General features: G+C 46.9%; 2 protein-coding genes across 2 annotated transcripts; both read left to right on the top strand.

Annotated features, from left to right (window-relative positions):
* Window positions 1-61,105: 61,105 nt before the first annotated feature.
* LOC144133997 (uncharacterized) lies at window positions 61,106-122,609 on the top strand. The gene is made up of 9 exons (XM_077667021.1): window positions 61,106-61,173; window positions 63,000-63,348; window positions 87,451-87,739; window positions 87,827-87,934; window positions 99,700-99,887; window positions 103,727-103,943; window positions 105,461-105,759; window positions 108,530-108,605; window positions 122,533-122,609. The coding sequence occupies exons 1-9, from the start codon at window positions 61,106-61,108 to the stop codon at window positions 122,607-122,609; spliced, it is 1,671 nt and encodes a 556-aa protein (XP_077523147.1).
* Window positions 122,610-126,499: 3,890 nt separating this feature from the next.
* LOC144134843 (uncharacterized) lies at window positions 126,500-132,331 on the top strand (the record flags this gene model as incomplete). Its single annotated transcript, XM_077667660.1, has 4 exons — window positions 126,500-126,862; window positions 127,684-127,768; window positions 131,991-132,158; window positions 132,239-132,331. Coding segments are annotated over exons 1-4 (690 nt in total), but the record flags the coding sequence as incomplete, so codon positions are not given.
* Window positions 132,332-144,179: the final 11,848 nt, after the last annotated feature.

Here is a 144,179-nt window from a genome sequence, read left to right as displayed (position 1 = left end):
TTATTTTTGTTATTTAACCATAAACTCGGTATAATTTCTTCACCGTATCTTATACCCCAGAACACCAGCCGAACTCGACACTTCCACCCCCTTTCTCTGAACATGTACTTTGCAAAGAGTAACTTATTTCAGCACTCTTTCTTTCCGCAAACCATCAGTGATTGGAACAGCTTATTAGCTTCGTGTGTACGGTCTCTAGACCTGACAAGTGAACATTGTTAGCTTTTTTAGCTTGTTTTGTTGGCTTGTTTTTTGCCTTTCCATGTAATTTCCCGCTGCTCGTGTTCTGTTTGCATTTTTGTATTATTCCTCAATTTGTTATCTGTTTCTGTAATCCACTCCTGCTTGGGCCTCATGGCCTGCAGTATGGCATAAATAAATGAATAAATAAATGAATAAATAAATAAATAAATAAATAAATTTATTCCTGTCTTTATTTCAATCACTAATCTGATAACCTTCGCTTGGTAACATCTACCCGCTTAAAATATATTTTTCATTCACTGGCCTTAAACCCCCATGCTTTGAATAAATCAGCCCCGCTGATTTCCGCCGTAGGGTGAAGCACTTTACAGAAAATTATCATGGATGGATGGATGGAAGGTAGTAGCGTCCCCTTTGAAACGGTGTGTTCACAGTTGGCACCATGGTAAGCTTCTTTCCCCTTTATTTTTGTTTACCTGTGTTGTAAGTTATAAATATTCGCCATTTTCTTTAAATACGTACGTCTTGCTACACTTCTAATCTTATGTAACCTCTCTGGATTGAGTCACCAATCTTCCCATTGCTTTTTGCTAATTTCCACCACAGATTTTTTTTACATGACCCTGGTTATCTGTAAAGGCTAGGACCTCAGGAAGATTGACTATACCTGCATCGACGTCGGGATGGATACCATATCACATATGAGTATGAGGTTTTCTATTGTTTCTACAGATTTGGCACAGACCGCACATGTGTCATCTCCTTCATTAAATTTATTTTGTAGTTGGTCGTTGTAAGACACACTGACCTAGCTTCAAAGAGTAGGGCACTGCCTCTTTAGTTATCATGAAACGCTTCCTTCCTGATCTGACTTTTCCAGTACCGACATAGTTCTACACTATGTTTCTTTTCCATTGAATTTTTCGAATTTTTACCTTCCGCGTTTTTAGCCTGCAATTTAATGCTTTTTCTTTCTCCGTCCTTGTGACTGGCGTACTTACTAGTAAGCTTCCTAGTTTTTTTTCGCCATTGTGAATCAACGTTCTTTCTGTAGAGGTATTTAAATTAGCTGCCCACCTGTTATCGTGCAATTTCCGCAGGCGGTCTTCTTATAGAATTTTACTCTGAGTTTCCCACGCTCAAGTACTAAAGCCCCTCAATAGACTAAATGTAACGACATCTCCTCCCTCCTCGTCCTATGCCGGCGCTTGTTCTTTCGGTTCCTCCCGGGCGCCGATGGTGGCGGCACCTAGGCCGGGGAATGCTAGCAGACGCTCCCAACGCTCGCATTTTTGGCGCGGAGCAGACCACGCGCCCGAATGAATTTTGTGTTGCGTTTTTTGCCTTGGCTTCGGTCTAAATGACATGATGGCATGGAAGATCTAAAAATCAGTTACTGAAATAACTGCCGCGACCAACGCTGCGCTGCTTTATCGAAACTTTTTTTTCTGCGATCGCTTAGATTGCAGAGTATACGTTGGAAGTGGCTTGCGCGAGCGAGTTCGCGGCACTATAGTGAATATAATCAGCGCGTCCTGTTGCCAACGCTTGCGCTTTGACGCGCCGTGGACCGCGCACCCGAAGGAATTTTTTTTTGCATTTTCTGCCTCTGATTCAGCTGCATGGCATGGGGGATACAAAAATTACTTACCCAAATAACTGCCCCGACCAACGTTGCACTGCTTTATCGGAACTTTTCCTGCTGCGACCGCTTTGATCGCGGTGCACACGGTGGAAGTGGAGCGAGCTCGCGAGCTCGCGGCAGTATAGTGACCGTCTCGAAATCCTGATGGCGGTTTAATGCTCCTGTAATATATTCTCTCATAAGCGCGTTCGCTCGTGCAACGGGCTGTGCTGTTCATTGTGTAGGTGATTACTTGTCTCAATTTTAATTATTTTAGTGGAGGAAAGCTTGGAGATTATTTCGGAGTTAATGCACCTCTGACACCTCGCAGGCTACCGTTAAAATTATCCGACTGACGGCAGCCACGTGATGTTTGCTTGTAAATAGGCGAATACGATGCCCTATAGTTGCGCATTGTTACAGTGTTGTGATCAGATTTTTGATGTAGGGATAATAGTTTGGGTTGATTAACAGCAACCAAAAAAGGCATTTAAACTCTGTTTCGCGAGCAGCTACAGTGCCGCATGAGCCATTCGAATGTTGTTTGTTCATGTGATTATCAACTTGGATCAGCATATGCAGTAACTGCTTGTAAGAGAACATTGCCTTCCCTCTTGTAATATCTATGCCTAACGCGCAGTAGCCTAGACAGGCGCAGTTAATTAATCCCTTTCGGTTGAAGTAGCGTGCAAAAGAAAAAAAACTGAAATGCAGAAAAATCAACATCTCGAATTTACTCACTTCTCTCTGAAGCAAACACGCTGGTTCTTTTAATGTTGCTTGAAGTGAAAATTGAAAAAAAAACAAGGAGAAAAGACGAGAAAATAGAATGGGGTAAGTCTACCATATTTCTGCTGAAACATTGTCAATGCCTCGACACCAAACATTTATAAACTCACCTGCTTTATAGTTGCTTTAAGCAACTATACCTTTCGGACAGAGAAATATGTTCTTGCAAGGTTTGTAAAGGTAACAAGCAAACATGCGATTACAAAGTAATGCGTCGCATGTTGTTAGGTTCCGAGCACTCCCATTCCTGGGTGTGTGCCGCTTTCCATGCACAAAAAGGCTTGGTACTGCATCTGGCGTTAATTTTTTCATACCGTAATTCCGAAGGACATGGCTCTCAAACTGGTTTTCAGTGAAGCGAACTTAAGACGAAAAAAGAAAGATTTCGTATGACACAACCTTACGAGGAACAATACAAAGCACGAAAAATATTAGAGCGCGTGATCTTTCTTAAGTTGAAAAACATGCACAAGTGCTACACGTCAGTAGGCCCCACTAAAGGCCGCAAGAGCTTTGCCCAAATAGGACGTTGGAAATCCTCAGCATCAGTGCGTGCACCCCTGCGTTGGGGATACATTTCATACCACCTATCCCCATTACAAAGTTCCACGCAGCGTGATTTTTGCACGAATTCGCGGCAGCGACTACGGCCTTGAATCCAAAACGTCTGCAACTAGATTTGACGGCGGTGCTCGCTTGCATTCTCAATTATTGTCCACGCAGATAGAGTATTCAGGCGATAGCTGCGTTACTGTGCCTAGGCACAGTAGCGCCCGATTTTGGTATGGAACCTGCCTGACAAATACGTTTAGCAATGCGCGCAACATGAAAGCTAGATTTGAATCGAGAGCAGCATGAACAGCGGGGACTCCCAAGCGATAACCACCCCTTTGGCGTCGATTTCGACAGCGATGGAGTCGAACTGCAACAAAAAAATAAAAAATACGTCCAGCGATGCGCCCAACAGAAAAGATAGACCTGCACTGTGAGCAGCATGAACAGCGTAGGCTCAAACAGCAAGAACCGCCCTTTTACTATCGATTTCGGGAGCGAAGGAGTCCATCTGTAACGACACAAATACGGCAAGCAATGCGCGAAACATAAAAGCTAGACGTATATTGCCAGCAGCATGTAAAGTTGGTATGAAACAGCTAAAACCGCCTCATTAGTTTGGGGTTCCTAAGCGAAGGAGTCCAACTGCGACAAAAATTCTTGCAGTACGCAAGGTGAAAGCGATACCTCCAGCGCGAACAATGTAAACATGGGAGCACAAACAAAATGAAGCGTAACTTTCGACTCGAGCCTCCGAACGAGTCTGAGTGCAACCACGTCGACACGCCACGAAATGCGCGCAACATCAAAACTGCACCTGCAGAATCTTGCAGAACTGGCACGGTGGTCACAAGAAAACAAGAAGCACAGCTTTCGTATGCTACGAGCGAACGAGTCCATCTACAACTGTGCCAAACAGCATTTACTGCGAAGAATGCAGTCGCTCGTGCTTCGCACCAAATCGCCCGAAAAAAAAAACATGACTAACAACAGAAGAACGGTCACACAACTCGCAATGTCGCGGATCCAGCACATTATAGAAGTTTGCCCGGCCGATTCTGTGCAGCCAAACCTTTCGTCGAGCCGGTTTGCTTTCTCCGGACGGAATTACAAAAAATCTTTTCCCACTGCCTCCTCGGTTGTTGCATCCATACGCGCAACAGAAGCTCGGCATCGCCGCAACGCGTAGACGCCGTCAAAGATTGAAAAACACTCCCACCAAAACTGTTGCACAGAAAGGAAACGAAGCGCGATTCCTACCCTCGACAATGGCGCCGGTGTCTGCTGCGGAGCGAAATGCGCGCGCTAACACGTGACCACGGCGCCTCGGCCAATGGGAGGCTCGATTATTGGGCGGCGCGCTAGGAGAGGAGGGAAGTTGGAAATTTCAAAGGTTTGCGTTACTTTTTCTTCACTGAGGGGCTTTATCAAGTACTAATCCGCAGTGCCCCCGCGCCGCTGCGGCCGGCACTGTACTAGCAGGCGAACGTGATTTGTGCGCTCTCTGCGCCACGACTGGCGGTCAGTGTCCACACCTGAAATATTCTTACACCGTGGTCCTCGTCTACTCTGGCCTGGACCGTGTGCTGTGCGATGTAAGTGCACGTTAAAGATCCCCAGGTGGTCGAAATTATTCCGGAGCCTTCCCCTAAGGCACATCTTTCCTTCCTTTCTTTTTTACTCCCTCCTTTATCCATTCCCTTACGGCGCGGTTCAGGTGTCCAGCGATATATAAGACAGATGCTGCGCCATTTCCTTTTGCCCAAAAACCAATTATTATTCAGAAGGGTAGATACTTGGGCTTATTGGTTCATTTCAAGGGTAGAATTCATAGCTCAAAAAAAATACAGGGACACAGAAACACGACATCAGAGAGCGCTACCTTCCAACAAAGATGTATTTCGTAAAAGAAGGGTGGTTTTTATATACTGACTTATGATAAAATTACTATCAAGCCTAACCTAGCAAAGCATATCAGACAGATATAAGTGCTCCTTTGGCAACAGAGCTACTGAAGGGCTACTCACACATTCATCTTCCAACAAGGAAATCCATTCCGCTTCAATTATCTCTCGAGTTAATCGGTTTTTGCGCATTTTCAAGACCACACATTTTTTTAGGAGTAGTATACAATGACACACGGCAATGGGCTGACAAACCTTTCCCACGCATGTCACTAACGTGACGCCCATGTTCCCGAAGCCTATCATTCAGGCATCTGCCTGTTTGGCCTACATAGTGTTTGCCACAGGAAAAAGGTATCTGGTAAACGACATTTTCAATGCAATCAACAAATTAATTTTTATGTTTCTTATTACAGCAAACCGCCTTTCTGGATTTTGTCAAATTTTTCGTGCACAAATAACATAACTTTTTAGGGGCTGAAAAAACCACTCTGGCTCCCGAACGCTGCGCTATTTTTTTTTTAAATTATGGGAAAGCCGATGAAAGTAAGGAAATGACAGCAACTTTTTCTTTCTTAAGCGTAGCCTCTCGAATTTCTTGCGTTTTTTTCTGGAAGAATTTTTTTAGAACGCCTTCCGCTAAAGAGACCAGAACATGGGAAGGGGAACCAGCGTTCTCCAACCGCTCGCACTACGAGAAAAACTTTCATGCATGAAGTGCGGACAGGACTTCATTAGAGGATTAACGAAAGAAAGGCGAACAATGGATTGTTTTACGTGTTTAAAGTGTCCTGAATGAAAAGGCAATAATGGTTTTTCGCCACGAGGTTTGAACATCCAGCATGTCCGATCATGATGCAGTATGATGTTGATGCCTAGGAATTTGATTACCCCCTTTTTAGGTAGTTCAAAGGTTAGTTCTAGAGGACGGAAATGGTTACGAAACGAAGTGCGGACATTAAGAACATCATCTTTGAAGGAACCGTCATTTCTGTTAAGTACAATAAGAAAATCATCAGCATATCTAAAAATCTTGATGACATTGGTATCTTTTACTATATCCGCAAAAGACCTGTCCAACTGGGCTAAAAACAAGTCGCTAAGGATGGGTGCTATGCAAGAACCTATACAAATGCCATGTTGTTCGTTCTTTTCTGTGAATGTAGACTTAAGATAAAATTTTAAAAGTTCTATAGAACCATTTACCGAGATGCCAGATGCATTTTGAAAGGCAATAGGTCCGTACCGGTCAATACAATCTCCAACACAAGATAACAAAGCCTCATGTGGAATGGAATAATATAGATCTTTTATATCAAACGAAAAAAACAGATAGGCCATGTTCCGCATGTGACTTAATAAAATATAAAACCTGCTCAGAATTTCGGACAAGGAATGGATCTTGAATGGATAACAAATTCAGGTTTTCTTGTAACCAAATGGCAACAGATTTTGCCATGTACCATTCTCTGATACAATAACTCTGAACGGAACATCAGTTTTATGGGTCTTTGCATTGAAGAATACCTGAAGGAAATCTTTTTTACAATCGGTAATCCCTTTAAGAACAGACCCAAGGTTCAACCTAGTTCGCAGTTTCTTCGCTTCAGCTTTTATCTTTGAAGTTTTTACATTTGGATAGCAGTTAAAGGCGGAGGAAACAGCTTCACATGCTTTCTTATGAAAGTGTCCAGAAGGAAATGCAGCAAATCCTCCTTCTTTGTCTGCGGGAAGGAGGCACAATGAATGATGTTCTAGGTAAGACTTAGCTCGATTCACGGGAAGTCTTGATGAATGCAACTTACATCGTCGTAAAGTGTCGACGCCTGCAGAAACACGTCGGTCTGCCTCTTGCTTGGGGATGATACGAGAAATCTGGTGAACGAACGTGAGCCGCTCCGCTGAAGACGATTTTGGCTCCAGGGCTAACTTAACTCCCAACGACAGAACAGATTTCACATGATGAGGAATATCCAGTCCTTGCGGCGTATCGATAACACACTGAGGTGAACGTGGCTTAATGTCGAGCTGTCTTCGGAGGTAGTCCAGTTGTCGCTGCCAAATGAAGTCCGTAGTCTGGCTGACAAGCTCGTAGCGTCTTCCCTGCTGTGGATGGGTTTGACCTTCGGTGAAACAAAAGGTGAAGATATTCCCTGTATAGGCGAGCTACTCGAAACGACTCAGCCTTTAAAGTCTTGCACAATCTGACACCATTACCACGTGATGGGATAAGCCCACCGAACAGACGCCTCACTTCATCCGGAAGCACATTGTTCCGGCAACAAAACGACCGTGTCCTAGCATGGCTAGTCTTGAGAGCAATGATAGTAACGACAGTCGAATGGTCCACAGAACACACAAAAGGGCCCGTTGTACTAGAAATATAATTTAGAAGGGTAGATACTTGGGCTTGTTGGTTCATTTCAAGGGTAGAATTCATAGTGCAAAAAAAAGAAAGGGACACAGAAAGACGACACCACAGAGCGCTAACTTCCAACAAAGATTTATTTCGTAAAAGAAGGGTGGTTTTTATATACTGACTCATCATACAATTACTATCAATTGAATGACTTATCATACAATTACTATTTGCGCTATGAATTCTTGAACCATTTCCGTCCTCTAGAACTAACGTTTGAACTACCTGAGAAGGGGGTAATCAAATTCCTAGACATCAACATCATACTGCATCATGATCGGACATGCTGGATGTTCAAACCTCGAGGCGAAAAACCATTATTGCCTTTTCATTCAGCACACTCTAAACTCGTAAAACGATCCATCGTTCGCCTTTCTTTTGTTAATCCTCTAATGAAGTACTGTCCGCACCTCATGCATGAAAGTTTTTCTCAGCAGTGCAAGCGGCTGGAGAACGCTAGTTACCCTTCCCATGTTCTGGTCTCTGTAGCGGAAGGCGTTCTAAAAAAATTCTGCCAGAAAAAAAACACAAGAAATTCAAGAGGCTACGCTTAAGAAAGGAAAAGTTGCTGTCATTCCTCACTTTCATTGGCTTTCCCATAATCTTAAAAAAATAGCGCAGCGTTCGGGAGCCAGAGTGGTTTTTTCAGCCCCTGAAAAGTTACGTTGTTTCTGTACAAAAAATTTGACAAAATTCAAAAAGGCGGCTGGCTGTATTAAGAAACATAAAAATAAATTTGTTGATTGCATTGAAAATGTCGTTTACCAGATACCTCTTTCCTGTGGCAAACAGTATGTAGGCCAAACAGGCAGATGCCTGAATGATAGGCTTCGGAACATGGGCGTGACGTTAGTGATATGCGTGGGAAAGGTTTTTCAGCCCATTGCCGTGTGTGTCATTGTATACCACTCCTAAAAAAATGTGTGGTCTTGAGAATGCACAAAAACCGCTTAACACGAGAGATAATTGAAGCGGAATGGATTTCCTTGTTGGAAGATGACTGTGTGAGTAGCCCTTCAGTAGCTCTGTTGCCAAAGGAGCTCTTATATATGTCTGATATGCTTTGCTAGCTGTGGTTTGAAAGTAATTGCATGATAAGTCAGTATATAAAAACCACCCTTCTTTTACGAAATAAATCTTTGTTGGAAGTTAGCGCTCTATGGTGTCGTCTTTCTGTGTCCCTGACTTTTTTTTTTCGCTATGAATTCTACCCTCAATTATTATTATATATCTGGCCTGGAAGGAGGGAGGAAGGTCGCGCCTCGGCTTATGGTCGGCTGGAGATCGCATTATTCATCGTGACGAAAAATGTGCGGTTTCTGGGAACTCTTTTGGTCCGGTGCTCATTGACGCGAAAGTGTGTGTGGGATACACTGGTATCCCCTCCTCGTCCCCCGCACCAGCAGCGATCGTGACAACCACACGCGCGCGCTGGCCACCAGGAATGTGGAGAGAAGGCAGCCCTGCGACTCTGCTCATTTCCGCCCTAGCACTGACGTGACGTCACGGCAGCGCGCTGCCTTCTGCGCAGAGGGTAGCATGCCTAAGCTTGACGGCAACGATTTGCTGCTAGGGAGGCAATGACCGAGGGGATAAAGTGGGGGAACGCGTGGTGGGAGGGGACTCTCGCTGCCGGACCTGACCTAAGTGCCCAGAGGTGCCCCCTTCGCTGCCCGCCGGCCCCCGAACCCAACGCCAGTCGACGTCATCGACTTGGTGAGCTACTGAGCATCTATTTTACGGATAGAACATTCTTCCGCAGTATGCTTTGCCTCGAGTTAAGATAATAAACTATTTCCTAGCATGCCCTGCCGTTGCCTATTTCGTCCGGACCTGCTGTGGCTGCGAGTCTGCGCCACAGGTTGGGGAAACGTGTTGCGAACTTGAATATCGCCTGCGTGTAGCTGACACGGAAGTCCGCCTTCCCGGCCGGCTGGACGCAGAGTGACGCCATACGTGTTTTTTGCGATCTTAAATATTCCTTCAAAACGGTCATTAATGCTTTTAGGGGCTTCATCGGATTCGCGGTCGCACCATTTTTTTAATTGGTTGTATGCGTCCCGCGGGAGAATCGGAGTGTGCCTTGGCGCGGGCATGCCGTGCGCGACGTTTCTGTGCACAAGCCAGGCTCCTGTCTTCCATCGATACAGGCTCGGTACGCAACACCTGCACCATTGTGTCCCGAGTGCGAGGGCCTGCGAGTAGGATAAGAGATAACAGAGACAAACTTTCTCTTTGAACCTCGAATATGAGACTTAACCCCACGGAAGGGGAGCTGTTGCTGGCGTCTGCATCGGGACTCGCGTCCGAGTTGTTCCTCAAGGAGGCCTGGGTGAAGCCAAGACGCACTCTCGTTTCCTCTCCCAGACGGGACTGCCAGGGCACTGGTTTTCCTGGTCTTTTTAGAACCCGTTAACTCAAATGAAGTTGGGAGGAGGAATCTCCGCGTATCCTTCCCACGTCCCCTCGACTGGCATTACCACCTCAAAAATTGAATGAAGTTTTCCCCAGTACTCCTTAACAGATTCCGAACGTGTATTTGTGAATTCGACCATCCATGTGGCCCCTAGAGGCGCAGGCAAGAAACGGAGAGTGGAGGTCCAACAGCTGACGGCCTTCACCAGGCTAATGAAAACATGTTAGCTTAACGCTCATAGAGGCGGAAAAACGGAAAACAAGCGAACGGGAAACCATATCTGCCCCCTTCCGCAGCACGTGCCAACGCGGTTGACACATAATTTCATAAATAATCGGAATGAAGCAATCGTAGCCACAGGATTGGCAGTTTTGAGATTCTCCTGTGGTCTCGAAAAAGTCACACAGGCAATGCTATTTTCGCCAGTTGTGGTGGTACGATTTCATGTCTTCTAGTATCTTATATCTCCTCCTAATGTTACTAAGGTGAGAAACTCCTGCGCAGCTGTTGTGCTCATACTCAGATTTTCTATTGCGTCGTTGACACGCGTAAACTGCAACAGCGGGGATCAGAGAGACTTCAAGCTAGGGCTTTCAAATTAAAGCTCTCGCTAAATGCGTGTAGGGAAGCAATTCGTAGTTGCCGGCCTGTTTTGCCGCATCTTTTCTCAACGGGTCAGTGGCACCAGGCTCAGTATTGGACCGCGCGCGTTATTGCGAGTTGCACGACCGTTCGCGTGTTCGGCGCCGCACGCTCGAGTGTAAATTTTTGCCCCTGTAATTGTATCGCGTGGACTGCGAGAAAGCGACTACCGGCCGATACGGCAATCGTTACACAAGTACCTTTATTCTAAATAAGGTCCGCGAAGGGCGCACGCCTAGGGGCCAAGTCCACACATACAGCGGCGAGACGCGCAATGGAAGGCATGCTTTGCTCACTCGCAAGGAGGTGCCGTTGGCATGGAAGAGCTCCCTCTAGATATGATGTGCGTCCACACGAATCATCCACATGCAAAGGAGTTTTAACGTTCATACCCAGCTGAACTTGTTTTTAAAATCTTATAAGCACTGAATAATAATTAAGCCACACAGCCTCAGCTGCAATTCAGCCGAGAAGGCTGTCCGGAATTAAGTTCAGTAGGTTTGCACATTGTTGTAACAAAGGCATATATGTTTCAGTGTCTCCATGATAGGAAAATTCTGTACATAATAATGTGCTTGCATCCAACATGCTTCTCTTGATATTACTTCGCTCACTAGTCTCACTTATTTAGTAGACTCCTTCCTAAGCCTTAGTAGGCAACAGCAGCAAACGCGGCAATGTTCGAGTTGTGCAGAAGAATAAAATAGTACGACCCGGGGGAAAAAATATAGGATCCATGCGGAATATCTCACAAGCATGTGTTATGGCTTGCCCTACAGTGGAGCTTACATCAAATACAAAACTTAACCACACGAGGTTATTAAAGTAGCTTTTGGCTGCTGGGTACCCACATATTATTTGCACTTCCACTGGAGCTGCGCTCGAGTTGACGTACATATCAATATTTTCGAATTTGCAATGCTTACACCAGTGTTCTCCTGCTTCAAACGCAGCATCATTATAATGAGGTTGCACCGAGAAGGAATTTTGTTGTTCTTCCATGAGTAACTGTACTGACACCGACTCTATGCATGGAATATTTTTATTATAAACCACAGAAGAATGACACACAAGTTTTCACTTCAAACAGTTGTGCCAAACACATCACCACCCTCTCCTGGTTTTCATCAGGGAAGGAACAGTGCCATTCAGTATCAATGTGTCATTCACACCAAACACCAGAGTAGTCAAAGAAACTACACTGGTGTTTACGGTAAGTGCAAAGTGACTTTTATTGTTTAAAAATGAGACTGCCGTCTTAAGGCACTCACCTGCCTCAGCCATTCCAACCACTACTTCACAGCAATCACACAGATTCACTTGCAAAACACTATCACCCTTATTAAAGCCCATTGTAGAAAATGCATACCAGTCTCCACCAGCTGTATCTCCACAATACTGGTGAACATCCACGCACAGTGAAACCTCAAGTGAATGAATTACAGACCAGCAACACACAAACATTATTCATGTGCGTCCTTGCAGATCTCGAGCTACAGAGTGCATAGAGCAACTGGTTTGAAAGCAAAATTATGGGTGAAGACAGGCTCGGCAAAGTATCAGGCCGTGTAACCTGTGTGTTTTCATGGTCGATAAAAATTTAAAGTGCATACATATCCGAGAGCTGAACAAAGAGTTTGGCAAACGAAAGCGATGAAAAATTATATAATTTCTTCATCACAATATTTCAAGTTTCAGAAAAGTAAAACAATAGACTATGTCCCCGCAGGGCCCGGATGAAGAGAATCTACTTCTGCCTCTCTAAGCTTCTCTCAACATGTATTTCGACGTATATAGCATGTAAACACCTGTTTACTGGTGGACTTCTGAGCTGGATGCCTATGTAAGCTACAGCTCCTAAGGCTCTCACTCGGGAACTAGTTTCTGGTGTGCGAAAGCTGTGATGAATATACAAACGAAAAAGAAAGGCTAGGCAGCAGGCGGACTTTTTGCAAGTATCAACTAACACATACGCGTTGTCACGGTATACGTCTCCACGTACACGATCTAGGATTTGACTTCCGCCACCTCCGCTTTCCGGAATTTCTCTGAAGGGTTACCATTTCGGATTTAGTTAGCACAGGAAACCTCACGCCGCCGAGAGAGGCAACCGACACGATCGGTCACGCAAAAATTTGGTCGGACTGCTTTGGCGAAAATGCACTTTGAACGCTCTATCCCTGACCGAGTGTCTTCGAAAGCATATTTATCTTTGTGCGATCTCGTTGCACACTCACATCCCAATTTATTTTGCGGCCCATTCTCGACGCAGATAGCCGCATATTCTCAACTGAGAACACAACATACCGTCGACTCGACGAGTCCATTGTTGACTGCCACCAAGAAGTTATCGGCAACAACCGCGGCAGATAAAAAGCGCGACGAGCGGAGTCACCTCAGGTGAGCACGGCATTGCTGTCCCGCTAAACAATGGCAAAGACGCCTAGGTCAATACCTGCAGGAAACGACCCGCCGGCGCCTAACCTAACCGTGCTTCCTCAAAAGCATCGCACGCTCTGTGGGGCTGAAGTCGCTGAAATGCAGGCCTGAGTTTTTGCGAGAACTTTGTCGTCGGGTTCGGGAACGGGATCCATCGTAACACATTAAGACGCCGGTGGAAACGTAAACAAAGCGACGGTAGCGAACCCCGATAGATGCCTTCAACGTGCGGTGGCGGTAGCTTTCATTTCGGCTGCTGCTAGACCGCACCGCTAGCAGCCAGAAATCACGGAGTCTGATTTACGTCACGTTTCACGTCACTCCGTCTTATGGCGTCATAAGAGTTCGTCGTGACGTCATAAGAGTTCTCGAGTTTGAATCGAAGCGGCGGGAAAAACTTTTTCAACTTAGAATCCAAACTTCTTTGGAAGAAATGCATCTTTCTCTCCCGGAAAAGTGGCAAGAAAGCCATGAAATGCCGAACTATCAGATTTTTCTAACAAAAAAAAAATTGATAGAGTTCTCCTCACTGTACCTTTAATACAAAAATGCATGGAAGTAAAGCGCACAAAACACACCAACAGATTTCGTAGGCCAGCGGAAGCGGTTATTCCTATACATGACATATACTTGCATGACCACAATCAATACTTACAAGAACATATAGGAGAAAAAATTACTTAACTCCTTATAAGCTTAATTCCAGGCTATCCGAAGATTGGAGACTAGAAGCTGGCAAATTATTCCATTCTTCATTGGTATTAGGGAAAAAGGGGAATTTGTATAAGTTAGCGTTTGCAAAGTAATACGCGAAGGAGAGTGCATGAAAGTGGCGTGTTTAACGTAAGAGCTAGGATCTAGTGTGAGCTTGCGATTAAGCAATAGCAATAAACATTTTAAACGAAGGAATTTTCTTCTTGCCTGGAGAGTTTTCATACCATTTTTGCCAGCATTTCAGATACCGAATCGGTGCGACCATATTTCGAATAGATAAAGCGTACTCGCCGTCACTGGATTTTTCAAGAGAATTTATATTCCACACCGTATGGGGTCCCACACAATTCAAGCATATTCCAGCTTAGGCCTTATATGTGCTGTGTAAGGGAGAAGTTTGACATGAACGGGATCATCTTTGAGCTTGTGCCTGAGCAGGCATAGTTTTGGAAAGGCTGAAGAGGAAATGTTATGAATATGTGTGTTCCAGCCGAGTCGATTATTTAATGTAACGCCGAAATATTTATATTCCTAACTTCATTTAGGCGGCGGTCCTGGATAGAGTAAGAGTTCTGAGGTGGGTATTTTTTTTTTTTGCTGTTATGCGATGGAAGACAGATTTTTCTGAGTTAAGCTGGCACCACTCTAGTATGTTAATTAGTTCAACATTATGTGCATTTTAGTCTGCAGGTACCATAATTCTATAAAGATCATTTAAAATGCAAGCTTTCGGATGGGCTGTTTTCTGTTAGACGCCCTCCTCCAATAATTTTTAAGCGTTCTTCCTTTCACCGGCGTTATCCTTTGCCTCCCAAAAGCTGTAAATCACATTCCACGGCCAACTGTGTGTTTTTTCGACAAAAGTTTTGGCACCGTGACGGCTACAATATGGGCTCCCAATCAGTCACTCACAGTGTATAGAACACTGAGAACAGGTGCAATTTGCATATCTTCAGAAGCGCAGAGGTCAATTTTCGGCGCACCAGCTCCTTGTTTTTGTACGTGGTTACTTTTCCCATGGTCGCTTTGAAAACCGCACTCCCGTGTTATCACTGCGAGCGTGCAATGCGCGTTTTCAGTGGAACAGACGACGCAGTCTTCAGCGGAAAAATTTCTAGTTTTTAGCTTTTCATGCGGTACTTTTTTTTTATTGGCAGTCATGAATATTCCGCGCCCGTACAAACAACGCGACAGCGGTCATTTTCGACTCGTCTGCCCATTTTTTCAAGTTGGCCGCTTATCTTACACGACCGTGAACAAAATATCACTCGAAAGAAGTTTAACATTGTTGGGCCATAAAAAGCTTCGCGTCCCTGCAAAACTCAACACGCAACCATGCGAAACTAACCACTAGGCAAAGCGCACAAGGCATGGGCACGCCCTTCGCCAACTGCGCACAGACCGGCTCGCGCCATGGCCCGAGCCAGGTAGGCGTGCTTTTCACATGTACGCCATACTACGCCGGCCGGCGTGCTTAGCGAAACTGTATTAAATGCAGTGCAGTTTGGCGAAAATTAAACGTTTCTCACCTTGGCACTGTCCCAAATTGCAGGAGTGCCACATGCCGCGCCAGAATAGCCGGCAGGCCACGAACCGTGCGCGCCTCTTCACGAACTCCGTAGTTCAAGACGCTGGCCGGAGTGGCCAGCGTAAACTGCTTGAAATGCAGAATAGTTGGGCAAAAAAAGTTTGAGGACTCTGCGGTAACCCGCATGAGAGGAATGCGAAAGCATTGACGCCTCCTCGTTTCTCTTTGCCCCTCTTTGCTTCACTTGTCCCTTCTCCTCCTCACATTTAATCCATTAAGCACTGATATAAATTCATCCAATTTCGCAATTACCGCAATTAATTGTCTTGCTTAATCAAGTTCAATGAATTAATGAACGAATGAATGAATGAAAGAATGAACTTTAATTCGATCATCACGGGGCCTCACAGTCGGGGCGCAGCAATTAGGAGGGGGTGCCTTTCAGTGGCTTTCAGCACCGGAGACCGCGGAGAGAGTCTTGCAGTAAGCTGTCTCCGCCTGTCGAATGTTGAGTCTTTGCTGACCCGGGTCGTGGCTCCGGATCAGCTCTTTCCAGGTGGCATTGTCTGGGATGCTTTGACTTAGCCCCAGGAGAATCCTGACACTCCCAAATTAAGTTATTTTGCGATGTCATTTGTGGCAGCTACTGCAGAGCTCAGGCTCCCCAGTGTCTTCATCATGCACTATAGAGTACGGAGAGAATCTGTTGACCTGAAGCCTACTCCAGGCCCTGCATTCATTTGGAGTGACTGACCTGAGAGTCTTCTCCAATCCAGTCTAGGTGTTTCGGTTATTTCTTTACACTTTTTGAGGCGGTCTTTGTTCCCACTCATGAGCACTTTCAGAGCAGCTCGGCCGTATAATTCTCGAGCGAGGCTGTGAGCAGCCTCATTACCCGGAATGCCCTCATGAGCAGGAACCCTTAAGAGGGAGACCTCTCTGCTTGAGGGGTACCTTCTTAGTAATTTGGCGGCTTGACTGGAGACCACCCTCTTACAGAAGTTGTGAACAGTTGCCTTACTGTCAGACAAGATGTTCTTGGCTTTGGTGCTGACGCACGCTAGGGCAATAGTTGGGAAGTGACTGTAGCATCGATTAATCAAGTTCCATCAATTGCCCATTTTGAGCTTTCAATCTTGGGCGTCACGCTTCGTCTTGAAATTTGGCGCCACGCGTTGCCTCCCACACTTCCAGTTTTTCAAATTTGGCGCTGCACATTGCCGTGGCTTCGCCTACTTTTTGGACATTTTTGGCTCTAATTAACTAATAACTCTATCTACAATTTTTTTTGGCGCAGCATCCTCACATCTTTCGCTGGAGCCATTCGTTTCGCGCTACCTCTTCCATGTGCCTCACAGCTGCGGCGGACACGACGTTGTCGACATAGCTTAGTGAAGCTTTCGGTTTAAAAACATTTCTCACCTTGCCGTCGTCAGAAACCGCACGAGTTTGGCGTTGAAGACCAAGGCAGACGCAAAAAACACACGTAGTCCGTTAATACAGGTGTAGGATCAATATTTTCAAATGAAGTTTTTTTCCGAGAACAATCTACAACTGGAATGATTTATTCGAACATATTGTTAGAGCAGCTGTCTCGTCTTTCTTTACTGACTTGCCGCGTTTCGTGTCTAATTTATGACCCATTTTTGTGATGAAGGCGTCTGGGGCAAACTGGTCTTTTCCTTCGCGTTAGTTCTGATGTATATTATATCGTGCAGAGCGTGCGCATTAAATATATGTAACGGTATCCTATTATTTTCTTAGATGTATAAAGTGATGTGTTGTTCACCTGTCAGTGACCGGGGTGTTTATATCTATATATGTAAGGATTACTCTTGGTTTTCGTTTTTTAAAGCGAAATTGTTACTGCTCCCCTTCGTAGCTTCTTCTAGGTGTGCGCATCTTTGGCCTAGAACCGAGGAGAAACCGCGTATAAGCTACGACGTCAATCAGCCGCCGCCGCCGCCGAAACCGGACGGTCGATGCGCGGCCGGTGCGGTGCGGTCGGGTTTGAACCCGGAGTACCCAGAATTGAACCAACACCCCCTAGATTACTGAATGCCTCTGCACGCCGTAGTTACGTCACGAAGGTGAGGTCCCCCTGGTAGGCGGCTTCACTTCGCCCGAATACTATTTAAAAGCTGCCCATGTGGTTTTTCATGTGTCAAAATCCTGTGATGTTAAATTTACTGTTCCAACATTTATTAGCCTACAGGACATAAATGCAAATGGTTTGTCTTGATTCTTCCGCACTGGTTTGTGAAAAGTGCATCCGCAGAGCACCACTGCCTGCAATCGACCTCCCATTTTTTTCTCTGATATTTACATATACGATTCTTGAGTTTTTTTTTCCTTTTCTGAGTTATTTTTCTTCATAAACGCTAGCGATCCGGAGAGTAGCAGATAAGGAAATAGCTGCATGATATCATAACTCATCGTGGTTGGATGAGGAAAGCATTCTGTACTTGAAACTAATACCCAAGTCTGGTGTATGATATTTGCATCTAACTACAAAAACAAGTAAGAGGCATTATTATTCAAACCAACATAGTGTCATTTATTACCACACTCATTTTGAAATGAACACGGCATGCCATTATGTACAAAGAAATCATTCTTCAAACAAATTACAGTGTCAGCTACGAAGAAACACACATTGAAATGATCAAGATAATATGCAAATGTGTAAACACAAATAATTTTCAACGAAATTCAATGACTTTACCCGTCTCCGTTTCAGTGCAGCTTGTAGAAGTGATGAAGTCACTCGGATGGAAGTGCTTTTCGCAGAGCTGAAATCGGTCGGCATGTTAGAATTAAATCAACCACAGAAATACTCGGCAGTTTTCACAATTATACTACACCAAAAGCACACTGGCAGCGGCAGTGGCACCGGCAGAGCACCGTTCTAAGAAGTGTTTTCTGCTATTGCAGATATGAAGCTGTGACCAGATCTGGCATTTCACTACCGAACATCGACGTTTCCGTGTACTACTTGCTGCGGAAGATAGCATCGCTACCTCATCACGAACGGCAGCGGACACGCCCCTTAGGACAGTGCTATAAAAGAAGGCCAGCTCCCATCGGCTGTCACACTGGCAGCGGCACCGGCAGAGCACCGTTCTAAGAAGTGTTTTCTGCTATTGCAGATATGAAGCTGTGACCCGATCTGCCATTTCACTACCGGACATCGACGTTTCCATGTGCTGCTTGCTGCGGAAGATAGCATCGCTACCTCATCACGGACGGCAGCGGACACGGCTCATCGGAGAGTGCTGTAAAAGAAGGCCAGCTCCCCTCGGCTCTCACACTGGCAGCGGCACCGGCAGAGCACAGCTCTTAGAAGTGTTTTCTGCTATTACAGATAGGAATTTCTGACCAGAGCTGGCATTTCACTACCGAATATCAACGTTTCCGTGTGCTGCTTGCTGCGGAATAGCATCGCTACCTCATCACGAACGGCAGCGGACACGCCTCATCGGGCACTGCTATGAAAGAAAGCCAGCTCCCATCGGCTGTCACACTGGCAGCGGCACCGCGAGAGCACCGTTCTAAGAAGTGCTTTCTGCTAAGGCAGGTATGAAGCTGTGACCAGATCTGGCATTTCACTACCGAACATCGACGTTTCGGTGTGCATCGCTACCTCATCCCGAACGGCAGCAGGCACGCCTCATCGAACAGTGCTATAAAAAAAGACTAGCTTCCATCGGCTGTCACACTGGCAGCGGCACCGGCAGAGCACCGTTCTAAGTGTTTTCTGCTAATGCAGATATGAAGCTGTGACCAGATCTGGTATTTCACTACAGAACACCGACCTTTTCGTGTGCTCCTTGCTGCGGAAGATAGCATCGCTACCTCAACACGAACGGCAGCGGACACGCCCCTTAGGACAGTGCTATAAAAGAAGGCCAGCTCCCATCGGCTGTCACACTGGCAGCGGCACCGGGAGAGCACCGTTCTAAGAAGTGTTTTCTGCTATTGCAGACATTAAGCTGTGACCGGATCTGGTATTTCACTACAGAACACCGACGTTTTCGTGTGGTGCTTGCTGCGGAAGATAGCATCGCTACCTCATCACGAACGGCAGCGGACACGCCTCATCGGACAGTGCTATAAAAGAAGGCCAGCTGCCATCGGGTGTCACACTGGCAGCGGCACTGGCAGAACACCGTTCTGAGAAGTGTTTTCTGCTATTGCAGATATGAAGTTGTGACCAGATCTGCCATTTCACTACCGAAGATCGACGTTTCCGTGTGCTGCTTGCTGCGGAAGATAGCATCGCTGCCTCATCACGAACGGCAGCGGACACGCCTCATCGGACAGTGCTATAAAAGAAGGCCAGCTCCCATCGGCTATCACACTGGCAGCGGCACCGGCAGTGCACCATCTTAAGAAGTGTTTGGTGCTATTGCAGATATGAAGCTGTGACCCGATCTGCCATTTCACTACCGAACATCGACGTTTCCGTGTACTGCTTGCTGCGGAAGATAGCATCGCTACCTCATCACGATCGGCAGCGGACACGCCTCATCGAACAGTGTTATAAAAGAAGGCTAGCTTCCATCGGCTGTCACACTGGCAGCGGCACCGGCAGAACACCGTTGTAAGAAGTGTTTTGTAGTATAGCAGATATGAAGCTGTGACCCGATCTGCCATTTCACTACCTAACATCGACGTTTCCGTCTACTGCTTCCTGAGGAAGATAGCATCGCTACCTCATCACGAACGGAACCGGACACGCCTCATCGAACAGTGCTATAAAAGAAGGCTAGCTCCCATCGGCTGTCACACTGGCAGCGGCACCGGCAGAGCACCGTTCTAAGTGTTTTCTGCTATTGCTGATATGAAGCTGTGACCAGAACGGGCATTTCACTACCGAGCATCGACGTTTTCTGTGTGCTGCTTGCTGCGGAAGATAGCGTCGCAACCTCATCACGAACGGCAGCGGACACGCCCCATCGGACAGTGTCATAAAGGAAGGCCAGCTCCCATCGGCTGTCACACTGGAAGCGGCAGCGGCACCAGAGAGCACCGTTCTAAGATGTGTTTTCTGCTATTGCAGGTTGGTTTCTAATCTCTGAGTACTTTTACCTGCAGTTTTTTTTTGCTGCTGCCGCTGCTGCCAAAGTGTGTTCACAAATGTCAGTATGCCTCTTCATAAACAGTGTGGAGTATGTGGTGCAGAAATTGAGGAACTAGATTCCAATATAGAATGCAGTGACTGTAAATCAGTGCATCACACGGGGAAACGTGCAGGGATTTTGGATAGTACTACAAAGTCGAAAGCGATACAGTACCGCAGTGCGTGGCGTTGCGCAAATTTGTGGCGCAGTGCGTGGCGTTGCGCAACTTTGTGGCGCAGTGCGTGGCGTTCGGAGAAAAATCGAACTACACAACTTTATAATTCTAGCAGTACTTCAGATGAACAAAATGTTCGAGAACTTTTGAGAGCCATAACTGAAAAACTGGAGTACCTTATGCCTCTGAAGGAAACAGTGGATTGCGTTGAAGATTCCATCCAGTACATGAGTGACGAGTATGACGCGGTACTGTCACGGGTGGAAAAGAATGAACGTGAGGTCAAGGAACTAAAGTGCAAGGTAGATAAGATTGAGAGGCAAGATGCTTAAATAGCCTAGCTGAAAATGAAATGGATAGTCTTGACTGGTGGAACCGAAAACCTAACCTTGATTTTCGTGGAATCAAACAAACGCGGAATGAGAATGTGCTTGTCGAGATAAATACGCTGGCTACCATAATCAAACTGTCGCGGCATTTGGAACGTGACATAGTGGCCGCTCATCGCCTCCCCTCCAAGCCAGATAAGATGCGTGGCATAATCTGTCGCTTCACCAAGCAATCGGTCCGAGACCAATGGTGGCAACATCGCAAAGTGCTGTCTGAAAGAAATGAAGGTTTCTTCATATCGCAAAATCTGACAAGGAGGACACGTGCCTTGTTGAGCGAAACTAAACTCTGGGCAAAGGCAAAGAACTACAAGTATGTTTGCCACTCAAACAACAAGGGGCTTGTCCGGGGGACTAATGGCGTGAACGCAGTGATCATTTCCTGCGCTAGTGACCGTGAAAAACTTCCGCAGAAAAAGTAGACCAACACGAAGTCAAAATGGCACCTAATAAGTCCTACGTACTACCACATTTGTTTTTCAGTAACTTAGGTTTCATGTTTTCAAATAGTTTCAAATGTTGTCACCTCAACACACGGTCATTAACTAACAAGCAACAAGATCTTGAACTATTTTTTGAAGAGACAGAACAATTATTTTATGTTATTATGCTCACAGAAACTTGTTGTGTGGATGACGTGAATATCCTTCGGCTACCAATGTACACCACGTTTTACCTCAATCGATCAACTAGTCGTGGTGGTCGGATATGTATCTTGGTTAAAGAGCAGTTTTCATTGGAAATACTTAATCACTTCCCATTAATAACGCACGACTGTGAAACTTTATTATTGAAGCTAAATAACATTGTTATTTCTGTTTGCTATCGTCCGCTAAATTGCTCACCAACGTAATTCCTTGATTTCCTAGACACTTTTCTTACCTTTTTAAACCACAAACTGAACTTAGTTTATGGGGGAGACATCAACATCAATATAAAGAAAAAAGATCCGATACAACTTAGGCTAAAAAGACTATATTAAAGATGAATGCATGTTGGAATGCTATCAGTGTTCCTACGAGAGTGACTGAACATTCAACATCCCTAACTGATGTATTCAGTACAAATTTGCGTTCTGAGGCACTTAAAGCTGGTACCTTCGCATCGAGCTTGAGTGACCAAACCAAACAATTCAGCTTATAATAGAGCATAGTCTTTCTGTTTTTCGTGGGAAAATAGCAGACATTTCTTGGGCACCTGTACATTTTCTGAAAGACGCAAATTTGGCGTATGACGCTTTTTGCAAGCTATTAAAAGTTAGTTACGAAGCAAGTTCTTCGATCAAGTGCTGTAAACGAAAAAAGAAAATACGTAAACCATGGATAACTACAGAGCTTTCTACCGGGATGCGTAGAAAAAATGTCATATTAAACGAATCTATAAGGAATAAAGACACAGTGCTATTTCAGTACTTCAAGACAATTAGGAATCGTTTAGACAAAGGTATAAAAAAGGCAAGAGGAGATTACTATATTCGTGCCTTTAACACATTAATTCCTAGCACGGCTCAGTTGTGGAAGAAACTGAATTCATTGTCGAATTAACATGCCCATGGGGAACAAATACGCCGTTTGAAAATAAATGACGTTGAGGTACAGGGTAAAGAACTTGCTGACTCATTTAATGAACATTTCGTCAAAATAAGAAGTAACACTACACCAGGCGCTGATTTTGAAGGCATATTATACAATTCGAGATCTACATTTTTATGTCGAGTAGATGAGGAAGAGACAGTTAACATAATTCTTAGATTAAACAATAGTAGTGCTAAGGATATTGATGGCTCTCAAATAGAACCCATTAAATTTGCGGCAGATGTCTCCTTGTAATACCTATATCTTTATTCTGTTCTTAAAAACAGGAATCATTCCCCAAAGAATGCAGATAGCACGAGTCACAGCAGTTTTTAACAAAGGGGATTGAAATGGCTTAGGAAATTATCGACCCATATCAATACTACCGGTATTTTCAAAACCTTTGGAGAAAGTGATCCTAAAATGATCAACAAATTTCGAGAAAAAACATAGCTTTTTCTCTGATTATAAATACAGCTTTTGTAAAGCACACAGCTCGCTTTACTAGAACAAAAAGAACACAACTTAAATCACGTTGAAAGAGGCAGACGTATTAGGGATTTTCATTGATCTCTCTAAAGTGTTTGACTCTCAATCATCACATCTCCATTAAGAAACTTCAACGCTACGGGTTTCTTGGAAAAGCGGCTTTTATTATAAGCTCCTATTTGGAAAACCGGAAACAAATCATCGTCATAAACGACTACCTCTCTAACTCATTATGCATCTTGTCTAGTGTCCCGCAGGCAAGTATATTAGTACTTTTTATTTAACATGTACGTAAATGATATTGTGCATATTGATACAACCGCTAAATTTATCATGTATGCGGATGATACCAGCATACTACTAACAGGTAGCACTGGCGATGAAATTTTCGATGCTGCAAATGTATTGTTGGCAAAATTGGATGAGTGGACGGGTAAAAATAGTCAACAAATTAATGCAAGCAAAACAAAAGTTGCTTTCTTTCAAAGTAAAAACAAACAATTAGCTACAGGAAAGACTATCTATTTGAACACGATTCGTCTAGAAAATACTTCCACTATTAAGACGTTAGGGGTTATTTTCCAGGAAAATATGTCATAGGATGCTCACGTAGACATTATGCTAATCAAGCTGGCTCAGGTAATAGGGTTAGTATACGGCAATCGTTATGCACTGCCACCAAAGGTTCTTATGTTAATCTAAAGTGCCTTGTTTTCATCTCGACTTACTTATTGTAATTTAGTTTGGGCTACAACAACCTATAGAAATTTGCAGATGCATCACAAATTACAGAAAATATATTTGAGAGTAATGGAAAATCTGCCTTTTTATTCACATACATATCACTTGTTCAGCAAATACAACATGCTACTGAATATTTTGACTATGTTCTCTGTAGGGCTTTCAAGAATGAAAAGGCAAATAATGGTACACGTCTACATCATCTAGCCAGATTACAAGTAAATACTGCTACACGTCAGACACGCCACACACAACATTGGAAAGTGTTAACCTTTAAAACAACATTTGGCCAACAAACTTTACAAAACAATTTGCCCAGACTGTTAAACAGATTGCATTGTGCACAAATTCAGTAGGAAAAGATGACATTTAAAGAACTTCGCAAGTATTTTCTTACACAGCAAAAGTTTCTCTGCCATTTATATGTTTTCATTGTCGCGTTTCTCATTCTAGATTTGCTTATTTCTTTGAATGTTGTTCAAACAACAATGAATATAATTTATTCATTACCTAACTCATCACCCTTCTATTCCTGCTTACTGTTATTTAAACTAACGAAAGACCTCTTGCTTGCTCCTTTTTTGATTGTTTTGTTTGCTTGTTTGTTGATACAAAAATAAAATGAATCATGCATTCTTGTGCATAAAGTTGCGTTTCTTTTATGTAGTTATTTATCTGCAGTTTCTTAGTTCCTGCAGTTTCTTCCTGTTTTGTATGTAATGTGCCATGCCTTGCTGTAAATTGTTAGGGGGCTGGCGGCCTTGTCAAGCTGCCCTATGAGACAGCTTTAACTACCGGTCTCTCGTGTCATATCATATGGCGCAAATAAAAGATTATTACTATTATTATTAGCTACAGAACCATGACAGCTAAGTGAACGGAAATAAAATGCAGGCTTCCTTATCACTGTGTAATTCGTTGCCTCAAAATCCTTACGCGGCACGGCGCGAGTCCACCCAGTCCACACGTGGCTTGCGCACAATGTAGCCACAGCACGATACGCGTTATCGGCTACAGAGCTGCAGAGTTTTGAAGCCTGAAATGTCCACGTCTCTTGTGCAGTAAATATTATGAGGTGGTAGTATTCAAGCCACGCAGCAACAAAAATATATTCTTTGGAAAAGTTGTAGCGAAAAGAGTACGTTTATTAAACTGGAGTGCTTAAAAAGCTATTGAGGTAGCGCCCTAAAATGCGATTGGCCCACAATTGTCGACAGCCGCGAGCCGAGACAAGCCATGCTGGTGTATCGTTGGCTGCGGCCGGCCTGGCGCGATCCGCCGCCGATCTCACCGTGATGACGTCAGCCAGTGGAAAGGAGGAAACGCAGATGCATTCAGTACCTAGAGGGCGTTGTTCGACTCCGACCGCGGCGGCCGCGTTTCGATGGAGGCGAAATGGAAGAGGCGTCCGTGTGCTGTGCGATGTCAGAAAGCGTTAAAGGTCCAGGGCCCGAATTACGGAACTCGCTCTAAAGTTGTAGAGCGTTACGTCAAAATGACGACATCATGACGACAAGGCGAGACGTCAACGCGTGACGGAACGCGGAATCAACCAATGGCTAGTAGGGTGCCGCCCCGGAAGCGCTTATTTGAACGACAAGAAGCCTATTTGCACGGCAAGGGGCCGTATGCTAACTTTTTTATAAAAACAAGCAGCAAATAAAATAAATATTGTTTTATTCTTTCAAACAAACGCATTTCACTTTCACTGACATGAATAAAAACAAGAAAAACATTCACTTTTGCAATTAACTGCTTTCGTGGGTAACTTTTGTTGCCATGAGGGCGCGCTGACAGATGTAAACAGTGAACATGGCGGCCTTCAAGAAAACAGCTGATCCCACGGCTAGTTCCTGCTTTCTTACGCGTCGTCTGAAATCGCGGTTCTGTTTGGTTGTCCGAAATGCGCGGATAACACTTATCGAAGCCAGTGAAGGCCACGGGCCTCCAGAAAGGAACCTGCAAGAAACGTCGGTACCGAAAATCGACGAAGACAACTTGAGGTAAGCCTGTGTTATTGGTTTAAAGATGCCATATACCAAGTATGTGACTGGGGTTCTGTTTCTTTTGCTTTAGGAAACACAAGACGACCACGGAGCACGGTTTGTTGGGTGAAATAAACCTTTTTGGCCTCATAAACGTCTGACGCACAAATGATTCAGTTAGGAAGGAGCAAGAATCAAGCAAGGCGGTTGGGCGCACGCTAACAACCTTGCTTGTTTTAGTTCGTTCTTGGCTGTGCTACAATTTGCTGCAGCGCAGCACACGCATATGTTCCTGTGAAAACATATTAGCCCCAACCCAGAGCAAATGTTTCTCCCTGTTGTTCCCTGCTTTCGAAAAACGAAACAGAAACTATTGCCTGTTTTCCCCGCTGTGTTCGCTGCTGCATTGCTCTGCGCGGGAATTCTAGTCTCGCAATGGCGCCAGCTCGAAGAATGTCGAGCGAGCAAGAGCTTATATTAATAGAGTTTATGGAGAGCCATCCGCTCTTGGCTCGGGCTTCTGCCGATCTAACAAGCTCATACACAGCTGTTGAAAAGCGCGAGCTGTGGAACCAGCTCGCGTCGATATTTAACAACGAGGGGCCGGCCGTCAAGACCACCGACGGTTGGCGACACCTTTGGCATGTGCTTTGCTGCAGGAAAAGGGCAGAATTGGCGCGCCTAAACCAAGAGGGCAGGTGAGTCCTTCAACGTCATTCTATGGAATGCCACTTGAACACGTCTTGCCGCATCCTATCGTAGGCACACCGGAGGAGGCCTGCTTGGTGGCCGAGGGGGCCGTATTATCACCCTTGTAGGCACGGCCAGTGCCACGGGCGTCGGGCCGTCGTTCTTCGATGGTGAGACAACTAAGGTTGGTGTACACTGCAGTAGTAGTAGTTGTGGCGATGGCTTATTAAAATAATATTAAAAAGGAAGGATAAGATTTTTGCCAGCCCCGGTATCTGCTATCGGTACTGAAGCACCTGAGCTGGGGAGCGGAAATAAAGAATAGGAGACAGAATGGAGAAATGAAATGAAAGAGGTGAGGGAACAGGAAGAGAGGATAGGGAGAGAGGTAATATGCACAAACTATTTACACAAAGAAAAGTGTACAGGTTGCGTGTGGGATTAGTTCATGATGAGGCAATAAAAACAAGCTCACAGTACTATGTTGACTACAACTGGAGTGGGGCGTCCAGTTGTTTGTAAACCATGATGACGTTATGGGCAATTCAATGTTAAGGCACTCGTGTACGAGTTTATGGCGCTATGGCTTCTTGCAACAGGAGAGCCAGCAGCCGGTCACCAACGGTCCCCAGCAACCCGTTGCCAACGGTCCCCAGCACCACGCCGCCAGTGACCCCGTGAGCACACCGCCAGTCGCCCCCCATCAGCACGTAACCAGTCTGCCCAGCAGGGTGTCAGTTGGAAGCACAGCAGGGACGAGCGTCTACGTGCGTAACCCCATGTAGGTGAACCCTTTAAAAATATGATGTCTGTGACTTGTGCCTTACAAGCACTGTTTACTTCATCTGTGATTTAGTTTAGTCTCGGAGGAGGTGCAGGAATGCATAAGCTAGTGGTTGCGCAATATTGATTGCTTCTCTTTTGCTAGTCCTCTTTTTGTTTCATGGTTTGCCACTACCAACGAGCTTCACCTTTTACCCTGTTACAGCAGAGGAGATGAACGGGGAGCCTCAGGAAGTTGTCGACAAGACACACTGAGCCCCACAGTCGGTGAGTTGTCTTGCCATTATTCAAGCTCCATACTACCCTTTCTGGCAGCTGCTTGAAAGTAATAGCATTATCCGTTCTGACAGCATTTACAGCAGTAGCCAAATAAGTGCAGTGATTCTGCACTATCCACAAAACTCTCTCTTTGGCTTTGCCACTCTGTGCAGAATGTTTATTTCTCTTGCAGTGAGGCTGCGATATCTCCTAGTAGTCTAGCAAATGTGCACATGAAATATGCTACAACAATGCTGCCCGAGATTGCTGTCCTGTATATTTATGTCAAGTCCTCTAATACATTGTACTAAATGCTTTGCTTATTCCACCACATGCAGCATTGCGTGATGAGCACATTTTCTCTCCTGACAGCTCAACCGATGCCCTCGCCGCAGCGCCCACCTCAGCCCCCACTGAAGCCCACACCTGCGCCCCGACTGCAGCCCTCATCACGTGCCACGCCTAGCCTTCTTGGCAAGCGACGGCGAGACGATGAGGCCGATGAGGTCCTGCGCCAGACGCTATATGAATCACGGCGTTTGGCGGACCTTACCGAGGCCTGGAACCGCCAGGACGCTGCGTTTCAGCAGAGCATGCTGGAGGTGTGTATTCACTGCGCACACTGCACTTTTCACAGTAGAAACTGTCACCTTAAACATAAATATCAGTGCTCTCTCTTGAGCACCTCTACTTCTGTTTTGACGCCTCTTGTTGGGCGTGTTTGGGACAGCTGAGTTTATGAAAGTGACACGAGTCTTCTACACCCATACTTTGTCCAAAATATCTCAGCACCTGACCTTTTACGCAAAACATAAGCGAGACCTCAACATTGATTGACAGTAATAATTTGTAATTGGGGCTGTTTTACATGCAGGGCATGCGGGATGTGGCAGCTGCTGTGCGGGCTTCAAATGGGCAGCAAGAGCTGCTCATCCAGAACGTCAACATACTGACGCTGATCTTGCAAAAGCAGCTTGACCCACGTGCACCGCATTGAATTGTTCATTTTTATTTTCGTGTTTCTATATTTATAAAAGAAGAGCTTCATATGGTTATATTTATTCAAGAACATTTTTTACTTCTCTGCCAGGTGCAGACTCATTGAAATATTTTTAGTTTGCATTTTAAAATTTGTTTTATGCGTTTATTTTTACTTACATTGTTTGCTTCTCAGCCAGTTGCAGAGATGTACCATTTTTTGTTTGTGTTTTTGAAGTGCTGGTTTATGCTTGTTTTTATTTACATTGTTTGCTTCTCTGTCAGGTTTCTGTTTTTCTATTATTCAAGATCATCTCTGCCATGTGCCATGGCATCATTATTTTATTTCTTGTAAGCTCTGCAGGCCCGGATGCTTCACACTATTTATTTTCATCCAATTATGTAATTTAAGCTCTGCCAGGTGTGGAAGCCTCCTATACTCTTTTATTTTCCATTCCTTTCAAATGTTTACCTGCAGCTGTGGCAGGTGCACAAGGTGTCATTTCTAGTGCTTGTTTTCTTTCATTGCAATATGTGGGCAAGTGCAATATGTGGGGCAAAGATGTTCTAAAGTGACTGTAGTTATGATGGGCATCATAATATGGGGATTCTGGATAAATTTTGAACACTTTGATTTTGTGCCTATTAAGTTTTTTTGCATGTTCCTGAGTCGTTTTTTTTTTCGCATTACTTTTCCTGATTTTCCGTACAGTGTCCATTGTGTGCATTGTAACATGTTCTATCCTCAATAGACACGAGGAAAAAAGAGGCTTGCCAGCATTCGTCCAAAGTCACTTCTGAACTAGTGTTGAATGCAGGCAAAAAAAATTTGGGGGACGCTTGAGCTCCGCCTTTAAAGGTATGATGCAACAATGTTAATGGCTCTCGTTTGTGGGTCTCTTTACAACTTCAAACGCAGCCATGTTGGCATCATCGTCTGTGATACTCATGTGTCTTGTACACGTAACATGGTTTTTTAGTCCAGTAAAACCTACAAAGAGGAATGTCTTGTGTAGCACTTGCTGTGCATTCCACCAGTTATGAAATGTGTTTCAGCAAAGTGCAAACCAGGGCTGCATCGGGCCTACAAGTATGCACAACATGCCAAACCTGTGATTACTAGCATTCAAGCTGGCAGTCAGGATGAAGCTTTTTCTTTTAAGGGCAAACAGCGCGTAAGACTTAGACGGAAAGCAAAGAAAACATAGGACGAGCGCTCATCCTGTGTTTCCTCTGCTTTCCGGCTATGTCTTTCGCACTGTTCGCCTTAAAAATGTACAGCCAACTCGCCCGTTTGGACACAGTGTAAGATACAACTGTTCTAGTGCAATCTCTGCGCAGCACTCGACAAGGCATATGCAAATCACTGTTGATGCTGCATGCTTTTGTTTCCCTGCTGTGTGTTACAGTTGGGAAACTATTATGAACAGCTGTGGCGAAAAAAAATATTGTGACCAATGAATAAACGTGGTGGAAAAACAAACGCTTTACTGGTGCCTAGCAGTCACCACACCACACTTTTTCCTCGTGCACATTCAACAAACACATAGTGACCACAAGCAACTGTTTGCCTAAATGGGCACGTAGACGTAAGCAACGGCGAAAGACGGTGTACAAGGATGCATTTCACTTGTTGGACGAGCTGTTTCAGCGTGTATTTCGACTTGAGAAGAAGAAAGTGCAGTAGCTGTGCGGCAAGCTTGCTGATGCACTGAAAGGCATACTGGTGACCACTGCCGGTGGAGCAGCAGTTGGTGTGCGCACTTCATATCTTGCCACTGGAGGCTTTCAAGCACATGTAAGAAAAAGTAATTTACAAATGCTGGAATGTGGCTACCAGTGGCCAAGGGCATCATATCACACAGGGGCTCACGCACTAACACAGGGCAATGGCACTGCCCGTAGCAATAAGAGTGGCTGCGACAACTCGCCACGCCAGCACAGCGAGTCATTGCAGCCACAGCTGCCAGATGGTCTAGGGCTTACTGCCGGTGGTGCTGCTGTTGCCGCTGCTGCTGCCGCTGCTGCTGTCGCCGCACCATCTGCAGGTGTGCTTGCCTCTGCCGACGGGTTGTGCCAAAGAGGCCAATCATACGGTCTCGCATGGCTCTACCACGCAGGTAGGTCACGCGGGAGCCTGTCCCCGCCAAGTACCCGGCAAGCAGAGGTGGCCCATTGTTGTCAGGGTCATCAGTAGTGTCGTCTTCGTCTGCAGCCAGGGCTTCTTCAAGACAGATGTTGTGCAACGCAGCACACGCTGCAATGATGACCGCCGCCCGCTCCGGCTCGTAGTGGAGTGTCCGGTACCTTTGAAGGCACCGGAAGCGGCTTTTGAGAACACCAATGCAGCGTTCCACAACACATCGCATTGAGGCGTGTGCTGCGTTGTACTGCCCTTCTGCAGTGTTTGCACCAGGATGCCCTGACACTGGTGTGAGCAGCCACGGCTCCAGTGGATATGCACTGTCTCCTGCACGACCAAAATTTGCAGTGAAGTGTGTTGTTGCCTATGTAATAAATGATTCATATCAAGCAGCTCAAAGCCAGTATGCTGAACCAGAATTCATAGGCATGCAGAAGATTCATGACTAAGGGGTACCTCTGTAAGCACAGCCTTCTAGGTTAATGATGTACTGTGATATCCTACAAGACAATAATGATGTGCACACCTCTTCTGCCTTGGTGTTTTACGCTTGAAATACGATTCACTTTATTACAATGTTTCTTGTGCCTCTGCACCAGCAGTAACAGTAAATACAAAAAAATACGATACATCATACTGTTGCATGTCATCCATGTTATAACCCGCCTCATTTAGGTATGAGCCACTGCTGTAGCTTAATACGTGCTGTCGAAGTGGCCCGATGATCAATAGGCTGCTTACCCAGAAGAAACTCTCCATCCTCCAGCAGCCCGTGCTCCACCTTCCGACGCAGCCGCGAGTAGCGCCAAGAAAAGGCATCGTGACAAGACCCCGGGCAGCGAGGGTCGACCGCAAGGATCTTCATGTCTGCGTCGCAGATCTGCGAGAAACACAGGCAGGCAATCTTGGACGTGAACTTACACTGTCGAGGTCGCGGCTTTCGAACCCATGCGGTCAGAAAACCAGTCTACTCACTGATCATGGTGTTCATCGCGTAGTATCCTTTGCGGCTCCAGAATGCTGCCCGGTTTGCAGGGTCTCCCCGCGGCGCTTTGATGGCAATCAGCGTGCCGTCGATGCAGCCGACGACACCGGGGATGGTGCCGCGGGGAAGGAAGGTCGCCTTCGCTGCCGCTTTTTCCTCGGGGTGCGCCGGGAAACGCACCCATCCCTTCTGTGCGCCGACTTTGCAGATGGCCTCAGCCACACGCCGCACGCACTTGCTCACCGTCGGTTGTGCGAGGCCGACGGTCTGCTCGTTGCCGACGCACACTTGAAAGCCCCCAGAGGCAAAAAAACGGAGAGCGCACAGCACCTGCCGCCGCACCGACAAAGCGCTCGTCCGTACGCCTCGCAGTTCGTCTGCAAGTTCGCCGCACAACCACTCCACTTTCTCCTTATCAAGTCGAAATAACCGACGGAACAGCTCGTCCGGCAAGTCATACGCGTCCTCGTAAACCGTCCTTCGTCGTTGCTGGCGCCGACGTTGCCGCCTCCGCCACCAATAAACAGCAGACGACGCCGCCGCCATTTTCCCTCTAAAACACTGTAGACCGACTCTTCGCGGTCGCAAAAAACAGTCTAAAACCGCGGGCATAATTAGGTGTTCAACGTCATGCGTTTTTTCTTGTCCGTGACGCCATTGCAGCTTCCCGTGACGCAACTTTTCAAAATGGCGCCGGCGACCAATAGGAGCGGGCATTTTAGAGCGCTGTCAATTGTAGAGCGGTCGGAGCGAGTTCCGTAATCCGGGCCCAGGTGATCGAAATTATTCTGGAGCCTCCCACTATGGCAACCCTTTTCTCCCTTTCTTCTTTCACTCCCACCTTCCTTCCTTCCCTTACGGTGCGGTTCGGGTGCACACCGAGTTATGCGAGACAGTTACTGCATCATTTCCTTTCTTCAAAAACCAATTTTCATTTTTCCCCTGTTTCGATAGGCCGTCGGCGTTCTCTGTGGTAATTGGCGTCGGCATTGGCTACGTTCTACACTCCGATGATATTGAGGAAAGGAAGGGAGCCCAACCAAGACACCACACCCTAGTATCTAGGGAGAGAAAGCGAGCGAGAGAACAACTTTATTTGCCACTTGAGGGTTGGTAGTTAGGGCAGGTGGGCTGAGTGTGGCCCCCAGGTGGGGGCGACGTCTTGAGCCCACGAGACGAGTGGGAGCTGTGTCTTCTTGTCTGGTGTTGCAAACAGTTGGATCCAACCCTCCTAGGAGGGAGCTGGCAGTAAAGTTTGCGGGGGCGGGTTACCCTCGCATCCCCAGAGGTTGTGCGCCTGAGTGGCAAACACTCCGTTGTCGCAATTAGGACAGACGGGGTCATATTCCCCGTCAGTGATGAGGTACAGTCGAGAATGACTGAGAATCGAATTGGTCTGCAGAATGCGAAGCATGGTGGCTTGCGCTCGGTCGAGGTCGGGGTTGGCAGGCGGGAACAGGCGTCTTGTCTCCTTGAAGAAGTTGGTGATCTCCGCATAGGATAGGGGTTCTTTGGCGAGAGCATCCGGGTTCGAGGCGTCGACTGCCCGGTTGGTTAGGCGTCGGGCTAAATGGTCGACCCCTTCGTTCCCTGAGTTCCCTGCGTGCGCGGGTACCCACACTAAGCTTACAGTGCGGTCGAGAGTGCATTTGCGGGGGATGTGTGCGGCAGGTAGACAAATTGAGCTCGTCGGGAAATTTTGAATTGCTCATCTAGGGGGTGTTGGCTTAACTGGCTCCCTGGGTCAGTGGACGCCTCAATCGTGCTTTGAGGTACGTGGCGGTGGTGGAAGAGAGAGATGTGGGCTGCATGCATTATCGCTGACAACGTTGTTGCAGACACGCGGCACTGCAGCAATAGGCCGCAGCGTTCATTGGGTGACCAACCTCTCGCGATCAAATATTTACTGCCAGCATGACAGGGTGTGCGCGCCCCCTATCCAGTGTGTGGATGGGTGGATGGATGGATGGAAACAACTTTTATTAGACGAAAAAAAAATCTTCCAGGGTATAGTTCTCTACTGGTCCAGGAGTCCACGGGCTTGTGCTTCACATAAAGCCCGTTTCACCAGCCATTTCTGGCCGGCAGGCTGAGCCCAGGAAGAATGAGTGGAATTCGGGATGAGAGGGTACTGCCTGTGGGGAAGGGCATTCCCAAAGGTAATGGAAAAGTGTGGATCTGGGCACGCCACAGGTGTTAAAATGAGGAGGAAAGGTTGGGTGAAAGCCTGAGAGACGGTAGGGTGAAATAAAGCAGCCCGTCTATAATTGTCGCAATGTGGCGCTGAATAAGGGCGACAAGGTACAGTAGTGTGGTCGTAATATAACGCGGCTGAGTTTGTAGAATGGGGTGATTTATGATATATATAAAGGACCAATGGGGCCTTTTGTGCAGGGTTGGGTGCCTGATCGTCTGGGGTATGGGAGGAGAGTCCTTGGGCCAGCGCATGAACGCGCTCATTACCGGGGATCGAGGCATGCCCAGGGATCCACGACAGAGTAACCGTTCGGTCAAGAGAAGTGGCTTATATATAGTGGAGGGTTCGACGGAAACCCGTCTGGCGAAACGTCGATGCTTTTAGGTTCTTCTTATAAGACTTTGGCGAGTGTCCGTTTCTGGATATGAAGAGAAAGAAGTGGCTGTGGCAAGAATACGGTGCGTGGCCAGCGTCGCACGTCCTTTAGGTAGTGGCAATATGCGGCCTGGGAATCTGTGCAAATTTCGGTTGTTTTTGTCACTGTTGGAGTGGGCCAGAGCAAGTGCGATGGCGGCTCCTTCCGCCTCTGCAGGTGAATTAGTTCGGATAGTGGCGGCGGCCCCTACTGCGCCGCTTTCATAGGCTGCGACTACCATGAAAAATCCCATTTTATAATTTTCTGCAGCGTCGACATAAAGGTTATCAGAGCGGTTGCTCTATGTCTTGGTGTAATAGCCCACTCGAGCCTGCCGCCTACCCTGATGGAGGCTAACGCTCATATTGCGCGGTTGTGGGTTCTTATATATGTGATTCGACGTGCGCAGAAAAATCATATAAGATGTAGAGCTTGTTGGGGTGGGAATGGGTAGACTGAGACGGAGCTGTCGCAGTAGGTGTTGTCCTGTTTCCGCGTGACTCAGGCGGACTAATTGGTTGGCGCTTTGTGCCTCTATTAATTCGATCTTGGTATTGTGGGTATCAGTGGACAGGCGACGCTTCGGGCTAACCGTACGTGGAAGACGTAGGGCGGAGGTGACAGCCGTGCGTATTGGATGTTTGCCTGTTGTGTTTGGCGCTGAGTGATTATGTGGTTTGGGAGGAGGTATTTAATGCGGTTAATGATTAATGCATTTGACATATTGAGGGTCTCGCGTTCAGGCAGCCCATGATTGCATGCTCCCACCTGCCTGATTAGTGCAGCGACCTGTTTGGTCTGCCTTTGCAAGAGCTGTTGCATCGAGTGTTTTGTTAATGAGAAGGCCGAGAATCTGCACCTGAGATACAACGGGCACAGGATTCCCATACATGTGCAGTTCAATGGGCGGTCACTGGGGAGGGTATTTAACTGCAAGAGTTCCGATTTATTTGGTGAGCAACGGAGGCTTGTGTTTGCGAAATGAGTGGTGGTGATGTCTATGGCAGATTGCAGGATATCCTGGGCTGTTCCAAGGAATCCTCCCGTTGTCCAGAGGGTTATATCATCTGCGTATAAGGTTGTGTCGAGGCCTGGGATAGCAGCAAGAGCCTTTGCCAGTGGTGCTAGGTGATAGGACAGCCCCTTGTGGGGTCCCCCGCTAGGCAGGGGGAAAGGCTGGGAGGCGACATCCCCAAGGTGGAGTTCTGCCGTGCGTCCCACAAGGAAGGCCCGAACATATTGCCATATGCGGGTGCCGCAGCCCGTGGTGGCTAATGTCGTCAGGATATGTCCATGGCTTATTGTGTCGAAAGCCTTATTAATATCCAGGACCAGTATGGCTCGTGTAGCGGCTGTACAGCGCCCCAGTGCAAAAAATGTTTTTTTAAGGGCGAGAAGCACGTCTTGCGTCGAGATGTTTGGACAGAAGCAAAATTGATCGTTGGAGAGAAAGCCTTCTAGGAACGCTTGCAGGCGATTGAGAATGACATGCTCGAAGAGCTTGCCAACATAGCTCGTTAAGAAGATGGGGCGCAAATTTTGATGGGTGAGGGGTTTGCCCGGTTTGGGTATAAATCGCATGCTGGCATGGGTCCAGGCCGATGGGAGCGTCCTAGCATGGCAGTGATTATTAAATAGCTCCGTGAGTTCCTTGAGCGAGACTTCGTCCAGATTGTATAGTGCCTTGTACGTTATGCCATCCGGGCCCGGCGCCGTAGAGCGGTGAATACTAAAGAGTGCGGCCGACTTCGCCGATGATGAAGGTGATTTCTGCATCAACTTCCGGGTTAGGTTGGGGTAGATTGGGTGGATCTGCTGACTGAAGGAGTGCGGGTATATAAATGTCCCGTATTTGGCCAATTACGTCTGTGCCCTTTTGTAGCTTCAGTTGTAATAGATGTTGTGTGTTTACTTGTGTCCGAGAGTTATTGGTGTTTGGATCTAAAAGAGTGCGTAGGAGGGACCACGCACGTTTAGTGCTTAATATACCCTTGAGGTCGTTACAAAAGTTTGCCCAGATTGCGCGGGCGTATTCTTCTGACTCACGAGCGAGAGCGGCCATGCGCAGTCTCAATTTACAGTTGTGTCGCTGGTGACGCCAGCGCTTGAGAAGTCTCTCTTGGGCCTCCCATAGATGAGCCAGATGCGGACCAACCTGCGGTGCCGTAGAGATGATTTTAGTGCGTTTGCTGTTCGCCTGGATAGCCTCCACCAGATGGTCCGTCCAGTCGGTGACAGTACGGGGTTTGGTAGAATCAGCTGCCAATTATGGGCGCAATTTATCCCAGTCAGTGAGAAGCTGTGAACGAGGGTTGAATATCTTGGAATCGGAAGCAATTGTAGTGGAGGCTGGAAAGTGGTCAGTCCCAAGGCTGTGGTGGAGCTCCGTGTGAGATTTATCGAATATGTTGGGTGTGGCCCTTGTGAGATCGGGTGTGGTGTCGCTGGTGACACTTGTGCCAATGCCAGTGGGTACGGTGGGATTTGTGATCAGGCCAAAGTTGTAATCAGCCATTGCAGCAGAAATAAGGTTACTTTTGGGGGCATCCGATGTGTATCCCCAGTGCGTGTGACGTGCATTAAAATCACCCACCTCAAGGAGCTCTGAGGAACGAAAGGATCCCAGGTTGCCCTGAATGACTCTGCTTTTATCTTTGAGATTGCTGTATATGTTAAGAGTAGTGAGGTCATATGTGTGCCCGGGTGATCTGAGCTCCATCGCAGTATACTGAGTACCCTTGCTGTCGGGCATGTTTTTCGGTGTACGGTCTAGCACCGGCATGGATGCGAGTGTCAGGATTGCCGTACGTAGCGTAAGGGCTGCCGTATGATAACCGCGGATATGAATGCGGTTTGTTTCCGTCTCTTGCAGAGCGATGACGTGGAGGGGATTAAAGGAGTTTGCGATATAAGCTGTTAGTTGTGCTTGTTTTCGGCGTATGCTGCGACGTTTCCATTGCCATATAATTTTATCTATTGGTGTAGTGGCATGGCGTCACCGCAGACCTTTTCGCGTGCTATTGTTAATAATTAATAATTGGTTTTTTTGGGAAAGGAAATGGCGCAGTATCTGTCTCATATATCTTCGGACACCTGAACCGCGCCGTAAGGGAAGGGATATAGGAGGGAGTGAAAGACGAAAGGAAGAATAGGTGCCGTAGTGGAGGGCTCCGGAATAATTTCGACCACCTGGGGATCTTTAACATGCACTGACATCGCACAGCACACGGGCGCCTTAGCGTTTTTCCTCCATAAAAACGCAGCCGCCGCGGTCGGGTTCGAACCCGGGAACTCCGGATCAGTAGTCGAGCGCCCTAACCACTGAGCCACCGCGGCGGGGCGCGTGCTATTGTTCTGTGCCATGTTGCTGGTCTGGAGATACTGGATGAGGACAGGACGCGGGTTGAATTGCTTGCTGCTTACGAGGCCATTCCTGATGAGGAACAAGTTCGAAAAGCTTGATGATGCCGGCTTCATGTTTTTCCAAGCGTGTGTTGATCGTAGATTCTATCCTGTCAGTCATGGAGTGTATCAGTTGCGCCTTGGCTTGTATGAACTGTAGGTGCATCGTTCCGAGTTGTTCAGCAGCTATGGTGTTGATTATGCTATCTATTTTCTGAGCGAAATTCAGCGGAACGTCTGTATTGCTTCACCGGCTCTTGACGTGTGATGGGGGTGTCAGGGGTTGGATAAGGGGGGCTAGTGGAGGCTGCTTGCACGGACCACTCACACTTTTTAGCAGGGTCGGCTCCTTTCTCGGGTGTAGCGTTCCGCAGTGACTGCGTCTCTTGGGTCTGCTGGATGCTGGCTGCAGATTCACTGGCTTTCGAGATAGAGGCCCTTGGCTCGTTGACGTCCGTCTTGATGCCACTGGGCTCCAAAGCGTTATGTCTGGCGTCATCAAGAATTTCTTCCCGTGTGACAGTTTTCATTTGAGCTTGAAGATCATAACTTGCCAACTTTATGAGATATTCTGTAAAAGCAGACCTGTAAGACCAGAAATACATGATAAAGTATTTGCCTATTATAGCATGTTTATTATGGCTATATTGGCAAAGAAATTTCTCAAGTTCTTCCAGAAATATGTTTAAGTTACCTCAGGGAGGTGTTTACAGCGGCGATGAGAAGAAATGCAAACGGAGCGGAGCCTAGGTGCTCCGCTTTTCGCATTTCTTTCATCATGCTTTTACTTAGACTCCCGCTTAAAGACGCATGTGTGCGTGATGCAATGTAGACCAAAGCGGAGCGTGTAGGCGCCGCGTTGTTCGTGTTTCTTTCCATTTCAATAGCACACGGTAGAGATCAGATATTCTTCATTGTCTGTAGAACATGCGCAGTTATAGCTTTGAAATGGTCGCAAACCCAGTTGTTCTCGACGGAAAAAGAATTCCACCCACTTTTTTTTACTTTCTCTAAGCAAACAGATTGACCTAAATCTCTTAATCAAGAATTGGGAGCATTCGTCTTTTCTTACATTCATTTCGGTAAGAACCTGAAATGGTGCGTAAGATTGTCTATGAAAGACTCGCGAATTAATGGACTGAAAGTCTTTTAATTTGAAGAGGAACACACAAGGCCGCTTTTGGGGGAATTGTGGATAGAACGCTAGCCACATTACCAGGTCTGAGTCAGTGTAGTCCATTTGCTATGAATGGACCCGATCAAACGGGTTTTAGTAAGCACCCGCACACCGCCCTGATGTTGGCCTCAGGGCAAACCCGTAAGAGCTTCTGAGCTGAACAACCTACTCAGTAGCTACCATGCACCAATCCTGTGTGCCTCTGTGTACTTCAAGTCGTTTCCAAATCAAGGAACGTACCACGCCTGTCGTCCTTTTTTCGTGCAAGGCATGCCTTACACCTTCCCAAGACGTTTTAATCAATAATGTTTATGGTGCCTCTGCATTCGCCCCATATACTCTGGCGAAATGGCGATGGCTCGACATCACCGCGGCGACGTGCTCGCACTATGGGCGCCACTGCCGAGCAGACCTTACCCATTTACCCTGGCAATGTGCTGCATTTGAAACCGAGAAATTGGCCATACAGTCCCTCCAACATATACATTGCCACGGACCTGGCTCGAGCTACCTGCGCGCTAAGCCGTGACGAGGACGAAGTGGTCGCGTTCGCGTGAGGCGCGCTCGGGCTGGCTCTGTTCTGGGCGATTAAAAACCTCGGCCGTTCTGCGGTCCCCCTCTACGTCTACGACTGTTCTCCGTCTGGCCTGTGACATCTGGTGGAGGTCGCTTGGGTATTCTTGGCTGATGCTCCATCCTTCCTCGGAGAGCCGAAGCGCAAGCCCGGTGCCTCTTGTGCGAACCCCCGTCCATCGTGTCAGCCGCAGGCTCCGCGGCTTGTCTCCAGAATTCGGACTCCAGCCTCAAGAGAGCGCACCCATGGCTACGACCACGGCAGCAAGGTCAGACAGCGCCCCGTTCATACCTGCTTCTTTTGTGAGCGTGCAAAATCCCCGGATCCCGAAGCCCTTTCACGGCGGATACTCGGAGGACGCCCAAGACTGGCTTGATCAGTTCGAGCGGGTTGCGCGTTTCAACGGCTGGGACGACAGTGCTAAGATCCGGAACGTTTACTTCAGCTTAGAAGACGCCGCTCGGATCTGGTACGAAAACCGCGAGACGAGTCTAACGACGTGGCAGGACTTTCGTCGCCAGCTGTTGGAGACTTACACCAGCAGCGATCGCCGTGAACAGGCCGAGCGTGAATTGACCGCTCGCATTCAGCTACCAAACGAGAACGCAGCGATGTACGTGGAGGAAGTGACGCGCCTCTGCAACCGAGCGGACCGGACCATGACGGAAGAGAAAAAGCTCAGACACCTGATGAGAGGCGTGAAAGAGCAATTGTTCTGCGGTCTTGTGCGAAGCCCGCCCAGAACAGTCGCCGAGTTCCTCTCCGAGGCTGTGCTCACGGAGAGGGCGCTCCAGCAACGGTACAATTTCTACGACCGGCAGCTAAACCCTATCTCGGTTCTACACCCCCTGGATGCTGCTTCGGGAGCCAATACAAGCTCCCTTCGGGACATCGTGCGTTCTGTGGTCCGTGAGGAGCTGCAGAAACTTCAGGGGATTTTTCCTGTGGACTCTCTGACTAGCGCCATTCGGGAGGAAGTTCAGCAGGCGCTCAGATCGCCCGTCGCTCCAGTAGAGCCGCCACCACAGCCAGCTGCTTGGCCGCCAGCGACGTATGCGGACGTGCTGCGCCGTCCTGCGCCGGTTCCCTGCGCGCCACCGTATGCCCCTTCGGTAGTCGCAGTACACGCCGAGCAGCCGGTTCCCTACTGGCAAGCTCGAGGACAGGCGCCGAGGAAGACCGATATTTGGCGTGCGCCAGACCGACGTCCCCTGTGTTACCATTGTGGCGAGGCCGGTCACATCTTCCGGCGGTGTCCATATCGGCCTCTGGGATTGCGAGGCTTGTCTGCAGGTAGTCCCCGTCCGCGGCATGCCGAACAGCCTCAGGAGTTTGACGAATACGTCACCCGCCGGCGTGGTTCACCACCTCCTCCGCGCCGAACGTCCCGATCGCCCTCACCTCGCCATCTGTCGCCTCATCAGTCCGGTTATGGACCTGGTGCACAGCGTGGGTCCTCGAGCCCGCACCGGGAAAACTAGAACAGGCGACCTTTGGAGGCGAGGCCGCCGAACGCCGTATTGCCGAAAAACTTCCACCGACGCGCCCACTGACCCTTCCCGAATCGACGACCACGATACCGATGACGACGACGACGACGACGACGAAGACGGCGCCGACGACTGGGTCTGGTTAGACCAAGGTCTCCCTTGACATACCCGTGCTGATTGACTCTAAGGAGGTTAGCGCACTAGTGGATACGGGTGCGGACTACTCGATAATGAGCGGTAGGATGGCTAAGGTGCTGAAGAAAGTTATGATGCCGTGGGCAGGGTCACAGATACGTACGGCTGGTGGCCACGTGGTTACGCCGCTCGGAATGTGTACGGCAAGAATTACGGTGCGCGGATGCACGTTCGTGGCAACGTTCCTCATTTTGCCTGAATGCTCACGAGACGTCATTCTCGGTCTCGACTTTCTTCGAGAAAATGGTGCGACTATAGACCTTCGAAATCGATTGGTTACATTTTCAACTGAACTCGCTGCCACCAAACCCGCCCCCGAGAATTGCAGAGCCGCACTGCGTATATCCGACGATGCCGTAACGGTGCCTCCACGGGCGAGTATTCTGGCTAGGGTCACTTGTGACGCGCCACATTGCGGACAACGTGTTGTTGAGCCAAATGTCTCTCTTTTGCTCACCATGGGTGTTTGCGTAGCAAGAGGGCTCGCCTTTCTATCTGACGGTCGCACTGAAGACCTCGTGACCAATTTCAGTAATGAACACCGCCATTTATTTGGTGGCACAGCCATCGCCCACGTCGACCCCGTCCAAGAGGTGGCTGAGTGTTTCGCATGCCTAGAATACACGCCTGGTGAAGTTGACGAAGAGGCAGTACACGCCGTTCACATAAACGAGGGCCTCCCGCCCGCAGAAAGGCAGCAATTGCAAGAATTGTTGCTGCAGTTTAAGGACTGCTTTACCTCGTCGTCTAAGGTACGTCAGACGCCCATCACTAAGCATCGGATAGTCACGCACGATGGCGCGCGCCCAATACATCAACAGCCTTATCGCGTATCTCCCCGAGAGCGGGAGGCCATCCAAACGCAAGTGAAGGAGATGCTCAATGACGGCATAATCCAGCCATCGAATAGTCCCTGGTCGTCTCCTGTCGTTCTCGTAAAAAAAGGATGCCACGCTGCGCTTCTGTGTGGATTACAGAAAACTTAACAGCGTAACAAAAAAAGATGTCTATCCGCTACCTCGTATAGATGATTCCCTCGACAGACTGCGCCAAGCAAAATAATTTTCTTCGGTAGATCTGCGCACCGGATATTGGCAAATAGAAGTTGATGAGAGGGACCGGGAGAAAACCGCCTTTGTCACCCCGGACGGCCTCTATGAATTTCGTGTGCTCCCCTTCGGACTCTGCTGTGCTCCAGCAACGTTCCAGCGAATGATGGATACCGTGCTCACCGGCCTTAAATGGCAAACATGTCTAGTATACCTGGATGATGTAATCATTTTTTCAACAACGTTTTCGGAACATTTGCAGCGGCTCAGAGTGGTGTTAGAAGCCGTCCGATCAGCTCATCTTACTCTAAAGCCGCAAAAATGCCATTTTGGATTTACTGAATTGAAGTTTCTCGGGCATGTCGTCAGCTCCGAGGGCATCCGGCCAGACCCTGACAAAATTTCTGCCGTCGCGGACTTCCCGGTTCCCACTGATAAAGCCGTCCGACGATTTCTAGGCCTTTGTTCGTACTACCGACGTTTCATAAAAAACTTTGCTAAGCTGGCCAGTCCTCTGACGCGCTTGACACGAGATGAGGAGCCATTTTTGTGGGGTGCCGAGCAGCAAACTGCTTTTGACGATCTACGACGTCGGCTACAATCACCACCAGTACTAGCCCATTTTGACGATGATGCCGCCACTGAAATTCACACGGACGCCAGCAACGTCGGTCTTGGAGCGGTTCTCGTCCAGCGTCCGAACGGTGTCGAAAAAGTAATCGCTTATGCTAGCCGTGCACTTTCCCGTGCAGAGTGTAACTACTCTGCAACTGAGAAGGAATGTTTGGCCGTAGTATGGGCCATCACAAAGTTCCGCCCCTATCTGTATGGCAGGCAGTTCAAGGTTATTACTGACCACCACTCATTGTGCTGGTTGACAATCTTGAAGGACCCATGTGGCCGCCTAGCACGTTGGGCATTACGCTTACAGGAATTTGACTTCACGATCATCTACAAGTCTGGTCGCAAGCACACCGACGCTGACCGCTTGTCGCGTTCACCCGTGCAACCTTACGAAGGTAACGCAGAAGACGAAGCATTCCTTGGTGCAGTCACGTCGTCCGACATCATCGCACAACAACGTGCGGACGACGAGTTGAAGCTGCTCATGGAGCATCTAGAAGGTCACCATCCCTCGATACCCTCCCACCTGGCTCGTAGGCTGCCATCCCTATGTCTTCGAGGCGGAGTGTTGTATAAGAAAAACTCCGCCTCCAGTGGTAAGAGTTACCTTCTGGTTATACCAGCCGCCCTCCGCCACGAGATCCTCCTCGCCTGCCACGACGAGCCGACCTCTGGGCACCTTGGATTCACGCACACACTTGCCAGAGTGCGGCAGAACTACTATTGGCCCAACCTTGCCTCATGTGTGAAGCGATATATTCGGACCTGCCGTGAGTGCCAGCGTAGGAAGACGCCGCCTCTGAAACCGCCTGGCATGTTGCAACCTATCATGCCTCCTAACATACCCTTTGAACAAGTCGGCATGGACCTCCTCGGACCATTTCCCTTGTCGTCGGGAGGAAACAGATGGATAGCTGTTGCAACCGATTACCTGACGCGTTACGCCGAAACGCAGGCTCTCCGTCAAGGCACAGCGTTCGAAGTTGCGCACTTCTTTATGCGTGCAATAGTGCTTCGACACGGCGCTCCGTCCGTCGTCATCACAGACCGAGGGAAGGCATTTACAGCTCAGCTTGTCCACGACATCTTTGAGCTGAGTCACACCAGCCATCGAACAACGACAGCATACCATCCCCAAACAAATGGGCTCACAGAACGCCTGAATAAAACACTGGCCGACATGATTTCCATGTACGTGGATGTGGAGCACAGAACCTGGGACCAAATACTCCCCTACATCACATTCGCGTACAACACTCCGACTCAAGAAACAACCCACTTTACACCATTCCGTCTAGTCTACGGCAGAGAAGTGCGGATGATGCTGGACGCCATGCTCCCGTGCGTGGATGATGACTTGACACCAGATGCGGGCTCCTTTGTCGAACAAGCCGAGCAAGCTCGCCAGCTTGCTCGTTTGCACATTACAGCTCAACAAGACACGGACTCCAGACGTTACAACCGGCGCCACAGGGAGGTTACCTACAACATCGGTGACCGTGTGTGGGTGTGGACCCCTGTCCGCCAAAAGGGATTGTCCGAAAAACTGCTGCACCGATATTTCGGACCTTATGAGGTGCTCCGTCGTGTTGGAAACGTGGATTATGAGGTTGTTCCACGTGGAACTGTGGCTACCGGTCGTCGGCAACCACGGACTGACATTGTGCGTGTAATGCGACTTAAGCCATACTTCTCGCGTGAGAGCGATGACGCTCCACTTTAAACTGTGTTCGGGTTCTGCGTTTTAATTTGTTTCTTTTTGTTCGTTTCTTTTTTACATTGTCTTCCTGCTTTTCCTGTTCGTTTTCTGCTTTGTACATACCCTCGCATCGGGACGATGCTCTTCTTTGATGTCACAGGCCAGACGGAGAACAGTCGTAGACGTAGAGGGGGACCGCAGAACGGCCGAGGTTTTTAATCGCCCAGAACAGAGCCAGCCCGAGCGCGCCTCACGCGAACGCGACCACTTCGTGCTCGTCACGGCTTAGCGCGCAGGTAGCTCGAGCCAGGTCCGTGGCAATATGTATACAGATTACCGTACCGCGCGCCTCCCCAATACCGACGCACAGCTCCTGCTTGCTGCATATGAAATTTGCAAATTGTCTAGATTTTTTCACAGCCTTCCGATATTAATAAGAAATAATTCGAAGAAAATACTGCTGTCACATTCAGGTGCCCATTCCCCCTTTATTCCAGTCGCACAGTATATCTAGGCTCCCAGACATGTGGAACTGATTTCAACAGTTCACCCTCAAAGTTAATACTGAATAACAGGGCCCCTTCCACCTTTTCCGCTAATATTCTTCCGTAGCGTACCTACACATAGCGGCAGTTTTCTCTTTTGCAGCAGTTTTGATAAGGCACGGTAATCTTTTCACGCGTTTGTTAGATCCTCCATTTCATACGTGTCTTGCGATTCTTGCCTGCTAGACTACTATTTTTTTCTGCCTCTTCTCTTTCGATTCCATTTTGTTAAACTTGCCATGGATTGGGGGCTTGCAATTTTTTTTTTGCTTCCATTCTCTGCACCATCTCCATTTCCTCCACTCTCTCCTCGGGAAGGTCAGTCTTAGAGGCTAATTGGCCTGCGACGGAGTGCGTCTTTAAGTTCAGTAGCCTTTACACCATGAATCTCTAGATTGTTTTCACGTGAGTATGCTTTAACCTGTCAACATCCAGCTCCAATAGCAAGCTGAACGTCATTGATCCGCTAGTTTAAGATGGAAATGTACAGCGCAAATAAAGACGAAGACACAAGGAAGACGCATGGAACAGACGAGTGCTGACTTGCAACAATTTATTTTCGAAACTCGGAGCTGTATTTATAGCTGAAAAAACCAGGCAATTATCACACATGCGCAGTAGGTGACCCATTGTTATGTTGGCGCAAATATAACAGCTCCTTACTAGTAAGTGCAATAGATGGCTTGGCCACACAGGACCCACCCAACCGGCCTATCATTTCAGGTTCTATTATCTCTCACAGTGAGTTGGCAACGGTTTTCGGCGATAACAGAGCAATGATTTTTATCTTTACCGTTTTCCTCACATTTCCTACAGCGTGCGTCCAGAAACCCTCCTCGCCGTTCAGACACATTATTGAAATAATCTCGGAGGTGGTCGTTCAATCATATACCGCTTTTTCCTACATCGCTCTTCCCACATTTCCACAAGTCAGCGCTCGTGTGTCCCATGTGTCTTCCTTGTGTCCTCGTCTTTATTTGCGCTGCACATTTCCATCATGAATCACCAACATGTCCAGACTGCCATTTTAGCGATAATTCAACCTGGAGTTCTGTTGCACCCTTATTTAGTTATTTGATTTTCAGCTTATTGTTTTCAAGTGATTTACCTACTTCATCATAATTAGTGCAGGGAGTTCCAGTGCTGCTCCCACTTGTTGAATCGTTTGAGTTCGCTTCCAAGTTATTACAGCCGTTGCTTAGTGTTTTAATAGTTGTTCCTGGTTCTTTTGTGAAGCTCCCGGCACCGGAGTATGTCATCCAATATAGCCATTACTTGTTCGCGTAATCTGGAAAGACAAACCACCAAGTCTGCTGCCATTTTCTTTAGAACCAGACGGACTCGATTTATGCAACCGAGCTTTACTTGAAACGCACGTGCTTCAGGCCCATGTCTGCACCTCGTCGTTTGGTCCTTGAAAGCTCTCTGTCTTATTCCGGAGCATTTTCTAAACTTGATAATTATGATCACACCCGGAACACCTCAAATACAGGTGTTGGGACGCATTGTTCTTGATTGGGCGAGGACTTCTCTGAGCCTCGAGGTGCAGGCTGCCCTGAAGCGGGTTCCCCGTGACGAAGCGGTGGCGTTGCAATAAGAAATTTATTAGTTGGATTTGTCTTCTTTCCCTGAACTCTGCCTTGAAATGTAACGCCCCTGTTTCGCCACTCTTGCAAGGAGTAATTTATTACATGTTTGTTTTACAGCCAGTCTTTTGGCGCGCTCAACGACGCCCACTTACGACCGGGCCCAGATGGGATGGTTTACCAGAGGAGGAGCCTGCATTCCGGTCTTGTTGGCTGCCTTCCTGGCTACAGCTTTCACTCTCCTGGGCGCGCTGTTCTTCCTGCTTGCGTCGAAAAGGGGCCACAGTCGGGTCTCCGGTGCGCTTTTGGCCCACCGACCTTCGCGGTTCCAACTGGAGCAACTCTGCTCGACAAAGGCCTGCTTGCTGGCCGTGGACTCCCTGGTGGACGCCATGGTCGACCGAGACGGCGACGCATGCGCCGAGTTCAGCCAACATGTATGCGGGGGCTGGCGCAAGGACAACCCGAACCGCAGCAGCTTCGAAGAAGAAGTCCGGGAACGTTCATATGAACGCTTGCATGAGGCCATGATGGAATCCCGCGGTGCCAACAAGAGACATGCCAGCACGACGCAGGAAGCCAGCATGGCAGCGCTCTACAGGTACAGGAAGGGCTCATCCGCAGTGCATGGCGCTTTGTGCAGCGTGCTGTTTAGTGTATGCATGCTGAATAAAGGAAAACTTCCGCAGCGCTAAAAAAGACGAACACACAGGAGACAAGGACAGAGTAGGCGCTGGACTCCAACTGGTTCTATTTCTTCGAAACAAGAATGAACGAGAACTTTCTGCGCATTCTTCAAAACTCGCAATGTAAACACCCCCAAACACCTTCGCACAGCCGGCAAGCATATGAACCAAGCTTTAGACAACCTCTATATAATCATATTTACCAGACAACTTTCGCTACTAAAACAGGGACACTGAGGTGTCACTGACGCAAGCCGAACCCAGCCTTTTGATAAACGAAGCTTTGAGTAACTCACGCGTGAGTGTGTGCTTGCTCCTGCCTAAAACTCTTATTTGTGGCAGTTTTGGCTCAGAGTTAGGTTTGAAATCACAAGATCGGCAGAAGATCGGCAAGATCGGATAGAACTAAATTAAGATTGTTCCTTATAGAACGCTTGTACCCTCCTGCCCGATCATTCACACATCGGCCGGTTTGGCCGACGCAAACCTCCCCACACGTTATATGTTTGACCAAGACACACAGACCGTGAAAGAAATCGCATAGGAATCATGTCGCCGTCGGATCGCGCGCAAGCAACCACAGGCTACCCGTCGAGTTAATCTTTCTTTTTCCATAATCTACACCAATATACGCAGATTCCTTCCAAAGCGCGAAGCCCTGTCTAATCTCCTGTCATCTTCAGGCAGCAACATATTAATCTTAACTGAAACGTGGCTGACAAGCGACGTGACAGATAATGAAATTCTGGATGAATTGCCAAATTTCAATGTTTACCGCAATGATCGTCAAGGCACACGCGGAGGAGGTGTTCTTATTGCCATTAACAACCAAATATCTTGTTCTCATGTTAACATTAGTTCAGATCTAGAAATATTGTGGTTAAAATGTTGCGCTCCACCGGAAACAGTTCTACTTGGCGTCTGCTACAGGGCCCCCAACAGCAACCCAGGATTCGCGCTTAACCTGAACGATGCACTAGTCCAAATTACTAAAAAACACCCTGGTGCGCAAATTGTTCTCTTAGGCGATTTTAACTACCCTGGCATCGATTGGCAAAACGTAGGACCACTAACCGCCGGTAACCCTGAAGCCAGAGAATTCGTACATGTATGCTTAAACTTTAACCTGACGCAAATGGTGCTCGAACCGACACGCGTCGCTCACGGATCTTCAAATATTCTGGACTTAATACTGACCAACAACCCTGAAAGCTTATCATCGATTACTTACCTGCGTGAAATCAGTGATCATAAGGTTATTCATGCCATATTCAAGTTCTTCCCCAAATCCCGCCAAACGTTCAAGAAAACCATCCGTATGTACGACAAAGGCAATTACGAAGAAATCAACAACGAGCTAGAAACATTCCTGCCTTATTTTCAATCCACATTTCATCACCGGTCTGTCAATGATAACTGGTCGATTTTCAAAAAGAAGATCGAAGATCTGACAAACAAATTTATTCCCTCTATCAGCTTTCGAGCAAACCGCCAAAAACCGTGGTTTTCACACAACCTTAAGAGATTAGAAAGAAGAAAAAAACGACTTTATAGTGCAGCGAAACGGAGCCCAGACGCAGATGCATGGGATAGGTACTATCAGGCCGAGGACACGTATTACAATGCAATTCGCTGCGCCAAACAAGAATTTTTCCAAACTGATCTACCAAAAATCCTGAAGAATAACCCCAGGAGGTTTTGGGAAATAATAAATCCGCAAGCAACTCGCATCATCGCTCTAACGAATGCCGCAGGCGAGGATGCCAGTGATACTGAATGTGCCGAAATATTAAATCGCGCGTTTGTATCTGTTTTCACAAACGAAACTGCCTCACCATTGCCCACTCCGCCTACTCTAACACTGCCAGCAATGTCTCCCATCGAAACCACAGCGCAGGGTATCGAAAACCTTATCGACAGAATTAAATTTTCGTCAGCCGCTGGAGTGGACGAAATGAACTCAAAAGTACTGAAAAACACAAAACACATTTCTGCCATTTATCTCTCATTACTGTTTCTGCAATCGCTGTCGACAGGAACTCTACCGGACGACTGGAATGTGGGGAGGGTCATCCCGGCCCACAAATCAGGTCAAAAGGATTCTCCGCTAAATTATCGTCCCATCTCTTTAACCAGCGTGCCTTGCAAAATCATGGAACATGTCATCTATTTCCATATCATAAACTTTCTAGATTCAAACAGCTTCCTTGATCCGGCTCAACACGGGTTTCGTAGGGGGCTCTCCTGCGAAACCCAACTGGCAATCTTCACTCACGACGTGCATGCTAACCTTGACCGCAACCTGCAGACCGATGCGTTATTTTTAGATTTTGCGAAGGCATTTGACAAGGTACCTCACCAGCTCCTAATACTAAAACTCGCCCTTTTAAATTTACACCCTAATATCCTGCAATGGATTAAAGAATTTCTAGCTAACCGATCTCAGTTCGTTTCTATTAACAACCACCGCTCAAGCGCTCTCCCTGTTAAATCTGGCGTCCCTCAGGGATCTGTGCTCGGCCCACTCTTGTTTCTAATATATATTAATGATCTAGCTTCACATGTGTCATGTAAAATTCGTATCTTCGCTGATGACTGCGTAATCTATCGCACTGTCACTAACATTTCTGATCAAATGGCCCTTCAAAACGACCTTAACAGCGTCCATAAATGGTGTGACCTCTGGCTAATGACGCTAAATGCTAACAAATGCAAACTCATTTCCTTTCATCGACAACACAACCCTCCTATTTTTTCCTATGCAGTTGCTAACTCGTTTATAGAAAGCGTCCAATCGTTTAGGTATCTTGGTGTCACCCTCTGCAGCGATCTTTCTTGGCGAACACACATTACCACAATCATATCATCTGCTAACAGATCTCTAGGATTCATGAAACGTCCTCTTCGTCATGCGCCGCAACACGTGAAGCTTCTCGCTTATAAAACCCTCATCAGACCCAAACTTGAGTACGCCAGCCCCATCTGGAGCCCACACCATGCATACCTAACAAATGCACTCGAATCAGTTCAGAACCGCGCCATTCGTTTCATTCACTCTGTATATTCATATACCACCAGCGTTTCAGCTCTGAAGAAGAATTCCGCTCTTGAAAGCCTCGCAGACCGCCGCCGCATTGCCAGCCTCTATTTGCTCCACAAGTTTTTCCATAGTTCTCTAAATCAACCACCCTACATTACTCATCCGAACCGCATATCTCACCGCACTGCCCATCCGTTTCAGATCGCCCGCCCTGTGTCGCATACTGCAACTTTTTCAGGTTCATTTTTTCTCCGAACTGTTGTGGACTGGAATGGCCTCCCCACCGATATCGCTGCCATCACACACCTGTCTGCATTTTCAGATACGCTAAGCAATTATTTCAAAGAAATGACTTGTACTTGTTGATCAACATATTAGCCCAACCCTTATGTAATACCCCCTGAAGGGGGTCTTTAAGGTGAATAAAGTGAAAGTGAAGTGAAGTGACCCCGGCGGCACACTCGTCGTATGCCTTATTATGCTTTTTCGAGCAGCTGTTGGTGTTTTTTCCTTCTATCGCTCATCACTTGACCTCACATTTTAGTTTCCGAGGGGCAGAGAAACCCTTTCTGATGCCGTGTTTGCTGGCGATCTTCTTCAAATTATGCGCTACTTTTTGAATGTAAGGTGCGAACACTAGTCTGGTCGCGATGTCCCCACCAAGTTGGCTTTTCTACTTGCGGGCCCATCCCTTCATACTTTGTATCAGAGACTCTGTTACTGTCGCCGTCATGTGCTCAGAATAGCCCAGCGATCGGCGCCTCATGAGCTGGTTATTTAAGCTCTCCTTCATCATGTGGCAGCAGGATCTCTGCAAAGCACATTCTAGCGCTTGATTCGCGAGTGCTCGCTTGATTGTCTTAAAATGCGTCGAATCGTAAGGAAGTAAATCATTAAAAACTCAGGGCCGATAGCACCAGAAGATACCTCTGTGTAAACTTAATGTCTAGTTCTAAAAACGGCAGGCAGTCATGCTCCAACAGTTACGACTTAAATGTTGAACCCTTCCAGCTACGTTGAAAATCTGTTAGGACTTGTTCTACGGATTCAACATAAAGCCCGTCGCTGTGTTTTTTTTTTAGAATTACAAAAAAGTCATCAACATATCTACAGACTTTCATAACTCTCTCAAGGTCAAAAGCTAAAAGCAGGGACCGGTCAATAGACGCAATAAAAAAGCTGCATAGAACGGGAGCGACACAGAACCTTATGCATATGCACTGGCGTTGCAACTACAACTGATTGTTAAAAGCGACAAAAGAGGAATGCAGGTAAAGTCCAATAGGGACAGCACCCGTGCTGTTCCTGTATTCAGTGTGCTCGTATTCTTTTTTTCGCTGTGGAATATTTCCTTTAATTAGTATGCAGCAACTAGCCTAGCAGTTGGTTTTGCTTAGTATACATTCGACCCACTAAGTGGACGTTAATTTTATATAAGTCTGCGTTGAAATTTCGTCCTGCTGCCTCGACTTAAATAATAAATACAATGAAGCCAGCAAAAGGGAGTACACTGGACAGCGCTGGAATAACTACTGATCTTTTTTGAAAGATGGCCTTCCCAGGTAATCAAACAAACGCGCACGTATGAGGCGCCCAAAACAGCTGCGTGGGCCGCAAGCTAAAACGCGCTCAATCTTCAGGCAGGCAATGAGTAGACGAAATTCTGGTTCTTTAATTTCTACGCGCCAACACCGGTTTTCTGGAGCTTACAAATTTTTTCTTTGTAAGCGACAGAGGCGGTGCAGTGACACTCGTGTCGCCTAAGTGAAAAGCTTCCAGTATCTATCTTTTATCTCAGTTTCTTCGTTTTCTTAGTACAGAAATCTTGTCTAAAGCTAGGATGCGGTTCCTACCCTGTCTGCAGTGACGCGGGAAGTTTATTCAGATCCGACACATTTTTCAGAGAATTAGTGTATTCGCAAGGCCGGTCATTCACAAATCTGCCGGTATGACACCTGTACAGACAGCCGCAGAAGAGGGGTTTGTTGTACACAAAACGTGTGGTACATCCAGAAAGCTTGTTGGCATGCTTGACAGTCCAGAGTTTAGGCGCTGGCCTTCCTTCGGTTGCCCTTCGTTATTGTATAGCATAGACAAGGCAACATACTGGGTGCAGAGAATACCGGAGTCACGCCGCCATTGCCACACTTCAGATTATGCAAGATACCATCAAATAGGACACAACTTCCAGTTTCTTCTTTCCCAGCCCAGCTTTTTCCGAACCCCGGCGTTCTGTTCTTCAGTTTCTTTAGCACGGACTCTTCCACTTCACGTAGCAAGTCAGCCGGATAACCGGCGTCACTTAGGCTAAGGATATGCTGACTAAAGCTGTCATTCACTGCATGAAGGCAACTTTTCTGTAGGGCGTTGCTCAAGCAAAGACTGGCTATGCCTCTCTTGACTAGATTAGAGAGCGAGGCAGCATATGGCAAAAGTGCTTTCTTACTTCTGGCTGAGTAGCTCCAGCAGATGTGACCTGCAATAAATGTTAGCTTTAAGCCTAAGAACCCAAAACCATTGTCACTTGGCATTTCATGGGTAAAATTTAAAGCCCTCAGAAAAGTAAGAAAGACATCCAGCGCAATGCTGACAACGATTGGAAGCTAATAACCAGATGCGAGCTTCAGTGTGATTAGAAAGTCATCAACATACCTACATACACGAAGAATGCGCTCGTCTCTCAGGGTCCGCCGAAAGGATTTGGGAAATTTTGCCAACAAAACTTGGCGCCTCATCGGACCTACAATTGCACCAATGCAAATACCATTTTTCTGCACATACTTCTTTCCCTCAAAGTCTACAAAGGTGGACAAGAAATAAAATGCTAAAAGCTCAATGAAAGAGCCCAACATTTAGTCAACTCGTGTTTTTAAACGGTGTGGCACATGTCTGTTCTCTTACCTTCCGCACAGTACAAAACAGTTCATAATGAGGTATAGGATAAAAAAATAACAAATACTCCATGTCGACAGAGAACCCCTAGGTCGCACCAGTAAAGCCTTGCTTGAGCTCCACTGCCACATTGGCTGAGTTACGGGCTGCGTAAGATGCTGGTTTCATTATGTTTGATCCATAGCAACTGGCCCGCATGGTTGCCATGTTGGAGTTAATAATTACTGCACCCGAAGGGTAAAAACACCACTAGGGGTGGCGCTTCGTGCTGCTATTGAAAGGGGCGTTAAAATGGTTTTTAACACTTTTTTTCCTTCAAAAGAATTGGGAGTCAACATATATTCCCCAAGAGAAATTTTCGTTCTAGCCGTGTGAGCGGGAGGTTAGCGTTCCTCCTTCCTTTCCCCGTGCCTTTTACCGTCCTTGAGAGCTGTGCACATTCTAGAGAGCAGCTCTTGGGCGACCGGTCCTGGCTTCCCCATCGTAACCGGTTGTCCAGGCGAAACGCCACCTAGAAGGTGGCTGCGGCAGGAACATCCCGGGGGACGGCTACCATCGTAGCCACCTGCCAGCCGTGAAGAGTTGCGCTCAAGTTGGAATTACCGTAATTTAGCGTCTGTAAATTTTTAAATCTAGGTTTGTACCGTTGTGTCAACGTTCAAAAAACGCCACTTCCATATCAAAGCTTGCTTCTCGGTTGTGCATTTTGTTGCTGGAATGCACCTCGTTCAAGTAAAGGGCCCGTCTAGAAGGCATAGCTCGATCGAGAACAGCCCATGCAAAAAGTGCAGAAAGTAAGGTTAGATCATATTTGTCTAAAGCACTGCAGGAGATTCCATTGATAGACTTGCACTCTAGCGCAGCCGAATCCATACAAGGACCTCACATGCACAAGGGCCTTCTTTCAAGCAAAGCTTCTGCCACAAGATTTAATTTGCGCTGCTGCACACCGCTCGAGTGCTCTAGACAAGTATGATCGGATCTGTACTGCTACAAGACCGCGTGCTATTCTGGAAAATATTTTCTGAAAGCAGTTTTTTCACACACTTAAAACATCTTCATCATAATCGTTATCATGAGCCTAATTACGACCTCTGCACACCAAAGAACTGACCTATATCTTTCATCCCGATCCTGTGCCAGCTGTGGCCACCTGATTCTTGCAGACTTCATGATCTCACCCGCCCACCTTACTTTCTCCCGCCCACTGCTACGCTTGCCTTCGGTCGGGAACCAGTCGGTTACCATTTAACGACCGTCGGTTCTCTTGCCTTCACATTACATGCCCTGCCACACGCCCGTTTCTTCTGGACTGCGACTAAGATAACCTGCTTTTTCCCTGACGCACTGTGCTGTCTTACTGTCGCTTAACGTTGGAGCTGCCATTTTTCTTGCAGTAGCTCACTGCTTTGTCCTGAACATAAGTTTAACCGTCGAAGTTTCTGCCCCACAAGTGAGTACCGGTAGGATACAGCTTTTAAATACAGAGCTGGGCAATGCTCTCATTTTTACTTTTCTCCTCTCACCCTCACTTTTGAATCTGTGGCAATCTCTCACCCTCGCCCTCATTTTGAAAATTTAAGCACTCCCTCGCCCTAACCTACTTATTGTCGACCGTCGCTCACCCTCACTAATAGTTCCTTTATAACTCGAGATATTTTTTATAGTCGGGAAGTTCTGACGATATTACCGAGCAATAAACATATAAGACAAGTCCTCAAGACACTATTGGACGATTGGCTAGATGCTTATAACGGTGCGTGCGTGCCCGTGTGTGTCAGTATTGTTTGAGCAAATGCGTAAGACAAAACCGTGAGAGTTACTATTTGAGCCCCAAAATATCACTCTGCCTTTACTTCCGGCACGAACTGCATGCTTACATGTGCTCTGCACTTGTATCATTTCATTGTTATATATACGCACTGCTAAAATGAGTCAGCGCGGTATGCTGCATGTCGGCAAAAAACTAATGTACGCCAAGAATATTCAGAAAACAATGCCGTAGCATTTACCACGACAATTAAAATAAGGGCTGAGCACAGAATAGACCCAGATGAAGGAAACCTTGTTTGTCGCTTAAGTATCATTCGACGATGACATTGCGATTGCTTTGGGTTTTATAGCTGAATTTCAGTGCTACAAATGTCCATTAATTTTGCACGGCTTGCTGCACGCTCGTCGGATGGTAAAAGAAAGCAGCGCGAAAAAACAAGGACGAACAGAAGTGGACAGGACAGGGCGCTGACTACCACAACATTTATTCAGAAAGATGAGCAGCTTATATAACGCAGTCCAACACCCACGTGACCAAGAAAATAGCAAACGCGTTCAACTATCTAATACAAAAAAAAACAAAACGAAGTACACAATATCAAAGTGATACATATCTAGGTAACGCAAAGTCAGCCAAGAACCGATAAAACCGAGAGAGGTTTTATCGGTTCTATGTTTTTATGTTCGGTTTTATGTTCACTGACCAACAAGCCCAAACAGCCGCTTTAGTTCGTCTGATGGCGCTTTCAAGTGAACGGATGGAAGACGATGAAGACCTCGTTTTCAATCCACAGCGCGAGAGACTGGCAATTGAACACCGCGTCTAGGTGACGAAGAACACGACATTGCAAGCACATTGATAGTTTTTAGAATTCACGCTTGGCGCTAATATCCTGTCGTAACCGCCTATGGAAATTTAATAAAAATAATAATAATAATTGGTTTTTGGGGAAAGCAAATGGCGCAGTATCTGTCTCATATATCGTTGGACACCTGAACCGCGCCGTAAGGGAAGGGTAAAGGAGGGAGTGAAAGGAGAAAGGAAGAGAGAGGTGCTGTACTGGAGGGCTCCGGAATAATTTCGACCACCTGGGGATCTCTAACGTGCACTGACATCGCACAGCACATGGGCGCCTTAACGTTTTTCCTCCACAAAAACGCAGCCGCCGCGGTCGGGTTCGAACCCGGGAACTCCGGATCTATGGAAATTTCCTTGTTTATGCCACTACACATTGACCAATCCCCCCATACGGGTATGTGCCATGTTTCAAGCGGAAAAAGAAGAAAAAGACCAAGAAGCTCGAGAGCCTGGCAGCTTGAACAGGCCATTATGGTCATCGAGCAGGCAGGATGTTAAGACTTCCTCCAAATGATTGCTCACCGGAGGGAAGTGCATGAACGGACCGACTTTAAACCGGACGGGATGGTCCGATCCTGCCGTGACTCAGAGGCTGACGGAGATCCCGCTTGGTGCTCACTCCGGCCTCTGAGAGCGGAAGGCAGATATCTCGCTTGGTAGCACGTTCTCGCCTGATTGCGCTATGCTCAACTTGTCGTTTGAGTGTTAAGACTGTTGAATAGTCGCAGGCTGACGGGGATACCGCTTGGTGTGGACTCCGGCTTGCTTGAAAGTTCGAGTTTCTAGCTCCTACTTGGAATACCTGCCGACCACTTTGTAATATAACTGTAAATAAACAGGTACCGTTGAAGAAAGTGTTTTCCTCTGCGCCCATCACAACATGTCAGCGGGTCAGCAATCAAGTGGGAACATCATCAATGAAGAACAGTAACATCGCTCCATCATCTAACCTCATTCATTTTCAGGCGAATTTTGTCGAGCTAGAGGTGCTTTCAATATCACAATCATTCAAGCGTTGTTGTGGCAACACAAAAAGTTCCCATTCACAAGACCGAATGGCGAGAAGTATTGTATAGACAGCGGTGGCGTCGCCGTGGCGCAAACATGATCCCAACGCGAGACGTTCCATCCGAGCAGCAATGGGTCGAACGCGAGAAAGTGATCCAATCATCATCTTGCATCTTAAGCGCGTCGGTTCGAGCAGACGTGGCTATATTTATTATCATGACGTTAAAATGTTTGCCGCGTGTCGGCACACATTTCCTCATGAACGCGCACTGCTACTTTTTATGTCACGCAGTCCGCTGGCTCGCTTATTCCTGAGTATTTTCTTTCCATAAGCGCACGGAAAAAAGTTTGCTGCGGTTCAACTACTGCTAAGCCTGGTTAGAGAGCGAAAGCTGTGGTACATCGGGCAACTAGACGCGGCTTGGTGTCTGTAACGCCTAGTGCGTTCCGCATACTGGATAGGAAGTGCGCCCTTCCTGCCACCCTGGCAGGTGGCAGTTAAATCAACGGTATATCGCGAGAGGTTGGTCACCCAGTGAACGCTGCGGCCTATAGGGGACACAACATGGGCCAAAGGGCGCTGCGGACGCCAGCGAACAGCGCCCTCTCCGAGCAATTCCTCCTAGTTTATCGGCCTAGACGACGAGCTTCGTCGCTGACTTGTGTGCGTTGCCTCGCCCGCACGTGAAGGAAACTCGTTTTGCGCGCGCGCGCTCGTTTTTTCTGGCTCGCGCTTCGGCGCCGTTGGGAGAGGAGTTTGCTTCGCGCACGCTGTGCTCTCTCCGCTCGTGCATGGACGCCGTTGTGAGAGAAGAGCGCGCCCGCTCAGAGGGATGTCCTCGCAGTTTGACACTGCTGCGAAAATTTTGCGCGCGCTCTCGTGCTTTATAGAGGGAGCAGCTCGTGGGCGCGGCGTCAAGCAAACAGTCCAAAAGGGCGCTGTTTTCGTCATGCCCTAGTTTTGTGCCCAGAGCGAATAACCACGGGGCGTACGAAGTGAAAACTGAAAGTAAAGCCTACCTTCAATTTCAGGACATACACTGTGCTGTGCCCTGGACCGCCTCGGTTCTCGCCCACTAACAGAGCAAAAGATCCTCGATCCGTGGCCACAGCAGTCGACTGCCCTCAAGGCATACAAGGCACTCTTTGCCTACTTGAGAGCGACTGGATTGAGTGACAAATTGTGACAGCGTTGTGCGTGTGTGTGTGTTATGCCTTTTTCCCCTTCTCTCTTCTTCCTTTTAGTCCCCTAATTCCTCTTCCCCAGTGCAGGGTAGCCAACCGGAACACCTTTCTGGTTAACATCACTGCATTTCCCTTCTCCTCTTTATCTAAAGCCTACCTTCGAACTAAACTGCAACACGAATGCGTTTCGCGTTTTTTTTTCTTTGTGTCTTGAAACTGTGCTAGCCCGGCTCGATCTGCTTTCTTCCGCCGTGCGTGCTGGTGACATGTTTCTGCTGCCTTTTTCTTTTCCCTTTCCGCGGTGTTTCAATGGCTTTGGCGCTTAGCTGCTCACCCGTGTCGCAGGTCGAATCGCGCCGCGTTTAGGTTTGTGCGAAATATGAAAGCGCATTTCACGATGTCGGTGCACAATAATGAATCCCATTCTGTTGAGCTTTGAGAGTTTGAGCATGGGCGTGCGGCTGATACGAACAATATGGTCACGCATTGCCGTTCCTACCGGTGTCGCGCTTGCCTAGCCGCTCCTGCCGCATGGCCGTATTTACAGCTGATGGCGTATTTACCATACAGAAATCTAAAAATAATATTTGTTAATTCGGAGCCCTTGAGAAATAGCTTTGCGCACAATCTACGTACAGCCTTAGGACGTTAATCTCACTAACCACTGGCACGACTCAGTTCTGATGCGCATCGACGGGGCACGTAACACTATTGGGCGGCCACCCTGGGTCTACAGGCCGTGGTCTGTAATCTGCAGAGCCACACTGCTACCGCGTGTATACGACAGGGGCACAAGTTTAGTTCACGTGTGGGATCGTGTGGGCAATCTTCGCCTTCGAAGTTATAACCGCTGCCAGTTTACATGGTGTCGGCCGAGAAAGTGCACATATATTAAGTGCCCGCTAGCTCTGTCTCCGGTTGCCGCAGGAGATGGATCATTAGTACTATTTTTTAATCAATACTGCAGCGCCCGATACTGCACCGGTACTTCGCATTGAACGATGCCTGCCACCTGGGTAATTTTTGTCGACAGCACACACGGCAGTAAGCAAATCCGTCATTTCAGGGAAGCCCACAAGTCAAGCAAGACGCTTCCCCAGCTTTAGGCAACCACGATGCCGCGTGCCACTTCGATCATCGCGTAAAAACTGCCCACCGATGGACATAAACGGCGCACTGTGCAGTCGTCAGGCTGTACACGCATCCGACGCGCCCGCGAGGAGACGGACGCGAGCAGCACGCAGAGGGAGAAAGCGCGTGCAGCTCGCGAACACGGCCAGTCGAAGCGCCGCGGCGCCGTCATGCCCGATCGGCGCTTCAGAATTCTGTTGCTACGGGAGGAGCACGGCGCTGTCGCCGCGCGGCAAACTTGAGGTTGGGGCACCTATTCAGCGGGCCGCCGGCGGGCGTAGTCGGGCCAGGGCGGCTCCTAGCGGGGCGGCGGCGGCGAACTCTGACGTCATATCGGCGCGCTTTGCTACTTCTCTCGGGTTTCGCGCATGCGCACTATCGGCCTCCAAGCATCACGGCGAAATGCTCGACTGGGTAGCGTAGTGCTGCTCTCGCTTCAAAGCCTCGACGACAAACTCTACCCATGATTCATATACCTGACGAAGCCGTAACCCAACGCCGAGGATGGCGTCGCAATTCAAGACCCCGGACATGCGACTTAGAAGTGGCTATCGACGGCGGGAAAGTTACCGCTCTAGTCGACACAGGAGCCGAGTTTCCGGTGATGAATGGAACATTCGCCGCGCAACTGAGGAACGTCACGTCCACCTGGGACGGCCCACAAGTACGCATCGTAGGAAGTCACCTCAGTACGCCATTGGGGCGATCCACAGCCCCAGTGACCGTCAAGGTACAAACATATTCTGCGACCTGCGTAGTGCTACCGAAATGTTTCCGCGACGTGATCCAGGGCATCGATTTCCTTAGTGAAGATCAGGCGATCATCGACCTGCGGTCCAAGCTCATCACGCTTTCGACGGACGAAGCCATTCCTTCAATGACGATCATGGAGCAGCAATTTGCTCACGCTTTCGACGGACGAAGCCATTCCTTCAATGACGATCATGGAGCAGCAATTTGCTCTGAGTGTCCTGGATGAACAAGTGAACACTCCACTCCGCTAATGCGTCATGGTCACTGTAGGTGCCAGGGAAGCTACAACTTCGAAGCTATCATCGATTGGAATTAGGAATTGCTTCTAAGCGACGATTCGGCATCGCAAGGGGCGTCGCACATTTCCGGAACGGACAAGCTGAAATGGTACAGAGGAAGTTCAGCTATGAATATCGACACTTCAGCAGATATACGACGACTGCCATCTTAGACTAGCTATCCGACGTTCGCGAAGCCTTCTCTCTACCTGATTGAATTACAGAAGATTTACCTAGAGAAGATGGTGTTCGACAATAACTCAGACCTGCCCGCGAACAGACAACACCAGATCCAGAGTCCGCTTCGAAGCTACAGTGAGTGCTTCTCGTCGTCGCGAAATGGACGATAAAAGTTCTTCGCCAAATATTGCATTGTAACCGACGAACACACCCGAAACCTCCGCCGGAGCCCCTACCGTGTCGCCACGAGAACGCGAAGCTATTCGGGACCAAGTGAAAGAAATGCCTCGCGCGACGTCATTCAGCCATTGAAGATCCCCTGGGCGGCGATGGTTGTTCTGGCGATGAAGAAAGACGGCATACTTCGGTTCTGAGTCGTTTACCGCCGCTTGATTAACATAACGAATACGGATGTCTGCCCCCTTGCCCGCATCGACGATACCCTCGATTTGCTCTGCAACGCCAAGTAATTATCTTCGATAGAGCTCTACAGCGCCTACTAGAAGCCGTGAAAGAGACCGAGACAAGACCGGTTTGATCACACCGGATGTCCGCTTTGAGTTCAAGGTGATGCCATTCGAAATCTGTTCATCCCCAGCTATGCTCCAACAGATTATGGATGCAGTACTGGCAGGCTTGAAGTGGCATATTTGTCTAGTATACTTAGCTGACCTCGTTGGTTTCGCCTTGAACTTTTATGGCCACCTGATAAGGCTTAAAACAGTGCTAGATGCGATCAACTGCTCTGAACTAACATTGAAAGCAGACAAGTGTTGTTTTGCCTACGAAGAGCAGTTGTTTCTAAATCACATCATAACTCAGGATGGAGTACGCCCAGATCCGCAGAAAACAGCTGCAATCGCAGTTTTCATCGCCGGTCAAAAAAAAGCTGTGAGCAGATTCCTCACCGTGCGCATACTACCGACGATTTGTGAAGAGGTTTTCGCGCATCGCCGAACCTCTGACCCAACAGACAAAGGCAGACGTGCGATTTAAATGGGAAGCGCCGCAGTCAAGAGCCTTCAGGGAAGTTGAGCGTCGTTTACAGTCCCATTCGCTGCCTAGGCACCTTGATAAAAACACCGAAACTGAAATTCACACCGATGAAAGCAGCCTGGGCCTAGGCGCTGTCTTTGCGCAGAAAAGCGACGGACTGAAGAACGTAGTCGCGTACGCTAGCCGTTCCCTGTCCAAGGCCGGGGCTAACTATTCGACGACTGAGAAGGAGTCGGCTCGGCTACGTCGGCTCGGCTACGTGGAAATTCCACCGGTACTTGTACGGCAGGCCCTTCTAAGTTGGGACTGTCCATCACGCACTGTGCTGGGTCACCAACTTAAAGAACCCGTCTCGTTGCCTCGCTGAATGGAGCTTAAGACTCCAAGGATTCGACGTCACCGTTGTTTATCTGTCCGGACGCAAGCACTCTGACTCCGATTGCCCGTCACGAAACCCTGTATATGCACATGTGTTGTACGATGAAGTCGAACCCTTCCTAGAACCCATCAACTCCAGCTCTTTTGCACAGCAGGAACGCTCGGACCCAGACCTTCAACACCCCATCGAGTATCTGGAAGGCAAGTCTTCTTCACCCCCAGCAGCATTCAAGCGTGGTTTGTCCTATTTGAGTCTGCCAGTTGGCATACCAGTGAGGAACTTCGCCCCCAGCAAGACCGCTTACCTGCATGTCGCTCCGAACAGCTTACTAGAAGAAATTATGCAGGATTCGCACGACGAACACACAGCTGGGCATCTTGGCTGTTCTGACACTCTTGCGCCGCATTGAAGGCAAAAAAAATGGCCCAGCTTCACTGACTTAACGTCGCGAACGCTGCTGTTGACAGTGAAGCTGTCTAGCGTTCCCTGATCGCAAGGCTAAGCTTAATAGAACTTCTTAAAGCCACCAGATCGTTTGGCTGAGCGGTTATTCATCCATGGCAAGCTCTCTTCCTTTTCCGACCACTAAAGCATATTTTTTCCCCGACCTATATTGCTGGGCGAATTTTTTTTTAAACCCTCTTGACAAGCTTTTTATCAAGCAAATGGTTTCGTTATACCTCGCACAGGCTTCTGGATTCACCCGACGACGCCATGCCGGTTAGCGCGCCAATTCTCGCTGGGGTTCTTTAACCTGCACTGACATGGCAAAGTACACGGGCCTATATAATTTTGCATCCAACGAAATTCGATTGCCGCGGCCGGGATCGAACCCGCGTCTTTCGGGCCAGCAGCCGAGCACCATAATCACTGAGCCACCGCTGCGGCTACCGTTTTGTTTACCCTGTATGAATGATTGATCATGCTTTGCAACGCATCCCTTGAGTTACTTAGCAAGACAATGACATCAGCGAATCTCAGAGTACGTTCACCAATAACTCTTATTTTTGTCTATTTCATTTTTATTTACAACATATCTGCGTCTCCTGGGGGCATTACCGAAAAGGCACATTTGGAACGACGTTGTAATTGTGCACAATAATAAAAAACAAAGTGCTATATCGGAGTGCTAATCAGGAACCCAGTGTCCGGGGTTCATTTTCAGTTGGTCACGTCATGAGTGAACCTTGTTCTCGTATCGTATCATGTGGGCCGTGTTAAGTCGAGGCTTACTAGAGCCTTAGCGAGTACAAACACGTGCGTGAGCGTGCGCGACTGAGTTTTTTTCCGTTCGGGCTCCGTGAACTCTTGGCACATTGTTAAAATCGGGCTTGCTTTTCAGGAGCTGCGTCGGATTCATCAAGCGCGAGCACAAGACAGGCACCGTGGACGTTCTCGATGCGCTAAACATCAGCTTCGACTCGTTGGTGGCGCTCACGACCGGCCGCAATCTGTTCCAGTTCGTCGCCTCCACCAGCCTACGCACCGGGCTTGCTTCGGTGGTCAGCGTAACAGTGAATGGGTCTCAGCTCGTCTTGGACGCTGGAAGCAGCCTCGAACTCTTGCTTCCCCACGGCCTTCTCGAGCACTATGTAGAGGAGACGCTGAGGGACCTTCGCGTCGTCGGTGGCGAAGGCATCGTTGCGGTGTTGCTGGCTATTGACGGTACTGTCACGTCCTGGCTTCAACAAGTAAGCAAACGGCAGCGGCTGCTTCGGGCTGTCCAGTTAAAGCAAAATTGGCCGAATTCCTAAAAAAATCCGCTCCAATATTGACGCCTAAAAGATTATGGCCACGCATGGAGAATAACTTCGTCCATGCTTGCCGTATTCAAATGTTCGGACCAGGGATGGGCAAATGCCCCCAGTTTTGTCTTTTCTAGCTCTCTCACTCTTACCATTAAATCATTGGCTCGCATTCACCCCCGCCCTCAGTTCGTGAAATTCTCTGGTATCTCCTCGCCATTACCTTCACCTCGTGAAACTATTTTGCCCTCCCTCGCTGCCACATTCGGCATTTTAACATTCGCGATTTTTTTTCCTTGCTCCTAATAAAGTGGTGCCTTGTTAATATGTACTGTCATGGGCAATATGGGCCGGAACACGGGAGCGCGGGCCTGATAGCCACGAACCCTACATGTAGCGATACGTGGCGACAGCTTTCAGAAACAAAGTGGAAAGGGAGGTGCGTTTTACCATTTCTCGGAAGCAGGCGACGCAGCGCTACACTTTCCACAGTTTTGCGAAAAGTGACCACAATGCATCGCTACTACGAGCGTTTAGGCTCTTTGCCTAGTGCTCCCGTCTTCTTGCTCATTTTTCCCATTTTTCTAAGCACAAATGACTATAGAGCAAGTTGTCCGCAATAACGAACCATGAGGAAAAAAACGATATTCGAAAACAGAAATTCTGAGGGTACTTAAGTCTGTTTACGTGGAGGAATGCGTGGAGGAAAGCATGTTTTTAGAGGAAGGTGGCAGTGGTTTTTTTATTAAAATAATAGTAAAAAGGAAGGATATGATTTTTGCTAGCCCCGTCATCCGCCATCGATACTGAAGCACCTGAGCTGGGGCAGCGGAAATAAAGAATAGCAGGCAGAATGCAGAAATGAAATGAAATAGTTGAGGGGACATGAAGCGAGGATAGGGGAGGAGTAATATGTACAAACTATTTACACAATAAGTAATGTGTCCAGGTTGTGCGCGTGATTAGTTCATTTTAGAGTAATTAAAATCACACGCGCACAGCACTGTGTTGGCTACAACTGGAGTGGAACGTCCAGTTATTAATCGTTCAAGGTAGAACTCGCGGAGCGTTCGGTCACTGCGTGTAACTACCTGACGGAGAACAGACGGGACGTCAAGCCCGGGTGTTCGAGGAATGCACACAGGCTCAAACACACGGGCTTGACGTCCCACCTGTTCTCCGTCAGGTAGTTAAACGCAGTGACCGAACGCTCCGCGAGTTTTAGAGGAAAGACAAGCTTTTTGAGAAAAGGAAAGGGCGCAGTAGCTCTCAGATCTGGACATTTCGGTGGACACGTCAACCGCGTTTTCCTATAACGAGGAACGCGCCATCCGCACGTCTTGGGGCGTCAGTGGAGAGAAGCTCTCTAACACAGCAGCATCCTTCACCTTGAAATGGTAGGCAAAACAGCGCTGACGAACGGGACGGAAGAAGGCGAGACAGACACATGCGCTGACTAACAACCAAATGGTTTATTGCGAAAGAGGGGGCAATATAAAGCATAGAAGGGAAGAAGAAATGCGGTGCAAAACATGATATGGCATACATTCGAGATATCATCATTGATTAAGAAAAGCGATCTCCTGTGGGAATAGAGCCACCGATGGTTGGCTTACACATGAGTTGCCTAATGCATGAATGTGAAAGGCCTCCGGTATCAGGCGCGAGGTATGATCGTTATATTTGGCGATGATAGTTGTTTGGTTCAAAAACGCCTCACATTCTTCGCAATCTGCGAAATGAATGACCATATTATTTCGGCGTGACTTGTTTTCAATGTCTTTTGCATGTTCGCGTAGCCGATCGTTGACGCACCGTCCGGTCTCTCTGATGTAGAAACGGCCGCATGACAGTGGGACCTTGTACACCACACCCCAGCAACAGTTGACAAATTTGTTTCTGTGTTTCTTCTGACAAGACTTCTTTCCACTCTCATGATTCACTCTCTTGCACAGGCCTCCCAATTTGTTCCTGGCAGAGAAAAGGAGCCTTACGCCGGCTTTGTTCACAATCTTTTTCAGGTTATGCGAAACTTGGTGAACATACGGAATACATGTTATGCGCTTAGTGTCCAGTTTGCGCGTCTCCTTCTGAATTCTGCATTCTTTTAATATCAATTCTGCTATACTAGATAAGATCTTCGTCGGGTATCCCGCAGCGGAAAGCCTAGTAACCTGCGCGTCAAAGCTGGCTTGGGTCTTATGTGCACATGATCTAAACAGAGTGGCTTTCATGCATGTTTTCGCTATCCCGCGCTTGACTATCTTAGAGTGGGCCGACCGGAAGGGGAGCAGGCTTTTCTGGGAGCGCGGGGAGTATATCCGACACACATGGTCACACGATAGCACAAGTTCCAGATCCAAAAACCTTAGTTTGTTGTTAGTAGGTAGCTCTGTGGTCAATTGTAGGTTGTTAAGTTCAGTACTGAACACGTCAAAAATCTGAGCAACAGTTTGTTGCGCGTTACTTTTGCGATAAAATACTACAAAGTCATCTACATAACGCACAACCTTAACAACGGTGCCGTCTTCTTAGTATTTTATCGCAAAAGTAACGCCCAATAAACTGTTGCTCAGATTTTTGACGTGTTCAGTACTGAACTTAACAACCTACAATTGACCACAGAGCTACCTACTAACAACAAACTAAGGTTTTTGGACCTGGAACTTGTGCTATCGTGTGACCATGTGTGTTTGATATACTCCCCGCGCTCCCAGAAAAGCCTGCTCCCCTTCCGGTCGGCCCACTCTAAGATAGTCAAGCGCGGGATAGCGAAAACATGCATGAAAGCCGCTCTGTTTAGATCATGTGCACATAAGACCCAGGCCAGCTTTGACGCGCAGGTTACTAGGCTTACCGCTGCGGGATACCCGACGAAGATCTTATCTAGCATAGAAGAGTCGATATTAAAAGAATGCAGAATTCAGAAGGAGACGCGCAAACTGGACACTAAGCACATAACATGTATTCCGTATGTTCACCAAGTTTCGCATAACCTGAAAAAGATTGTGAACAAAGCCGGCGTAAGGCTCCTTTTCTCTGCCAGGAACAAATTGGGAGGCCTGTGCAAGAGAGTGAATCAGGAGAGTGGAAAGATGTCTTGTCAGAAGAAACACAGAAAGAAATTTGACAACTGTTGCTGTGGTGTGGTGTACAAGGTCCCACTGTCATGCGGCCGTTTCTACATCGGAGAGACCGGACGGTGCGTCAACGATCGGCTACGCGAACACGCGAAAGACATTAGAGAGTTTTAGTTTCACTTACGTAGAGGGTTCACGTACGCAAACGTGAGAAGTCTACGTAGCCTGCACGTAGGTCGTTTGAAACCCTTATAGTTACACGTACGCGAAGCACGCTGCGCGTTACGCCTAGCGCCATGTACTAAGAAACACAGACACTGGCTGTAGCCTAAATCATCCAAGACAAGTCTTTAAGCCAAGCCATTCATAGCGAGACCGTTGCTATGACGACGACCAACGCTACTTCGTCAGGCTTAACAGCTGAAAAATCGATCTTCTGTCTGAAAAACAAAAGCTATTTGTCGCTTGAAACCTTATGCGAGGGTAACAATGGGCAAATCGAAGGCGAATACAAGAGTTTAGAACACGATATCGCCTCGAGGGAATAGCGACGAAGCTGTTATCGCTGTGAAGCGGCGGGCAGGGCGCCGCCATGTTTGTCAACGCTACGTACGCAAGCAACGCAAAGACCGCAACGTAAAAATCCGAATCTCACGTACGTACGTGAGACTCGCGCATACCCGTTGCGTTCTGCGCATGCGCACTGGTCACACGTAAGAGCTCTACGTACGTGAAGCCTCTGCGTACGTGAAACTAAAACTCTCTATTAGAGAGTTTTAGTTTCACGTACGTAGAGGGTTCACGTACGCAAACGTGAGAAGTCTACGTAGCCTGCACGCAGGTGGTTTGAAACCCTTATAGTTACACGTGCGCGAAACACGCCGCGCGTTACGCCTAGCGCCATCTACTAAGAAACACAGACACTGGTTGTAGCCAAAATCATCCAAGACAAGTCATTAAGCGAAGCCATTCATAGCGAGACCGTTGCTATGACGACGACCAACGCTACTTCGTCAGGCTTAGCCGCTGAAAAATCGCCCTTCTGTCTGAAAAACAAAAGCTATTTGTCGCTTGAAACCTTATGCGAGGGTAAGAATGGGCAAATCGAAGGCGAATACAGCAGTTTAGAACACCATATCGCCTCGAGGGATTAGCGACGAAGCTGTTATCGCCGTGAAGCGGCGGGCAGGGTGCCGCCATGTTTGTCAACGCTACGTACGCATGCAACGCAAAGACCGCAACGTAAAAATCCGAATCTCACGTACGCACGTGAGACTCGCTCATACCCTTTGCGTTCTGCGCATGCGCACTGATCACCCGTAAGAGCTCTACGTACGTGAAGCCTCTGCGTACGTGAAACTAAAGCTCTCTATTGAAAACAAGTCACGCCGAAATAATATGGTCATTCATTTCGCAGATTGCGAAGAATGTGAGGCGTTTTTGAACCAAACAACTATCATCGCCAAATATAACGATCATACCTCGCGCCTGATATCGGAGGCCTTTCACATTCATGCATTAGGCAACTCATGTGTAAGCCAACCATCGGTGGCTCTATTCCCACAGGAGATCGCTTTTCTTAATCAGTGATGATATCCCGAATGTATGCCATATCATGTTTTGCACCGCATTTCTTCTTCCGTTCTATGCTTTATATTGCCCCCTCTTTCGCAATAAACCATTTGGTTGTTAGTCAGCGCATGTGTCTGTCTCGGCTTCTTCCGTCCCGTCCGTCAGCGCTGTTTTGCCTGCCATTTCAACATGAACCAACCAGCCCGACTCAGCCCTCTCCTTGATCCTTCACCTCTTCAGCCTCTGGTCATGGCCCTCAATCCTAGGTCACGGCAATCCACACAAACACATCCCTTTACACTACCGCAGTGGAATTGGGTTTCAATGTCGCAGAAGCGAGGCCATGCACTTTCGCCTTTGCCTTGAAACCTTTGAGTTCCTCGTGGCCCTGGCCCCCTTCAGGAGCGCGGAGCCAGCACCAAACTCACTAACTATAACACTTTCCAGAGAGGACTCACAAACCTGCATCCTAGTCCACAAAGACTACACTGCACAAGAGGTCACCCTCCCATCAACCCCCGAATACTCCTATGTTATGGTCATGGTCTTACCTCTGCGGGGCAAACATCAGCCCTAGGTGTGCTTAGCGGTGTTCCCAAAAGCGACGGCTGCGTAGCAGACGATGACTGTAATTTCCCTTACTCCAAGAGACGAAACAGTCGATAACGCCGGCCGTGGTCTAAGCTGAGCGCCGAGGTTCTCTAGCGAGGAAAATTAGCACACGCGTTTCGAATTGGGGGCAGCATTTATTACGACACGTCACCAGCGGACGCTTCGCTGACGCCATACTTCCGGCGCTCCTCGTGCGCTCGGTTTCGGTCGCGTGCGGGAAAAACCGTCGGATTCCTTCGCGCTGCAGGGTTCGAAATTTGAGGTTTTCTTCGTTTCAAGAACTCATATGACATAGTCTTGTTCACGGCATCAAACTTCCCATTTGGGTCTAACCACCCAGCTACGATAATCAAAACGTTAATTAGCAGGCATTTGCTAATTACCTGCATAATTATATGGGTTCTGCAGCATATTGTGTCCGCTGGGGCAGAGAGAGTGATCCTAAACCTATTTTTTTGCTGTACTGAACCCACTATTTTCAGGACTTTTTTAAAGTGTTCGCTGAAACACGCATACTGGCCCCCAAAACTTGAAGGCGCAACTTTTTCTAAGCTCTTTACAGAAGCAATGCGCGTGGCTGGACGCGACCCACTACTCATTGTAGGTGATTTGAACGCTCCATGTCGGCAAGGGGGCTACCTTAGGGAGGAACCCCGATGCATAAAATTGGCGGAACTTATTTCGATTCTCGGTCTTACCCTCCATACCGTTCCGGCCAACCCCACTCACATGGGGCATGGGCAACTCAGTAACCCTAATGAGTGCCCAGCTTTGGCACTTCCCCGCAATATTCGGCACGCTGACTGGCTCAATACTCAGGAAACCCTCCCTGGCAGTGACCACTGTATCATTAGTACGACCATTTACACGCGGCTTCTTAAACGCCGCACAACACGAGCACATATTCCCGATTGAAATTACGAGCTGGGTTGGGTGCCTCCTCTCGCCTGGCGCATCCTACAAAATTGCTGCCGGTCCAGCGACCCTCGAAATTGCAATCTCACCTAGACTCCCGGCCACCAGGCATCCCAGGGCAATGACTTAGCCGGTCAGGTGGCCCGCGCGCTTTCTTCCCGAGCACAGACACTTGCTCTAGGAGCCTACTCTGAGCCCAAGCAATCTTTAATTACATCCATAGACATCACTGCATATTATAAGGACAGTCATCGTCGCTCTCCGGAGAGCAGACGAACGGCTCCTTCTGGAAATTTTTACGAATACAATGCTGTGCCCGGCAGTATTGAAGCACTTCAATTCCCAATTTGATGGTGGCTGCAGCCTGTGTGGACCGACGTTCTAGGACGTTTTCCACATGGTCTAGGGCTGTCCTTCCAAACCCTACTCTTCGTAATCCTTCATCTCTCACCCTTCTAGAGAGGCCGGGGGGGGGGGGGGGGGGGGGGCTCTGCTCAGCTGCCATGACGCATGCAGTCCCGACGTACCTTGGTCGCCAGGGCGCGAGCAGCGTTAGGCACCATTGGGGCTGCGTAATAGAGCTCCACTTAGATTTATGAGAACCTGGGCCATGAGGCCTGGGCCCAAACACCTTCTTTTACAGATTCAATAAATGTTCGTCACCACCACCGCCATAAATCATGCAAATGTAGGTGCATATACCATCGGTCCGAACCCCTGTCGCAAGTCTTAGAAATTCTAGGCCGCAATTGAATTGCATATGCTATTGGTCCGAACCTCTGTCGCCATTAGCTAGCATCCGACCTCCAGCTTGGCGAAAACATGTAAGCTATATGCAAGAAGAAATGCTATGACACCACCCAGAATGCTGTACAACGAACGGTAGCTTAAAATTTCGGTGAATGTATTCGGGAATACTGCCCCCACATTCAGGTCAACCAGTGGTGACATCGTTGGGATTTCGTCTGCACCTGTGATTTCTGTTGCTCAAAACGAGCGTCGTCGCTTCGGCGGACGCGGTTCTGCGCCGCGCGTCTCTTCACGTCATTAATTAGTGATGATGGCATCGTTTTTCATTTCGTTATTTTCAGCTTTACTAAGAAACACATTTTTCTTAATTACACCACTTAATTTCTCAACTGGTTTTACTAATTAATGGTGTGAAGAAATCATGCATCACCACATATAGCACAATTAAGTTACTCATTATCATTAAACTGTCAAACATTCCTTCGTCTGGAGTTACGTCAGAAACTAACACTTGATAGAACCCAAGCCAAAAACTAAAAAGATGTTACTGAAAGTTTCTAATAATACCATCTGGTAGGATTGAGCCTTATCTTATAATGTGTAGCGCAAAAAAGAGAATCTCAGTTACAGACTGCATGATAGCTATCTACAGAGGTTTAGCGATACTTGTAGTTTGTTAATAATACAGACGATCGATGTGCGCAAAACATTAGAGAAAGCACGTACACGGGAGAAACACAATGACTGGTGCAACTCCTTGTGTTTCTCCCGTGTACGTGGTTCGTCTAATGTTGGGCGCACATCTATCATCTGTATTATCACCATACACCAACTAGGCCCAACTGAAGTGTTATTGTAGTTTGTTCATGGCTCTAAAATTCTTTTTGAGGAGAACAAGAATTCTTGATATGTTCGTTTAAAAGCTCCGATTGGCTGGCAGAAGACAATACATGATTCGTGTAGGTTAAGTAGTTTGGCTACTTGATAGTTCATGCCCTGTTTGCCATAGCTAGTTCTAAATTTTTTAATCTTTCTTTTAGGGTTTCTAATTTCATATCTCAAGGAAGTATGTGGATGTGATCAGTATACAATTGTTTGTTGTATACCTGTTGCATTAGCCTTAAATTGTATACTTTTATAACTGAAGGATGTTATATTTGGAGAAAAGAGGTTGCGTGTCTAGGTGTTTTATTGGGCCTTTGTAGTTTTCTAGGATTGGAAGTACGCGCTTCTACAGAATTAGTATTCTTTCAAAATTACCTTTGGTGGTAGTACCCCACACAAGCATGCCATGCGGCAATTTGGAATAAAACAACGTAATAAATTGATTTTTCAACTATAAAGGTAAGCTATAGGAAACTTCGCTTAGGCATCCAACGGAACGCGCGAGTTCCAAAATAAGATGACTGACATGATAACTCCAAGACAAATGTTCGTGAAGCCATACTCCAAGGAACTCATGCACCTGTACTTTTTCCAGGTAATGGTCCTATAACATTACCTAAATATCAATTAAATTTTTGTTGACGGGCCTGGATACTATGTATTTAATTTTTGTGCATTAAGCCGTAAATTATTTTTTTCAGCCATCACGACAATTTCCCCATATAGGCATTAACCTCCTCTCTTATTTCCTGAATGTTTCCAGCTGTAAAAAATATTTTTGTGTCATCAGCAAATAGTGTGATACTAGGTGTGTGTTTTGGCTCAGTGATGCCATTAATATATATATTAGAAATAGAATTGGTCCCATTATTGAACCTTGCGGGACACCTCCTTTCGTGAATAATTTTTGGAACCTCACTTTGTTAAAAGAAAACGTACTGTTGCGTCACTGTCAAGAAACTCCGGAAGAGATCGAAGCTGATACCCCTAATTCCATATCTGCTCAATTTTCTAAGCATGATATTATGATTCACCGAATCAAATGCTTTTCGCTAATCGAGAAATATACCCAAGGTATACAGCTTCCTATCAAGGTTATCAATAATTTGATATTTCACATTTATAAGTGCATTTTCTGTTTTAATATTTTGAAACCCATATTGAGATGACGAGAGTATGGTATATTTATTAAGGTATCCTATAAGGCGCTTATGAATGCACTTTTCATAAATTTTTGAAAATGTGGCCAGGACACAGGTGGGACGACTATTTGAGATATCATTAATAGGACCACCTTTATGGACAAGAATTACGTTGGCCACGTTCAATTTCTGCGGAAATATTGCAGTCAGAAATGATAACTTTATTAAGAACGCAAGTATTGGAGTAATAATTGACGACACTTCTTTTACCGGCGCTACCTTAATATCGTCACTTCCATTAGCAGCATCGGCATTTAATCCTTTTATTAACATGTCGACTTCACCCGGGCTGACATCAAAGAGTACAAGAGAATTCGTTTGACAAGTTTCATCACGTACAGTAATCTTCAACCTGGTCTGTTTCAGGTATTGCTGCATTCACAAAGTATTTATTTATGGCATCAGCTAGCGCCTGCCCCTCTAAATTGATGGTATTAATTTTTATCTGTTCAGGCGTGCTGCCAGCCTTGTTTCTTCCTCTCAAGTAATTGATATCTTTCCATATTTTTTTTCGGGTCTGACTTTATTCTGGAGAATAGTGATTCACAGTAATATTTTTTTGTTTTCTTTAGGTCACTATTTAATTTGTTCCGAAACCTCTTAACTCAAGAATTAAAGCATCATCCTTGCTCGAGAGAAATTTATAAAACATTGTGTTCTTTTGTTTTATTCTTTGAGGAAGCCCTACAGTGATCCAAGGCTTAAGAGTTTTCTGTTTCCGCCTTTTGCCCTTAGAAACGGAAAAGCAGCATTATAGCAGCATATAAAAATGTCTAGAAAAAGGACGTACGCTTTATTTGCTTTTTTTATATACACTGGAGACCAATCTGCGTGTATGATCAGTGTTCTAGATTTCCTCATTGATGATTCGCATATACTCCGATGTTCAGAATAACGATTGCTATCATTGACTTCCTGAAATAGACGTCAGGTGCCAATGTATATTGGCTGATGATCCCTTAGATCACTTGTCTGAACCCCTGCTCTACAGTCCAAGTCAATAAGATTTGTTATTGCAACATCTATACTTGTGGAAGAGCTCAAAGTAATACGGGTATGTCTGCAAATGGCATTTTCACAGCCATACGACATGATGACATTTCTCAGGTCCCAGGCCGGTAATTGATCTTTGAGCAAGTCAATGTTCACGCCCCCATTACGAAAAATGGTTTTTTATGTCATTAAAATGCTCGAGTAGTTCTAGACACGAAAGGAAGTGTCGCTTAAGTCCTGTGGGGGGTGTATAAATTACAGCAAGAAGAAAATGGTCTGTTTCAACCGCAAAACATTCTGTATCAACGTCGCTGCGGGTGAGAGTATCAACTAATGGAAAAGAATAATGACCCTGGAGATAAAAAGCCGCTCCTTCACCTCTGGCTCTGTCTGGCCGGTCAAGTCTAATTGGTGTATAGCTGCGGGATTGCGGAGAGAGATCCTTTACTGTAAGCTAGGTTTCGTTCAATAAGTGTGCGTCAAAGTTTATCTGGGAAGACTTCAAGTAGTCATCTAATTCTTCATGTTTCTTATGCTCCGGACATTTTGGTGTAGTACTACAAAATGGGAATTCGTCACGGATATCTGTAGTCTGCGTATGTGGCTGTATTTCTTAAGCGGGTGGGACATGCTCTGTTTACAAAAGCTTTGGTCCGCTTGGTTACGAGGTAAGGGTTGACGTCATCAACGCTCATGATTTTGATGACGTCAGATGTTTCATCATTCCTGGCAAGAATCTTACCATTGTTCGCCCAGACATACTTTCATTTCGCAGCTTTTCTCTTGGCAACGGCTGCTCCAAGAAGCTGCTTGTTTTGTCGAGTCTAGTATTCATTAACGTAGACTGTGTTCTTCGTTCCTTTGTGACCAAGCTCGGTGGTAACGATCTTCTTTTTTTTAGCTCGCGTGAGCAAAGCGTTTCGCTTTGAGCGTGACACAAAACGGACAGTAATGTTCTGTTCATGTTCTCGCTTAGTATTCACCCTGTGGCAGATGTAGATATAAGAGTCGGCAACCTCCTCACCCACAATCTCCGCTATCCGTTTGACAACTTTAACCAAGTGAAGTTCTTTGGGGACACTCATAATTTCTGAGTTGTTTCCTCGTTGGTACTCTAGTTCTTCAATTCTCCCCTCTAGCCCCTGATTTTCAGCTTTCAGGTTTTCGTACTCTTCTCTTGGCGCTTGAATTTCAGCTCGGAATACTTTAAAGTCATTTCCTACCTCTTTCACCTCATCACAAGTATCACTGCAATAAGTTATGCTCTTTTCAAGGGCTCTAAATTCAGCGCGCACTTTTCTGCGGAAGTCTGAGATCATCGTTGTTAACTCTTTCTTATGACGTATGTGCTTAGATTTTACCAACCCAATGACACAATGGCAGCACACTGTCAAGTACACTGTCCGCCAGCAGTGCAGAAAGGACAAAACAGACACAAGGTAATAAATAGGTGGGCTCCCTCACCTGCGAGTATTTAAGGTGCAATTTTAGGCGTCCCGTCGCTCAGTGCACTGCCGCCGTACTGTGAAGATCAGCGGCTGCTGGCGTATATGTAGGTAGCAGGCAGTCCCAGTGTTCTTTTCGGCGCAGTCACTATCGTCGTTCGGTTAGATAGATGGCTGGTAGCAATGCTTCCTTGGATGGTGCGCGGTACCCCATGCGTGTTCACAGCCTCTGATAGGGGAGAAATTCCTGCATCTAAACACAGGCGGGTTCCTGCGAAGATTTAAGGTTTAGGCGTCCCGTCGCTGAGTGCACTTCCGCCGTACTGGCACCTCCGATAGTGCGCTGCGGGAGGTAACATGCTACAAATATCTAGGCCTATGGATTCCCAATAATCTTTTCTGGAACAAACATATTGATACCGTCAAGGCAGATGCTCTTCGTAAAATATTTTTATTGAGGCGTGCACTACGGTTCGCTACTCCTGGATTACGTTTCATTGCGTATAACACTATTTTGCGGCCCATTTTAGAATATTCCGTAATGATCTGGGACCCATATGCCAAGATCATTATTCCAAGTTAGAAAGGGTTAAAAAAAGCAGCAAGATTTATCTATGATTCCTATGGCCATACCTCTATCCCTAATCTTCTTGAAAAAAGTGGCTTACATTCCGTTACTGATAGAAATGGTATTTGTCGCTTGAAATTCTTTTTCTACTTAATTAATGGGCGCTACAACGTTGACATCTCGAAAATTGTTAGTTACTCTAGTGTTAATGCTACACGCCAGCGACATTCTCTTTCTGTAAAACTTTTATCCGCAAGTACGAACTCCTACAAATATTCCCATTTTCCTACAACTTTGTTACCGAATGGAACAACCTTGCTGGCCATATAGTAGAACAGAAACCTCTGTTTCGTTTTGAGGCGCTGCTGAAATAAGGGACGAATTTTTGAGTGTTCGTTTTCTCAGTAATATGTGCTTTTTACTCAAAGTGCTTGATTATAACCTGTTATATGCTTGGCCCGATGACTATATTGTATGTATTGTAATGTTGTGATAATGATACAGTGTGATGTAGTAATTTCGCGGCTGGTGACGCCTTGTCTGCTGTATTTTTTGCTTTTGTGATTTGGTGTTATAAAAATTTATGTACGCATCTGTGATGGTCTTGTTTTTCAAGGCTGCAGGATTTATAAATAAATAAAAAATTCGCTGCTGACATTGCCTTGCTAGGTCACTCAGGAGATAAACTGCAAAGCATGGTCAATGAGCTAGACAGGCGGAGCAGAACGGTGGTTCTAAAAATTAACACGCAGAAAACTAATATCCAACAGTGTCGCAAGAAAACAGCAGCTCAGAATTGGTAGCGATGTGCTCGAAGGGGTAAGCAGTGACCACTGATCCGAGTCATGAGAGAGAAATAACGAAGAATAAGAATGGGGTTGAGCGCAGGGCAGGTTCTTTCAGATCATGAATATTTATTTTTATCTATTTAATATTACATACTACCAGTACGTCCTTTCCAGGACAAAAGTAGGAGTGGAGTCAATGTATGCATAGTGAGAAAATATAAAAATAACTGATACAAACAAACCCATTACAAAATATGCTTGCTAGGTGCTAGACAAATATTCCATAAAGCAGAGAGGAAAATTTACCACGAGATACCACAGACACCACGTCAGCAGGTAGCTCATTGCAGTCGTGTGCGGTCAGAGAAAAAAAGGAATATTTCGAGCAATCTTTAGCAGCAATGAATTCTATGACACGTCGAGGGTGTTTATTACGAGTTGTGCGAGATTTATGCTCTGTGGTTTATGAATCCCAACAGTTTTATTCATAAAATTATTAAAACTAGACGTTTATGCTTCCGTCGAAGAGAAAGGAGCGGAAAATTGGCTCCACTGTACAAAGGACCGACTGAATCTAAAACGGGAAAATGTGAAACATAATATGGCGTCCGGGAACATGCTCCAATTCCTCCACTAACTCTTAGCTTTAAAGGTCGCACAACTCTCACGCGTACTCTAGCTATGGGGACACAAACATTAAATATTGCCACGAATCTTCGCAGTGTGTGTTTGTTCATTCTTGAAAGCTGCCGGCACTCCGCTTTATCGCTTTATTTGCGATGCAAGACGCGATAAGATTTATCTCGATTGATCGCATCTAAGCAGAGCTGATTCAACGTTGATCCAGAATGTCCTAGTACCTTTGCACGCTTCATCTCGAAAGTTCGCTATCAGCTTTAAATTCAGCATGGCCGACAGTGGCGGGCATTCAGATCGACGACCGCCGAGCACGCTTGCTGCTACGCCGCCGCCGAGTGATTCAGTACATTATGAGCGCATGTCAGCCGAAATAAAGAGTTTTGTTTAGAGACCATTTTCGCAGCCGTTCTGCTCTCCGGACTGCAGTCACCTCGTGACATCTGGTGGAGGTGCTGGGTAGCCTTCCATGTACCGGACACCCCCTTCAAGTCGTTACGCCAGCACTCTGCGCTTCGCATCCGAAGACTAGCCAGCAGCTCAGCGAGCCAGCCGACGTCTCCAGGGAAAGCAGCCAGAGTTCGAGACCCTGCCGGACCTCAACAGAACGCGAAAAAACGCGGCTACGAGCGCCGCGGCCTCGCCAAATATGTCGATACTGGTCAAGCTGAAAAATCCGCGGGTGCCGCCAACTTTCAATGGATCCCTTGGTGGAGACCCCGAAGAATGGTTGTACCAATTTAAGCCCGTGGCATGATTCAACAAGTAGGATGTTGCGGCATAAATTGGACACGTATTTTTTTTCACCAATACAGTCATTGCGGAATAAGTGTGTAGATGAGCCTTATGTCAAAATACTGGAAGATATACAGGAACTGTATAGGTACCAAAGTTCTCCACAAGTCAGCAATATAATTCCAATAAGGTAGGGCGTCAGGCAAGGAGACACGATTCCGCCAATGCTATTCACCGCCAGTTTACAGGAGGTATTCCGAGACCTGAGCTGGTAACACTTGAGATAAGTGTTAATGGAGGGTACTTAAATAATCTGCGATTCGCTAATGACATTGTCTTGCTGAGTTACTCAGGAGATGAACAGCAAATCATGACCAATGAGTTAGACAGGCCGAGCAGTACGGTGGGTATAAAAATTAACATGCAGAAAACCAAAGTAATGTTCAATAGTCTAGCAAGCAAACAGCTGTTCACAATTGGCAAAGAGGTGCTGGAAGTGGTAAATGAATACGTCTACTTAGGGCAGGTAGTGACAGCTGATCCGGATCATGAGAGGCAAATAACTAGAATGATAAGAATGGGGTGGAGCGCATATGGCATGTTCTCTCAGATCGTGAATAGCAGGTTACCACTATCCCTCGAGAGAAAACTGTGCAACAGCTGTATCTTAACGGTACTCACCTACGGAGCAGAAACGTGGAGGCTAGCGAAAAGGGTTCAGCTTAAGTTCAGGACAACACAGCGAGCCATGGAAAGGACAATGATAGGTGCAACGTTAAGAGACCGGAAGCGGGCAGAGTGGGGGAGGGAACAAACGCGTGTTAATGACATCCTAGTCGAAATCAAGAGGAAGAAATGGGCTTGGGCAGGGCATGTAACGCGAAGGCAAGACAATTGCTGGTCTTTAAGGGTAACGGAGCGGATTCCAAGAGAAGGCAAGCGTAGCAGGGGCAGCAGAAGGTTAGGTGGGCGGATGAGATTGAGAAGTTTGCAGGCATAGGGTGAGCGCAGCTGACAAGGGACAAGGTTAATTGAAGAGACATGGGAGAGGCCTTTGCCCTGCAGTTGGTGTAGTCATGCTGATTATTATTATTATTATTATTATTATTATTATTATTATATTATTATTAATATTATTATTATTATTATTATTATTATTATTATTATTATTATTATTATTATTATTATTATTATTATTATTATTATTATTATTATTATTATTATTATTATTATTATTATTATTATTTTTCTCCCTGGAGGGCTCAGCACATACGTGGTACGAAAGCCACGAGAGGTCCCTAACGACACGGAAGCTATTCATCAATGAACTCTTGAAGGTATTCCCCAGTGTCGTGAGGAAAGAGAGAGCCGAACGACTCCTCGAGTCCAGGATCCAGATCCCGAATGAGCCCGTCCGCGGTTACGTCGAAGACATGAAGCGCCTCTTTCGCCGCGCCGACCACGAGATGGACGAGGAAAATAAAGTTCAGTTTATAATACGTGGCGTAAAAGAACAACAACAAACAGTCGACGAATTCATGCAAGGAGCCTGCACGATCGAGAACGCTCACGATGTCCGGGCTCGGCAGTACAACGCCCTTCCTCTTTCTGTGCAATCCGTCCGGACACGACGACCACCACCAGCGACAGCTTGCGGGAAGTTAACCGCCAAATCATCTGCCTGGAGCTACGACGACTGCTACCATCATCCTCAAAGCCCCAAGCAGCGACTCTCATGAATATGGTGCGGGAAGATGTGCAATATGCACATGGCACCCCGGCGGCCACAGAACCCCAGGCCATGACCTATGCCGCTGCAGTACGCACTCCGCATCCCTAACGACACCCCTACTTCCTGTGCGAGGTGAGCCACTTGTTCCACAGCGCCGCCTCCCAGCCCCCTCCCGCCCATCCTATGAACGACGCGCAAGCCCCAGGAAATGCCACTACTGGAGGACTTCCGACAACCGACCGTTGTGCTTCCGTTGCGGTGAGGCGGGTCATATTCTTCGTCACTGCCCGTACCGACGTATCGGTTTTCGTGGATTCGCCTGTTGACGCACCACGACGACGCTTCGGCCCACATCCGCTAGAAATCAACGAGTAGATGCGTCGAGAGGAGTACTCGCCGAAGCGCCTTTCGCGCTCAACATCGCCGTCAGCCTCGCGCTATGCGTCGCCCCGCCGCAGCCACGCAGCCGCGGTACGAGGAGGATCTTCCAGCTCACGTAGGGGAAACTAAAGACAGCAATCTCTGGAGGTGATGTTGCTCCCGAGCGAAACATCGAAGATAATGCAATGGCCATGCCGCACGAAGATGCCACCCCCGACACGCCGACGCCGCATACAATGACAGCCTCAACCACGAAGCGAACCGCCTTCAAAACGACGCCGCTACCGAGAAAAGCTTCGACAACACTTTCTAGCCACGATTCCTAAATCCGACAATGCTGTGACCCGACGACCAGGACGACGCGTAACGCAAGAGCCAGGACGTCCGACTTTGAAGTAGTTATGGTACTTCAGTAAAACTTCTATTTGGGCTTGTTTGTGCATTTTTTAACCAAGGCAACGGAGCAGCGCAAAAACAAGGAATCACACAAGAAGGACAAGACACGACACGAGCGCTGACTGACAACTTAATTTTATTGAGCGGAGGCATGCCTTAAATAAGGCGAGCAACAGAGGTGAAAAAGGAGGAGAGCGGACAATCAATAAGGATATCAGCAAGCACTCAAACGTTAGCCTGCTTCCAAGAAGTCTATTTCAGCTACAAAAAGCGATAACGAGGGAGTGCTGATGCAAGTGTCTGCATATTTCTTGATATAGTAGGCTTCCAGGCTAACACGCGCAGTCTTGTCGGCACTCTTGCCTAGAATCCTAGTCTCAGCCAAACGAGCCACGCAACCTCTGCACTTTATTACATTCGCAACCCAATGTGCGTACTTATCTTTTAATTGACTTAAATTTCGGGCATGTTCCCCCAATCGTTCATTGATGCAATGGCCAGTTTCGCCTACATAGATCTTTCCACACGTTATGGGAATGGCATAGATCACGCCCGTTGAGCACTTGACAAACGGTGTGTCATGTGGTATCTGGCATCCTCTTTTCTTGAAACCACAAATGCGTGGGCACAACTTTCCCAGCTTGTTGGGTGCCGAACTATGTATGGCGAAACAGGCCGTTGCATCAATGAACGATTGGGGGAACATGCCCGAAATTTAAGTCAATTAAAAAGATAAGTACGCACATTTGGTTGCGCACGTAATTAAGTGCAGAGGATGCGTGGCTCGCTTGGCTGAGACTAGGATTCTAGGCAAGAGTGCCAACAAGACTGCGCGTGTTAGCCTGGAAGCCTACTATATCAAGAAATATGCAAACACTTGCATCAGCACTCCCTCGTTATCGCTTTTTGTAGCTGAAATAGACTTCTTGGAAGCAGCTAACGTTTGAGTGCTTGCTGATATCCTTATTGATTGTCTGCTCTCCTCCTTTTTCACCTCTGTTGCTCGCCTTATTTAAGGCATGCCACCGCTCAATAAAATTCAGTTGTCAGTCAGCGCTCGTGTCGTGTCTTGTCCTTCTTGTGTGATTGCTTGTTTTTGCGCTGCTCCGTTCCCTTGGTTAAAAAATGAAGTAGTTATCGACGGCCGGAAAGTTACCGCTCTAATCGACACAGGAGCCGATTACTCGGTGATGAATGTAACATTCGCCGCGCAGCTGAGGAAACTGACGACCGCTTGGGACGGCCCACAAATTCGCACCACAGGGAGCCACCTCATTACGTAATCAGGATGATGCTCAGCGCGAGTGACTGTCAAAGTACACACCTATCATGCCACCTTCGTTGTGTCAGCGCGAGTGACTGTCAAAGTACACACCTATCATGCCACCTTCGTTGTGTTACGGCAATGTTCCCGCGAAGTGATCTTGGGCATGGATTTCCTTAATGAGCATCAGGCGATGAATGACCCGCAATCCAAGCTGATCACGCTTTCGACGGACGAAGCCATCGCTTCGACAAGAACTCTGGAAAGCCGCGTTCCCTTAGTGTCCTGGCGGAAGAAGTGAGCGTCGCACCTTGTTCAAGTGTTATCCTGACCGTAGGCGCCACGAAAGCCATTAACGCTGAAGCCATTATCGAGGGGAACATGCAGCTGCTTCTAGACGAGGAATTAGCGTCGCTAGAGGTATCGCACATTTCCGCAATGGCCAGGTCGAAGTACTGCTGACTAGCTTTAGCGAAGAATACCGGCACATTAACACAGGAACGACGATTGCTTTCTTCGACGAATATATGACGTACTAGACTCCTTCGCCCTCTCCGTCCAATCAGCAGAAGATTCACCTGACCAAGAGAACTCGCCCACTTTCGACATCAACCCAGCCCTGCCCCGGGACATACAAGACTAGATCCGCAATCTGCTTCGAAACTACAGCGAGTGTTTTTCGTCATCGCCGGAGGTCTGACAAACGCCAATTGCCAGGCATCGCATTATACCCGACCAGCACGCCCGACCTCTCTGTCAGAGCCCCTACCGTGTGCCACCGCGGGAACGACAGGCCATCCCGGACCAAGTGGAAGAAATACTTTGCGCCAACATCATCCAGCCTTCAAACAGCCCATGGGCGGCATCGATTGTTCTAATGAGAAAGAAAGACGGCGCACCACGATTCTGCGTTGATTACCGCCGCTTGAACATAACGGAGGACGTCTACGCCGTCCCCCGCATCGACGACACACTGGACCGGCTCTGCGACGCCAAGTATTTCTCATCGATTGTCTTCAAGAGCGGCTACTGGCAAATTGAGGTCGATGAAACGGATCGCGAGACGACCACATTCATAAATCCGGATGGGCTCTTTGAGTTCAAGGTGATGCCATTTGGTCTCTGTTCCGCACCACCAATGTTTCAGCGAGTAATAAATACAGTGCTGGCAAGCCTGAAGTGACAAATTTTTCTGGTATATTTAGATGACGTCGTTTTTTTCGCCAAGAACTTTGAAGAGCCCATCAAAAAATTTCGGACAGTACTAGGCGCCATCAAATCGTCTGGCCTAACCTTGAAAGCAGAGAAGTGCCACTTTGCCTATGAAGAGCTCCTGTTTCTAGCCACATCGTTAGCAACGAGGTAGTACGCCCAGACCCGCAGAAAACAGTTGCTGTCGAGCAGTTTCCACCGCCGGCCGATAAGAAAGCAAAGAAAGCAGTCGGCAGATGCACCTGACTGTGCGCATATTACCGACGATTTGTGAAAGACTTTTCGCGCATCGCCGAGCCCCTGACCCAACTACCGAAGGCAGACGTGTCATTAAAATGCGAACTTCAATAACAATTCTGTTCGTCCTAGGTAATACATGATTATAATGCAGATGATCGATGTCAACAAAACTTTAGACGAACCACGTACCAGTATTTGTGTTTCTGCCGTGTACGTGCTTCGTCTAATGTTTTCCGCACATCGATCATAAGTATTATCAGCCTATGTATTATCGATCATATGTATTATCAGCCTTCAAATAAATTCAGCGTCGTTTGCAGTCCCCACCAATCCTCGCGCATTTTGATAAAAACGGCGATACTGAACTTCATACCGACGCAAGCAGCGTGGGCCTAGGCGCCATTCTCGTTCAAAAAGCGACGGGCTGGAGACAGTCATCGCATATACTAGCCGTTCCTTTTCCAAGGCCTAGGCTAACTATTCGACAACTTAGGAGGAGTGCCTTGCCATCATCTGGGCTACGTCGAAATGCCGCCCCTACCTGTACAGACGACCGTTCACGGTGGTCAGCGATCACCATGCGCTGCGTTGGCTTGCCACTTTCAAGGACCCCTCTGGCCGACTCGCTCGATGGAGTCTGCGTCTCCAGCAGTTTGACGTCACCGTCGTATACAAGTCCAGACGCAAGCACTCTGACGCCGATTGCCTCTCACGAGCCTCTGTAGATGCACCGCCGCCGGACGACGATCAGGATGCCTTCCTGGGACGCATCAGCCCCAGCTACTTTGCCCAGCAGCAACGTTCAGACCCCGACCTAAAACGCCGCACCGAGTGCTTGGAACGCAAAGTTTCTTCACCTACCGCCTCATTCAAGCGAGGACTGTCTTCCTTCTGTGTACAGAATGAAGTCCTCATGAAGAAGAACTTCGCAGCGAGCAAAACAGCCTACCTCCTTCTTGTACCTGCTTGTCTCCGCGAGGAAGTCCGACAGGCTTCACACGACGAGCCGACAGCTGGACGTCTCGGGTTTTCTCGCACCCTCCGCGGCATTCAAAACAAGTATTACTTGCCCTGAATGTCTGCCATATCGCACATTATGTGAAAACCTGCCGAGTTTGTCAGTGACGAAAGACCCCTCCCACCCGACCAGCAGGATTTCTAAACCCCATTGAAGCCCCCTCATGATCCTTTCAGCAGATCGGCATGGACTTGCTTGGCCCTTTCCCAAAGTCAACGTCTGGAAATAAGTGGTTCATCATAGCGACCGACTACATGGCCCACTACGCCGAGGCGAAAGCACTACCGAACGGAACAGCAGCAGAAGTCGCCAAATTTTTCGTGGAGTGCATTCTCTTTCGACGCGACACCCCCGATGTGCTGATCACGGACAGAGGAACAGCATTCACGGCGGAACTAACGCAAGCCATCCTGCGTTACAGCCAAACCAGCCACCGGAGGACAACTGCATACCATCCGCAGACCACCTGAGTGTGTATGTATTCACAAACTGAAACTGAATGTGTTTATGCACAAACCACCACGCTAGCATTGCAGCCACAGCTACGCTCAAGTGAATGTCTTTGCTCAGAGTGTTGGAGTATTCGGACCCAGTGCCTAGTCATGGGGTTTTTGAACATTGCGAAAAAAGACGAATACAGATGAAGGGGAACACGCAAGCTGAGAGTCTCAAATGGTTTTTTGATTCGGAAAAACGCGTTCATTTTGATTCAGTAACAATGGCACGTACAGGCAGAAAAAATGCAGGAAGACACCAATAAAGTTTATTTCAGTTAGCCACCCTCAGGGCCCAAAAAGGGCACTGCATTGGAGGAGGGTGGGGAAAAATGTTAAAGCAGAAAATCAAGTAGCAATAATATTACAATGTAGAAGACCAACCGCACTTGTTTGCATGCGTATCAATCGAAACACGTGAAAAAAAATTAGGCAGCGGTTTAACTCTGGTTAAGCCTGGATATACAAGCGAAAAGCTTCAGTTATGCTTGGTTTGACGTCATGGCCGTCGTATTTGGACGAACGGGATGCACGGTGGAATTAGTCTTTCGGCTACATCGTTTAGCAGTGGCAAACCAGGTGGCATAGGTTGATAGCGACACCCATTGCTATCACTGTAGAGAGGGATTTTCTGTTTCACCAGAGATCCCTTGCACGACGCGCACACCCTAGCCACGGTTCCACTCAACTCGACCGATGCTAAACTTAACGTCTCACGCATACTGTCACTTGCCGGCGTCAAATCTCGCAAGTGCCACAGTCTTTCGCACACATCCCAAACATGGCCGAATGAGTTGTTCACAAAGTCTGTCGTAAACACCCTAGTCGCACTCGCACTTTCACTAAGTCGTACCACGTGGTCGGTGTAAGCGCGAGTCTTGGGATTTTCCTCTTCTGACTCTCTTGTTTCCACTTCCTCACTCGCTTGGCTGCTGCTGGCTGAAGATTCGGCCAAGACACGCTTTTCGGCTTCTTTCCGACGTCGTTTAGCAGGGCGTATTTCCCGTTGTTCAGGCGTTTCGGCTGCACGTTTAGCTTTGGCTTTATCATTTTTTTTCGCTGTTGTGCAGCGAACTCCCAAGCGAGTACTTCTGGATCGGATGAATTTAGTTTACCAGATTTTCTCCGCAGTCTAGCAGCAGCCGCACTCTCCTTCCCTTCCATGTCGAGTGCGCACGCCTATTCTTTGTCAAAGCGCATTATATAGCCTCCTTGCCGCTTATGTGCAGTAGCGCGCGGCTGCACCGAAAGGTCAGGCGACGGAGTCGGCGACGGCGACGGCTGCGGCAGTGGCGAGGAGCGACCACCTGCACGGCGCGTGACGTCACTCGTTTTCGCGCATGCGCATAACTCACCGGTTCGGCTCATGCGAAGCTCGGCTCTGACCCGCGTAGTGAAGCTTTTCGCTTCAAAATAAGTAATATAACATCCGCTGACGAATACCGAGCACTTAGCAGAACCTATAGTAGTACACTACTGAAGAGTAGAATAAAATGCACATATTTTTTAATGCGACAATATCCTGAAGTTGTGTTATGCACATTTTTGCGTGTATTGTCTCAAGCCATAACTGTGCTTCTGATTCCATTCATTGATGGCTAAGTGTAAAAAAGAACGGTTTAGGTCACTGCGTGAGAACGATCGTTCCATTTTAAAGTCATGATCAATACTCGAGAAAATGCGGAAAGCAGGTCTGGTAACGGCTGCAGTGTAGGTAGTCGCATTAAAATAAATCATGGGAAAGAACTTAAGACGGTATATTTTCGTCTGATATCTAAACAAAGAAGTTTGGGGCTACTTTTAATTCAAAGGAAGCTGGAGCTAGTTGAATATTCCCGGGAGAAAAACCGGGAAGCCCTATTTTGTGAGGATTGTAGCTTCCAAATGAAATATAACTTTTGGGGACTGCACATGAATGAAGCATAATCTTGTTTAGAGCGAACTAATGCAATAAACGCAAGAAGCTTTGTGTGTTTGTTTGCTCGAGGAACAGCAGTGCGATGAATGAATCGGAGTATTCCGTAGGTGCTGGCTAGTACATTTTCAGTGCGAACAGTCCACGATAAATCTGGAGTAGACGCCAAGTGCTTGTAAGAACCTGCAGATTGTCTTTTCATTTTTAATTGTGTAGTTAAAGTGTAATACTTAGACGCCTTTTAGTAAATTCGATTGGCTTGTTTTTTTCGTGTTAATATGCATTTGTCAAACTCGGCACCGTTCCTGTAGTGTATGTATAGTATGTATTCCAGACTGCAACATCGTGCAACCGCACACTTATATCAGCGGCGATAGGTAACTAATTCATAGCAATGAGCCTGAAGCTAGTTGTCAAATGAGTTAAAATTTCATTTATATATATTGAAAACAGTATAGGGTAAGAATAGTATATGTAATAAAATGCAGGAGTTCTGATGGACTACCGATTTCACATGACCAAACTAAGACATCGAGCAACCGATAGCAACAGATCTTTCACCCTTACTTGATTCATCGTGCACGATTGCTCAGCAGAGTTTGGGCATGCCAATGTGGGTCACGAGCATATGGACCAGCCATGTCGGAAAAGTACGGGGCGTATCGAATCACCACGTCGCATACTCCGTGTGTTGCAAAGCGTTCAGTCGTGTTCCACCCCACACAGCCGAACTTACCTTGATGGAGCTGTGGAAATTTCATGAAGGTGCCGCATGTGTCGGTGTTTTCACGCGATTGTGAGCGAGCGCGGCGGCCCTTCGAGCATTTAAGAGCAGGCATTTTTCCGGAATAAAATTAATTTTATTGTCATAGCTTGTCTCTCTCGCATCCCCTTTGTCTTTTTTCGCGCTATTGAAAAATGCCAAAGTTCATACACTTGCCTCCTTTCCGTTCTGCTAAAGTCATGGAATGTGGTTTTGGGGCGCAGCGTGTTCGGACGACGACAACGGCAAACCTGAAGTCGATAAGTGTCGCCGAGTGCTCTGTATACAGCTGCAAAATGGCATCAATTGAGAGCTTTCTAAGGATATGAGTATGCGTGACGACTAGTTTGTGTGTCACCAAATAGCACATTTCATGGTTAAGAAGTTCATTCTAGGGCGATGAAATTAAGCGTTTCTGCGATGGCGCACAGCGATTACACTCGTTCTTACAGCGGAAGAGCACCGAGCCCTTCGTGACGCGACGCCTGGGGAGTCTGCAGTCGCCCTTCGCCGGCGCCACGTGGGCCGACGCCCTAAGCAGCGGCGGCTTGCCTGCCAACTTCACTGGCTTCCACGCAGACGTTGAGATCAGAGCCGAGCCGCAGATTTACGGAGCCCTGAGCGCGCTCGCCGCGACGAGCGTGGAGCGTGCCCGCCTGTACGCTCTCCTAGTCTTCGTGGCGCAGGTCATGCGTTACCGCTATGTCCTCACGAGCGATGCAGCTCAACATCTCTCACCGGGTAACTACTACAAGTGTCTCTCGGTGACAGGAATTTACTTTCGCCCCGTGTTTCTGTCCTGGGTGTACCGCACTCTTGTCAACGCAGAGGCGGTCGCACGACTGAGGAGTGTTGTGGATGCCCTCAAGAGCTCCTTCTTATCTGAAGCTGGCGCAGAGAACATCGCGGTCGGCGAACTTAACATTACCATCATAGGTATGTCGCCGTTTGCTTACATAGCGTTTTTGTCCTCACTCGCCAAATAAGCCTGAAAGCACCAACTGTTGGGCGAGTTGGCTTTGCTTGATAAGCTTGTACAGCCCAAGAGCACACGTCGTAAGAAGAGAGCAGATGGAAGAGTAGAAACGGACACAGCAGAGTGCTGAACTAACAACTGGCACTTATTTGACGCTCTGTGCATATAAATACACGTAAGGCAAGCAAAAAAATGAGTGATAAACAGCGCTTTGAGCACACTCATATGCCAAGAACCCTAAAAGACGGCAACGGTTAAGTCAAAGAGTTCAAGATACGGAATACTTTTCCCGATAAAGATATCGACGGGGCACCTCTATTGAGTGACTTCTATTTAACAATGCATAACAGAGCACTGCAAGGCCGCCATGAGGACACAGCTGTAGCGAAAGTTCGTCGTTTTGTGGAAGAGTATCTCGTTTGCTTGCCTGGGATCGTGAAGTTTTGAGCATAGAAATCTCTCACCTTCTTGATCCTCTAGATATAAATCGCGAAGTTTCTGTAAATGACACCAAAACGTTCTTGGCATTGAGGTTAGAGTTTTCTCCTTGCCCTGTGTGCTGGTCTTTCAAGCAGGGGGGTAAAAAACCGTTGCTCCTTTACAGTTACTCGTTTTCGTACCTCGTAAAAAGAGGATCGTTATGTCGTGCTTCAAGAGTGTGCTAATTAAATCTTGTGTGCATCAAACTGAACGAATTTTTAGCAGTGAAGTGTACCTACTTCGCGTTGTTTTGTCTGTGGCCGCTGTTTTGTTGAAAAGATTGAAATGTCCCCTAAATTCCATCCCCAGCCCTGAATGCCAAACAAGAAAGCAGTGGCAGTCATTTCTTACATTCATAAAACCTCACACAATTTCAAAATAGTTGAAAAAAAGTCTGAGTGGACGTTGTACGTATTTTGAGCTTCCAGAAAGGTAGCATGTTTTGTGTATGCGCGTCAAAAACCCTGGAAAAACAATCCCCAAGTGCCCGGAAAAACATCAATTGAAATTCGTAAGGTGCCAAAAAATGTTGTTTATTCAATTTCTCGCCCGTGTAACAGTTCTTATAATGGCCAGACTGGACAGTGTCGCTAAGGCAGCGCCGTAACAATGTTGAAAATGCAGATTCTCGTAAGCGATCATCCCGCACTTCGAAAATTGTTGAGCTGTTGCAAGAAACAAAGATAAGCCGCGCGGTGAAATGATTGAAGCCACAGAGAACAAGGAGGAGGGTGATAGGCGTATAATTCCCCCGTCGATTTCTTTTCCGGAAGAATAATTTCATTTCCTGAACTCTATGACTTAGCCATTGTTGTCTTGCGGGGGTGGTTTTTCATTTATTTTTAGTTGCCTCACGTGTATTTATATGCGCAAGGCGCGAAATAAATTCTAGTTTAAGTTCACCACTGTATTGTGTCCATTTGTACTCTTCCCTAGGCTGTCTCTTCTTGGGCCGTCTGCAGTTGTCCATCGGCAGTCAAGCAGCGCATGCTCACATTCATAGATGCTCACAGAGAATGACGTCAGTGGATATAGCGCATAAATGCTGATATTAATCTCGTTTCCGGTAAGGTAACCCGATAAAGTGTGTATGTACTTGAATATTCGTGGAGGTGACAACCAGAGAGGCAGTTTTCGGCTAACCTGTGTGCAAAATTTCGCTGTGGTTTAGTTCCGCTTAAACCTGGAGTGTCGCGATAGCTATAATCTGGCCGAGTAGAACTTGCTCAGTCGAATTGCAAAGTCAGTGTCTCGCCGCTCCGTTTCGCTGGGCATTCCTTCATCTTCGAACCTGGACGTGATTCAGCCTCTCCTCCTCTCCACTTCTCCTCACTAGGTTTCGCCGGCGCGCCGCGCCGCCGGCAGCTGCTCCGCACCACGTGACCAACCACGCATCACGTGGCGGCGCCGCCACCGCCACGGCGCCGCCACGCTGGAGTCTCGAAATGCTAGCGTAATGTATCTATCGCTAAAAGACGAATATTGCGTCGCCGTAGAGTTGAAAAATAGTACTTAAGCTGAAAACGACAAGCGCGAACTTTACCAGCGCGTCCATATTTCGGGAAATATAAATGGTGGTAGGCTATGACACTTGAAAAATACGGGGAAGCAAGAATTGTCAGGTGGCCATAAAAGATGCTCCCAAGCTGACCGATAAATAACTCCGTTAACAGCGCCTCACTACGGGGCAAGCAATGATTGCGTACTACTATAACAAAAATTCGTAGTATCGTTGAAAGTGTATTTCAGGCCAAGCATGAAGAGCCGAAAGGATTGGGGTTTAGTTGGTGGTCCAACACCCTGACACCAGAGTTGTTACACTGTCTGCTGTGTCCGGCGGCTTCTGCTTCGGAGGTGCTGACTGTCTAATTCCAGCGCAAATTTTTGATCCCCGCACTGTGGGGCCACTTGTGAAGACCTCACCGTTGACGCTTTCGCCCCGCAGAGCGAGGAACTTCCGGTCTTCGTGTGGTAGTCGACTGCGGTAGTGCTCACGGCTACGGTCCCGAAGTTTTCCGAATTGTGCCGAATTGTGCCGTCTCAGCCGTGGCAGCGAGCGACCCGGTAACGACGCGCTCGGGAGCTACGGGGGCCCAGCCGAACGGCCTGTGAAGCTTACGCCAGGAATATGCGTGGAGGTGAAAATCAGCCACACAGTGTACGGAGAATACGTCTGCAATATGAATATTGCGTTAGCGTAGAGTTGAAAATTAGTCATCATCACCATCAGCCTGGCCACGTTCACTGCAGGACAAAGGTCTCTTTCATAGCTCTCCAACTGACCCTTTCCTGTGCCAGCTGCGGCCATCTTCTTCTCGTAACCCTATGTATCTCATCCGCCCACGTAACCTTCTGCCGTTCCCTACTACACTTGCCTTCTCTTGGTATTCACTCCGTTGCCCTTGAGGAACAGCGGTTATCTTGCCTTCACATTACATGCCCTGCACAAGCCCATTTCTTCTTCTTGATTTCGACCATTTTACCTTTGATCCGCGTTTGTTTCCTCACCCACTCTGCCCCTTCCTGTCGCTTAAAGGTTCACAGAAGAGGATTTAGAGTTTGCCTTTTTACTGCGGAAATTCTATCTACATGCTCGACGCATTCTTAGAAACTTCGAATTATTGCCTTGTGCGGCCGATTTCCCTATTGGATTCAGCGTCCCGGCTCCCGCCTTTTTCTTTTGAACTGACCTCCGAGAGTAGGAGGGGTCAATCAACGCGTGGAGTGCCTATCAGCCAGCCTCCAGGGGGCTTCCCACTTTTTGTAATACGCGGAGTGATCTGCGAAAGCAAAAACTCCACGCGCATTTCTATTTCCGTGGGCCTAATTTTCGGCTAGGTTGTCTGCGCCTGAGGCTATTTATTCACAGATACCTAAAAAAAATAAAAGCGAAAACGAGGCCCCCATCGCCATTCGACTTCCTGTAGGGCACTCCACGTGTTAGTTGACTCCTGCTCTTGGTGGTGAGTTAAAAAAAAAGCGGGAGCTTGGGGTTTAATTTGATGTCAGGACAGTAATCCGAATTTTCTAAGAAACTGCCTCATTCACAACGCAGCTCTGCGCATGCGCGTTTCTTTTCAGCTCCACTGTTGAAAATGAAACCGCCAGCTCCTGCTGCACATGAGCAGTTCATGTTAGTGACAGGCGCATGAGACAGGTGGCGGCAGCTGCCAAGCACACATTTGCCACTTCGCAGGCACAGCTGGCTCCTCGTGGAACTATATTTCGCCATAGTCTCCCACTTGCATTTGTCTTCAACCAGTAAACAGATGAATTTTCGCCACTCCCCAGCGGGTGCCAAATCTTGGGCGAAAAGCGGATTCTCGGAGCATGTAGATAGAGTTCCTGCGGTAACAAGACAAGCTGAGAGCCTTCTTTAGAGTACCTTCAAAGTTACACCTATCATTTTCCTTTCTACAGCTCGCTGCATTGCCCTCCATTGAAATGAACCCTTTTCATTAGCCTCCACGTTTCTGCCCCCAAGGTGAGTACCGGTAAGGTACAGCTGTTGTATGCTTTCCTCTTGGGGGATATTTGTAGATTGCCATTGATTATCTGAGAGAACCTGCCAAAAGGGCTCCACCTCATTCTTAACCTGCTACATATTTCCCTCTCGTGATCCGGATCTGCGGTGACTAGCAACCCGAAGTACGCGTATTCCCTTACGACTTCCAGCGCCTGGTTATAAAATTTTGTAAACTGGTGTTCTCTTACACGACTGTTGAACATTACTTTGGTTTCCTGCATAGTAACTTTATGCCACAGTTCTGCTCCGTCTAAGCTATTCATGTTGCTTTGCACTTTATCCCATCGGTAACTTAGCTAGGCGATGTCATCGGTGAACAGCACACTACTAAGTTATTAATAATTATACCCAGCTTTTCCCAATTCAAGCCCCTTAATAACACTCGTAAACGCGCGGTGAATAGCATTGGCGAGATCGTTTCTCTCTGCCTGACACCTTTCCTTATTGAAATTTTATTGCTGCCTTTAAGAAGGACTATGGTTGCTTTGGAGCCGTTATCGATATCTTCCAGTATTTTTACTTAAGGCTCTTCTACACCCTAATTCCGTAATGTCTGCATTACTGCTGAGGTTTCCACTGAGTCAAATGCTTTCTCGTAATCTATGGAGGCTACATATAAGGGTTGGTTATATTCTGCGCATTTCGCTATCACCTGACTGATAGTGTGATTATGGTCTATTGTCGAGTATACTTTAAGAAAGCCTGCCTGATCATTTGGTTCATTGAAGTCTGAGGTTGTCTGACTCTACTAGCGATTGCCTTAGTAAAAATTTTGTAGGGAATAGAGAGTTAACTGACCGCTCTAATTTTTCAAATCCTGGACGTCCTCTTCTTCTGGATTAAGATGATATTAGCGATGTTCCAAGCTTCTGGTACGCTCGCGATAAAAATTCATTGCGTGTACAGGGTGGCTAGTTTTTCTAGCACAATCTCCCCTCCGTCTTCAACAGATCTGCTGTTACCTGATGCTCACCAGCGGTTTACCCTATTTGCATTGTTCCTAAGGCTTTCTTTATGTCCTCTTTTGTTACTGGCAGGATGTTCCATTGCTGTGCGCTGCTCGCTCTCTGATTAGAGAGTTTTAGAACAGGGGCTCCAAAAAACTAGCATACCCTAACGATACGGAACCGCTGACATTTAGAATATGGGTTTCCTTTACGCATTGACGTCAGGCTTGGGTTCGTTGACTGCACTGTGGCCAAGAAGAGAAATGCTAAAAAAAATAAACGAAAATCTTTTTGTTCCATATGTATGATTACTTTTCTGCAGCACTACATTTGCATAAAATAATTGAAACAAACGCTAAAAACAAGAAATTCTTTTGCCATTTTTTTATTGTTTGCACGTGCAGCACTATATCGGGCGGAACTCGCAATGGTGACTCTGGAAAATGTTATTATCTTCACTTTTGTTGACGCCCGCGGGACTAAAAATTGCTGCATAAGTAAGGAAAATGTGTTACCGGATTGCATAATCTTTGTCAAGCGTTTTTAGATCAAAATCGCAAGTGTGAACGTGACCAATAATTTGAACGTCCCGCGCTCACTGACGTCAAACAACGCGTACTCGCTAAGCCTAGCCATTACCCCCTGAACAGATTTCAGGCCTGCGCGTCTCGTGACGCGACGTCAACGACGTCACTGCGCACCCGTTGAGGGCTGCGAGCGACTGCCGCGCGCTCGCCTCGCTGGAACTGATGCCACAGACAGGCTCGTCGAACGCCACGCCCACGCGATTTATCAGGGCAAGGACAAATAATTAAAATTACGGACAGAATTATACATATTTATTTATCACAGCAGACTCTGCCTGTATGCATATTTACAGATATTTACGACTACACATGGTTCGCGGCCAAAATTCATGACAGACAGAAAACAATATTGCGCTGTAATGTAGACAGATGTTGCCTTTTATACTGCGTGCTATAAAACCGTAAACAACTGACAGCCGAAACAAGTTGTTGCACTGATAAGAGATACACACAGTTGCAATACCAATCTGTATATTAAAGTGGGCCCTGTGGCACGGTACGAGTTTCAGTTGAATGAGAGGAAGCAGAACATAGCACATTGCAATGCCAAGAGGTAGAAAACGAAAACCATACTCGCGTCTTAACTGTAGGTTAGAAGAAAATATTATTTAATCGATTTTTCAGAGTAGGTGGCCGCCCTTCAATGGCATAAAACACAACATATTTCTTTGTAGAGTCGAAGACATGCAAAGAAACCACAGTGCATTAAACACACTTGTGACTAAACTGTGGACTAGTTATAATAAATGGGTGACACAAAGAACCACTTATTTCACTGCTGCAGGTACAGGAATGCACAAGGAATTCACTGCACAAACTGCATTGAACAATAATATAGACACTAATACAATAATACATAATGGACACTGCAACAATAGTACCATAACAGACACTGCTCAAGAAGAGCACATACAGACGAAAGGTGTGACAAATAAGTCATTCACCTACCACAGCAGGCACTGTCTGATGTTCAGCTCAGTAAAAAAGAACATTGCATTAATTGCCAAAATACTTTATAATTTTAGATTAAAAACATGGAACTGTCATTTAAACTTTGGGCTAGAAAGCATGCATGACGCAAACAAAAGAAGGATCATTGCACTACAACAGGGAGAAATTCGCCAAAGAAATCACATGAGGAAACTGCAATAAAATACGTGCAGTTCAATTTAAAGTAATTAAATGTGTGGTGTACAACTTGTGGAAAATTATTTTTCAAGAAAGATTTGAGCTTTTCTGTTTTTGCCTTCTGTTATTTTATAATATGAAGTTGATCATTCCTTTGATTGCATAAGTTGTTAAGCATTGTTTTCTGCACAGTTTGCAACAAGTGTAACAAGGAGCTCGAAGGCATGCCCATGTTCACATGCATCTATGTCCTCAAGCCTCAGTAGAGAGTTGAGCGTCAGTTGCCGAACGACATTCTTTTGGTTGGGCCCACGGAGAAATTGTGTGCAGGCACTTTCTGTCACATGCTTTGTAACTACAACCTAAGTGTGCATAACTATTGCAGTCACAAAGGCAGAGGAAAACTTGAGTCCATCTCGGTCCAGTTGTGCGATTAAGGAATGGGTGTCTTCTTTCATTTCCGTCTCACTTCCGGTAACAAACAAGTGTCCTCGGCAACTTTTACACTTTAAAACTTTCATTGTAGCATGCACACAATACCCCCCAACATAACCAATAACTGGCCCTCGTTCTCTGAGTGCATCAAGGTCAACGTCTACAACTTGAACACTAAAGGAGGTTCCTACATCTCTGACACTGTCTCTTCGATGTTTCTGAGGTCATCAGTGCTCATCTTTGGCGGGGCATTTTAAAGGCGAATCCTGCCCTCTGTCTCACAAAGCTGTCGAACCGATATGTGGTACTGTCCAAAACGACTCTCGAGAGGATCCGTTTGATATTTCCCTAGTAGGACGCACTTAAAATGAAGTTCATTTACGCAGTACTTTGCCAATGCCAGTAAGGATTGAGCAGATAGCCTTAGGGCACTCAATGTGTCCTGGGTAAGCACCCCAGTGTCATGCCCATAAAGTTCCCAGACAACAAGCCAGGTAATGAAACCATTCTGAAAAGCTACTTTTGGGTCATCTGTACTGCAATACATGGGTTTTTTGCAAACAGTACGATGATTAAGCCTTTATTTGGCGTTTTTACGTTGACAATACACCACCAGCGAAGAATGATTTTGATGAAATCTGCTGCTGCTGCCGCATGTTGAAAATCAGCTTCACCACTGCGAGCTGCCAGGGCTGTGGCTACGCGCGGATTAAAAACCTGCTGTACCAGCTTCATATTTTGCCGTTCCAAGTTGCTCGGATTAAGTGCCTTGGATATCAAGCCATACCCAGACTTTATCAGTAGAGATGGCTCCTTTTTATGCAAATCTCTCAAGTTCTTAAATGAGGCAGTCATTTTCCATTCAGGATGAACATCATTGTTTGAAAGCTCAAAGCTTGGAAAGAAAAAGCAAGTCCCCGAATTTTTCTGATTCAGCCAATTGTTTCTGATACACTTCAAAAGATGTACAACCTCTACCACATAAAATAATGGCCGATCTGGATCTGCCGGATGTGAATAAACATGACGACGCGTTGGCTTTGGCAGAAACATCTTCATTACCTTTCTGTTTGGAGAGTTATTGTCACAAACAACGGCTATGCCCCTGTACCCAATCTCTTCTAAGCGTATAATCACCTTCTTCAGTATGGCATGATGTTCGTCGCCCTGTATGGTTTTTACCGGAAGAATGTGTGCTACCTCCTTGAATGAGCTCAGCAGACTTTGTATCATAAACATGTGTACAGATGTGGCTGCCTCGCTGGAATTCACTGCAGCACCACATATGCTGCCCCCCTTATAATCAAAACAAGGCTTGATATGAATTTCGTCAAGCATCAACATCACTGTCTTTTCATATGGCTGCAGATGTGTAAATCTATGGGAAACATACTGAAGAAAAGTTGCATCACAAGAATGAATTTTTGGGCAAATTTGTACAGATGTGCACACTTTCCTAATAGTGCTCGGATGGGGCAAGGCTAGTGTACTTGTTATTCTCAAATACTTGTAGGCATGCGGCGATATTGTGTGGAGAATGCATGCAAACACCATTACCTGTGAGCGGTATTCAATACGTTCTGCAGAGAGCAGTGTTAGCTGTTCCTTTAAAAATTTCACAGCCCCTTTCTTTTTCCTTAATGCTTGCTTCCAATTTATCTAGAAGGGAATTTACTGCAAGCGACAGGTGGCGAGAACTACAACGCTCGCCAGACTCGTCGGACAGCATGCACAAGTTGTTCAAAATTTCCGACAAGGAGCTTACTTTGCAAACCGAGTCTGGTAGAGCAGCGCTACCAAGATTCTTGGTCGCGGATCCTTGGTAGCAGGCTGAGACTTGGAGGTTTGTCGAACGCTCTCAATGACGCCTTCAACCAAGGTTCACGATCGTTGGTGATGTTCAAGAACATCGTGCATTTTTCTTTATGAATCACAGTCCACTGCACTGACACTGAAGCCACTTGCAGGCGCGCCTTAAGTTCTTCGAGTGACAAAAATTGGTCTCTCTCCTGCTCCGCTTCATATGACGCCAGTGATCCTCTGACCACACGGGCGAGTTTGGAAGCTTCTAGTCGGCTCCTCTTAGCATCAGGTGCTTCTCTCTTGCTGTTGTCTGGTGCTGAAAGGTACGAATGGCAGTTGGGAAATACGGTAGGCGCCGATCCACGGCGCAACCGTGGTACTGGCAATCGAACTGTAAGAACATTTCCTGTTCTTGGATCCGCATACGATATCATCGTCTCGATGCATGAAGCGTCGAAATGATCGGCGCAGACCTGCACAAACGTACAAACGTTTCGTAAATATTCTCAGAATCCGCTTATTAAAATAGCCTAATGCTAGCCCCTTTGTCTATAGGCGTGTTTTCAGCAAAGAAATGTGGCCACAATCAATCTATCTTGGCTAACGGAAGTATCACAATAAGCGTGTTGATTAGGTAAAAGCAACCACGAGCACATAACAGTACCATAAACATTACTTACCTTACTGTACGAAGTGGGCACGAAGTCCTTCCTTGGAATGGACCGTAACCACTTCTTGAAAGTGTCGTTGTCTTTTGTGAAAGAAAACACTTGTATCTTCCTGCCCGTATTGTAATTGCCGGTGCGCCCCGGCACACAACACTTGTTCGGCATTTTGGTATCCACTGCACATCGCACACGGAAACAAAATTGCCGCAAAACAACGACGAGAGACGACAAACGCGACCACGCCGATGCAACCAACCGGCCCGCGCGGCGCAGGGAGCGTGAAAGAAAGAACAGCAGGGACTAAAACCATGTCGCTGGCGATGCGGCTTCTGCAAGTGTCCGCCTGCCGGATGTGACGTCAAAAAATTGGGCGCAGGCCTGAAAGCTGTTCAGAAGGTAATGGCCTAGCCGCTCTGTAAACATGGAAGCAATGTGAAAATTTGGCCTGTTTTATCGCTAAAATTTTGTCGCGCAGGCAAGTTCAGAAAAAAGCGAAAGCGTCGTGCGCCTTTAGTTTGCCGTGAACGTGGACATGCGTAGCGGTAACGGCGAATCGGTGGTGAAGCGGGAGGCCCCTCTTCGACGGGCGCCGCCATGTTGACCGACCGTAAAGGGGAGTAGGGGCGCACGCTATATCGGCAAATTAGCGTTCGCCGTTTCCGTTAACCCAAGACACAAAGCGGGCCTAGCGTTCTGCGCATGAGCACTTGGACGGCCAAAACTTCTTGGGGGCCCCCAAAGCTTGAGGCCCCCTATTCTAATACTCACTACTATCAACGTCCTGATTGCACTCGGTACTGTATAAAAATGTTACCTAGGCTTCAATAAACAATGGTGAACTTCTCTAGCGGATGCATTTTGCGGGGAAAATTTAAACGGTGATAGGATTAGATGTTTGATTGAGTAACAGGGGAAAAAACAATTGCGAAAAAGAGAGATAAATAGGAGGGGTTTCAGGCAGTTGCAATGGACACCTTTGGAATCGACCATCCAATGAGCAAAGCGCATTGCTTTGATTTGGGCGAGGGAGATGTGGAGGACATTCTCAAGGCCTGCCATTTTATGGTGATGTTCTGTATTTAAAGGAGAGCAGATGCTAAAGTTTAAGGGAGGGGGGTGTTTTTGCTCTACAATGATGCTTATGACAAAATTAACATGGACCTGCACGTGAAATTCGTGAGACCTCGATTGACAATTTCTAATTAAATTTATTTTTCCTCTGAAGTCTGAGTTTCGGTTTCCACTGTCAGACTATGTTTGTGACGTCACAAGTGAGTGAGGATGCGATTACGTGATTCCTTCAAAAACTCAAACAATACTGCTTCTTTCTCGGTTTTATTCATTAAAACTCTTACGCTAATCTGCTCCAGAAGCTGCAATTGCAGCAAATGCACAAAGCGCTTTTGAATGACAGTTTTTGTATGCCTGGCTTGATCTGGTGCTCACTATTTTTTTGTAAAAATAGAGGAAGCGCTGACTAACGCCTTGCGCATCGATCACAGGCAAAAACTGAGATTGGTTTTAGAGGAAAGTAGATGGCGCTATATCTATCTCGCATCTCGGTGGACACACTGAACCACGCCGTAAGGCAAGGGGTAAAGGAGGCAGTGAGAGAAGAAAGCAAGAAAGAGGTGCCCTAGTTGAGGCATCCGGAATAATTTCGGCCACCTAGGGTTCTTTAACGTGCACTGACATTGCACAGGACACACGTGGTCCATGTTATTTTAGCAAAAACACATTAAGGTAGTATCTGTTCTTTTGATCCATAAACTAGACATTCAATATCGCCAGCTCGATCAGCTGTATCTCGTACATTTCTACAAACCCATCGTTATTGTCCGTCTAAATTAGTGTTGGGATAGGGTGGCCTCGGCTGTAGCAGTGTAAGGCTTCTTTCCATCAATCAGAGAAGCTTCATTCTCATCCAGCGGCTCCGCCTTGCAGATAATTACGATCTCTAAAGCAGTTTTTTTTTGTTTTCGGCGGCGTACCAAAGCGTCACACCCCCAGAAGCCGCCACTTGGCACACGAGAGAGTGCTAGACGAAGTGGTAGGAGTACGGGGAGCAACATGAGGAATGTTTAATTTTGCAGTGAGGCCTGAGAGCAATCCGGAGGGGATGTGTCGAGGCACGTGTTGCTTCTTTCCCAGGAGAAACGGGAATAACGGATCGCAACGACACCAGTCTGGGGACTACAGGTTCGAGCAGCGACCAGCTCCTCGACGAAGGCGCGTCTTTCCTGTCGAACGTGGTGCGGGCGAGCGCCGGTGGCGTGGGGCAGCCGCCCGACGTGGAGGCCAACGTCGACCGCCAGCTGCGGTCATCATTGCTTCTGACGGTCAGTTACACGCATCGCTGTTAACCGCTAGGAGAGGCAGAAAGTTGTACCGAAAGACATCCGCTTCCGGACGCTGCCAGTAGCCGCGTGTGCATAAATGCTACAGCAGTCAACCCCTTTTTGAAGGAAAGAGCACGTTTTGATAAGGAAAGGAGGGACCCGTCTTCTATTCATTTCCTCACTTTTCCTCAAAATGTGGTCTAGCGTCGACCTCTGCCGCATTCATGTACCGCGGCCTGTGCGGAAGTGTTCCCGAGGTGGCAGGCGAATACGCGCCGCTTGACGGTATTTTTGGGCCATCTGGCGGCGACCTCATGGCGATCGGCGCACGCGCGTTAGTGCCCCGCGGAAGCTGACAACGGTATCGGATCGCAGGGCGCGCTATCGTATAACTCTGGTACATTGTGAGAGGCACTGATGTTAACTGCGCGTGTCTGATGCGGACGCATGGCGTCAGATAAAGCCAGGCGTAGGGCGGGAAGAGTGTATCTTATTCATTTTCATTCAGATATAGACGGCCGGCGATGGCCGACGTGGGTGCGAGTTAGCCGAGCAACTTCGTTTTGAGCAAGAAAAGACGGGCCAAACAATGAGGTTTACGGTGGAAATGGAAAATTACGATTTTGTTACCCCGTATGGTGCCGGGGCGTCAAAATGTGAATTCGAAAACAAATTATTCTCGAACTGTGTTCCATCCTACGGAAAGAGGAAGGCATGACGACTCTTAAACTCTGTCCATGAGTTCTTTACCGGAGGCATGTTGTGTGGCTCGTCATGCATCGCCAGCGTTTCAACTCTTCTTTCAAACCTCCAGTCCTCACACCTCCTATGGATGGGACTTGCACGGATGTTGTAATGTCTAATATATTACTCGGCTGATTTACTCAATACCTTTTACAAGTGTGGCACAGTCGTGAGCAATTTGAGAAGGGACAAACATTTCTTGCGAAATGGCAAATTTTCTCGTTATTCCTCCACGACATTTGGGGGGACCTTTAGATATTATGTTCCAAAAGGAAAAGTAATTAGAAAGGATGCAGAAACTCTGCTCCCAAAGCATAATTATGAAGTATTCAACAAATGACTGCTCGAACTTCATTCCCTCTCATATTGCTCATGATTGTACGTGACCTCTACGGCCTACCTTTAGGCCCCCAACAGATCCCCAAGTAAAGGAACAAATGTGAAAAACAGAATTGACATCTCAGCTAGTTGGTTTTTCATTTTTCAAAAATTATATAAAGCGCACTTAGGACAACAGACAAGGAAGACCAAGTCTGTTGTCCTAAGTGCGCTTTTATAGTTTTCGAAAAATGTGAAAAACAGTTAGTTTCCGCAGCTGCCACCATTTGCCACGTAGCGGTACTGAACATTAGCAATTACCGCGTGAGTTTTGAATGTTTGGTTCGCGCCACCATTTTTCTGTTGTCACATCTCGTGGGTGTGAGTGGAGGAAGCGTTTTACCAGTAATATTTTGCAGTATTAGCACAGTAGGCGATTACCATCAACCGGTTCGAGCAGTGCAGTTCTCTCACAGTTACAAGTAAAAAATAGCTGTGGTTGGCTCTGGTTAAAGCTGTGGTGACGCGATAGCTACATCTTGCCGAGTGGAATTCGCTCATTCGAATTGCAAAGTCAGTATTTCACCACTCCGTTTGGCTGGGCGTTCCTTCTTTATCTTCGCCCCACTTGACGCGGCACTTGCGCACAGCTGTTGCAGCTCGGTGTTGCAGCTGAGCAGCAGCTGCTCCGCACCACGTGACCAACCACGTGGCTGATCACGTGACCAACCACATGACCAGAGGTGGCTCCGGTGGCCACGCTGAAGGCTAGAAGAGGTGGCGTAGTATAGCTATCGCTACAAAATACTCTTTCACTTATGTAGTGGCCACTAGAGACGCTTGACATTTGACGCCAGTGGGGAGAAGTCCAGAAAAATTGGCTCTCATGTCCCCACTCCCACGAGGATGGCATGGCCCCAAAGAGAAGGACATCGGGAGCAGTCGTTTTCCAATCCACATTATTGTGAACGAGGGAATTTTCGCTAACGACATGCTGCAGTGCCACTCCCTCGCGGAAAGACCAAAACGAACCTCTCTGTAGAATATCTGCGGAGTTGCTCGGTAGATAGCAGGCTTATATGCTGTCAAGATGAAATAATTGCAGGACATGCGATACCAGTTACCTGCCGGTTTGAGGAAATTTTAGCCTGTGGTCTATTTTCAGCACCTCTATGACCAGAATAAATAACTTTGAATTGATTGTAATGCACTTCCCACATATATCCGATGGCCCCTTAAGGTAACCGAGTGGATTCCAAGAGAAGGCAAGCATAGCAGGGAACGGCAGAGAGTTAGGTGGGCGGATGAGATAGGTAGTCTGAGGGTGTATGGTTTTCCGCAGCTGATGCAGCAGAGAACGTGTGTGAAAGGCCTCGATTCTGCAATAGACTTAGCTGGGATAACGATAGATGATCTAACACTTCGGCGACAAAGTTTCTTTGAGCCGGCCGGGCTTGAGACGAGGCCGTTTTGAAAAGGCATCCCCGCATCGCTATAAGTAAGTAAGTACGCTTTGAGATCCTTCCGAAGTGCAAACGTCCGGCTATACAGAAAAGCTATGGACCTTTCTCAGAAACCTCGTAGTTAAAGAAAAAATTGTCCTGGTATTGGGTTCGAAACCGGGGCCACCGCTTCGCCGGAGCAGTCGCTCTGTTAACTGAGCTGACCCGGGGTGGCTAGCATATGGTAGAGCGATAGCGAACTGATCAATAACTCGAAGTGAGAACAGTGTTGTTGAGATGTTTAGGGGAATACCCCATGGATTCCCGCTTTGTGTTATTGATCAGTTCCGTCTCGACCTACCGTATGCTAGCTGTATCGCTTAGCTCAGTTGCCAGAGCGACTGCTCCGGTGAAGCAGGTTTTAACCCCGGACTGGGATGATCTTTTTTAAACTGCAAAGCTTCCTAGGAAGGTGTATGACTGTCCTTTTCAGCCGCACATCTGCGATTGGGTGGATGCCAATGTGTAATTACTCCCCTATTACACTCCTTTCCACTTTAGGGGATTCCATTAATAAGGGTACGACTTTGTTTTGTAAAAAATTACACTTTGAGATTTCGCGATCGTCTGATAGATAATTTTCTTATCTTTCCGAAAATATATTGCACTTGGGAATTCACTATTACAAAAATAATTTTTTTGTCCTTTTTCTAAGTCATCTAGACCTCAAAATATGCATGCACCTCAATGTGCATTTCATATATTTGCAAAAATTCAATGCCCTGAAGTTTTTTATCAGAAACACGAGTTTTGGTATCAGTTTCCAATTTGGCCGTGTGCTTAGTACACATCTTTTTCTCGGGCATAAGCAAAGAAAATTTTTCACAGATGTTAATTAACGGTATTTACATAACTGGAACCAGAATCAATAGCCTAGTTGCATTCCTATTTTTAAGACTGAAAATATTCATATGTGGCAATTTTATTGCATCCAAAAACATAATAAAAATAAATCGTTCTTGTTGGAAGCGCATAATTTCAGTTTCACTTGTGTAAAGCGTTGGTTGCTACTTTCATACAAAAACTCTATCACTCTGCGGATAGTAGATTTCAAGAACAATGTCCATTAGTAGAAACGTAATAAAAAAAAAATACCACACAAAATTTAAAACCAGATTTGAGCTGTACTGCAAGCTGCGTCTATCTTTAAAACTCATTGGAAATTTTATAGGCATGGTGTTCATTAAAACTGTTGTACAGTCAACTTTTGAAAAAACATTGTCAGTCTCGCCACAAGTTAAAAAATTTGACCCGCATCGCTATATGTCGTTGCAGATGTCTCCATTAAGCGGACATGCCAGATATGCAATCACATTGTCGGCAACTCTGTTGTCCGAACCGTCATTCGTCGACGACCCCTCGTTGCCGGAGCTTGACTACGCCACCGTGGGGGTCCAAATCATGCGCCTCTGGTTATACGCTGAACTGCGCGAAAATGCGGCGCTGATCGAGGCCCTCAGGAACCGTTCCCTGCAGTGTCCGTCCAGCAACGGTAAGTTGCTGCATCCTGCTTTACTGAAAGAAAGCACCGGAAATGCACTGAGCTCTCGTAGTCAATTTAATGAGGACAATGCATGTGTTAGTGTAGTTCTAGAAAGAATTTTATATCCGATTAGTTAAACTTGGTTACACTGGACGCAGTCCTAAGACAGGCAGGGTATCTCTGCATCTCCTTTTTGTGACACGTGATTTCGAAAATGGGTTAAAATGTGAGGAAGACTAGGTAGATAAGACTGGTCATACAGGGCTATCTCTTACAGAAAGCCCAGAAAAGCTGGACAAAAGCTTCTAGTGTGCAAGGCTGCCACCACGTGCAGAGTGGCGCTGAACACTCATATTCACCGGGCGATTTTGAATGATCGGCACACCCCGCTGATTTTTATGGCTGTCTGAACTTGTTTGTATCAGCGCGGGAAACATTTTATATGTCAGATTTTGCAGCTGCAGGAGAGCGTCTGCCATAATAATCAACTCCCCGCATCTTTCGGGGCTCTCTAGTTGTATTAAACAATTGCAAGTTTAAACATCGTTTAGAAGAGCTTTTTGTTGGACTAGAGGGTGCATGTTGCAACAAAAGAACTATACCGCAACCAAGACGAGCACAAGAAAGGACCACACAGGACTAGTGCTAGTCCTGTATGTTCTTGTGTTTGTCTTGGTTGTGCTACAGTTCTTTTGCTACAAGTTTAAAATAATCCCTTTTAGATAAGCGATGTGCGACACTGGCGGCCGGCAGATTACGTTAGTTGTTAGCGTCCAGGAATGCTCGCAATACCTGTAGCGGGGAAAAAGTGAGTAAAATCAAGCAGTCGCGTTTTTTAGGAGCTTTCGAATATTCTGTAAAGACTTTGCGTGAAATGGACGAGATGCATGAGAGAAATATTCTCAGGGAAGGATACAAGCTCCACCGTAGAGAAGCGCTTGAACGAGTCACCGTAGTCGTCTGCAATTGAGCATTGATTCTTGCTGCAAAGAGAACAATTGCAGTTATTGCTGAACGCTCCTGCTACTCCTCCTTCCTGGTGCTAGCAGCGCCCGAATGCGTGACTAGGTGCCTGTAACGGGATTTGTGGTATTCATGCAGCGGCACGTGAAAAAGTGGTAGGATGGTTCGCTTACTGAAGACATGTTTTCATTATAAGCTGCCTTGGAATGGTTATGCGTGGTTTGCTGTGCCGTCGTCGCCACCGAAGTAATGATATCAGCTGTAGCAATAGTATGTTAAGGGGTAAGGGCGATGAACTAGAGACAGCCTCTCTTATCGCATCGTAATACTGAAAGGAATCTTAGGAAATCAATCTCATACGGACCTTGCTGAGCCGTTGTGCTGCAGGGCCATGATGGAGGCCAATGGTCGATGACGCTGCGAGTTCATCAATCCGGAGGGAAGGAGGGGAAGTTGCCGAATACCGCAGAGACTCCCGCGCACTTTTTATCTCGTCCCTTCTCGAGAAGCCACGAAACAACCATCGTCCGCATGTACCCATGGTGGTCTCCTTGCATCTGCAGTGACGTCATCCGCAGATATCGCTGATGTCGCTGTAGAGTGGGCCCTGCGTACGGCCCTGACGGCTTCCAGGGTGTCGCGCCGGCAGCGACGCCAAATGCAGACTTTATCCCCTCCGGTGACAACGCGAGGAGGAGGGGACAGAGAAGACAACAAGGACGGGGCGTGGTTGTTTCGCGATCGTGTCTTCTTCTGGCGGTTCTGCCACTCGCTGTGCGGGGACCCACGGATCGCCGGCCTGTGCGACCTCGTCTTGCCCCGTGTTCCGGGATTCCCGACAGCCTTCGGTTGCCGCCCACATGTGGGCGCGCGCTGTCGCGCCGAGCACCGCATTCTTTAATATTGAGAGACGATTTTCGCTTGCACTCTGTTAATTGTAACTTCTTAGTCTTTTGTTCGGTAATAAACGATACGAGACCACACATTGTTAGTATGCATTAGATTGTGTTGCTTTAACGCCTGTTCACTAATTGTGGCGACAGGTCCGCTATCATTAAAGCTGTCCTACTACGACTGGTTAGAACTATGGTCTTGCTAGTCACCTTGAACACATTGGAACTACTCTACCATATACGCGGGCCTATGTGCTCGCGTCTATGCTAAGTACACAAATACACACACAGCATGCCATATACGCTAGTATATCTAAAATCTAAAACAATTAAAGAGAAGGTGGTAGGGTTTTAACGTAGTTAAATCGAGTAGACAGGCAAAACGGTGGGTTTAGACTCGCTGGCTCATCGTTTTGCTTTGCAGGGTCGTCGGCAGGTCTGGCGACGGTATTAGCTTGATGTTAGTGTTATAGTAGTATAGTATAGTATATGCAGAGCCCACGAGTTGTTGCAATTTAACACGAGGAGTGAGCGGTTACGGCGATAGCCTTGTCCTCTCGTGCAGTGGCTTGAGAAGCTGATCTGTTCGCGCCGCCGCGGGTTCGACATCAAGTCGAGGCAATATTTGTGTTATTTATTGATTTATTCCAGGGCAGCCTTCAGAACGGCTTTTGCAGCTTTGGTCGTGAAGTGAAGCTTTCGTGCTAAAACTTGAGGGGTCAGGCTATGAGCTACGCCGTAGTGAAGGGCATCGGTTAATTTCGACAACCTGAGGTTTTGTAACGTGAACGCACAGCACACGGGCCTCCAGCATTTCGTCTCCATCGAAATGCGACCGCCGCGGCAAGAATCGAACGCATGTCCTTCGGGTCAGCAGCTGAGCACTGTAACTGCCGAGCCGACGCGACGGCTTCGGTTACTCATGCATAAGAACAGCTAGTTAAGATCTGACAGTGTGACCCGCGCCGAAAATGGCTGCGGTCCGTCCCTACTCCGGTCCACTATAGGCTAAGAGGCATGCAGTTGCGCAGGTTTGGCGGCAAGCTTTCTGAGCTGTGTACCGCTTCATCGGGATAAGAAAAAAATTGTCATTTGTGCTAGAAGCTCGAGATAAGACCAGTGGAATCGATGAGCGCAGCATGGCATCGCGTCGTTTCTCGAGATTTGGCCGAGGCTTGAACTGTAGCGAGCCGATGTGTGTTGCCCCACCAGAACGCACGGTTCTCTGTTTTAAGGCCGGTAACGGGAGGGAGGAGGAGGAGGAGGGGGGGGACTTTGGCGGAATCGGATCATGGTAGTGAATGGCGCTGTGGCCAATCTCTCTACTGTCTCGGTCCACTCCGCATTAGTCCCGCGAGATTTCCATCTAACTTCCGTAGCCTCGCAAACAGCTCGGAGTGTCCGCGAGACAGGGCAACTCTGTGTTCGCGTGCAAGATTCTTTCCGCCTTTTTGTTAAAAACGTCTCGTCAATCATTTTTACGTTGTGCGCGGAAGGTTTTTGGCGGGGTCTACGTTCGCGATGAAGACCGCGGCCGCTCGCGTGCTTCTGGCGTTTGCGTCTTCACTTCAACCGAGCACCGTTTTGCGGACGTGATACCTAACCGAGACTCAGTGGCATAGCCACAGTGCACATTTTAACATCCGGGTTGGTTATAAATCGGCACAATTGCGTGGAGCTGCTGCGTTTAACTACGTCATTCGTTTCAGTTTTGCAGCATGGTGGCCCCGGCGCGTCGCCATTCGTTTTAAAAAATGAAGCGCTTTGCATAGCGCAAGATTCCGGCAGAATTAGCGGAGATTATGCTTCAACCAGCACTGTCACTGACCAAGGCTGGCTTGACTCACAAGGAGGTGAAGGCGACTGAGTGTGATTAATTTCCTCCCATTAAAGAAGGCACAAATATTCGAGAAAACATGATTGAACTCGCTGAGAAAACTGAAAAATGGGACAGGTTTTTTTACATGAGGCAGATTTAAAAGAGCCTTAAGTTTTGTTAACAGAAGTGGAGAGCTGCACATCAGCGCATTTCAGCTACCCTGCTCGAGGGAATATGCGAAGTTCGTGCAGATCTTAATCTTAATGTTGTAGCATATCTTTACATCAAAGTAAGAGTGTTCAAAAACTGTTTGATAACCTAGAAGATTAGGAGGCTATGCAGCCCAGAGTGCTTCTAAATCGTCTTATTGCTACAAAGCGCCAGGTTGGACTTTTTACTGCTCCAGACTGCTCCTAAATTGAGATTCATCGGCTGCAAAGTGATTCAAATTGGACATTTTTGTGCTCCAAATATTGATCAAAATTTCATTTTACCAGCAGTGTGACTGGTAATGTAGAGAATCACGTATTCCGCGTGAATGGGTAAGTAGGCGAAGTCATACGTGGAGAGATCGATTAAAGCTACCTCGTCACATCCTTCAAGCGGAGATTAAGCATTGCGTCGATTTTCGTTGTTAATTTTCTGTTTCTCTCCAGTTATCATGACAAAGTGAATTTTAGTCACTTCTTTACAAGGAATTGACTTGAAATTCTACCTGAGCCGAATACTACTGGTTTCATACAACGCTAAAGCACTCTCCGCTTACATAAGAACATGAAAAGCTTCCAGCGTAAGTCTTCATCTTTATATGTGCGATACTGCCGAAAGTATTCGCAATGTCAAATAGTCGCTCACACCCGTATTTTGCAATACGGGACACCAAATTGACTGACCTATCCCCTTGCATTGTTTTTCTCTAGGGTAAGGGCCTCTTGGAAGCCACGCTCACCGTCACCACAGATGCGGAGGCAGAAAACGATAGCCGCATCCGCATTGGTTGGCAAAATTTTTGACAGTTAAGAAAAAGACCGGAGTGCGTATAAATGTCCCCGACAAAAGACGGCTGTCTGGCACGTTTCTCGCTGTGCAGACGCTGCACTACGTCGCTGAAGCTCCTGGCGCACATTATGCAAGCATCTCGTCACCCGTCGTGCCTAAAGAATTGGTTGCAACATAAGAGGGTGGTTTTATTGCGACTATCATATATAAAATGTGCAGGTAGGTTAGAAATACGGCTTAAATAAAAAGTGTTACGATATTTAAACGGAAGATGTTAGAAGGTGCACATTATGTTGATCTAAACAAAGTAATTTTTTTATCTTGTCTTGACCGAATCAGTATTCAGTTTCAAGCATGCACTAAAGTCAGAAGTTGGGCAAATTAGTAGATAACGATCAATAATGAGCCGAAACAAGACGACGACAAAGGAAGAAAACATACGGGTCTCACTTTGGACCACATGTATTGGAGGGGTTAATTTGTTTAACTTAGATAGGTAAAAGGAATCTTGGTCCCCCCCCCCCCCCCCATCTTTAAACAGGGCTGGTGACATGTCACCTAGCCATTAATTGTTGGCGTGCTCAGTTTCTGCGGATTAACTGCCAATTTTCTTCCCAATTCTAAATGACTCTGTTGAGCTTCTCCAACAATCCACTATAGTCGTCTCTTGTTTGTACTTTTTAAACATTGGGCATGTCCTGGCTATTCCGAAACTCAAGTGCATCGCGGATTCCTGCGGCATCGTCGTGCACTGAGGGTTGGATTGTTCTGCACTCGATACTGGATGAGAATATGTTCTATCGTCTCCCTGTCTTGCATGCAGCAAGAGCAAACGTCATCAATCGCGTGAATTTTTTTCCCCTCATACTTCGTCCTCAAGCATCCAGTCCAGGTCTCGAAACGTAAACCATTCCCTTTGAAATTATCAAAAAGGGTTTACCTTTTATTGTTAGATTTAGCCATCACATGGAGCTCCAACATCTGCTTACCCAGAATTTCCTTTTGCCAGGGAGTGCTTTCTGTGGATCCTAATTTCTTTTTCAAGGCTGTCCAACGATTGGTTTCTTCGCTTTGACGTTTGTATTTATTAGCAAGCCATCTAGTTCTTTGCCTCCATGTAGTGCCTATGCTGCATCGGTATAAGCACCTGAAAATTTTCACCACGAATAGCTTCTGATTCATAAGCCTCAACCGTTCTTCATACTGCACCTTACTTTTTGCCTCACGCGCTTCGAATGTTGACCAGCCCATACAGCTTAACTGCTTCATTAGTAGTTGTAGTGTTCCCATATGTTAGCCTCCAAAAGCAAGCCTGCCGACTGTCCTCTGCTTTACTTCAAGTGAATTGTTTTTGGCAGATCCCAATCACCCCACAGCGTCCGCTAACGTGAAGCCTGGTACGATTGCACCTTTCAATATTGACAGAACTTCACATTTATGATATTCGCAGTGTTTGCGATTCTTCATGACAACTGCCTTTATTTTTTCTCTATAATTTCCTCCCTTATGTCTCTCATATAGTCTCTGCCATTATCTATCCAGATACCACTTAATATACCTGAACGCCCTCACTATAGGTAACTCTAAGTTTTGTAGCGTGATTGTACCAGGCTCATCATTGTAAACCATGACTCCCGATATTTCAGCGCTAAATCTCAGTCCTAGAGCATCCGCATCTGTTAAGAAAATGGATGCCAAGTCTTGAAGGTCAAGACTTGAAGGCCGAAAGCTGACATAGGACTGGCAAAGCTGGTACATGACCGGGTCAATTTGAGAGACGTCAAAGAGGCGTTTGCCTTGCAGTGGGCGTACTGAGGCTATTGATGATGATGAAGGGGACATGAAGACGACAACATCAGTCGTGCCTTACAACTATCTTGAATCAATAAAACACCCAGCTGTCCAGTTTATTTCCTCTAATATTGCTACCACACTAGCGCATCTAAAAGAAAAATCGGAATCTAACCTTCCCGCTCTCATTTCTCGCCTTGAAGATGAAACCCTGTCTGCTCTAAATATTTACTATTTAAAGGTACTCAGCTTTGAATGATGACAAAAAAAAATTATCTTGGTGCCATGTCGTTCTATTCTGTTTGTCCCTTCTTTTCCTTTATTTGTTCTCTGCTTCACTTGTAAAAATAGGCTAGTAGCTCAGTTTTCCACTCTTATTATGCAGCTCACTCATTCTTTCCTCCCACCGGACTTCGCAATGTGTCAGCCACAGCATTTATCCATCCCATGGGCATACTGCTGCACGCCTCTTTTCGTTTTTTATCCAGAATGTGAAAGGCCGGAACAAACTGAAGCCGTATTTCACAACGACCCAATATTTCAAGAATGCATTCGGAAGAACCATTCGCTGTATCTGACGCCATTCCTCACGTAATTCTCACACCCGGGGTATGTTGAAGCGTATTCCGAAGTAAATAAATTAATATTGCGCTACTTCGTTTTTTCGCAGTGGAAAGCGAACGCTTCAAAGAGAATTTTGTCTTGGCGATGATACCAAACAAAGCTTAAGCCGATTTCACCTGAGGAAGCTCTCAGGAGAAATGGAAGAATGTAAGACCGTCGGATATTGTGGCTGCGACGGTCTTATTTCACGAGGCGGTTGATCTTCACATCACTTTGTTGACTTGGCACCTCAGACGAGATATTAGGCACGATCTTGCGGCGCTGTGCCACTTCACGCAGCAGTCTTCCGCCTTTTCCACCACTTTCAAAACCCCGCCACCTGCAAGATTTCAGTCGACCAAGGAAGGAAGCACGTAAAGCCAGAGCAGAGTGAGTGCCACTGCTCCAGAGCTGCTACAGCTCATGCCCTTCTTTGCGCTTTCAGATTTCAAAGAGACCGCCCAGCTGTGGCTTTCATGGACAAGATATATGAAGAACCCTCTAGTGTAATGATATTCCAGGCATTTCAGACGTTTTTCCCCCATTTCGTGAATTCAGACTTTTCTTACATATTTCGGCCGGCTTCTTCCAAGCACATGCTGTTTGGTGTTCTCCAACATTTTGGCATATTTTTACTTTTCCATGGTTACTTAACTTCATCGTTTTACACAAGAAAATATATGAGGTCGACGATTTTAGACTAACATCCCTACCTACCAAGAAATGAGTAATCGTTTAAAATTATTGTAGATACTTCACTTTGGACGAAGATAGAAACACTGGCGTGGCCAAAAAACCAATTGGGAAAGGATGTGTTACTGCATGTTTTTTAGGTGTCGCTATAGTGCTGTTCTATTTTGTTCTTCGTATTTCTTGCGTGACGTCCTCCCTTCCCCCCTCCTGTGTAAGGCCCACATGAGCCTTTTAGTTAAATAAACAGAAATAAACGAAAAAATGATCAGGCGAAGCCGAGGTAATGTAATTACAGCTGTGTAATTCTCGTCACAAGGGCTAAGGTAATCTCTTAATGCCGACATTACATTCTGCCGCGGTCAGTGCGGGACAGGCAATGCAAAGCATCACATATATTGTTCACGCAGCTGAGAGCTCCTTTCTTATAATTTGTTTTTTAATTACTTCACTTACCTTCCTGGCCCGAAAGCATTACACAAATGATTGGTAAGTAAACGAAAACTGCATAATTATACATAAATAGGCTAACAACCAGCAGAACATGCAGTAGTATTGAGATTGTCACGGCAGCGCACAGAGAAAATGCATTATTTTAGAAAAATAGGGTAACATACGCCAGAAATGGCACTGATGGAGGGAGGAAGGTCGTTCCAGTCTGCGCTCGTCTTGGGACTAAAAAATTCATGACACCTTTTTGTTCTAGAGAAATGAACACCAACTTTGAACATGTGATCGGAGCGGGAGAAACGTATGAAGGGCTAGAAAAAAGATGATGTTTTAGCAGAAAACAACCACGCATGCGCTGTTAAACCCGCGCATTTTACAGACTCCTTTATTAGTGCGTTATGGTGAAACATTCTGCGGAGAAGACACAGTCGAAAACACCTACGGCGCGAAGACAGACTCAGTAAGGTAAGTGTGTGTTCCATGGAAGTAATACTCGCGTGACGGGAATATTTAGATAACATGAAACGTGATTCTCTATTTTGAACGAGTTTTAGTGTTCTTATCAGTGTGACTTGATTGGGTTCCCAGACTGCGCATGCATATTTTAGTTTTGGCCCTAGTAATGTCCTGCACAGGGTCAGCTTTACCGGCAGTGGCGCAGTAGAGAAATTGCGGCGCAAGTATTCAAGAAACGTTATTAGTGACGTGTGCGATGCGTTGATGCCATCATAAGTTACGTGCGATATGAACAGTTAGGTATTGTGCTTACAGAATACTTACGTCGCCTCGAAGGCATTATCGCAGGGGACACAGTTTGGAAACGTGTTCTTTTCACAGAAAAACCAACAAGAACATTAAGCGAAGTTAACATCAAAATAAAACAAAACAGTCAGTGAACATTATTAATGGTAACAGAAAGCTTGAGCAATATTAAGACAGGAGTAGATGCTCAGGAATACAGTCGACATTAAAAATCGCGATAATCAAACACTGAAACACACTATTCCGGCAATAAGTTTCAGTGTTTCACAGTTTGTGGAAAGAATGATTTAGAAAAAACTGTTTGCAATGAAATTGTATTCGCGCAACTTCTTGGGGTGGTCGTGCCGTGTCGAGACGTAAGTTGGCTCAAAAAGGTAGTTACGGCTATCAATTCCTGTTTGATTATAGAAGTTGCGGTGGAAGAATTTAAGCCGCAAGTTTCTTCTGATTTGACGGCTCTCAGCACAGCGATGTACAGCAATGTATCTCAGTGATACATTGGAAGGTGTTATAAGTATTGGATGCGAAGCGTGCTGCCTCATTTTGAAGTTTTTCTATTACTTCAATCAAGTATGCCTGATATGGGTCCGAAATAATGGAGGCTTAATCGAGGATGGATCTGACGTGCAAGAAATAAAGTGTTTCTTTAACATCTTTTGATGCTGATTTGAAATTTCTACGAATAAAGAACATTTTACTTGTCTTAGATATTGGCTGCTGGATGTGTGTGTTCCATTGAAGAGTCTACATAAAATAAACACCAAGGTACTTGCACTCTGAGACGCTTTCTGTAGTTATGTTTTCAACAGTGTATTGTGTACGAAGTTCGAATTTTTTATTTGAAAAATGAACGTGATTACATTTAGTAATATCATATTCATCTGCCAGCGTTGACACAATTTACTATTTTATCAAGGTCGCTGTGCGGGATAGATATATCTGATAATGAATTTATTTCCCTGTAAAACAACGCAGTCATCCGCAAATAGTTTTATGGGGTACTGTATGCCAACTACAATGTCATTTATATAGATCAGGAATAAGAGTGGCCCCAGGACACTGCCCTGGAGCGCCCCTGAAGATACGGTTGTGTATGATGAGCTACAGCCATTCAGAACAACACACTGTTTACAATTGTTTAAGTAATTACATATCCAGTTATAGATTTTATTATGTATATTCAGAGGTTAACTTGATAATTAACAAGGGATGCGAAACTGTGTCAAACGCTTTCTTGAAATCTAGGAATATGAATCTACATGCTTATTCTTGTCGAGGTAGTTACTTAAAAAGTGCTGAAATTCGACTAATTGTGTGTTGCATGAGCGCCTATTACGAAAACCATGCTGTGAAGCAGTAAAAAGTTAATGGATTCAAGGTATTTATATAACTGACTGTACAATATATGCTCAAAAATTTTACAGGAAACTGAAGTAAAGGATATAGGTCTATAATTTTTCACAAGTTTTTGTGCCCTGATTTGAAGATCGGATTGACAGCGGCGGCTTTCCAGTCCTCTGGAACCAACATGCTTTGGAGCGAGGCTCTAAATATGATACAGAGATACTGTGATATAATGCTGTGACATCTATTTAGAATGTCGGATTTGATTCTATCAGGACCCATATATTTAGAGGGGCCCAGTTCACGCAAAAGACATTCAATACCATGTACATCGATGTTTATTTCAGGCATGCAGTGGTCAGAGGCACAGTTAGGAGGAAGTGATGCGGTTGTGGCAGGCATCAGTCCCTCAGAAAACACCGATTTAAAGTATTGATTAAACATTCCAAGCTTTTCAGCGCCTGTCTTTATAGAGGTATTATTCGATTTTAGTGCGGGAATAGAAGTGCCATCGGTTCGACTTGTCTTTGCATATTTCCAGAAGGCTTTAGGGTTTTCTTTCAGATCTGCGTTTAACCTGGCAAAAAATAAGCGCGTCGCTTTCTTGATACCTAGTTTTACCATCCGGTTCGTATCCTTTAAATTTTGGCGGCCGAGGGAAGTGTTACATTTAGAGCACTCTTTGTGCGCGCTACTAGCTTTCCGTATCCGAACCTACGTACATCCGAATTAAAGCATGGTTTGTGCTTTTCCTTAGGCGCAGGAACTTTTTAGGGACATATTTCTCTAGGAGCTCCCATACTCTCATGCGTGAGCGGACCATAAATGTTCAGCCTCGCTACTTTCTGAGAGGCGTTGAAAGATTGGAAAGTACGACACTAATTCCCCCTGGATGGCGTAATATTACCTTTCTCTAATATAAATACCTGCCGTGGGGGTTGCAGACGAGTCGGTACCACTGAAATGTTTAAGTTCGTAATCACCGCGTTATGATCAATGAGGCCAGGTTGCGTAGACACTTTGTTCACAACGTTGGGGTCGTTACAAAGTGCAAGATCTAATGTAGCCTCTTGTCTAGTAGAAACTAATACATATTGGGTTAATTTATTTAATATAATCAGTTCACGAAAAGTTGTATTAATTCGTGCTTTATTAGTTACTGCACCTTCGAAAGTCCATGTTATCTCCGGGAGATTAAAATCGCCGCCCAGAAAAACTGTATCAAAAAGCACAAATAAAATGTAAGCAAGATTATGAATTGGAGCTTCATTATTATCGGGTGGATGGTAGAAGGATCCAAATACTAGTCTCTTCCCCTTTGGGAGGCTCACTCGACACCACACTGATTCTGCAGCACTGTCGAATTGAAGTTCCTCGCTAGGCATGTCGTTTGATATTAAAATAAAGACGCCTCCGCCATGCTGATGTCTATCTTTACAGTAGACAGTAAACCCCGGTGGCAATGCTTCGCTATTGATAATACTTTTGTCTAACCATTACTCGGTGCCTAGTACAACGTGCGGCTGCACTATAGCGACCATAGAGGAAAAAGCATCCGTCTTATTTTTGATGCTTTTACAGTTTACCAAGAGCATCGAAAACTCTTTGGGTTCAACGAAGTCGATGATGTGGCTTCAATGTGTCTTATCATCTGCATGTCATTCCCCGTTGTTTGAATGAGCACGCGCTCTCATTAAAGCAGGTTGCCGCGTGTCAGAGTCCCATATATACGTGTCGCCATTTATAATTGCCTTATCATAGTTCAGTTGTACACTTATTTCGTTTAAATCTCGTTTTTCTTTTGTATTGTTCCAGAGAAGACGCCGTTTTTCTTGGACAGTGCGAATAAAGTCATCCGAGACACTAAAAGCGGTGTCTTTAAATTTGCGCGTATTTAGTAGTACACTATCCTGTGCTTAGCAGCTCGCAAAGTTCGCTATGATCGGATGGTTTTTCCCCTCCCGGTATGCTCCCACCCGGTGCGCCCTTTCGAAAGGTATGTTATCAAGTTCTAGGTTATCTTCGCAGACGCCTTTGACTAGTTCTTAGGAGCTTTGCCACGTTTCTTTCGGCTCGTTGTCGCTCATTCCAAAAAACAGATTTAGTCTCCGGCTCCTGTTTTTCAAGCTGATCCGCTTCGGCTTTTGTCATGGGACCAGGGTTTACCTCTACATCCCCACGCAGAAGCAACAGCTCGCAAAACGGGAGATATGAGTCAAAAGCCAAGCATTCCAGCCCAGAAAATATGCCTTGCCAGCACCAGAGCAAATAACCCAGTGGCACAACAAACGCTTCTTCAGGGGACATGGCACTCTTACAAGTAAAAATTTACTCGATCGGTAACAAAGCGAAGATTTCATGTAACCAATCTGGTACCTAGAGCGAGGTGAGTACAGCCCGTGAAGAGTGCAGTGTCCGAGTTGTTGCTGGCAAGACGAGCAGCTTTTATGGCGGCATTGGAGTGGAAGCGTTCCACGATGCTAAGCCACGTATCCATCAGTGATCGGACGCGGATTGCCCGGGACCTCGCATTGCTCAGAAGGATGACGGAAAGAATTCAGCAATAAGCGATCTAGCTTTTGCCATGGCTTGACGTCCCAGACAGGCGCAGCCGCTACGAGGTTCGCCGTCACCGCAAGGAATCCGAGCAGCACATGGGACATAGAGCGAGGTGAGTACAGGCCGTGAAGAGTGCCGTGCCCGTACATAGAGCGAGGTGAGTAGAAGCCTTGAAGATGGTTTGGTTTGGTTTATAGTGGTTTAACGTCCCAAAGCAACTCAGGCTATGAGAGACGCCGTAGTGAAGGGCTCCGGAAATTTCGACCACCTGGGGTTCTTTAACGTGCACTGACATCGCACAGTACACGGGCCTCTAGAATTTCGCCTCCAACGAAATTCGACCGCCGTGGCCGGGATCGAACCCGCGTCTTTCGGGCCGACAGCCGAGCGCCATAACCACTCAGCCACCGCGGCGGCTGAAAGAGGCCTTGAAGAGTGCCGTGCCGAGAGTTGGGTATTTGTTTATGTTGACGGCTTCAAGAGAAGTGCCGTGAAGAAAGTAAGTATGGTGATGGGCCAGTGGTGTGAGTGTACCTCGAAACATGCATTGTTTTATATTTAATAACGTTTAGTCGCATGAACCATTTATTGCGTAGCGCCCTGCTTTAGGTGCGCGTACAGCACGACCAACGCGCACCCGCACGAGGAAGAAAATAAAGACGGCCTCTGGCTGTGGCACATGAGGCCGTGGCTGGCAGTTCTGTTCTGGCCTGGATACGAGTCAGCTGTCTGGTTCCTTCGCTCCTGAGGCATAAGCCTACAATCGCACCAGTTCTTGTGCTTGTAAGATCAGCTTGAAGTAGTGAAATCAGCGTGGTTAGTTATTTCTCCTTAAATAACGCAGTCACCTGCAAATACCCTCTTAGATGAAGCAGAAATGCAATTAGGAAGGTCGGTAATGTAAACCAGAAAGAGGAGAGGTCCCAGTACCGATATCCGGGGTATACTTGATGTTAAGGGATTGTGAGAGGAGGAACAGGCGTTAGCAGAAACTTACTTAGTTCGATAAGATAGAAAGCTTTTAATCCAGTTTAACACAGCATGAGGTGGTCATGCGAACCACTAACGAGAGCTTTCGAAAATTCCGAGAACACGCTGTCTACATTGAAGCTCGTGTCAGTATTGGTAAATAGGTCCTTAGAAAAACATATCAGCTGCGTTTCATAAGCAAATGTCCTCCTGAAACTGTGCTTATGAGCCGAGAAGAAGGAATTAAACTCAAGAAAATCAATCACGTCTGAATATATGATATTGTCACCGACAAACGTCGCAGGAAGCGGGAAGCACAACCGTTTACTGGGGCGAGGCTTGCCGAACGGCCCCGCACATTCGAGAGAAAGATTTTCGGCCACGCACTGGGAGACAGGTTCGGCCACCAGGTGGCGCCGGCAGAACGTCAGCAATGTGGCATTACCCCCTCCCTTCCAAGAGGCATCGACTCGATGCCGCACGCGAGGTGGAAAAAACATACGTAAGGCTTCCAGGTAGCGGCGCGAGTGAGGACGCGGGAAGTACAGCGGATTAAAGGGGCGAGGCTTGCCGAACCGCCGCGCTCATTGAAGACAAAAGAAGACGTTCGGACACGCGCTGGGAGAGAGGTTCGGCTACCAGGTGGCTCTGGCAGAATGTCAGCAGTGTGGCATTGCCCCCTCCCTTCCAACAGGCATCGACTCGATGCCGCACGCGAGGGGGAAAACCATACGTAAGGCGGAAAGTTAACGGCGCGAGTGCCTTCGTAGAAAGGGGCTAACGGGAGTAATACGGCTTCATTCGGGCCACGTGGACTACTTCGGACGTCGGTTGTCTAGACGACCGGACAGTTCCTTGTGGTATCGCCTCGTAGGTCACCGCGCTGGGGCTCCGTAGCACCTGGTATGGACCAAAGTAACGGCGAGGAAGCTTCTCGGAGCGCCCTCGCAAACGGATCGAACTCCATACACAGACTTCGTCACCGGGTGTGTAAATCACCTCCCTGCGGCGGAGGTTGCTGCGCTCGGTGTCGCCTTGTTGTTGGCATTGGATTCGCTGTAGAGCAACTTGGCAAGCGGCTTCGGTGTCACGAAAAAATTGTTCAGCGTCCACGACAGAAAAGAGAGTAGGATCCGGAAGAAGCATGGCGTCCAGCATTTTCAAGGCTTCGCGACCGTGCACCAAATGGAACGGAGTGAAGCGCGTCATTTCGTGGAGCGCAGTATTGTACACGAACGTGATGTAAGGCAGTATCCGGTCCCAGTTCGCATCGTCATCGTCGAAATACATAGAAATCGTATCGGCAATTGTCTTGTTAAGCTGCTCAGTCAGTCTGTTTGTTTGCGGATGGTAAGCTGTAGTCTTGCGATGGCTGGTGCCACAGAGTCGAAGTACCTCGCTCGTAAGTGCCGACATAAACGCGGATCCCCTGTCAGTTAATACGACTGTTGGGGTTTCGTGACGAAGCACAATGTTGTGAATGAAAAAATGTGCAACTTCGGCGGCGGTGCCACGGGGAAGAACCTTGGTCTCACAGTAGCGGCTAAGATAGTCAGTGCGCGTTGGGCCGTAGTTCTTTTTGTAGAGGACACCATCGCGCATGCAAAACGATGGCAGTCCGCGCTTAAAGAGTCGAGGTGGTGATGGAGCGGTTCTTTCGAGGCACTCGATGAGGGGCAGCAGTTCGGAGTCGTCCCTCTGTTGGCGGGCAAGGGTTGATGTGGCGACAGCACAGAGAAAGGCGGAATCGTTGTCGGACTCGTCCGTGGGGCAGGGAATAGGAGCGCGGGAGAGATAGACAGCATCAACCGTTTACTGGGGCGAGGCTTGTCGAATGGCCGCGCACATTCAAGAGAAAGAAGACGTTCGGCCACGCGATGGGAGACAGGTTCGGCCACCAGGTCACGCCGGCAGAATGTCAGCAATGTGGCAATATGCTCCAATATTTTACATGATATACTTGCGAATGATATAGGGAGATAGTCATCGGGCGGGGGGAGGGGGGGGGGGGGGAATGCGTGTTAGCTGGTTTCGGGAACGGAACAACCACAACCTTGTCAACTCTGCAATCGCTCGGAAGTACGGAGGAACCTAGAGACTGGGAAAGCAACATCGAAAGCACAATGGAAGCCTATGGTTCAGTAATTATCAACATTTTATAGTTGATTGAATTTTCACATGATGAAAATACTGTCACAAAGAAGAAGCTGGCAGTGGCGTGGGTGGGAGCCCTCGCGCTAGGCCAGCGGCCATTAAAGCTCTACTTGACCAAAATTTTGCACACCGTAAAAAGGTTTTTCCATAGTACAGCCCCGGATTATGTTACCCACAGAACATTACGTTCCACTTTCAAGCACATCTTTGTTACAGGCTCGAAAACAGACACAACAGAAGGTATTAAGATAGGACGGAGCGCCACTCACGACTGATTTATTTGAAGGCAACACGGACAAATATATACCATCGTAGCCGCTAGGAATGCTATCATCTTCAAAGTTGATATGATAGCGAACGAGTGAAATAATTGTCCTCTGCCTTATACAAAGATATGGACGTGTCGCTGATGCCCATGCTTCCTTTCTTTGCAATAAAAAAAAGCTTCGATTAGTTCTCTGCCTTTTGTGTCTTTGCTTTTTGATAGAATTTGCGCACCGGAAAAACGTGGCTCACAAGAGCGTGACGGGCAGGACTTTATATGCTTAGGCATATTTGGGCCTTCTTTATCTTGCTCTACGTTTCTTTTATGTTCCCTCATTCGCTCGTTAACGCAGCGCCCAGTTTGCCCTTTATAGGAGCGGCCGTACGAGAGGGGAATTTTGTAGACAACAACTTCGGCGCACTTCATGAACGATCGCCCATGTTTGGTGCCACACCCTCTTCTTTTCGGTCTCTCAATGCGAGAGCAAATGCTTCCGAGCTCTTCTGGGGCTGAAAAAACAAGCGGCACACCATGCCTGCTCGTGACCTTCTTCAAGTTGTGGGCTAGCTTGGGCACATAGTGCACCACCACATATAGTATGGTGGAGCTGCCATAAAAAGAATGTAAACCAATAAGCTCCTGCCTGCACCACTGACGTATAACAGGCTTGACCCAATCGTAAAATAAATGAAAAGGCCCGAAGGCAATCCATCGTTTTGCCACCCGTACGTGGAAAAATAAAAGAAAGGGGGGGAAATGCTACAAGCGACCCATCGCCGGGGGAACGGGCCTGGGGAGACTCCCCTGATCTCCCCTAGGACGTAGCGGAGGGGGTGGGATATAGGGTATGGAAAATTGGAATTGGGAAAGGGTTATGAGAATTGGGATGGGAATGGGGACAGCGAGATTTTGCTCTGATCCTTCGTCTGACATCGACTTCGGAATGACATCGGAATGAAGGAGGCAGTGAAAGAAGAAAGGAAGAAATAGCTGCCGTAGTGGAGGGCTCCGGAAATTTCGACCACCTGGGGTTCTTTAATGTGCACTGACATCGTGCAGTACACGGGCCTCTAGAATTTCGCCTCCATCGAAATTCGATCGCCGAACAAAAAAAGAACTTGAGCTGTTATATTACCAATAATTTTCACAAGTGTGCAGAACTATCTGTGCCACGTGGTGTGCACTGATAAGTTTCTGATATTATGGTGCCTTTATGCAAGCATATATGAAGCCGTGTGTCTTTCAAATAAATGTTGTTGAAGATGGCGCTTGGTATGTCGTCTTCTCGTGCCCCGTCTACATTGTGTGCTGTTGACATCAGGATGTAAGACAAAAAATGGCGTTGTAGCTAAAAGGTTGGTGATCCCTAAGCACATTCTTCTGAGATGGTATTGCGATAGCGTTTCTTTTGGCTAGGTTGTTACTGAATTGTTGATGCCGAGAGTTGCTGCAAAGTGGTCTTGCCAAGTTGTGGCTATAAAGAATGATGCAAAGTGAGATACTGAATCGTGATATGCATACGGTATTTCAAACGTAGCCACCTGTGGCACTTGTGAGCCCCACGTTGCTCTCCCTGAGCACCCTCTCGGTACCAATAACTAATTTCACTGCGCCCTATCTCAGTGGGCCGTTGCTTCACTAGCTGCTGGGTAGGTTCCTAGATTGCCGGGAGTCCTCACAACACTCCTGGCACAACAGTGTTGCAGTTAATCAATGACCTGGCAGGTAGCTGTCGCCAACACAACCACCCATGAGTCTTGTGCAATCCAGGTTGTGAGCAGTTCCCTCGACTTGCTCAGCACATTCACAGATCACCGGGAGTGCTGATACGAACTCTAGTGCTGTGGTGTGGCGGTTAATCGATGTCATGGTGGGTGGCTACTTCCAACACACCTAGCCGTAGGGCTTGTGCGACCCAGGTTCTTTCCGGTGAGTCTCTCACCTTTTGAACAAAGTTATTAGGTGCGGATTCTGGGCATGGCTTTTCACCAAGGGACATGAAAAATGCTATCGCATTATAAACATATTTCCAGACAACACAGGCCTGTTAAGACGCTACAGTATAATTATGAGATGGCATGAGTCATAAGCATCAAAATCGTTTATTCTCAGATATAAAAAGTGGTAATTTGGATATGCCAAAGATGCACTACATAAAACTCTGAAGAATACTATTAGCTCAGTTCAATACTGCTGTTTTGAGACAAGGCAGCATTTGTTTACAGCAGAGTCTTCCACTTTGGTACAAGTATACCACTCTCATACAAGTCCAGAAGATAATGTTCAAACTTCTCACTAGGTTCATAGATTTTCTGCTCATTTGTGGTTTTGACGCAGTAGCAGTACCTGTGTCGGTCAAAGTGCTGCACCTCCAGGGTTGTTGCGACGATGTGGAGGACCCCATTTGCCACTAAGAGTGACTCAATATTATAAAACTCTGGCCACTCCGCTCCTGTCGAAACCAAAACACACCCACACTTGTACCTGCGTCGATCAAGTGTTGCACTTTTGACGTCATGGACGACTGTGGTTGGAAGCACTTCTTTGGCACAGGCAGGGAGCGCATTCCAGTCAACAGGCTTACTTGACGATGTTTTCAGTTCTTGGTACAGTTGAAAGGTGCGGAGTTGGTAGCTCTGTCGCAACTGGTGCCTTTTTGCAAGTGTGTATGTAAGGCTCCTGAAGTTTTTGACACAGGCTGCCAACTTCTTGAGGCTTTGATGCTTCGCTTCAAACCTCATGGACCAGAAATGTCTAAGAGGTCCCACCTCGCGCACAAACCTAGCATAATGCACCATGAAGTGAAGCTTAGGGGTAACTGCACCAGGCCCGTACCTGTCAGTGAGCTCGTTCAAAAATGTCTGCACAAGCATTTCCAAGAAAACAAGCCGTGCAGATGTCATTTCCGATGCAGATACAATGTCAACAATTTCCCGGAATTTCAAAAGCAATTCCCAATCCTCATTTTCTTTTGGAACTCTCGCTCCAAAGATCAAGGGAAAAAACCTTATCAAGGACCACTTGGTAGCAGCAGTTCCCATTAAAACAGATTTGCTATTGATGAATGCCGGGTTGATCGGTGGGGGCTTGTTTTTTAGATCATTTGCTCCATACTTTGCTCCAGACGACATTTGCTCCAGACGACAGCTCCTCAAGGTTTTGCTTGCACAGTAAGCCACTGGAAAGGAGAGATTTCAAAACGTGTCGAAGGATGCAATCTATTCCTCCTTGCAAAATGTCATGCATAATGTCTGGTGTTAATTGCCGGGTAATGTCGAAGTATGGCAACTGCAAAAGGGGCGAGACCTCATTTACGCCATACAAAGTCCTGTTAGCAGGGTTCACTGCAATTGCTTCAAGATGTGACTGGTGGCTGCGTAATATGCGTGGCTGGCACATCATTTCACAGGTTTTTTCTGGCAAATGTTTCACAGATACCATGCAGAATCTGCAGACTCGCCCACGGCTGAAACAACAAGTGAATCCGCCCATGCGGTTCAGGGAAAGGTTGTCTCCACAGAAGCCGAACACGATGACTGTGGCCCTTGTCTCCTGTCCTTCTAAGCCAATGGTGTGGCCTTCTGCGTACAACTTGTTTAGGTCTTCGAGTAATGGCTGTAGTACATTGCTGAGGCCGTACTTTTTCACATAAACATAGCGAACAAGCAGAATCAAATATATGCTCTCAAGTTTCAATCTATGCTTGACATGAAGGTTCAACAAGCTGCAGTATACAGCGAGTAACTTGTGCTTTCCTCGTTTCGCTCCCAGAGGATTTACAACTTCAATTTCGTCAGTATAAAACAAAAGAAGTATTGTGTGTGCTCTGCTTTCTGGAATCACATCTTGAAGATGCTCTCTGTACACCGCACCATCAGTATAGTCTTTATACACAGACGGCGTCGTGTTCTCACGCTTTGGTGTTTTCAAGTAGGCTGCAATGTTGGGGATTTCACAAAGTGCACTGAGCAGCTTGGGCAAACGTACATAATGGTACTTTGCTGTGCCGTCCAAAAGCTGTTCCTCAGGAGGAACAAAAGGAAAATTCGCTTCCACATATTGCTCACGCCTGTACTTGTTCTTTAAGTCACTAAAGAGGTCAGACATAAATGAGCAGCTTAGCAATTGTTGTAGTGCTGTTGTGTTTGTTTTTGCTGCACGTTCAACCTCCTTGCCATAGGCCTTCAGCACCAGCTCAAACACCAGCTGCAATTCAGAAAACACCTTCTCAGCCGCTGTGTGTGGCAAGCTGTGCTCTTCAGTGAAAAAGAAAAAGAAGTTGCACAGGGTCGATTTTGCCTGGTCCAAAAAGCTGCTAAATCTGTCATGTTGGACTGTTGTCTTCTGAGCTGAACAAACATTCGCCGAAGGTCGTTCTTTCTGGCGGTGACCGCTACCATAGTCCGCTGTGTCAGCCCAGTCCATTTCATGTGGGACAGGCTCGTCGTCGGCCAGTTCTGAATTTTCTCTGTTTGCTTTCTCGGTGCATCCGTGTCTCAAAGTGCTGCCGTTTTCTTCAAGCACATCTCGGTGGCGGCGATATAGATGCGATCTGTAGGATGAAAAATTCGAGTACGAGTTCGCGCAGCCTCCTATGCCGCAGAAAACATTTAAGTTTGGCTCTGCACTGTGAACTAATCCAATGTGCGTGACACCTTTCGTCAGCTGGAACGAAAAGAATGGGCACCTCGGGCAGTACTTCGCGTCCATCGTTGTAGTCGCAAGCCGAAAGACCGCAAAGAGACCCCGCAAACGCGGTGTGCCAATTGCCAGAAAGCCGCAGTTCCTGCATATACATCGGAATCACATCGCATTAGGCGCAGTTTCCACCAACAGCCAGGGACACGAATAGACACGAACAGCCTCCTAGCGATAAACCGCTTGGCTGGCTTGGCTATAGCTTGGCATATTTGTTGTTGTTTTGCCCTTTCATCATAATAATCAAATTCACTAGGTGCTAGAGCACCTAAGTCGCATTTAGTATGACTAAGTATTTTTGGTGTAATTTTATTTTGAAATAACCTTAGCAATTGGAGTGTCACGTTGTGCAAACTAAGCTGGCCAAGCCAAGTCACCACAGTGCTCAGCCAAATTGAAAAGGGCGCATACTGCTGCACGTGCTCGAGAAACTCTACTTCGCGTCTCACTCAGCAACGTTCATTGCTGCGCAATTTCGCAGTAGTACATATACGTACGTCACCATGACGAGCAAGTGCCTGGTAACGTTCCGGGAAAGGAATTTTGTTTTGCCCTTTGATGGGACGCTTACACGGCGCGGGCTGGTTGAGCGCGTGAGAGACCATGAGCTGTTCCGCGGCATCGACGTTGCCACCCTCATCTTCACGGTGAGTAATTGTGTAAACTTATCCACGTGGTAGCTCCGTGACAAGTCAGTTGCCGTTCTCGGGTTCTTTTGGGGACTGGTGCTTATAGGCAGGTGCTTATTACATCCACGCGTGTAAATGTGTGTACCTTACTTATGTCTCGCGCTTTTGTCCACAGTGAATTACGTAGTGCGTTGACAGTTTGCGTGTAATGTAAAGTTTAAAGCAATATCTCGGCATGCATGTGCTTCCCTATGCGTCATGCTCTAAAAATCTCCCTTTCCGTAAGGATCTGGTGTCATAACAAAGGTCGGCGAATATTAAAAATGCACACCGGAGCTCGCCGCTTAACACTAAGGCAGGTGTATAGAGCATTTTTCACATATTAATGCTTTATTTCAGTCGCGAGGTACAGGCCTGTCTAGAGCGCTGGAGCGGTGTAGTGCGGAGCAAACAAAGTGAAATCTTCACTCAACCGCTGTCAATGCTGCTTCGCACCAGCGCAAGCATTATCTCTACGACCAAATACCTGCGTGAAAATTCCACTTATTTAGTGCGATATGCAGGCATTCCTGTGCTCTAGACAGACGTGCTGACGACTGCACACGAAATACCCGAGGTAGAGGGAAGTGTTGCTGGTGTTGCAGTATTTTATGGTCATTGCTCTTCTAAATTGACAGGCCCTGAATTCAGTGCGTAGCCCGTTGATTGAGGTCTCGTAATGCGATGCAGCAAGCATGCCAACATTCTCCGGAAAATAATGTGACACACTCATTTTGAATAGTTTACCTTTACATGGTTAGCTATTTTAGTATCATTCTCGTGTTTCCACAGATGTTCGAAGAAGATTTTAATGTTTTTGTTGACATGCCTGAAGACTTCGAAATTCGGGACAAGGCAAAAATCAAAGTCTCCGAGGATTGGCAGGTTCGGTGAGTACAGTTTCTTACCAGTATTAACTATTATTTTGTATATTTCAAATAATGCTGGAGGAGCATCATGCAGCAAGGAGGAGTGTCCAATTTATGTCTTCCACTGCAATCAATGGCAATCATAGTAGAAATGTATGGAAATGTTGGCCACAGTTTGTGCTCACTGTGTAGTATGCTCTTCTCTTGTTCTTTTCTTATTTTAACCTGGCACTTTAGGATTGCGGATGTTCTCGACGAGCCCCAGCAAGCGGAGCAATCCCGTGTCACTGCCACATACAGCCTCACATACAGCCTGCCAGCTGTACCAAACGATATCCAATTCAGTATAGAGCGCCACCAAAGTGGACAGTACTTCAAAGCACGGAGCAGAGTTGTCCAATGGCTCTATCATGACCCCTGCTTATCCACCATGTAAGTTATTTGCAAGACTTTTGGACCATGTAGGGCAATGTGGAGATAACTTGGGCTACAAACTTGCGTGGCCATAAGCCATTTTAACGAGAAAGCATGAAGGAGCTCGTGGCGCAGAAAATCCTGTGTCGGCATTAGTAGACATGAGCAAGAAATTTGAATTTGTTGAAAAGGTGGCTATGTCACACATAGAGCGACGGACTTGAAAAGTGAATTAAATTAGAAAACTGGTGATTGGAAGGTTGCAATGTGCCTGGAACATCATTAGGACATCCAGACATATAAAGTGATCCATCGTATAAAAACCAGCGCTTACAAACACGGACAGAGGACGAGACGAAACGAACTGAAGGCTTTTCAGTTTGTTTCGTCTCGTCCTTTGTCTGTGTTTGTAAGCGCTGGTTTTTATTTGATGGATCACCGCCAAATCGCCCAATCCTCAGTTCTGCATATGAAGTGGATGAGTTGCCCCGAAAGGAAAATTGCGGTTAGTTGAGAATCGAATCCGTGACCCTTGGGTTGCGAGTCAAACATGCTATTGGTATGTCATGTAGGAATGTTCAAAGGACTTGGTTAAAGAGGGCTGTAAATGTGTGTGGTTTAGTCTTTCACATATTGATTGTGAGAGAGCAAGCAATGTCCTTGCTTATGTGAGCAAGGAGAACTGCTGTCACGTCGTAAACATAAAGGCAGTGCTTATGTGTCCTCCCACGTCTTGCACCTAAGACACTGACTGCATCTGAAACTAAAATGTCTATGTGAGCCTACAAAAGAACATCCTCACTGTGTACTGCCTTACACGTTTGTCTTAACTGTGCTAGGTACCCTGGCAAGCTGTACAATGAGGCTGCGCAAGCTCTGGTGTCCAGGTACCCAAACTTGGCTGACTCATCTGGCACCGGCTATGTAAGTAGGCAGCTGAAGCCCTTCAAACTAATCTTGTAGGGGCAGCAGACTTTCTTAAATTAACAGGGCGGCCTAGGTGTTCTGAGTATAATAATAATGTCTTCTCTATTTATCAGTGGTAGCCGTACCATTTTCAATGACTCTGTTTTGGGCGCCACTGATAGAGTCATTCACACCACAGTGCATGCTGCTGGCATGGCTGGCTTATTCTCTTTCATAAAATACTATCTCACAAAAAAAATGGGATAAAAAATCGTTCAGATATTTCCTGTGGTACGTCGCTAGTGAGCAGGTCCTCTTTCCCTCTTGCTGCAGTAGCGGGGCAGTCATGAGTAATACTTGTTGGGGGGCTAGTTGGTGCATGTTTCCAGAAGATGGTTGTAGCGCCGAAAAAGACAGCAAATTTGGCACACAATTTGAAGCGTGTGGCAACAAAATATAAGGTTCCTGTGGTTTTTTCTACCCCAAAGAAACTGGCTGGCTTGTGCGTTAAAACTGATCCCAACAAGGTAAACAAGACTGATTGTAAAAAGAGGCATGCAGCTCCGCTTGTTAAATGTGCCGTGGGAGTCGTATATCAGATTCCTCTCACATGCGGAAAGCACATTGGACAAACCGGCCGCTGTAATAACGACCAATTAGTGGAACATAATCGGGATTTACAAAATGCACTGGTTCTCATCTGCCACATCATTATAAAGCCTGCAGAGAAGAAAGGAAGATTAAGTGTGTGGCAAGGCTGAAAGAAGCAAAGGTTTTAAACAAGTAAGGACCAGACAGCCCGTGAACTGTTGCCGGCCTTCTATATTAAGGGCACAGGGTAAGGTAAAATTAGAAAAAAAATCGTTTTTTTTCCTTTTGAAATTTTAGAAGTTCAATTCTTTCTACACATGTTCCATGATCGTACTTTCCTCAGATAGCCATATTTACGGCTGAAAAACGCTTTTTCCGAAACCAAGTAGTGAGCGGCCACGCCCCCTTTCAGGATTAACGTCAATTGTTTCAACCAAAAAGTCCACCACCTGATTTCAAAACTTGTCTAAAATCAGCTACATATAAAAAATTGTCTGGTAACTATTGTACAGCTCCTCTTTTTTAACCAAGACAATCCTGAGACGCTTTGCACGTTTTTTCCACGTTTCTGCAACCTTCATGCAGCTGCGTCCGAGTGCTATCCCTTTCGATCAGTATTGTAAATTGTGCCGGTGTTGGTTGCTGCTGATAAGTTGAGATGCCCAGGGCAAAGAAGGCCTTCTTCAGGCGTGAATTTCACGGCAACCGCTACGCTCATCGTGAAAAAGTAAAAGGATGTCCACGACCGAATGAGATCCCGAACGCCGAACGCGCCAGCTCCTCGACATCGAAGCTTTCAAGATTTTCTGTGTGCTTCCAGGAAGAGGATGTGCTACAGAGTAGCAGCCAATATGCCTTAATGGACATGGACGGCATTTGTGCCGCAATTACACAGATTTGTGTGTGCAGAGAGTGCGGTGGAAGTGTTGAGCTCATCGAAATTGTGACAAAACGGGTAGGTGTTGCAAGCGTTTACAGTTTGAACTGTGAAGTGTGTAGTGCCGCACAACGATTTGAGACGTCGAAGAAAACTACTTCTGGCCTCTATGAAGCCAACCTCAGGTTAGTGTATGCCTTGAGGTCCAATGGTAAGGGAATGGCTGCAGGAAATATACTCTGTGCTATGCTAAACCTTCCTAAGCCGCCGACAAAGTTTGCGAAATAAAATCAAGAGCTTCTAGGTCACATCGAAGCTGCTGCTCAGGAGTCGATGAAAAGGGCAGCTGACGAAGCTGTGCAGCTGAATAAGGGGGATAAAGACATCGCAGTTGCTCTTGATGGAAGCTGGCCGAAGCGAGGCCATACTTCCAATAACGGCATAGTCTCTGCGACCAGTGTAGACTCTGGGAAAGTGCTGGATGTGGAGGTTTTGTTTAAACGTTGTCCAAAGTGCAGCAACAAGGGTACAAACAGTGACCCCCTTCAGAGAGAGGTGTGCCAAAGCAACTACCAAGGCACCAGCAGTGGAATGGAAGTCGCAGGAGCACTGAAAATTTTCGGCAGGAGTGAGGAGCTTCACGGCGTTCGATATGTCAAATACCTTGGGGATGGTGACAGCAAGGCTTTTATGGCTGTGAAGGCACAAATGCCATATGGTGATTCCGTTGAAATATCCAAGGTTGAGTGCATAGGGCACGTGCAAAAAAGGATGGGCACAAGGTTACGAAGGCTAAAAAAAGGAAACAAAGCAGGAGAACTCTCTGATGGAAAGAGCTTCTCGGGCCGAGGCCGACTGACTGATGCAGTAATAGACATGCTCCAGACGTACTATGGTTTGGCCATCAGAAGAAATGTAGGAAACCTGGATGAAATGCGAAAGGCCGTTTGGGCAACCTTCTTCCACTTATCGGCCACAGACGATGACCCATGCCATGGACTTTGCCAAAAGGGACCTGATACGTGGTGTCCCTTCAACAGAAGTCAGTCAGAGGGCAAGCCATTTTTCCACAAGGAGAGTTTGCCTGCATCTGTCTTGGAGGCTATCAAACCCATTTATAGGGAGCTATCGAAGGCTGAGCTCCTAGAGAAGTGCCTGCATGGGCGAACTCAAAATGCAAAGGAGTCGTTCAACCATGTTGTTTGGGAACGCGCGCCAAAGAATGTGTTAGTTAGGCTTCAGAGCCTACGGATGGCAACACTGGATGCTGTTCTTTCATTTAATGATGGTAGCATCGCACGGGCCAACGTTTTGAAGGCGTGTGGATTGAACCCAGGGAGCAACACCATCAAGTGGCTGAGGGAAGCTGACCATAAGCGCATGTACTTTGCGGACCGAGCAACACGACAGCTTACAAAAGAGGCCCGACAGTCAAAACGACAAGCCGAAAAGCGAAAAAATGACGGCGACAGTGACTACGAAGCAGGGGGCTATTAAACCAATTACTATAGAGGCGTTTCTGCGAATAAAAAATAGTTTTTCACATCTTTTTTTTCTTTACGCTCTATTATCTCAAAACAGTGTTTTTCTTACAAAGGTACCATTATTTCCAATGCCTTTCAAGACAGATGGCTGATTTTTTTTTGCAATAATCTACATAAGTGTTGACAACTACTGAACTAGAAATAAGCAATTTCACTGAGCAGTTATTCTGTTATGAATATTGAAATGCGCAAAGAAAGGCCAGATTTGTGTACTACCGGAAAAATTTTTATTAAAAATCGAATTTTCAACACATTTCAAATATTCTAGTTCAGTAAAAAGAGCACAGAATTTGGCAAACAATGATATATGTATTATTAGGCTACTGTTATTAGTGAGAAACATGTACCTCAACATGGCCTAAAATGCATGGGAAGTATAGGGCTTACCCTGTGCCCTTAAAAGAAACTAGCGATTGTGTTAGTGCCCCATCTATCTCCATTTATAAGAATGAAACTGCTTTTTTAGATACACGGGCGTGAGATATGTGTGTGCCTTACCTATCTTTTATCCGGTTTTTTGTAAAACCCTCGCGCGCAAGTGTGGTTCTTGCTACCCATCTTGATTTGTCCTTATATTCATTCGCATTCGCGGTGAATAAATAGTTGGAAGTTGTGCATGTCCCGTCTTGCTTGCTATGTGTTGTCTTTTTCGGTGCTACAGCCGTCTTCTGGAGGTAGTCATGAAGACTGTCGAATAGGACGGTGTATTAAAGGGTTGTATGAGAGAGTTTGATAATCCTGGCCCAGCTTTTCTGGTTGGCATTTGAATCGAAGGGCCATTGGTTGGCCTAGTTATTAGAGAACTCCAAGTGATCAAAATTAATCCAGAAACTCCACTGTGGTGCCCATCGTAGCTGATGTGTCGTTTCAGGACATTAAAACAACAAAAAAGTTCGCCTCACAGTGAAAAGATAATTGGAAAACAAAGCTTGATTTCCTGGAAAGGAACTCTATGCTGCAAATTTGGTAATGTGCGCGCTACCATAAAAAACTAATGTCGGCGAGAGATCAGTGTGGGTCCTTTAGCGTTTTTATGCTATCAAAAATGTGCTGCAATAAAATATGGAGCAATATCTATAGCTTCTCATGAGGTATTGTTATGTTCATGGGTGTTTACTGGTAGCTTGTGATCAACACCATCACTGTTAGCATGTATTTAATTGTACTGTGATTGCTTTTGTCAGTGCAAGTAGTAATGCTTGCATTGTGTGGGATGTTTTAAACACAGGACTCTTGGCGAGACGCTCTCCGTTTCAAGGCAAAATATGAGCGGAGAAAAATCCGTATCCAGCAGAATGATGGGGCAGATTCTCCACCGTCAAAAAAACCAACGAAAGATGGGAAAGTGGCCACGGTTGGCGGAAATGCCCTGCAGCGTGTTTCGAGGCCGTCTGTGGTATGCATTTGGATTTCATGTAGTCCTTGTGCTGAAGACAGCCTGGTGTGCAGTGTGAAGTAGGCTCCTTTTGCTTGCAGGCAACTGCACCAGACGGGGAGGATGAGGAGAGTATTGCTGGCCACATCGAAGGAATGAAGTCCGCGGTACAAAAAGCTCGGCCAGACATGGCTTACATAATAGACTGTATGCGCCGTAAATTTCCTACCCGAAGGAAGTGGATTGGATCCGAGGATCCATCAGTGGAAGTGGCAATACAGAAATTTCCAGCATTGGCCATGAGCTCAATCGTAAGTTCAGTAACTAGACCATCAGTTAGCGAAGAAAGGAAAAAGAAATTTTCTTTTTCTTTTCCTCTGTTGTCTTTCTTTTTTTTAATCCTTTCCTTTTTTGATTTCAGTTGCGGTGCCTGCACTTTGCATTCCATATTAGTGGAGGCGAAATACAAAAGTGTGGATATGCTGTGTGACGTCAGTGCATGTTTAAGGACCTCAGATGGTCTAAATTGTCTGGAGACTTTCACTACGGCGTCCCTTATGGCCTGAATCGTCTTGGGACGTTAAACCCGCTAAAGCAATTAGGCGGAAGTGGTCTATATGTGCAGAAAATTCAGCTCAAATTTATTTCTCTTTGCCTCAGTGGAGACCTGATTGAATGGCTCGCACTGTTTGAATTTCAGAATACACCTAGGGTTGGTTCAGTGTAGCATGCCCTGATTCCACATTCTGGTCTTTTTGTTTTTGTTGCTCGACTTCTGCTGTTTAGTCGTTTATTTATTGCACGGTTCTTGTATGTGCTTCAAGTTGGTACTACCGGTGTTTGCTGGTGACAGCTGTTACATGGTGGACACTGAAGAGAAATATCGAACTAAGCAAGACAGTCAGGATATTCGTCAGGGACCGTACTTATACTTTCGATGCACTGAATAGTACCTGCATGGCAGAGAAAACTTACACAATGAAAGTCCAAAGATCATTCCACATTTAAGCGGAGATGCCACAGGAAAAAAAACAATTTTAAATAGTCCACCCATAGCAGTCAAATTTTGTGTGCTTATACTGCTTTTCTGCTCTTTTCAGGACACTAATTAGTTCTCTTGTAGTGCGCACTTTTGCTCAGTGTTGCTAACAGGCCTCAAAAAACAATTCGTGTAGGTTTAATCTCACTTGAACCTGATTATAACTAGAAAAAGCATTCGCGGGTGGTCCAACTCGCTCATCCATGGTAGATGAAGGCGGCAGACACAGCCATTTTGTTGCAGCTTCTAATCACATGATCACCATGACGTCACACATGGTGGTGACGCCACCAATGGCCAAAGGTTCTTTGCGACGGCAACTATTCCCTGTTGAATCTCTCCGTAACCAGCCAACTTGGGCTCTCTCCTTACTAGTGGCAGTGCTCGGCAAAGCCATCTAGCGGTTGCGTGCCTTAAGTCTCAGCCACTGTGCCACTCTGCGGGTAGTGTTATAAAAGTTCGGAGGGCCTATATAACACTACTAGGAAAGTTGGAGCCAGGGGAATTTCTTAGTTGTACCTGGAGTAGTAGAGCTTTTGCTGTAAAAAGGCCCTTTTGTGCGCATGCTTTCTCATAGAAAATGTTCACTGGGAACTACCAGCGGTAGCTTATTTTATAGCTTACTAACTATAGAATGCAGGGAAATAGCCCTGATATGGTCATGGAAGTTCCTGGTGTGAAAAAAAAATTGTGATGTTATTGTTATGTTTTTTGGAACTCATTACTGTTGTATCGTTTCTATACACTTGCATTGGAGATACTGCAATTCTTAGGCGACATCTGAAGCTACACATTGTAAAGGACACATTTGCCAAGTTTCAGTGCGATACGAAAAGTGCAAGTACCAAAAATTCTGGGCGGACTTCGAAAATTTGCACCCAGGATCTTCAGTAAGTCTCCATTCCATATCACTGTGAAACGTCGCAGATGTGTTCTGTAGAATGTGTATGTGTAACTTGCAAATATCTATTCAGAATTTCAATATTTCTGCTACAAGTTTAGAGAGGCTTCAATCTACACTAATCTAAGTAATGATTCTGAAAAACAAAAGGGTAACATCATCACAATTTATTTTTCCCATACTAGAAAAACTTTCATGACCAAATTTGAGCTAGTTTCCGGCATTCTACAATTATTAAGCCGCAAAATTAGCTGTTGCTCTTCGTACCCAGTGAAAATTTTCAATGTGAAATCGTGCACAAAAGGACCTTTGTTTTAATCTTGTTAGTAACACTGAGCTAAAAGTAATCCTTCTACAAGGAAACTAATTATTCTTCTGAAAAAGGTAGAAAAAACAGTATAAGTGCAGTTTCATTGTTCTAGGTAGATTAGTTAAAAAGATTTCTTTTAGTAGCTTCTCTCGTTAAAGTCCCCACCGAAAATAAAGCACAATGACAATATTTGTATGATGCATTTGTAATGGAGCTCTACGGCCAATGAGAGGTGCCACCTGCCAGCCGGAGGCACTGGTGCATCTCTTAATGGGACACTGAGACGAGCCCTATAAATTTTTTTTAGCAAAATCTGATAGTTCGGCATTTCATGGCTTTGTTTCCGCTTGTCCGGGAGCGAAAGATGCCTTTATTTCAAAGAAATTTCGATTCGAAGTTGAAAAAATTTTTCCCGCCGCTCTGATTCAAACTCGAGAACTCTTATTACGTCAAGGAGAACTCTTATGACGTCACAGGACGTAGAGACGTGAAACGTGACGTAAACGGAGACTCCGTGATTTCTGGCTGCTAGCAGTGCGGTCTAGCAGCCGCCGAAATGAAAGCTACTGCCGCCGCACGTTGAAGGTATCTATCGGGAGTCGCTACCGTCAATTCGTTTACGTTTGCACCGGCGTCTTGTCAGCGTTGCGATGAATCCCGTTCCCGAACCCAACGACGTAGTTCTCGCAAAAACTCTGGCCTGCATTTCACCGACCTCAGCCCCTACAGAGTGTGCGATGCTTTTGAGCGAGCACGGTTAGGTTAGGCGCCGGAGGGTCGTTTCCCCCTTCCTCAGGGAGCAACCGTTGCAAACTAAATAATAAATATCGTAACACCAGTGCGGGGAGTCTCGAGGGGCCAGGACAAGGTCGGCGCCTTGCGCCCATCGGAGGCTGGCCAGGGCTTTGGGGCCAACGGATTGCAATTCCTTGAATGGCGCGATTGCACGGTGCAGCAGGTGGCGTCGAGGTCTCCCGCGGTTGCAAGGGCCAGGTTATTTATTTATTTTTTTTCCACAAAAAATGGATGGGTGCTCAAGGGCTATTGCATTTAAAGTTGGCGGCTTGAAACTAAAGCCAGCGCACGACGCTTCAACGGCTTCCGCTAGATCCAACGGGTCCACTGGATCGGTCTCTCTCGCCCACTTGCGTGTACCTTCATATGTGTACTGTGAATGGATTAAATTAGCTGAGAGCTCGAAAAGAACAGCCCCGCCCAACTACCGAAGCTATTGAATTACGTCACAACGCGAACCTCGCCGCGGAGTTGAACAAGTCTAGTCTGGTCGGGCCGGCGGCGGCTGGTGCACTCGGCGCGAAATAGAAACATGCTCCAAGTCTCCCCGCCAGTGCGGTCAGAGTGCGCCGAAGCCGCCGAACGCGTCGGTGGTCAAGCGCAGTTGGAGTATCGAGGGTCTCGCTTTGGTCGACGTGACGTCGCCTTGCAGCACGCGCGCGCGTTACGCCGGAGCATAAACGCGCCTTAACAGAGCCTGCGCTTAGCTGCTAACCAATGTATTCGGTGGCGGCATCTATGGGAGCCACTGAACCCCTCACCCACGCACTGAATAAAAAAAAAATCCTGTGCCGAAGTTCGGAATCGAACCAGGGCATTTGGCGTCTGAGGCGGAGACGCTACCACAACGGCTCAAGGTACTACCATCAATAAAGGCGCATCTAGTGAATGCACTCTTACAATGCAGAAATATCCGCACTTTCGCTACGTATATCCTGGCCTAACAAAGCTAGGCCATCAGCAATTTTTCTGAACTGCCTTGTACCTTGTCTCCCGTCCCTAACAAACGATTTCCATTAAGTAGTTTGATGTTGACTGGCACAGCTAGGAACGTTTCGTCGGGTGTGTGTGCGAAGACACAAGTGCTGCCTTGTACGATCACCGACCATCGTGCCATCATATTTTTTCATCGACCGTGGCGATCATCTGACAAGCGTTCACAGGCTCCTTCGAAGGTTAACTAGCACTTGAAGTGGCACTTGGAGTTCCTCTGCTGTTCGGCGCTTGTAAATCGAGGCGCGTCAAAAAAAAACCACGGGGCACGCAAAGCTCATAGACGCGAAGCGCCATAAATCGAAACTCTCCTGGTCGCCTGTGGCGCCACCAAGCATCGGTTTTCTTTGCTTCCAACATTCATGTTGTCATTTGTTTGCCTTCCGTGGGTGATAAAAGTCCACTATCGGTTTTAAAACAAAACTTACTTCAATATTGAACCGCGCAACCTGCCTTTGTCAGCCTCAGAGATTCGCGGCTTGTACGAACGAAAATTCCTCCAAGGTGGCTTCTCTTGTCCTATGACGTCACCACGCTTGCGCTTGCGAGATTGATCTGTGGCGGCGATACCTGTATTTTGGTTGTTGCTATTTTCTACCTTACAAGAGGTTTGTTTTCAGTAAGAGCGGCGTTTTTATAATCAGGAGCTGGTATTCTATCGATACAAGCCAAGTTCAATTTCCCCTCCGTGTCCCTTTATCTGCTGCAGTGCGCAGCCATGAGTGGCATGAGAACTCAATACGATCTGTGAGACTAAAGCAGAGAATGGCTGAATATGTATGCTTTGCTCTACGATTGTATGGTAATGCTTTCGCACTCATGCACATAAGTGGTCTCTGCCGAATTCTTTCTTTGCTTGGGAGCTATGTAAGCAGCCTGCAAATTTCTTTTCGTGAACTTCGTAACATGGCAAACTGGGTGTTATACCTGTGCTTCCATGTTTTATTCTGTCCTAAAGCAACCGATGTGCTACAGTTCTTCATTACTGTTATTTTATGCTCGTATTCTCCATTTGTAGGCCCAGCTGGAGTTTGAGCTGATCACAAGCGTGCCAGTCTTGGAACGGCTTGAAGAGGCAGTTCATCGCACGAAAGAAAAAATTGTGCATGGAGCTCGAAAGAAGCGCCACCTGGAAGGCTTCCTTGAAGACTTCGATGCCCGCATCGATGGCACTTCGGAAGCTGCAGTATATGGTACACATATTATACTGTATATTGTCGGCATATATATAGCTTATCGTATCCACTTGTGTAGGGGCTCCACTCTTGTGGACTGACAGACTGAGGATATTACATGAAAGTGGAATATTCCCACAGTTTTTTTCGGCCACAGTGGAGCCCAGTTCATGCATCACCCATTTCTGTGACGGCCACAGATAAATACTTTCCCTATTTTGAGTGCATCGGTAAGGCCCAGGCATGTGTAGCAATGAGCAATGTAAGCTTTCCAGTCGCGGTTTTGTTCCTTGCAAAGTGCATTGGAAAGAATATGTCATTAAGAGTGATATAGTCTAGAGTACTATGAATGTTGCACTATGGTTTGAATGTCCGAGCTAGGAAATGCTACCAAAGTCATTTAAATGCTTACTGCTCATAGAAAACCTGTTCTGAAGTTTGTTGTGTCGACCACTACATTGCAATACGCAGCCTAGCAGTGAGAGGTGTAGGCAGTTTCTGGCACACTCATAGTGCTTCCTACCTGCCCTTATTGCATGAGCTTCCACACATTGTGAAGGCCACACTAGGCGAGCATCACTAATTTGGTCTGCAGGGACTGCCTTCTGTGGCTATGCTGAGCAGGAAAGGGAAAGACGGGTCTTTGTTTAGTGAAGGCTGGAGAAGTGAGGAGCAAGTGTCATTCTGTAGCAGAATAAAGTCCCGAAGAGAACGGGGACTAGGGGGATCAGCTCGCATAATAAATCCCCCCGCCCTTGTTTTTATGGAGCCACGCAAACAATTCTTAGATATGGCTGAACCAGGCCCTAGCTCTCTCTCGCTCACCTCATCAATTGCGCACTTTAAGCGGGATTCACTCGAGAGAGGATTCTACCCCTATCGAGCGGGGAGGTGTGTACACATCACCAGAACTTGACGTCCTTGGGCGCCAGCCCAGGGGTGCCTGGCCTCTGGGATATGGGTCCTTTTGCTTGGCCAGCACAAAAGCTTCCTCGGTTGGAGGGGGTAAGCGGTCATTTTGTTGTAGTTTTGGGCCATAATATTATTTTAAGAGAATTTTGTTTCTACAGGTCTGGGAATATTCACTACAAGCACAGGAGCTGCTTTCTTGTGCTTCGGCACACTCTAATATAGTCAAGCAAGCTATTGACAGCTTGTCTCGAATCTGCTCTTTTGAGGTCACGTAATCACGCATTTAAGTCTTAACAAGCTAGTTGAAACGGTTGTTGTTAGCTGGGTTCCCCTGTGCGCGGTTATCACTTCATGCTGAGGTAGTTTTCTAAAAAAAGAAATGGTGCATATTGTGGAAGCAATGCAAAGAGGAAAAAACGATGCAGCTAAACTCGAAATACCATATGCACATAAGGCTGCTCATGAAAAAGAAAATAGCTGACAGACATGGTATACAAGTTGTGTTTGCTGCTGCTCAAAAGCTCGCCCAAATTTTGTTGCACATTTTGTGCTATGGAAGAAAAAAAGGGCCAAAAAGTTTGTGCCATGTTGCAGTAGGGTTGTTTATGAAATTCTGTTGACCTGTGGGAAGGCCCATGTAGGCCAACGAGGCACCTACGTTTGTGGTCATTAACATGTACAGAAGCACATTTATTACAGAATTGTGGCCACGGATGCATGTGGTAAAGATTTTGCACCAGAAATTTGTTGGAAGCTTATGCATAAAAAAAAAAGAAAATGCACTAGCGAAGTATCTGTACAGCTCATAAAAGCCAAATTGTGGATCTTGAAATTGTATGCATGAATGCATACTGTTTACAGCTGTTCATTCTGCATGTGTGTTGTTTTTTTATATTTCCTCACCTGAAAAACAAATTGCATAAAGCAGATAAAGTCGGCAATGTGTGATGCCTGTTTGTCTTGCGCTGGCGCTTTACTACTACTTGAAACTATGAACCATCTTGCCTGACAGCAAGCCCCGCTACTACTTTACATTCTGCCTGAACTATTGTTCTTGGTTTATGTCTAGTTAACCCCAAATTGGCAGCTATCACTTCAAGAATGTGTTTGATATACAGGGATATTGCTTAATTTGTTATGCCTTCTAGTCTGAAATGTAGCAGCGCATTGCTTGGGTAGTTAGTGTGGCGCACCTTTTATTTTAGTTATCTCCAGTGCAGCCATTCTGGGATGACAACGCACTTTCCTTGATGCCTCTTGAAGGCACTAATATAGTCTGCATGCAGTAAAAAGTTGGCTGGAGCAGGACCTTGGGACTGAAGCATATTGTAACAAGCAATAAAGATCAGAATTTATTTTTTATTTAATTTTGGTGCTCTTTTTATGTCTCCATGTTTCATGTCACTGTATTTAAAATTCATTCGCCACTCTTTCAGAGACAACAGTCACGGCAGCAGTATGCCTGTTGCCAAGCATGGTGAAAGGAAGAGTGGAGACTTTCGTTCGCCCATTTGTAAGTTTCTAAAACCGCATGTGTGAGCAGCAATGTTTTTTGGGATGCTGGGGGCATGCAGTTCTTTTTTCTCCTTGAGAATGCATTTGACATTACTTTTGTTTCTTAAACAAGTTAAACAAATATACCGTGTCAGACTGAAGAAAACAACTACACAGTATTCGATATAATAACATAGCTTTGGATACTAGCCTTCATATTCTTGTTACATGGACATTTTCAGAGGCTATGTAGTCCAGAGGCTTAGAAATTCTCAGTTGCTATCGAACTCGAATCAGGTGTGCTGCTACAGTATACTCTATCACGATTGAAGGGTTCCATCTCACACTGAGGCATAGTGGCGTCACTATCGCAGCCAGTCATTGTTCAGGCATCCAAGCAATTGACTTATAAATGACCTGCAGAGCAGCTGACTTGGTTTAAATGCAACATTTTTGCTTAGGTATCCTATTTAGCTAATTAGCTCTAGTAAGCCACCTTTTAATATGTATTAGGCATTGTGGAGGGACAAGCTTGCAAATGCTTCCTTTACATGCAAGGCTGGAGGTGTCTGAACTTGGGATTTCTCGAATGATTTGCAAAACACTCTTTTCTAAAACATGCGTGTGCGTTTGTTTTTTTACAGGATCCTGCAGCTGTGCACTATATACCAACTGTATTGCACAGAGGAGGCATTCTGACAACGTCAGATGTTTCTGTTTGCCTTGAGAAAATTTGTATCAAGGAGACAAGCCTGCTGGCGGCAGTTGCAACCCAGATGGCCTTGTACTGGGCATTTATTATAGTTTTTGATAAAAAAGCGCAGCGGTCATTTGACTTGCTGTGCAGGCTCATCAATGTCGACAGTGGCCTACGGCCAACTCCACTTGTGCGTTTGGCGCAAACTGTTTTGGGAAAGTGAGTGAGTGAGTGAAAACATTTATTGATTTCCAAAGGGATTCGCGGATCGAAGGCTCCGTCGTCTTCGTGCTTGCGCCGGCGACTAGAGTCTTCTTTCAGCAAGGGTGGGCCCCTATTCCAAGGCTCCACTGAGTCGTGCTGCACCGGTCGCGTGCTCTATAAAGGCCCTCTGGGCCGTGAGCTCGCTGCTGGTGAGACGGCTCTCCCATTGCTCCGCACTCGGGTGTTTGTGTTTGTGAAATGCCTCGTTACTTTCGCATTTCCATGTGATGTGGTAGAGTGTGGGTATGGCTCCGCACCACGGACAGGTGTCCCTGTATTGCGATGGGTACATTTTGCTTAGTATATATAAATTGGGGAAGGAGTTCGTTTGCAATCTGCGCCAAGCAGTCGCCTCCTCCTTTGTCAGAGCTTTGTGTGTGGCGGGTATCTAATCCTGACGCCTTTGCATAGGTTTAAAAGTTCTGTGTATCCCCCCTCGCAGGCTTGAAGGGGAAGACCCGGGGCGTGTGACTGCCCGGCTCGGATTGCTTCCCCTCGAGCTAAGCTGTCTGCCCTTCCGTTCCCCTCTATTCCCGCGTGGCCTGGGATCCAAATTAAATTATGTCTGAGTTTTTCCAACCCTGCAGGGGTTACCCCGCCGAGTATACTAAGGGCCGTTTTGCTGACTCTGCCCTTTGTATAGTTTTTGCACGTTTCTTTCGAATCTGTTAGTGTGTTGAGTGGGCGACCGGTTCTGTAGCCTTCTGCTGCCGCCAGCGCGACGGCAATTTCCTCGGCCTCCGCTGCGCCCGCGACTTTTGCTGCGGCGCTCGTTAGCGTTCTTCCTTTGCTGTCTACGACTACCAGTGCGGCTGCGTGTTCTGACCCGCACGATTAGACGGCAGCGTCCGTGTATACTGTGTTTTCTTCCGAAGCTAGCGTTTTCTCTACGTACTCCGCCCTAGCCTTGCGTCGGTTTGCGTGAAGGTTAGGGTCCATATTTCTCGGTATGGGCTTAACGTTAAAGGTTTCTCTAAGGTGGTCCGGCATCTCCGCGTATCTTCGTCGAAAGTGTTGCTGACGCCTAATTGTAGCAGTTTCTCGGTTGACGTGTTTCTGGGTAAGTGGACAGCCGTCTTGTAAGCCTTCCTCAGGATGGTGTCGGCTTGTTCTCTTTCCGCCTTGGTGGTTGCGTGGTACGGCAGGGAGTACGTAACTCGGCTGACTATGAGGGTATTTACTAGCTTGAGGGTGTCTTCCTCTCTCATGCCGTATCTCTTTTGAGAGACGCGGTTGATCATGCGGCCCACCTGCTCTGCCGCTTTGCTTAGCAGGCTAATGGTGTGACTGCATTTGCGGCTGCCTTGTAGCCACATGCCCAAGATTCTTATCATGTTCTTTTCGGGTATGAGTTGACCATCGAGGGTTACCTCCAGGGTTGCTTGGGTGGGATGTCTGCCGATTCTGAGGAGCTCCTATTTCTCTGTCGAGCACCGCAGTCCTCTTTCCTTTGTGTAATTTACCACGCAGGTGGCAGCTTCTTGCAGCCTTTCTTGTTTTTCGCCTAGGGATCCCCGGGTGGTCCAGACCGTGATGTCGTCGGCGTACATCGCGTGCTGAATTCTCTCGATCTTCTTTAGTTTGTTTGCTAGTCCAATCATTGCCACGTTGAAGAGGACGGGCGAGATGACCGTGCCTTGAGGTGTGCCTTTACACGGGGTGTGGAAGACGTCGCTTCTTAGTTCGCCTAGCCCTACCGTTGCCGTTCTCTTGCTGAGAAAGTCCCCGACCTAGTCGTGGGTTCTCTTTCCGCAGTTGGCGTTGTTCAAGCCCTCCATGATGGCCACGTGGCTCACGTTGTCAAAGGCCCCCTTTATGTCGATGGCCATGACCACGTTTTCGCCCACTTTCGGCATCGTTTCGAGCACTTCTTCCTTGAGTTGGAGTAGCACGTCTTGCGTGGATAGGTTGGCTCTGAACCCAAACATGCTGTCCGGGTACAGTTGCTCCTTTTCTAGATGATTTTGGATTCTTCTGGTTATTATTTTCTCATAGAGCTTCCCCAGGCACGACGTGAGTGATATCGGCCTGAGGTTCTCTATCTGTAGTTTCTTGCCTGGTTTCGGGATCATCACGACGACGGCGTGTTTCCATTCCGCCGCGACTCTTCCTTCCTGCCATAGCGTGTTTAGATATTTGGCCAGTTGGTCTATTGCCTCGTCGTTGAGGTTGCGAATTAAGGAGTTTCGGATCTTGTCTGCTCCTGCCGCTGTGTTTTTTGTTGCCGACGCGACCGCTTCCATCACTTCTTCTCTCGTGATGGGTCTGTCCATCGTGGGGTTGTTTTCTCCACGGTATTCTTCTTTATAACTTTCGACTTGGTCTTTGCCGTTGCATTTGACCTTGACTTCCTCTAGTAGTTGCTCGTCTGTTGCTTGGTATTGATGGGTTAGCCGCTGTATCGCTTTGCTGCTTTCCGATTTGTTTTTGCTCGGATCCAAGAGGGCCTTGAGGATCTGCCACGTCCTAGCCGTGCTGAGGGTGCCGTTCAGCGAGTTGCTAAACTGTTGCCATCCCTGTCTTGCCAGCTGGTTCGCGTATACCTTTGCCTGCCTGGTAATGTCCGCAATTTTCTTTTTGAGTTTTCTATTGCGTTTTTGTCTCTTCCACAGCTTGGTGAGTCCGCGTCTTGCCTCCCATAGCCTTAGTAGCCGCTTGTCCACCTCGGGTGTCTGTTCTGTTCTAACTACCTCTTTGGTGTAGAGGTCCTGGATTTGTCTTAGTTGTTGGCTCCAGTTCTCCGCCGATTCAATGGCTCCTCCTTCGAGCTGCTTGCAGTGCGCTCTAAAGGCGTCCCAATCTGTTAGCCGAGCCGTGCCAATCTTCCTCCTGACTTGTTCCGCCGTAAGGCTGATTCTTAGAATGTAGTGATCGCTGCCAAGGTTCTCGAGCAGGTTCTCCCACTCTGCGTTCTTGGCACCACTGACGAAGCTTAGTTCGGGACACGTGTCTGGACTCACGCTGTTTCCCTGTCTGGTCGGTTGATTTTCGTCGGTTAGAAGTTCACAGCCCACGCTTTCTGCCGCCGTGCATATGCCGCGCCCTTTTTTGTCCTCTTTGGGGTAGCCCCATTTTGGGTTGTTAGCGTTAAAATCGCCCGCAATTACCAGTGCGTTTTGTCCCGCCTTCTTTTTCGCCTCCGCAATGAGTCTGATAAAGTCCCCTTTGTTCTGGCTGGGCGGGCTGTATAGGTTTACGATAAAGGTGCGGTTGGCTTTCCTTTTCTTTTTGGGTATTATTTCCGTAATTACGTGTTCTGTCTGGGTATCTTTAATTTCGTCGTGCACTATGGCTACTACTTTGTTGCTTATGAGCGTTGCCGTACGGCCGTTTTCCTGACATGTATAGCCCCTTAGTGCGGGGGTGTTGCTAGTTTCCTGCAGGATGATTACGTCTGGTGGGGTTGCTTGGGTGTGGATAAATTGCTGGAGGAGGCCTTGCTTGCGTTTGTACCCCCTGCAG

This window comes from Amblyomma americanum, chromosome 5 (genome assembly GCF_052857255.1).
Source record: "Amblyomma americanum isolate KBUSLIRL-KWMA chromosome 5, ASM5285725v1, whole genome shotgun sequence".
Taxonomy (NCBI): Eukaryota; Metazoa; Arthropoda; class Arachnida; order Ixodida; family Ixodidae; genus Amblyomma; species Amblyomma americanum.
Note: the sequence above shows the minus strand (reverse complement) of the source record. Positions and strands in the feature narration are given on the sequence as shown.

Coding starts and splice junctions, on each gene's coding strand:
- LOC144133997 (XM_077667021.1), top strand. CDS start 61,106: ATGGAGTACGCCCAGATCCGCAGAAAACAGCTGCAATCGCAGTTTTCA. Junction 61,174..62,999: donor TCGCCGGTCAAAAAAAAGCT/GTGAGCAGATTC, acceptor CTTGCTTTTCAG/GAGCTGCGTCGGATTCATCA. Junction 105,760..108,529: donor CCTTCGGTTGCCGCCCACAT/GTGGGCGCGCGC, acceptor GTTTTTCTCTAG/GGTAAGGGCCTCTTGGAAGC.